Genomic DNA, 144,179 nt, shown 5'->3' on the forward strand with positions numbered 1-144,179 from the left:
GAGAAGAACATGCCAAAGAGTGTTGGCGCCAGGACACACCCCTGCTTCACACCACACCTGATTGGAAAGGGGTCTGAGGAGGACTCGCCATACTGGACTGTGCCCACAGTGTTCTCATGAAATGATATGATCAGCTTCAAGAGCTTGGGGGGGCATCCAATCCTGTGTAGGAGAGTGAAAAGGCCAGTCCGACTGACCATGTCGAACGCCTTGGTCAGATCTATAAAGGCAAGGAACAGGGGACATCTCTGCTCACGGCACTTCTCCTGCAGCTGCCTAAGGGTGAACACCATGTCAATTGTTGACCGTCTTGCTCGGAACCCGCATTGCGACTCCGGGTACACATGATCGGCGTGCAGTTGTAGGCGGTTAAGGATGACACGTGCAAAGGCTTTCCCCGCAACACTACACACTAACTAAAGTTAAAAAAGGGAAATCAGACATGGCTTTAAAACGTGTGCAGATAATAAACTTTCATGATGATGAACTGTCACGTGTGCGTGACCACGATAGAGATGATAATCAAAACCAAACAGATGTTTTGTTCATTTTTGGCAGAATATCCGAGGCACGAGCTGTAAAGGCTCTGCCCTCTGAAAGCAGCTCATTTGCATTTAAAGATACATGCACATAAGCAGCATGTTTTTCCATTCACTCAAAAATGGCCACAACACGGTATAATAAATTATATGTGGGGTATTTTGAGCTGAAACTTCACAGACACATTCTGGGGAAACCTTAGACTTATATTACATCTTGTAAAAGGGGAATAATAGGTCCCTTTTAAAGGGATAGTTCACTTTAAAATGAAAATCCTGTCATCATTTACTCACCCTCAAGTTGTTTCAAACCTGTATGAATTTCTTTCTTCTGCTCAACACAAAAGAAGATATTTTGAAAAATGTCAGTAACCAAACAGTTAACTGGTCCCATTGACTTCCATAGTATTTTTTTCCCTTCTATGTTAGTCAATAGTAGTCAAAATACCACAGAAAAGCATATTTAAATAAAATGCAGTAAAGCTATTTTTTTTTTTTTTTTTAAGTTGAGTAAGTAGTCCATATTTTTGGTAAAAAAAAAAAAAATAATCTCACACTTTATGTCCCCTGATCAACAGAGTCACACTCATAGTGTTTGGATGATAATGAATCATGGTTCTGCAGTTCTGACAGAATGTGTGATGAAAGTCAAGAAATTACTGGTAACTGAAAAAAAAAATATCACAAGGACAACTTACTGGGACGAATCACTAAATCAGGTGAAACATGGTTAAACATTTCCCCGGCAGTGTATTTTAATTCAGCTAATGCATAGTCAGAAGGTCTGTGGTTCTGTTGACTCTCATTAAACATAACATTTTCTGTACAATGTGTAGCTTGCCTGGCACAGAGCAGCTTTTGCCCGATGAAGCCCAGCAGGTGTACGATTCTCCAGTCAGATGGCTTGAGGGGGCAGTGTCATCGCCATACTGCCAACTAAAGTCCTTGTGAACCCAGGATCATTCTCACCACAGATTTGTGCGAGTTGGAAATGTAAAAACAACATATTCCAGCAAGTCTAGAATTTTCTTTGGATATACAATGACTATTCAAATGACTCATTCTTACAATTGTGTCAGAATGTCAGAACAGAAGCGCTATTTATATCAACATTTAATGTGGTAAATGTGGACAGGGAACTATTGTTTTATGTAAAAGAGGTGCAATGAGATTCTTTAAAAAAAACATTTGTGTTCCAAAGAAGAAAAAAAAAGGATTTGGAAATGACACGGGGGAGTACAGTTGGTAGTACAGTTCATTTTCATTTCGGGGTATTACTTGAAGGTATTTCTCTGTGAAAAAGTGAGAACTGAAAGCTTTCAGAGTAGCAACAATGTACTTTTTCATTTCATGACAATGCTGATATTCACATTACTGGGTCACCACTTGTAGCTTACAGCTCACAAAATCTCTTGTCTGGCACTTCTAACTAAAGATGCACCGATATGAAAATTTTGCTCGATATGATACTGATAACTGATAATTATTTATATTTGAAAGCCGATAACCGATAAATTGGCCTATAAATTGAAATCAAATTTTTTTTTTTAGCATTTTGATCCTGATTACAAAAACAAGTCACCATTAAAAGCCATGTCCCAAGCACACAATTATAATGATGTTATCATTATAATTTTATGTAGCCTATATGTCCCACCTGCGCTGCGCATGTTGGTCTGTATTTTCCTTTTTGAAGTAATTCCATTCATATATCAAGCAATTCAAAAACATAATGGCGAACAGTGTGCATCAGCTGAAGGAAATAATCCAATATATTATCGGCTTTAATGTATCGGCCAAATTTTCTTATTGGGCCGATAACGATAACATTAAAATTGAACATATATCGGCTAATATGGTGGCCGATATATCGATACATCGTGCGTCCCTACTTCTAAGCAACAGTTTTATTCCGTTACTGAATGAACCAGTGTTTGGAACGAATTGCTTGAGTAAATAATTCAATGCCTCAATCAAAAAGATGGTCATTTGCCACCTACTGGCTGAACAATTTAACTTGCAGAAATAGTTTGAAAGCGTGAAAAGTCTGTAACATTCGGGTTCTGGAAGTAAACAATAAAACAAAAACAAAAAAACGTCCAGGACCAAAGCCGCTGAAAAAAGTTGGCGGGAAATTTTGTGATCAGTATCAGTTATCTTGGAAGCCACCCAGCCAATCAAATTCAATGACTTGAACTAACTGTTGTATTATGCTTTTTATTACACAAGTTTCATAGGAGGTGCTACTGAAATATGTTGTAGAGTTCAAGCGTGAGTTTTCTGACAGTAGCGTAGGACTGTGAACGTGCTGTAATAATGTGTGACAGTAAGTGAGAGGCAGCCAATGACTCAGTCCCCACATAACTGCTGTGTTTCAATCCTTTCAAACCGGTGAGATGGGGAAAGAGGAATTGTGAGAGCACGACTTTTTCATATCCTCAATGTTCAGAGCCCTTTAAACTTCAGATGGCCATCAGACACTTCCTCTGCTGGTGACATTCTGACAGGAATCTACAGTGTAAGAGTGTATGAATGAGGTGCGTGTGCTAGACTGATCTCAGATTAATATTGCAACAGAGGAGTGACTACATTATGAAGATCAAGAAAGGTAAGTGCACAATAAACTGTCGATAACGATTACGAATATATGAAAGTCTATGGCCAATCATAACATTAAAGATACAGTCTATATTATGTATCATAGTGTTATGATATATTTTAATATAACATTGAAAAATGTATTTTTCTCTGTTACACACAGTAAATGTTTTTTGTTCTTGTAATAACAGCTTTAGGTGAAGGCTGTGACGACTATATGACACACGGATCCTATGGGCCATTAGGATGGGACAGGAGACCTCATCTCTTTCCCTTTAACACTCTAATCAGGCCAGAGCACTCAGTCTGGGGCTACGGTGAGTGGCATCACGCAGTATGTGTTTGTCTCTGTATAGCAAGCACTGGTGTTATTGTGCAAGTGGACTTACAAAGCAAGAATTTGAGACAGACCAAATCACTATTTGTATTTGTATTTTCAGGGCAAAAATAGCACTGAATATGACAATAATGCTTCATTTAAAATGTGTAAAATGCATGCAAAATGCAAAAACAATGACTGTTTTATCTAGCATTTGATATATTTTGGAATTCTTATAGACTTATAGGGTTTAGTTTGAGGTTAGTGTATCAGAGGCAAGTTTTGTAGAATAGCCTATGTATAGACACTTTAAAGTATAGAAGTAAAACACTGATATAAATGTGTAGAAACAATTTTCACTCAGAAATTGCTAGTAAATAATGAAAAAGGGAATAAGAAATAATAAAATAAGGGAATAACGTTGTCTCTTAGGGGTTGTTTTGTATTAAATACAACACATTTAATGTTTTATTTATATTATTATGCATTTGGCACACGCTTTTATCCAAAGCGACTTGCATTGCATTTCAAGGAACACATTTACATTCTTATCAGTTTTTGCTTTTCCCTGGGAATCGAACCCATGAGCTTGGCTTTACAAGCGCCAATGCTCTACTGTTTGAGCTACAGGAAGGCTATATTATTCTATTAAATGAAACTGAAACTTCTGGCCCTATAGTGATTAATAACCAAAACTGAATGCATTTTGCAGAAGAACATTGTTTTGGTTGTGCTTTGGCTCTGCGTAACTGTACGGATGCATTTGGTTATCCGACTGCTCATAAAACATTCACTTCTAGGCTTAAGAGATATCAAGTTTAGATGGAAAGGATCTCAAGCTGACTAGCTGAAGATGTTACTGTAGCTATTTCCATTGATAGATTCATTAATCCATTACCACTTTGAATTGAACATGAAATTTTGAAGTAAAAAAACGGAAATAGTAATCTCTGTTTCAAATAAATGCTGCAACACAAATACAAAGTTCTGTCATGAAACTCTAGATGGCGAAGGCTGATTCTCAAAGTCCTTAACTCAATTTGCTGGCAATCCAACGCTATCACATGACCAATTTGTACAAATTCGTACGAGTGATTAAAAGGTGGCTAATTTGCCTAAACCCACGTGATGGTTAGGTTTAGGGGCGGGGTCAGGGGTAGGTCATTCGTATTCATACGAATTGGGCAACTTGTAAAATATGTACGATTTAGCAAAAATCTTACTACGGTAATTCATACGAGTGAGATTGTATGAATTCGTACGAATTAGCCACCTCGTAAAATTCTTATGAATTGCCGTGAGATCGAGTTGGGCAATCACATCATTCTCTATTGGGCACAGTTGATTGGTTCCTGCCGTATCAGTAGCAAATGAGCTCGCTGCTCAACTTTCAAATACTCGGTCAACATTTGCTTTAGCAGTTGCAGCCCGTTTTCAGAAACCCTCCACCTTCCCCAGCTCCACCTGTATAGATCTGCTATGGGTAATTCATGTATGCTATATTGTACAGCAGCAGCATGTCTTACTTGCTCACAGCAGCATGTCTTGTATGTATTGGCAAGAGCAAGTCCCGTACTTGCTCTGCAGCAGCAATAACAGCAGCAGCGTACCAGATCTATTCTATCAAGATCAAACATATCAACAATCTCATGTCCATTACCATGCCAAACACTCAGAGAGTTGTCATGACAGAACTGCTTTCAACTCTGATGCGACACTAAAGACTGGAGTAATGGCAGATTTGCTTTCAGAGGAATAAATTACATTGTAAAGTATATTAAAATTGAAATCATGATCTAATCATTTTTTTTTTAATTTTTTTTTTTAAGATGACTGTTTTTACTTGATTTTTGATGAAAGAAATGCAGCCTTGGTGCCAGAACTTTTGAACAGTTGCATATACAATGCGCTTTTTTCCTAACTTGTATATCCCTGTTGATTCTTCATTGTGAAGTACTGGAGTGTGGGCAGGGATTTGGTAGCTGTTATTGTGAGAGAGAAACTTGGATGGGGAAGTGTAATGTGCCTGAAAGAGGAAACGCTGAAAGCTTCACACATCCTTGCGCAAATAGGATAGTACATTCATGAGATGTCCTTTCACAAGCTTCCTGTTTGACTCTAAAAACTGAAAGGCTTCTTTTGTAATTTGTGGGTTTCTCAGAAACGGAAGGGAGACACAATGAGTAGTAGGCCTGCTTTTACCAAATGGGTGATTAAGACATTTTAATGATGTGAGGATCGTATGAAAGACACGTTCTCCTCATCAGACCTTTTGATCTGAAGCGTGTAGCTCGAAGTAAATATTTCCTTGTCAAACAGTGTTAGGAGGATGATGAACCCTAACAATGAGAGCAGCATGGGTCGATTTCACACTTGTGGCCTGGTATGGATCAGAGTATGCCATGAATCATAGTACCCCCGTAATTATGAGCTTACATACGTACCAGTGATCTAATCTTAGATTTAATCCATTTGGAGATCAATCAATAAGAGTGCAGACAGGGGTGGAGCTGAACAGAACGGGAGCTATTGTGCTCTATATTGGGAGCCATTTCAGGCTTGACGCAGAACATGGTCTCTAAGCAACAGCATCAGATTTTAAAGTAACAGAGCTGTCTACATTTCCATAGCGGTAGGGAAACAACTTACCTGCGCTCACCAGCACACATATCTGAAAACACAATACACTTAATCGATTTTTGGGGAGTCTTTTGCATTAGACCGTCTTTGGTTGTATGGTTAAATATGCACTTGGGATTAAAAGAAGCCCTTATCCTCAGAAACTTGTTGATGATTTGTGCAACCTCAGTACAGAATTGCATTTTGAGTGAACGGATAGATAAATTAAATTGTGGCTATCAAGTTTTGCCACCTGGTGGTAAAAGATAAAAGAAGCAATGCACAATGTACTGCATCATTCATTTCTGTACTGTTTATAAGGCAAGTGGATGTAAAAATATGAAAAAAATCGACAGATTTTGTGCCTGTATTTCTCTTTGAGAGAGAAAACGTGTGCGGAAAAGTGTGATAATTCTGTGCAACTGCATCTGTGGTTTGCTCCATCTCTCAGCAGCAGTGGCCCTTCACACATGTCATTCTCATCCTTCTACTGCTGGCAGAATGGAGATGTGACCAGCTGACAGTCACACAGCTTTTTGAACTGCTTACTCAAACCTTTATGGACGTTTCTTTAACTCTGGCACTTCTGTCTCTTAGGGGTTGTTTTGTATTAAATACAACAGATTACATTTTTTATTTATATTAAAGATACAAAATGTAACAATTTTGTAATAAAAGATCCAAAAATCACTTGAACAGTGTGATATATTTCCTGCAGTTATGTACTTACAATATCCTAAAAGTCTCCAAAGATTTTTTATTTCAGAGAAATTCCAATTTTAAATAATTGTCCGTCCCGGAAAAAAAAATGTCGCCTGTCAGTGACGCAATATCCGCACTATCCTTGGTTTCCGCAATATCACGTGGACAAATGCGTTAGTAAAAAAAAGTTCCTCTAGCTGGGACACGAACTCGGGTCTCCCACGTTATGATGGCACACTTGCCCAAGACACTATCGTGATGTGATAGCCTTTATCAACATTATAAATTATACAAAATTGTCGGCCGCGTCCCCGCACCCACACATGTAATAGCCTATTATGATTTCCGTCATTATTTTATATTCTGTACAAGGTGGGCCGGCCCACATTGGCCGGCCAGTCCGTGACCGAGATTATGGCAGTGCAATTAAATACAATCGGATATCTGTTGTTAAAAAATATTAAGCCATTACTTGCAAATGTCCGTTCAAATTTAATTTCACTACGATTGGTTTGAACACGTAAAACAACACTTCATTAACTATAAACATCCTAAAACTACACAGCATTAACCTAACAAATCATTTGACAAATAGCTGTAACAGGATAATATAGCATAACATTTCGTGTTCCTTGTAGTTAATTCATTATCATGACATAAAATTTCGCGTTCAGACGTACAGGTAATACAAAAACGAATAAATTACCTCATCCGTGATCATGATTCATTAATTCCATACGTCTCTGGATGTTGAAAACGACATCTCCCATCGTTCCACTCTCCTTCATAGCGTCATCAAGTTTCGCCTTTGTTATTGTTGGAAACAGCGCCCTCTTGTGGCTCAAAATCTTACATACTGTAGCTTTAAATGAAGCTCACATTAAAGGATACTATGTAACTTTTAGCCCTCTAGTGGTTTAAAAGAACTGCATGCATTTTGCAGAAGAACATTGTTTTGGTTGTGCTTTGGTTGAAAATTGAATAAAGGAGCATTTCAGCATGGGAACATTAATCTTTATTGAAAGTGGGTCATATATGTAGTCGAAATGTAACATTAATTTTGAAGTTGGTGCCTTCTTGACCGAGGAAAGGCAGAAAGTAACTTTAGGGCGCATTTGTCTGGAAGACAACAACTCCCACAATGCACCACATTGCACAGCTCCGCAAGCCACCCCCACTAATCCAGAACACAGCCTATGAGCCTATCAGAGAAATCACTCTTCCGTCTACAAGGCTAGCTACCACCAGAGCTTGAAATTCATTTCACACAAAATATCTAGTTAGTTGGTGAACTCATTAGTCCGTAGGCGCACAGTGAAAGCACAGGCACCACCAGTCCGCCCCAGCTCGAGCCAGTCCGGGCTCCTAGTCCGTGACAGCCAGGTCTTCTGCCTCGGCTGCAGAAGCCGCCTCCTGTTCCTCCATCAGCCTCAGCTGCTCTTCGCTATAATCCGGCTCGTAAAAGTAGCATCAGACTTTCGAAATCCTCTTCCATATCATTGAGTACTTTCCGCCATTGTCGTAACTTGACTTCTGGCTCCACAGCGCCTGTTAGCTTAGCTTCCAAACAAGATGGCGGATATGGCTTTTAGTTTCTGCAAGTGAAGTCCCAACCACTGATCTGTAATAGGTCTGTAGCGTGAGTGGGTCCCACCTCCTGGAGAAATGAGGAATGAGTGTTTGTAGTCTCAACCCCTCTACAAAAGATATGGGACTTCCTGCTTAGAATGACGCAAAATGACGATTTTCATTATAAGCAGGAACTGCAACACTGAAATCCGTATTTCTCCCGTCTCAGGGGAAAATGAGGGAATAATGCACGACCATTCAAAAATATGACCGGGTCTCTAACGATACAAAGCTTAATGCAAATGGGTGGTGTCCCTTTAAAGGGTTAGTTCACCCAAAAATGAAGATTCTGTCAGTAATTACTCACCCTCATGTTGTTCCAACCCTGTAAGACTTTCGTTCATCTTCGGATCACAAATTAAGATATTTTTTATTAAATCTGAGAGCTGTCTCACTCCTCCATTGGCTTCTATGTTATTGAAACTTGCCGGCCCAGAAAGTAAGTAAAGACAATGTTTAAAATAGTCCAAGTGACTACAGTGGCTCAACCAAGTTTATCAAGCGACGAGAATACTTTTTTTGCGCAAAACCCCCCACAAAAATAACGACTTTATTCAACTATTAATTTTCTGTAACAGCACAGCGCTTCTGTGTTGTACGTCAGAACGTAGGCTCAAGCATCACACACGCGACCAGCGTCAGCCAATAGTGAGCCTATACGTTCTGACGTACAACACAGAAGTGCTGCGCTGTTACACTATGTGAACAGAAGAAAATGAATAGTTGAATAAAGTCGTTATTTTAGTTTTGTTTGCGCACAAAAAGTATTCTCGTCGCTTGATAAACTTATGGTTGGGCCACTGTAGTCACTTGGACTATTTAAAAAATTGTCTTTACTTACTGTCTGGGCCGGCAAGTTTAATAACATACTGTAAGCCTATGGAGGAGTGCGACAGCTCTCAGATTTAATCAAAAATATCTTCATTTGTGTTCCGAAGATGAACGAAAGTCTTACGGGGTTAGAGTAATTACTGACAGAATTGAAATTTTTGGGTGAACTAACCCTTTAACTTATTTTGAAGAGTTAAAGCAATGTATTTACATTGTACCTGCATGTAATTATATCTGAAATTAATTTCTATAATTATATCTGTTGAACCTTCCTTTACACCTTAACCAACCATTATACTTTCCCGTATCCCACCTCAATGGCAGCAAAAGTGTTTTGCAATACAACATGAACAATGAATACATTGTACCTAACAATTCGTTTTTTACGTAGGCCTAGACACTTAATATAATGTGTGACCTCACATTTTACTAATCAAAATGGTGAAATACACTATTTCCATATTTACTGTGTGAAAATAATCGATGCACATTTTAACCCAAATTATAACTGGTTGTGTATTCATTTCCACCTCAAACCAAAAGCCTAGTGTACTTAGTTACCATGGAGACAACAGTGTCAGTGAAGTGCATTCTTGATTTGAAACATGAGACATAATGTGTAAAGACAACAAAGAACATTCAAGGCAAATATCATAATACTTTAAACTGCAATATTTTGACTGTGCCAATTCCAGTCAAGCTGCAATTGAAAGAAATAGTGGTGAAAGTGTGGATATACTGCATTATGTGTATTTGGACTCTAAAAAAAAGGCTTTTTAAAAATGTTAAACCCAACGGTTGAGTTTGTCCATATTTGACCACCACAGAATGAATGGTGATTTGAAATGTGGTGTAAATTACATTGATTTATGACTGTTCAGGGAAAAACAAATAAAACAGCATTATCCTTCACACATGTATTTCCACTGTTGGAAATTATTAGCACATTCAACTAGCGAGTTTGAAAAGGGTTTCAATGGGGTTTAATTTCAAAAGCAATAAAAAAATAAACAAGATTTTTTTATATATATAGTTTAATCAGTTTACAGTGAGGACGGACACATTGAGTAATAATGAGTGTAATTAATTATTGCAGGACTGTCTGTTAAGCTGAGGGCAAGAGAAGTCTAAAGGAAAGAGAACTAATTCTTTCACTCTCTGGAGGGTCATAAAATGCCTCTGACATTGAAGGTTGAGTTATTTTAGGGCAGGCCTAATTTACTACGCCTTCTCTCATCTCCAGCTAATAATCTGAACCTCTCTCCAAAAAGACTTGAAATATTGGAATTAACTGCAATATATTTTTACCAAAAAAAAAATTCTTAAAAAATGTAAAAGAGCCCTTTGTAATTTGTGTTATAGCAAGTTGAAGAAAAACTTTACTCCTTGTAAACAACACAGATGGAATGTTAGCGGTTATCAACAAGACAGGTGCGACCAACTGCATTCCATCTCAGCGTGAGATCTGTGATTCCCATTACCACACATACTTGTTTTGACCCTGATAGCAGTAACAGACATTTCAGGGTGACATTGACCAGGTCCCATCATCCTCGGGGGCCCAGGTCACCACGCTCTGTGATTGGACGGCCCTTTGTTCTGGCCTTTCATGTGCAGTGCACCTGCTCTGCCCCTCCCTTGGGCCGTCCTGGTGAGTTATGGGGTAGCGCTGCATAGAAAGGCGTGAAATGAGAAATGTGAAGTTGCTTTAAGTTTCCACATGCTTTAGTCACACTAAGTGGTGCCCCTGTTTGGGGTCTAAAACAGGGAAGCAATATACCCCAGATGTGTGTGATTGACAGGAGGCTTCTCAATATTGTTCTAACATGATAAGGTCTGATACAATTCCAGTGACACAAAATTTGTCCATCCTTTCTTCAGTATTTGTCCCTATTCTCTTAATGAGTAATGGGTGTGTTTTGGGATTTACGTGCGTTAAACCAATCAGAGTCTCATCTCCCATTCCCTTTAAATGCCAGTTGCGCTCTGCACGCTTCTCCAAAGCGCAAAAAAATTGTTGCCTCAAAATAGCAACGCGCCAATAATGCGCCTGAACACACCTCGTTTTCAGACCAGCACGCCCACGGGCCCCCAAAGGGGCGCAAATGCATTTGATATTTAAACAACCTGGCGCAGGACGTGTCGTGAAAATGATAACCGCGTCGGACTGAAACTAGCAAAAAAACACTTGCATCGCGCTTGCCGCTGCATTGCTCCGGGTGTAAGATAGGGCCCAGCGAGTCTTCCTGGAATGTGTCATGCCAGTTAGGACACACATTTTGTCATTAGTTTGGTTTCTAATTTGAAATTTCCAATGATCCAAAATCCTACCTCATATATTAAACATGAAATGTTTTCTGATTGACTGAGACTGTGTCACATATCGGAACAGTTTTGTGTTGTGAACAAATTGCTTTTTGCTTGAAACTTGTCTCGATTAACTCGCTTTGTCTTTTATTTGGTTAATCTTTTAATGTTATATAATTTAAATAATATTAAATAAATGTTGTCTGCTCTAAAATGTTCTATATTTATATGTTGCATATCATTTGAGTAAAATTTTATTGTATGTACATATGCATGGTCTTTAATAGTATTTGAATTTTTTTTTGGGGGAAAATGTACTAGTGGCACCGTGTGGATGCATCTTACAATAAATCTTTGCAACAGGCAATACTACAGTTTTTCCATTTCTCTTTGTCTTCTGTTTTCTTTTTCTCTTGTCATCTGCAGCTTGATGATAAGGCTGATGAAGGCGAGGGAGTTTCTATTTTAAGCTTTGCCACAGTCCTTCTGGCCTGGCCAGGGATGCAGCCAGTGGCTCTGATGTCACGTTTGCTTCTGCAACTGCATCTGTTTGATTCTGTTTGTAGTGGAAAGGAAAGCCAACAAATCTCATAGTTACCTCAGATGAGAGGTTGTTGCCTTTCTTAGCACTACTGTCTAAAAGAGCGCAAGAGAGAGAGAACAAAGATGAGAGGTTTACAGCTTGTTAGAGTGGCTGACATTGCAGTGGTTTCGATGGAAAGACCAGGGCGGAACTAGATCCGGGATGAAAGGAGCGGTTAGGCTCTCTGAAACCACTCCTAAACACAGCATGTGGTGTATATGCATGTGAATGACTGCGTGTCTATACATAAACTTTCACTTCCCTTTGTAAATGGTGACTTGAGATGGTAAAAAATAAAAAAATAAAAAATCAAGATTCAATAATTAAAAAAGTATATTTATTTCAGACTTTTTCAGACCAAAAGTCTATACAATGGCCCCAAAATTGATTTTTCATGTTAAAAATAAATAAATATTTTTTTTACACATATTTATACTGCACCTCTCGTCCCCAGTCTATCTGTAATGCTCTGTTTAATTCCAGTCTCTATGAAGCCCCTCCTTCCGAAAAGCACAATGTGCTCTGATTTGTCAGCTAAGTGTGTTGTGATCGGTTAACCTTTGCAAGCGTGTTTTGGAAATGTCACGCTCCTTACCATAAATGTGAGTTTTAACACACTAATGCAACTCACCCATTTTTTTGCATATGCCTTGGGCAGGAATTATTTAAAATAAGAATATTGTGATGTGTACTTCCCTGGCAATAAACTCAAGACTACAATCGTGGTGTTTCAGGGAAGGATGTTCAGAAACAGTGCTTCACTGAAAATAACTCCCCTTGGAGTAGAATTGGAAGTCTACTTCACACTTAAAATGTATAAATGTCTTTTCATTGAATAATACAATATAAAACCAATGACAGAAAGATAACCTTGACACCACTTGATTTAAAATAATTTCAAAAATTCCTCAGAAAAGGGAAGTTATCTCTGAGAAAACTACATTTGTTTGCAGATGCCACTTGATTTTTGTTCGACATCCATATATTTGTAAACGTGACTTAACTTTCCAAATATTGTATTTGGAAATATATATAATTTTTTACATGATTAGACCATATTTAGCCTATTACTGTGAGAAGTTTAATGAGGACTTTTATATTCCATATTTGTCTTATCTCAGGATTAGGAAGCAGTTTTTATTGTGCTGCGCAATTGTGTGCTTTATAACAGTACTTAAGACATTCTTTATTTGTGTTGAGCCTTTTGGGAAGGGAGAGAAAGGAGGGATCAAGAAGGATAAATGATGCAAAGGATGGATGGGGTAAATGCGCTCTCTAGAAACATTCTGTGGGAGGTTCCGGCACTGCGAGCTTCTGGCCAAACGAGTGGGCTGACCTGATGTGCCCTCTGATCTGTGTCCCACTCCTCATAACAATTAATAATGAAGACCCGCTACTCCCACACAACATCACAGGGATAACGAGAAAATATGTTTTTAGATATCATATTGATATTGTACAACAATATTCTACTGTATGATTTGTATCATTATTATCAATCGTAATAAATGAAATGGTAAAACCGTGTATATAATGGCATACTTTTATTATTATGATTACAACATGCATTATTGTTAAAGGATTAGTTCACTTTCAAAAATCTTGTTGCTGATAATTTACTCACCCCGATGTCATCCAAGATATCCATGTCTTTCTTTCTTCAGTCGAAAAGAAATTAAGGTTTTTGAGGAAAACATTCCAGGATTTTTCTACACAGAATGGACTTCAGTGGCAACCACATATTCCAATGTTCAAAGAAGGATCAAATGTCCGTCTCAATGCAGCTTCAAAGTCTCGACACGATCCCAGTCGAGAAATAAGGCTCTTATCTAGCGAAACGATTGGTCATTTTCTAAAGAAAAATTAAATGTATATGTAAATGTATATACTTTTTAACCACAATTGTCTTGTGCTGGTCTGCGACGCGCCACGCATTTACATAATCACGTTGAAAGGGTATTATACAACAATATTCTACAGTTCAATTATTATATGAATAATAATAATAATAAATTGAATGGCAAAATATTACAATATAGTAGCTATACTTATTATTTTTATTACATGCATTGTTAATAAATACACATTAAAACTATTATATTAAATTATATTATATAAATTTAATACAATGACTACAAGTTTGGGCGGAGAGCAGTTTGATAATAATAATTTAAAGAAAAGTGGCCTGAAGTGACTTGAACCTCTCTTTAATCAAATGAACTAATATTAATAATATTAATATTGTAAATTAAGCATTTACAATTCTTTTATACAAAATACTAATTAATATTGTAATTAATATTACAATGAATACAATAAAACATAATAATGTTAATACATAACAACAGTAATAACAACAGTGTGAATTAAAAGCTATCTTAGTAAAATGGACCAACAAGAGGTCTGACTCTGAGCTCAGTTTTAAGGCCAGAGATAGTGTGCAAAGATAACTTTTCACTTGGCTTGTTTTGGTTTATTTAAAAAGTTTTTTTCTTTCATTCTGAAGTCAATTTTCATGCTGCCGTCAAGCAAGCTTGAGTCACCCTCCTTTGAGAATGGCATTTATTCATCTCTGCAAATAAAAACAGGAAAAATGTGTCATCTGTTTTGTTCATTGTGCTGTATACTTCTCTCAGGGACCTTTCTCTAGGAAACCCGATTCACCCTGGTCATGGAAAGCCACAATGGCGTAGGTGGTAACATCCAAGACAATAGCAGTCAAGGAAATCTGCCTTTTCCTTTGCTGTAATGTATAATTTCCTGTTTTTCCCTAGCTTTTACGCATATACAGAATGAGATGGGATTAGTCCTGATCAGTGCTGAACTGAGCTTTCCTGAGAGCATTTCCCTAAATGCAGAGGCAGGATCTGATTTACTGAGGCAATTGAAACTTAAGCTATTATGTAAGAAACATCCTCAGATCAGTTGCTTTTATTGGCCTTTTATTCGACTCTTGCTACTGTATATGGTCAGTTTCAAAACACAGAGTTTAGAAGGAGTCACTTTGACGTCTTCATTGTTTATGCTTTTTGTCCATTGATTTCATTAAGGAGATTTCAATTTAATATTGCATTACACAGGGAGACTCAAGCCAAGAAAAAGTATGATCATTAAAAAAAAAAAAAGTGAGATTGAGCAATTTTGGTTGTAAAGCAGATAATACCCCTTAAAATAGTAACATACCTAAATAGGTAATGGATTAAGCATTACTGGACTGTCAACGGCAGGGGGGAAAATGACCATGAAAAGTGAAGTGTGTGTGTGTGTGTGTGTGTCCTTTTGTGCACGTTATAGTGTATATTTGTGCTTGTGAGGACATGGAATGAGTTTCCAGAGAGATGGATTGAGATGTAGAGATTATTGTGAGATAAAACCTCAGATTAACTCAGCAAGGAGCCTCAGTATTCCACTATTGTGTTGTGATCTCTGATCAACACTGAGGCATGTGGCATCCAGTTCACAGATTTGTTCTCAGTTCATGCTATACAGTATTATATTATATTATATTATTTACAACAGTTTGTTCTGGTTCTCGATTCTGATTGGCCTTTTCCAGCCATGCGATATTCTATCAGTATCACCACGAGTCGAGAACAGTTTCAGTGTTTGTATCACTCATGGTATCACTCCGCTTGCAGCATTTCTCTCAGCGAGTGTCATGGCGGACAAGCAAGTTACCTCTTATATACTGTCTATGCAAATTACTCATGCACCCGCAGAGAACAGCTTCATCTCGGCCAGTCCTTTGGGAATTTGCCGCTGGCTCTTATGTAGATACTGATAGTGTTTAAACATGAGGCAGGCTTATAATTCATTTTGAGTATATCAAAAAGGCAATCTTTGGTATTTTTGATCTATTAAGCTACTTGTCACAGAGCAAATCGATTTAGACAAGGGCAAAGTTAAATAACTTTATAATTGTATTTAGCCTAACTGAAATCCTATAGGCTACTATAACTACTTTTATAATGCTGATGTTGTTTATTTAAATATTATTTTTAAATAAATAATATTTTATATTTATAACATGCCATAGGCTATTTGTAATTGAGAAAGGGTCCTTTAGTGATTGTGATTTCGACTTCAGTGAAAGTTAGTTAGCCTACATTATTGCACCATTAGATGGCAGCAAAGACTGTCTTTATGAGTGAGTTAGTAGTAAGACTTTTATATTGAAAGGGACGCAAATTGACGAGCGCTGTCATAGAAACTCCCCTTAAATGGATAGTTCACTTTGAAATTAATTTTTGATATGTTTTTAGCTTAACTTACCTCAAGGGCATCCAAGATGTAGGTGTCTTTGTTTCCACAGTATTGTAACATTATGTTAATGATTCTTTAATAGCATTACTTAGTTCCCTTTAACAGGTATCTTAGAGGATTCAAAAAGAGGGAAAGACTGGTGTACAAAAATAGTATTTCAGTTTATTATCACCACTAATGTGGTTAAAATATTGAAGGTCGACAAATAATACTGTCCAGAGGCACACAAATGGCCAACAGCAAGGCCTCGCTATCACACAGAAACACAGTGCATTAAATACCTCAATCTCAGTTAGCACAGCACCCCCAATAGGAAAACTCTGTACACAGCAAGCTCAAAAAACACGTGTGAAACCACACCACATCTAAGTTAGAGACTGGCTTAGGGCAAGTGCTGCACAATGTTACAGTAATGCTCGTCAGACCCTTCAAAGAAAAAGGCAAAAAGAAAAGAACAAAACAAATAAACAAAATACACAATAAACCTTGGAGGTACAGTATAATTGATACGATTACAATAGGGGGGGAAAAGCGGCAATTACACCCAGAAGCACTCCGTTTCTGTAACACAACACAAACATACCATAAGCAAGCACACATAGCATCAAATCAACTGTACAAGTTTCTTTCTATTTATGTTGTCCTTCCCTGAGTTACAACATAGTATTTCACACGGAATAATATCACACCAAATAAATATCTAAAATCTATTTTTACCCACGGCAATAATTCAACACGTTTAAGCAGGGAAACCACAAACCAATCGCACAGTATATCCCACACTTATGAGTTAAATCATTATATAATTACATTAATGAATTACCTTGCACTAAGGATGCCCGCTCTTAGTTGTATTAACTACTAGTGCTCTGCTCGGCTACTAATCTTCCCGTTTGAGACCAAGGGGGCTGAGAATGAGGAGGATAGCTCCGTTAAAGTGCATCTTCAAATAACGAGCTTTCTAAATTTCATGCAACAGTCAACAACAGATGCTTACCGTCCCCGTTTACCGCTACAACAGCAATACGTCGCCAGTGTGACGAAAAGCTCTCGTTGCTCCAGCTCACAGCTGAGAACAAGGAGAGAGACGTTTTAACGTGACTTAACTACCTCGGTAGGCATCATGCTTTGTATATAAAATAAAACGCTTACCGTCCCTGCTTTCAGCTGCGAACAAAGGCGATGCGCCGACCAGTGTGAATTAATTACTCCCGTCCAACTTTTAACAAGTTGTGCTTGACGCAGAACAATGAGAGTTCTGATTTCCAATGTGACAAACGTTTACCAGCTCGCACTTGACGCACGCTAACCAGGCCAACTAAAAACAATCCCTCAACTCTGCACGCAGCTTTTAACCACTTCCTAGATCCAACCACGCCCTATAGGACCCGAGTGGGAAACTAAGCAAAGGAGGTTAGCCTGCATAGGTGTCTAGATCCTAACAAAACCACTTCATCTGGTCACATCCACCCCAGCTTTGAAAGCTCGCCGTCCCGGTGAGGATATCCCCAGTTCTAGTTATACCCACGGTCTAAATGTTACTAACAAGGGAGCAGGAGTTGTAAGTCTACCCTCAATTGAGTTAGTTTGGCCCACATTGCCAGAGACATGTCTAGGCAGATGGAATGGGTTACTATGTTGACCTGCTGTAGCCCTTGCTGAGCGCCTTACTACAGTGTCAGGGTTTGCGGGAAAACCTTGCTCAATATCCATTGTGGGGTGGACGTAGACATCAAGGCGCATGTGGTCCCCTGTCCCATTGGACACGTTAGGGGGGCTGGGTGGATTTAATTGATGATCAGGAGGCGCAGCACTGCTATTCTCCATGTTAGTCACTGGTTCCATCATCACGATCCCATCTTCAGAATCATTATCCTCTGCGAACTGGAACCTACTTGCTCCCGAATTCTCTGGGTCTTGACTATCCCGTACTCTGTGAAGTATTGTGGAGGGGTTCGGATCTGCCCGTGCCTTAGTTGGAATAACTCGAAGTTCTGATCTATGAATATTCTTTTCTGGCCCAGTCCCTTCCAGTGGGCGGATCTTGTACACTCTCCCATCCTGATCCAAGGCCTCTTGTACTCGATACACTGTAGTATCCCAAAAGTCTTGAATCTTATGGCGGCCCAAAGGGTGGTTCCTCCGGTGGACTAATGTGCCAGGGGTGAGTGGCTGACTCGCTGACGGGGTGACCTGCTGATTTCGACGCTCTGCTGAAAGGGTCAATCGGTCCCGTGCATGTGTGTAAATTGCCCTAAGATTTTGCTGATGGTGTATTATCCAATCGTGAGGGTGCCCAGGGCCAATTTCTTCTTCAGTACTGCCCAAAAGAAAATCCACCGGTAGTTGTACTTTCTGCCCAAACATCAGTTCAAAGGGTGAATGGCCAGTTGACGCGTGCTGGGTGGTGTTGTAAGCAAAGAGCATGTGAGGAAGTGCTTGGGGCCATTTACGTTTCTGTTCCGGTGGTAACGAGCGGAGTAGATCGTGTAACGTGCGATTAAATCTCTCGCACTGCCCGTTACCCTCGGGATGATATGGTGTCGTTCTACTCTTAGCGATGTTATACAACTGGCACAACTGTTTCATAAGGTCTCCCTCAAAACTTCTGCCCTGGTCACTATGAAGCCGCTTGGGTACTCCATAACGATAGAACCAACCCTCTGTGAGTAGTTTAGCTACTGTGCTGGCCTTCTGATCACGAGCTGGGTATGCCTGTGTGAACTTTGAGAACACGTCTGTTGCGATCAGAACATGTTCACGTCCATCTGTTGCTTTCTCCAAAGTGGTGAAATCGATGGCTACCACTTCCAGAGGTTTGGACGCAGTCAGGTTCCCCGGGAAAGTTCTCACCTGTGGGCGGACAGCTTTTGCCACAATGCAACGGCCACACTCTTGACAGTAATTCTCGATCTCTCGAGACATACCAGGCCAAAAACATCTTTCTCTAATAAGGCGGGTTGTGCGTTCTATACCTTGATGTCCATGGTCATCATGAAGACCTCTCAAGACTTCCTGTTTTAGGCACTGTGGCAAGATGAGCTGAAACGTCTCTCTACTGTACCCTGGCAGCCGAATGCTGCGGTAAAACACCCCATCCCGACACCGAATCCTTGGCCAATGCTTGAGCAGTTTCTGCGTCTCTGGAGGCAGTAGCATCCGTTCCGATTTTGTCGGGACTGCTCCTTGTTTCCAGAAATGGGTGAATGGCCCAATAGCCGGATCCTCCATCTGTAGGGCTTGCAAGTCAGCCTTCTGTCGGATTGGTAAGGCACTGGTCTCTTGGCACAGGGTTTGTGTCTTACAACCATCAACACTCAAGAGGACTTGAGGGACCTCTAGGCCTGGGGCCACAGCAGCGATGGGGACCGGGGCCGGCAGCCTGGAAAGCGCATCCACATTTCTGTTGGCAGAGCCTGGGCGGTATCTGATTTCAAAGTCAAACATTGCCAGTTCTGAGGCCCAGCGATGTTCTGCTGCCCCTAACTTAGCCGTCTGCAAATAACTTAATGGGTTATTGTCGGTAAAGACCACAAACTTTGCACCTAGAAGATACTCCCTAAACTTGCTGGTTATGGCCCATTTAAGGGCTAGAAGCTCTAGCTTACGGGAGCTATAGTTGGACATGTTTCTCTCAGTCGGGCGCAAACCTCTACTGGCAAAAGCAATAGGCTTCCTACGTCCATCTTGTTCTTGGGCTAGGACGGCACCGAGCCCAGCAAGGCTTGCATCAACTTCCAAGACGAACGGTTTCGTGAAATCCGCATACGCTAAGACGGGGGCGCTGATCAGGCAGCTTTTTAGAGTCTGAAAACTCTGCTGGCACTCTGGAGTCCAACAGTCTCCCAGTGCTTTGGCCCGGGACTTGGACCTGTTAGAGCCTGTCTCCACCTGAGCAACCAGTCTATGCAGTGGGGTGGCAATCTTTGCAAAGCCCTCCACAAAACGACGGTAATACGATGCAAACCCCAGAAAAGATCTTAGTTCCTTTGTAGTGGTCGGCTGTTTCCATTCTGCTACTGCTTTGACTTTGTCCGGATCAGTGGCTACCCCTGATGCAGAAACGACATGACCCAGATATTTTACCTCTCTTTGAAAGAAGTGGCATTTAGATGGTTTTAACTTGAGGTGGTTACTGTGCAGACGGTTAAAGACGAGTTCCAAGCGCTTCAAGTGTTCGTCAAAAGAGGTCGAGAAGATGATAATGTCATCCAAGTAAAGAAGTAGTGATTGAAAGCTTTGATCTCCGAAAATTCTCTCCATCAACCTCTGAAACGTGCTCGGCGAGTTACAAAGGCCAAACGGCATACGATTAAACTCAAAGAGTCCAAAAGGTGTACAAAATGCTGTCTTGGCCTTATCCCCTTCTGCAACTGGCACTTGGTTGTAACCACTAGCAAGATCTAAAGTTGAGAACCACTTCGCCCCAGTCAATGCATCCAAGGACTCATCGATCCGAGGAAGTGGATAAGCGTCCTTCCTCGTCTTTGCATTCAAGAGCCGGTAGTCAACACAGAGTCTAAGGTCACCCCCTTTCTTTTGCACGATCACTATAGGCGACGAGTAGGGACTAGAACTAGGTTTCACAACTCCGGTCTCCAACAACTGCTGGATATGGGCTTTGACTTGGTCGTACTGGGAAGGAGGCAGTCGACGGTATCTCTGCCTAATGGGGACATCATCAGTGAGGTGGATCTGATGCTCTACCACGGTGGTACACCCTATATCCCCCTCCCCCTGACTGAAAACATTACTGTGCTTCTGCAATAGTGCCTTTACTCTGTGTTCCTGAGCTGCAGATAGGGTTGGCCAAGACATGTTAGAACAATCAATTGAGGGAGTGGCTTTCATCTCAGCTGACTGAACTACGGCAACCTGTTCCCCACTACCCCCTTCCACAATGTTCACTGCACACCCTGAAGACATAACCTGAACAAGATGGAGTGCACCCAAAATGGTGTGCGGTTGCAACCATACATCTTGTAAGCTCACATTAGTGACTGGTATTTCTACCACCCCGTTCTTCACTGAAAGTAACGCCTTAGAGATCAAAATACCCACTGGCAACTGGGCTTCCTCTGTGACCGGCTCTACTAGCACAGAGTGGAGGGAAAGGTTAGCAGCGCTAGGACAAACTATGGAGATGAGTTTCAGAGACCCGGCAGGAATGCGTACTGCAGAACTCTGCACTCTAGCCTTGCCTAAACACCCTTTACTATGGAGGTTCTCAATGGACTGGCATGTGGTGAAAGCCTGTCGCCATACCCTACTGTCTTTGTCCACCAGAGAGAACTGGGCTGAGGTTGATGGTATATCGGCGAACAATTCTTTATAAAAACTCTGGATGATGTTCATGCCTAATAAGCCGGGGACTGCACGCTTCTGTTGTTGAGTAAAAGGATCAGTTGGATCACGCACTACCAAAATACCCATGCTAGGGGAGGTTTTACCCAACACTGTCACATCCAGTTCAAGGTAACCCGAATATGGGATTTCATACCCATTAGCTGCTCGTAATTGGAGCCAACTGCAGGGTTTAAGGGCCCCCTTACGTGATTGAAAATTTTCCCCAAAAAATGTTTCCGTTATTGTGGAAACCATAGAGCCCGTGTCCAGCAAACATGCAACTACTTTTCCCCCCATCCTGACATGAACCACTGGACACTGGCCTATGAGATGGGTCATGTTGTCAAAGGCAGAGTAACAAGAGCCTAATTGAGCCCCCTTTGGTGTTTGGCTCTGCACACCAGAGGGCGCTAGTTTTCCTGCGGCTGCAGAGGAGCGGTTAATTCCACTAACTGATTATGAGCTACGGCCCTCTGCCCCACCCCCTGGGTTGCTACATTAGTCCAATTTGGATCGATACGGCAGTTTTTAGCAATGTGACCTGCTCTGTTGCATCGAATACAAATCGGCCTACCATCAGGATGGAACCGGTATGTTTTGGACTGACCTCCTACACTCCTCGAGTTAGCCTGTGGACGAGATGAATTTAATTGTGACAAGATGGCATCTAATTGGGCCTGCTGACGCCGTAAACATTCTTTTAGCTCAGTCATTTCAGTGTTGGTTGCCGATATTGCATTAGAATCTGCACCCCGACTACCCCCAACAGATCCATGAGTATCAAAAGAAAAAGCTCTAGGTCTAGTCCTCGTTCCTTGTTTCCCCTCATCTACCCATTTAATGGCTATGCTACGGAGTGTGACAAAACTCATCTCAGAGTCCAGTGCAAGCCGTCTTTTTAGTTCCCTTCTCAGCATGTCATCGTTTACATTTTCAGCAAATTGGTCACGTAGCACTAAGTCTTGATTTAAAATTCCACCAGGTGTCTTTTTTATTACAGCATCCATTAAGGACTTTAAAACATGAGAAAAATCACGTAGGGACTCTCCCTCTTTCTGGTGTCGCTGAAAGAAACACAACTGCGCGGCTACATAGGACTGGGAACAACTGAAATTTTCAGCAAGAATCTTAAAAATCTTTTCAGCTGTATCTCTATCTGAAGCTTCATGAAACTCAACCTCTGCTTTTGCCCCCCCATCAAGATGATCATACAGAAACAACACTTGTTCAGCATTAGGCATAGGCCTAGCCTCCAAGCATCTACGGACCTCTGTGACCCATTGATCTAAGGTGACTAGGTCAAAAGACAGTTTCCCAGTAAATTTAGAACATTTACGCTCACGTGGGACATAAACATAACGTGCATGGATCGAAGTAGACCCAGATGCATTACTAGATGTAGACTGTTCAGGATCAGTTGCGGCAGATGTTATACGAGCCTCACTGTTAGAAGCAGACGCATCAGTATCCCTGTTTCTGTCCAGTCCCTGTACCTTCAATTGTTCATTTTCAGCCTTAAGCTGACGAATTTGGTCCATTAGTTCCTGTAGTTCCATCATGCCTTGCGGGGAAGACATTTTCTCAGCTGCTCTTCAATAAGCACTGATGAGTCTCCCAACACGATCTCCCTGAAGATGGTGAACTGCCGCTTTTCCCCACCAACAAAACAACCTTGTACCTCCAAGTACCACAATGATATGTTAATGAAAAAAAATGGAAAAAATAAATAAAAAATATATATGCAACCAGCCTTAAACCCTGCCCGACTACGCCAGATGTAACATTATGTTAATGATTCTTTAATAGCATTACTTAGTTCCCTTTAACAGGTATCTTAGAGGATTCAAAAAGAGGGAAAGACTGGTGTACAAAAATAGTATTTCAGTTTATTATCACCACTAATGTGGTTAAAATATTGAAGGTCGACAAATAATACTGTCCAGAGGCACACAAATGGCCAACAGCAAGGCCTCGCTATCACACAGAAACACAGTGCATTAAATACCTCAATCTCAGTTAGCACAGCACCCCCAATAGGAAAACTCTGTACACAGCAAGCTCAAAAAACACGTGTGAAACCACACCACATCTAAGTTAGAGACTGGCTTAGGGCAAGTGCTGCACAATGTTACAGTAATGCTCGTCAGACCCTTCAAAGAAAAAGGCAAAAAGAAAAGAACAAAACAAATAAACAAAATACACAATAAACCTTGGAGGTACAGTATAATTGATACGATTACAATAGGGGGGGAAAAGCGGCAATTACACCCAGAAGCACTCCGTTTCTGTAACACAACACAAACATACCATAAGCAAGCACACATAGCATCAAATCAACTGTACAAGTTTCTTTCTATTTATGTTGTCCTTCCCTGAGTTACAACATAGTATTTCACACGGAATAATATCACACCAAATAAATATCTAAAATCTATTTTTACCCACGGCAATAATTCAACACGTTTAAGCAGGGAAACCACAAACCAATCGCACAGTATATCCCACACTTATGAGTTAAATCATTATATAATTACATTAATGAATTACCTTGCACTAAGGATGCCCGCTCTTAGTTGTATTAACTACTAGTGCTCTGCTCGGCTACTAATCTTCCCGTTTGAGACCAAGGGGGCTGAGAATGAGGAGGATAGCTCCGTTAAAGTGCATCTTCAAATAACGAGCTTTCTAAATTTCATGCAACAGTCAACAACAGATGCTTACCGTCCCCGTTTACCGCTACAACAGCAATACGTCGCCAGTGTGACGAAAAGCTCTCGTTGCTCCAGCTCACAGCTGAGAACAAGGAGAGAGACGTTTTAACGTGACTTAACTACCTCGGTAGGCATCATGCTTTGTATATAAAATAAAACGCTTACCGTCCCTGCTTTCAGCTGCGAACAAAGGCGATGCGCCGACCAGTGTGAATTAATTACTCCCGTCCAACTTTTAACAAGTTGTGCTTGACGCAGAACAATGAGAGTTCTGATTTCCAATGTGACAAACGTTTACCAGCTCGCACTTGACGCACGCTAACCAGGCCAACTAAAAACAATCCCTCAACTCTGCACGCAGCTTTTAACCACTTCCTAGATCCAACCACGCCCTATAGGACCCGAGTGGGAAACTAAGCAAAGGAGGTTAGCCTGCATAGGTGTCTAGATCCTAACAAAACCACTTCATCTGGTCACAGTATTTTCAATTTTGATATTTTTAGGTCAAACCGTTGTTGTCTGACAGTCATATCATGCAGGTCTATGGGGTCCACCTCAAAGAGCATGCACAGAGAAGTCCAAATTAAACATGACTTAATGACTCGTAAATGTAAGTACACATTGATGGCCTAAGACACGAAACGAGTGGTTTGTGTGAGAAAACGAACAGTATATCGTTTTTACCTCTTGTAACAAAGCCACGTCCAAAGTGATCTGAGGGCGCGAGCGCATCCTAGTGTGTGAAGTGTGCGCAGACTGGTGCATAGATGTATACACTTTAATGCGACATCTAGTGTACATATTTCTATGCACCAGTCTGTGTACACGTCACACAGAAGGAAGCGCCCGCGCCCTCAAGAGTACTTGGACGTGGCTGTGATTACAAGAGGTAAAAACGACATAAATACTGTTCGTTTTCTCACACAAACCGCTCGTTTCGTGTCTTAGGCCATCAATGTGTACTTACATTTACGAGTCATTAAGTCATGTTTAATTTGGACTTCTCTGTGCATGCTCTTTGAGGTGGACCCCATAGACCTGCATGATATGACTGTCAGACAACAACGGTTTGACCTAAAAATATCAAAATTGAAAATACTGTGGAAACAAAGACACCTACATCTTGGATGCCCTTGAGGTAAGCTAAAACATATCAAAAATTAATTTCAAAGTGAACTATCCCTTTAACTTTTAAACGGACAAAGACGAAGATTTCGCTTTCTTCAATGGACATTTAAACTGTTTTTGTGAATTGTAATATAAGGTGGACCTGAAGAATATCAGAATCATGCGCATCTATCTCACACGATACTTAGCCTACTCTACAATTGAATAAAAGAAAAGTAATGCACACCTTAGGGTGATATAATATAATGTAATATAATTAAAGGGGTGGTTTACTGCTTTTTTTCTTTACATGATTGTGTTTATGGGGTGCAATATAACATGTCTCCGTCTATTTTTTTTTTTTTTAAGCCTTATTTTTCATAAATTTCCCCTTTATTGTAAGCCGCTTTCTCCTCTGTCATTTGAACGACCGGTTGACTTCCTGATTCTATGAAACCACTCCCTCAGAAACAGGCAAAGGGCTCAGATTGGTTAGTTGGGCCGGTGTGTTGTAATTGGCTAAACTGCTAGTGCACGTTGTCCGGAAACTTCACGCCCATTACCTTTACCGGCGAAAGTCGCATGTGCTCCGGTCAAATGTAAATAATGTTGTCAATACTGCCGTCAGTTTGAGCCAGAATCAGACCCAGAAAGCGGCAATGAAGAGAGTCAAGCAGAACCTCCCCAAACACGGCTCTTACAAAACGCTTCTGAAAGGTAAATTTTTTTTAAATTATTATTCTATTCTACTATTATTATATAATAATTTCGATACGCTGTTACTTGAAAATGCCACTGCTGTTTGTTAGCTTTTGAGATACGGTTTTCTCCCGATTAAGCATTTCATATAACAGAATAAATGACTGCGTAATACCGCAGCTGAAGTTTGCTGTTGCGATTACATATACTTTTTTTTAACTTTATACACGTTTGTCTTATACACACGAAATAGCGTAACTTAAGTGGCTATAACGCGAGCGCTGGCATTTGTTTACGTCCTTGATCAAACTAAAACATTACGTCTGAAATTATACATGCAAATACATTTAAAATGATTAAGTCTTACTTACAGGTTGTGGCCCAACAACGGCTGCCTCTGCGTTTAAAGTTGGAACTGCTTCATGTTTTAGAAACAGTTTCTTGTTTAATCCGGCATTGAATTCGTGGAGATTCTGGAAGCTGTCTTCCGTAAAATGCGCAGCACAGAGAGCTACGATTGTAATTTTCAGGAACATAATAAAACAGAAATTGTAGCCATTGTTGACGAACTACAGCGTCCATAGGAAGCCCGAACACAGAAGACATGACAGCTGGGTGAAAATAACACACTTTCGACGGCATGGCTACAGCTCTCCACTATAATTCTTCCTCTTCCACGAAGCCGCAGAAATATGGCCACGCCCCATTTTTTGCATATTCCGGAGGGAGGGTTGATGTAAATGTATGGGTTAGCTACGTATAAAACCCGGGAAGTATCTCGTTGTAGTCCCATTCGAGTCGTTTTTGTAGGCATTAAACTTCCTGATTTTTAAAAGATGATATCTCTGCTTACGTTGAACTTTCAGCGCAGCAACTTTGCAGATACTGTTCATGCACCAACAGCAACATTACACACTATTTAAAATGAAAAAAGTGAAATCGTAATCAACCACCCCTTTAATATAATATATTATTTTATATTAATACATATTTTATCGCATATTTATTTACATATGTTTTTATTTATAATGTTTTACTTAATTAACTAACAAAACATGATTTTCCTGGTTTGAGCCCGATACTGTCAATAAAAAATCAATTTAAAAAAACTCCTCTTCATGGAAATTAAAGTGTCAGTATTTCAATATTATGTATATGCATTTATGACAGGTGATGGCCACATGGTTTTTAAAGTTGGTGGTAGTCAAATATTTCCAATATGAGGGCTGAGGTGTTCAGGATGTAGGCTGCTGTAGGTTAAAGGTCAGAGAGAGAGAGAGAGAGACTGTGCGGTTGAGCTAAACTCTATCTAGCCAGACTGTTATTTTGAGGTAAATCAATATGCTCCAGCAGTCATGGTCTGATTGATCAGGGGGATTTCAGTGAACTGTCCCTTCCCTCCCAGCGACATGCACAGCAACATGTCTATTTATAGAACTTTATCAATACAGCACCGAAAGGACAGACAGCAAAGCCTCTTCAGAGACAGGCAATGCACAGAGAATACCAATAGAAATGGGATGAGGAGAAATTTCTGATGTCATCTCTGCTGCAAATGGCAGCGTTCATCTGGGGGAACATAATATAATGGTGATCTAAAATAATCTACATATTCTTCTAAACAGCTGAAAATAAAATATTCAAGTGGTATAAATATTATTTTACAATCTGAAACCCACTGAACACATAATTAATGCAAAACAAAAATGATGCAATATATGTTTTCTCCAGGTTGGAGAACCTGTTAACATTCCCATTCATCTCAACGGGAGTTGATAAGAAATGCACTAGCAGCCTCGGAAGGGCCCTCCAAAAATTGCATGAAATATTTCTCGTTTATATGTTGCTTTCAAAAAATTATAAATTTTTTGAGTGCACAGTAACTTTTGAATGGCCATTTACGGAGAAGCAGCCTTTTTACCCGTATAATGATCTAGTCTCCTCACAAACCAAAACGCATTTGACAATAGCCAGAATCATCCTCTGGATTTTGAATGCTAGGCCTACTTCCTATTCATACCTATTAAGTTGCATGATTATTGTACGTAAAAAGGTGTTTTTCTAAAATGATGTGGCAGTAACCGCCCATTCTATTCCATCTAAATTTGGTTAGTCACACCTTCCACGTATACTTTCCTTTAAAACAGAAAATTCTGTCAAACATGTTGTTCCAAACCTGTATGACTTTTTTTTCTTGTATGTGGATGTGGAACATTAAAGAGGACTTTTTTTGTGTGTCTATATAATAAACGTCAGTGAACCCCATTGACCCACCTTGAGTTATGTTGGACCCCATTGACTTTCATTGTATATGGAAAACATCCTTCAAAATATCTTGAAACAACCTTCAAAAAACTCCTATTTTGTGTTCTGCAGAAGAAAGAAAGTCATAGATGTTTAGATGATGGTTTTTCAATTTGTTTAACTATCTCTTTAAAAAACGTGTACATTTAGTCCCTTGACAATGGCTTATGTGTGTTAGGAAGGTTTCTTTCTTGCCTCGTTATTAGACACTTCCACTGAAATTCATAAAGTAAACAGAAGAAGCACTTTCTGCACATTATCTGATCCGAGCCGCAAAGTGCTCTCACTCTCTCAACCTAAATGTCCTGCAGGAAATACCAGCGGAGGCTAGACTGAGTAACCTAATAAAGCCAACTGCGCCTAAATCATCAGACGGAGCGGAAACATGCCCCTATAATACAGCCAGATGGAGATGCTAATTGGGTTTGGACCTCCAGTCAACAACCCTGATGCCTTTGGGCTTCTACGTGCTCGACCTAGTGGCTGCATGAGGATAGAGGTGGACTGAGGTGATACATTCACATGGAGAGAGATTGAGCAGGTCTTAGTGAAGGACGACATGGTAGTGAGCAGAGGAGGGAAAACCTCAGTGGGAGGAGAGCTGATGCAAGTGTGTGAGCGTGAACCTGAAATGTTGCCAGTGTGTCTGTGAGGTGTATTGCCCCAGATGAGCCAGGACCCAGGGGAGAACAGAGATTTCTCGTTTGTTTCCAGGTACACCTACAGCACCGGGCTCCTCTGCCAACGGCAACCTGGAACGAGTACATCCCGCTTATAACGCCACAAACAATTATGATGAAACTCTGAGGGGAGCACATATAGCCATGCATAAATAGCACATATGTAAACAAACACATTTGCACATGGAATATATTACCCTGTTCTTTTGTAGTAGCTCGCAATATTCCCCCCTTAGGTTATTACCGTAAACTAAAAATAAAACTGAGGTGAAAAAAGTAGTTTCTGTTATCGAACCATTTTCACACGAATCAAACCATCTTCACATGTCAGACGTGACACAATCTCATTGAATTGGTGACTAATTATTAATTTTTTTAATGTAAATTTTTTATTTTCATTTCCCTTTTATGTTTACGCACCAGGTGGTTATATTTAGGGCTAGACCTGCATGCCTATTATTATTATTTTCTAAAAATGTACATTCTCATACAAGTCACATTATACAAATTCATACAAAATAGCCACCTTGTGAAATACTGTAGTTACGTTATTCCTTTAGATCGGGTTGGGACATCCCACCTACCAAACTGGAACGGAAATCCCACTACTGTATCCAATGTAGACTAAATAAAACAAAATAAAAAAAGTAAAGTACATTTTATTACAGTTAGTTCTTATCCTGAAGCTTGTCCGGTAGTACAGTAGCTTGTCTGTGTTTGCGTGTTCCAGACAGACTGTCAGTAATGCTGTCTTCATGTGCTATTGGAATTATCATAAATACAAGTTAGTTAAAAATTGGACAAGAATGCCCTCTCAACAAGACCACTGGGAACCTTGGGGAGAACAATTGTGGTATCTTTATTTTGATGGTCCACTTTAGACATACTACTATAAATAACTTTGCAACATGTCAACTAACTCCCATTCAAATATTTGTAGACTCTCTGCTTAACACTTTATTTTAAGCAGATAACACTTGATAACACTTTATTTTGATGCTCCACCAACAGACATTCTAGGCCTACTGACTAAGTAACCTTGTCAGCTAACCCGAAGCCTAACACCTAACCCGAACCTAACAGTCTACTAATACTTTAATGAATGTTAGTTGACGTAGTTGCAAAGTTACTCATTTTTGAATAAAGTGGACATTCGAAATAAAGCCCCGATTGCAGCTGTGACTGGTATTCTTTATTCGTTTTCTCCACAACAGCTGCATCGCCTTGTCTTGTTTTTAAAGTAGTGCATATTTACATATATGAATAATCATTTGAAGCATGTTTTATACACAGCGAAAATAACCTGTAGCCATTTGGAATTAAAATTACAGAATTGTCAGCAAGTTTATATAGCTTATATAGCATATATATATATATATATATATATATATATATATATATATATATATATATATATATATATATATATATATATATATATATATATATATTTACCAATAATTAAGCAAATAATAAACCTGGAGTCCTTCATAATTCTTGTTCTTTTCGACAACAAAAGCTTGAACAAGCTTGTAATCACGACTTGAGAAATGGAAAGGACATTTTCGAGAGCATGTGAAGGCAGCATAGCCTAGTGTGGTCACATATATGCAAAAAAAAATTTGGTCCATCATCTATTTGCAGTAGGCTAGTGTAGCAAGGTATGAAGCACTGCTCACACAGAAGTCAATTTCAAAGTAAACAGGTTTCTGTCAGTCAACGCGGTGGATCCCCATAACCAACTTGAGTCCATTATGAAAATCTTTTTCCCTCACATGAAATTCCCAACTGTGAGTATTGACATTGATAGGCTATTATTGCATTTTCGGAACAACCGTGGCAGCACCTTTTGGCTTGGCTATAATTATATGGGTGTCTCCACATCAAGGTAGCCTATTGTTTATTTAGGCTATACAAAACATTATTGTCCAACAGTTGGACGCCAAACAGTAATGTTTTGTAGCGTGCACTGCAGATTTTTGCCTAAAATGTGTGAGCAAGTATAGAGTCGATTCTGATAGGCTCAATATGCTTTTATCGTTCATTAGCTGGAAAACGTTCTGAATCCTTCAGTGATTCTAACTGCATTCTTTTTCTGTGTTGTTATCATTATGGCCTTGGTATGAACTTTGCTATTCTCGTAGAATTAGAACAATTAAAACTTTACTTGGTGTGAACAGCACAGGCCTTTATCTTTCTGCATGTTACACCGTAACGCCAGTAGGTGGCGACAAGCGACTTTTTAACTCATTGAATCAGTGACTCAAACGATTTGTTCAAAACATTGATTCATTCAAAGAAACTCCGCGGTGTTCAGTGTGTTGCACTGGGACACGAGACGGTTTATCTCGCTTCGGTTTTGTAACCTTTTCTGTTGGTGGAACAAAATTAGAGAAATTAACTGGCAGTCATCAAATGTAAGTTGGCCCAATACTCATTATTACCCTATTGTTTGTTGAACAGTTGTATAACGTTACAAGCGATATCATCCTTGAAGATGTGCAGCTTTTGTTTGAATATCAGTGTGCCTGTGATGGCTTACGGCCGCGTTACAACTCAATCATATTAAAATAAAGTCGATTCATGTTCCGAATAATATTAATATTCACTCAATATTCCGAATAACATTCACTCAAAACTCAATACTATTAAAGTTTTAAGAAAATCAGGTCAACAAATATAATAACTTTGATCGCTACATCTTATTGAATTAAAAGGACTGTTATCATTATAGGCTACATCATAGGCTACCTTATACTGTCATATTCTGAGGATAATAGACTACATTAATTCTCTTTATGAATCTTTCAGGCTACTCATTTGAAGACATTCATAAAAGAGTTGTTTTTCAGGTGTAGCTAATCTCTTTTGATATTTGTTTTTAGCAATTTTGTGTTCAAAAGTACAGCTGTCTCTCTCACACATAGCCTACACCCAAGCCATTAATGAAAAAGTATAATTTCTTAGTCAGACAGTGCACGTAATCCATTTATTGGATCTAAGAATTGCAGAGAGAAAGAAGAGAGAGATAGACAGACCAAAAAAATAAAAGATACAGATCTTTGAAGCAAAGAAAAACAAGTGAGCAGACACTCTGGAACTGACACCTCCACTCCCACACAAAGTGGTCATCATCCAGTATGGAACAAAAACACGCTGCAGTCTGATCTAATTAACTAAAGAGCAATATTTGCTCACCCGGAGGACAGCTAATGCAGTGCTGCCTTTATATGGAACGAGGCGAGAGCAAGGAACCAAAGAAAGAGTGCAGAGCTTTCAGAGTAAACACATTTGGTGCCCTTAAAAGAAAAGAAAAAATGATAATGTGCCTGGACGGAAATGTATGGACATAATGCAATTGAGTCTTGTTGTACGTATGCGAGTTACTTCATGTAGTCAAATGTATTTCTAATGCAAAAGCTGTAACATATAAATCTATATAAAAACTGAACTCCATCACCCTTTGCCTGTGTAAATGCAGAGCATGATGTGGTGCCGTCTGTGATGCGACACAAAGCCCATTGTGGCGACCTTTCCTTTTGATGTGCTCTCTTGTTCTCCTTTTCTCTCTATTACCCTGTTTTGTTGAGAGCTCTCCATTTAGCTCACATTTAAATTCAGAAAACACAGGAGCTTTTGTCTGATCCAGCTCATGTCCTGGAGGTGACAGCAGTGGCCAGGCATATTTGTGTCTGTGTGTGTGTAACTCCAGCTTACACTTTGACGCTACACTTAAATGCTTTAATAAGACTAGAACGAATAAAGGCCAGTGCTGACGTGGATGAGCTATAACTGGCCCCCTGCCACTTAGCTTTTTTCCCCTGTCCATTTATCAGGGCTACTTGCTCTTTATGGACACAAATATACATACCCTTTCCTTTCAAAAACCAGCAGGGGAAGTAATGTACAAAATATCAGTGTATAGGCTATCTGTAAGTAAATGGCGAAGAGTATTTTAGATGGAGAGGAGATGGAGTCTTTGAGGTGATCTAAATCGATCACCTATGACAGACTATGAAGATGCACACTTAAAATGGTCGTTCACTCAGAAGTCACCATTTACTGACCTTCATGTTGTACAAACCTGTATGACTTTCTTCTGCGGAACAAATGTATTATATATCGAGATTATGACATCCAAAAACAACTATTAAAGACAAAAGTCAAAATTAAGTCAAATTTTTATGTCATAATTATGACTTCCTTTGGCATAATTATTAGGGTTGTGTATCTTTTGAATTTTAGCGATTCCGGTTCTGCTTATCGATTCCGATGCGTATCTATTCATTGTTTTGATCTCAATAAGGTAAAAAGTTTAAATAAAATGAAATCAAACATTTAGACATCAAACATATTTATTCTGTATTATTTAGCAAAATTATTTTGCAGCTGAATACCATGAACAAAAATGGCGAATCGGCTGTACGCCGAACGTCACGTGAACAAACGTCGGTGATATCTATGGACTTAGATAACCGGACTAGCGATCCGCTAACCTAGCTCATTATTTTTATTGTTGGTGATTTATCCTATTTAAATATCTAAATATTTATTTTATATAATAAAATATAAAATAATAAAATTCAATATTATTTTAGAATAATAAAAATAAAATAAAAACACTTTCAGATATGTGTTTTATATGCGATGGACATCGATTATGCTCATCTTTGGTAGCTCTTTTGAAAGTATCTTAAGTAAAATTATATTTGTGGTATTTATCAAAGCACATAGGCTACCTGAACCAGAAGCAATGCAAACTGTTTTATAGAATATTGAAGTTTGTTGCACATAACCCCTATTGAGTCAAAGACTATAGATGAGTTCTTTTGCGTCTTCTTGCACTTGAATGGTTTAAAATTACATTAAAATGGAAACAATAAGCAGAATCAAAATGCGAGTGTCTTATCGAATCCATGGTCCTTGGAATTTTAGAACTGGTTTTAAAGTGGAACCAGTTCTCGATACCCAAATTCAAACCATAGATTAATTAACTGGTTGTCTTGGATATTAACCTTCATGTAAAGTGCAGTTGATTTAATGTGTATGTCTGCAGTTGAAACTGCCATTAACTGACTAGCTCAGTGAGTTCATAAAGACACCAGGCTGCTGTATATATTTTATGCGCTATTTATAGATGCATGCTTATGCCATTAATTACTTGAGTTACAGGTACTTAAGCTCTTGCTATAATATTTACTAATATCAGTAAGCCTTTCCAAGCATGCTTGTTTCAAACTCCCCTTGAGCTCATCCTAAAAAAAATAATTAGCCATTATGCTTGAGGAAGTGAAACCCAACTCTTTTAATGCTCAGTGTTATGAGATGGTCATCACTGATTAGCATGATTAGCACGTAGCGTTTGGGTGACCAAATGCTTTTAAGCTTCAGACTGGGAAATTAGTTATTTGGTGGGCCTACATATACATAAACATACATACAAATATACAAAGATAACCGAGTTAAACATCAGCAAATCAACTTGCTAGGGTACTACAGTTTTCTTTTCTCTCTTTCACCAATGGTTGCAGTTATTTCTTAGAATTGAGAGATATAAGGTCAGAATTGCGTGAAATAAAGTCGCAATTGCGTGTTATAAAGTAAGCCAATTCTGACTTAATAACACGCAATTGCGACGTTATATCAAGAAATTCTGACTTAATAACACGCAATTGTGACGTTATATCAAGCAATTCTGACTTAATAACACGCAATTGTGACGTTATATAAAGCAATTCTGACTTAATAACACGCAATTGTGACGTTATATCAAGCAATTCTGACTTAATAACACCCAATTTTGACGTTATATCAAGCAATTCTGACTTAATAACACGCAATTGTGACGTTATATCAAGCAATTCTGACTTAATAACACGCAATTGTGACGTTATATCAAGCAATTCTGACTTAATAACACGCCATTTTGACGTTATATCAAGCAATTCTGACTTAATAACACCCAATTTTGACGTTATATCAAGCAATTCTGACTTAATAACACGCAATTGTGACGTTATATCAAGCAATTCTGACTTAATAACACGCAATTGTGACGTTATATCAAGCAATTCTGACTTAATAACACGCAATTGTGACGTTATATCAAGCAATTCTGACTTAATAACACGCAATTGCGACTTTATATCAAGCAATTCTGACTTTATAACACACAATTGCGACTTTATATCACGCAATTCTGACTTTATAACCCGCAATTGCGACTTTATATAACGCAATTCTGAGATAAAATTGCGAGATGTAAACTCGCAATTGTGAGAGAAAAAGTCAGAATTGTGAGATAAAAAGTCGCAATTACCTTTTTGATTTTTCATTCTGTGGCGGAAACAAGCTTCCATATATTTGCCTCATAAAGTCTGGTGATGGTGCAAAAATAACAAATATGATCTTCACGAAGAGGAAGCTTTTAATATGGTTCATCTCTATGAGTCAGTTTGTTTTACATACCAGACACGTAAAATATTTTTGTGGTGCTGGTTTGGCAAAAATTGTAAATGCTTTACAGTTCAGCTGCTTTAATGCAATACAAAGTATGGAAGTGTACTAAACTTTTTAGCTGTGATTTCTAGTAGGATTTCTACTATAAAAAGCTTACTATCATTATTACTTTCTTTCTTTCTCTGTAAGTAGTTTGTGTAAAAAAAAACAAAAAAACAAGAAGCCTAAGGCTGGTGCATTGGGGATGCATCCTAAATAGAGGCAAAATGAGATGGAAGATGAAAGTGATAAGAAATTCCAACAGAGCATCAAATTTCATGTTGGTGGAGTTGGCAGTATACTGTAAATATAACAATAGCATCAATATAAAAAGATTGCATATCTAATCGAGGAAGTGAAATATGCAAACCTGGATTTTCTGAATGGTTAATGTCAGAAAGAATCAGTTTTGTCTTAAAAAAAGTATCAGGAAAAGTTATTACAATAAAGCAAAATATGGATTAGAGTTCAGAGCAGTGATTGGGATTGGAGTGAGAGTTTTAAATAAAGTTTGACTGTCACACAGATGGCTCCCCCTGTGTGCTCTGAGCTACTAATTCATCTTAAACACATTTGGCCAGCTGAAGAATAGCAACACTGGCCTCAATATACATACCTGCTCCACAAATGACCACACACACAAACACAAGCTAAACAAATTCAGCTTAGACGTGCGTTGGTGTTTACACAAGCTAGGAAAGAATGTGTTCTCCTGAGAACTGTACTTGGCAATGAAAGTAGTTCTCGCTTAGCAATGAAATATTGCATACAGTTCACTGTTAAAAATAAAAGTTCTTTAGTGCAGAACCTCAGGTTCAAGAAACCCTGTCTTGTCAAGATACATTTTTGGCTGTATTGGGTTCTTGAGTTGCTATGGTTCTTTAAAATAAAGTTCTTGGCTTGCAGTTTCATTAATGGTTCTTCAAGACAGTGTGTTGATGTGTTTTTAAAGAACTTTGATGAAGTCAAAAGGTTCTAAGCCTCTAAGGGGAAGGTGATGAAAAATATAAGATGGGTAAAAATCCTTCAATACTTTTGCGTTTGTTCGCTAAAATATTGTTCTTCCCACCTCATATTTCCATCACAAAAGGAGCACAACAATTTTGTGAGCGAACATAAAGTTTCTCGGGAAACTTCAAAGAACCATCTAAATATAATTAATTATAATCTTAATCTCCCCCCCCCCCCCATCACTTGTCCCTCTTTTATATATCTTTTTCAATTATAAATCGAAAAACATGTATGTATATATATATTTTCATGGCTGTCAAAGTTAACATGTTAACAATTATGATATTAATCAAATGTGTTGAAGATATTTTTAAAAGTACAATAAAATAAAAAGTATATTAATATTAAAGCTGATTATTTAATTTAGAAAACAGTGTGATTTTATTTATTTAATATTTTTAAAATATGATTTCATATTTAATATAATATTAAATATTAAATAATAAATCATATTTAACATCTGTTTTCACAAATCTTAATAAACAGCTGCCTTTATATTTTGAAAACCCCTAGTATCCGACTGTAAAATATGTTTTGTTATAAATAGAGTGGATATGTATGTTGTGCCTTTGCAGTTCCTTATGCAACATGCACATTCATATTTTAATCAATACAATACACCAAGCATGGCATTGAATGCAAGATCTGAAATGCATTGTTCTCAACCTTTAATTTAGCATTTTTTTTCTCTGTGTGCGAAACACAGAAACCGTGCGAGAGTGTCAGCGCTGCGGCTCAGAGCAACAGCAACATGTCAAGCAAAATGCAGGGAGGTTATATTTATATCTGCAGGAAAAGGAAAAAAAACTGGTTGTGTGTCTTTTTATGGAGGCCAGAAGCATGATAATAGAAGAGAGATGGAGCGAGAAAGAAAACGAGAAAAAGAGATAAAGAATGACAGCATACTAAAACGGAAAGAGAGATAGACACAGAGACATGCCTTCTGGCTGTAGATGAGGGCCACAGCTGTGTTTGGTGTGGTATTTTTAAACGCATCAATGCTGCTCCAATCCCCGCACCGCGCCTGACCTATTTATAGCCCGAGCCGGCCATTGTTCTATTTCTGTCACCTGTGGGCCATGCTCTTGTTGATTCACATGCAAATCAGCCTCCTCCTCTCTGCAGCAAGCAACTTGACGGAAAGCGAGAGGGAGAGAGAGATAGAAACAGGAGCTGCAACTCTGAAGAAGCGGAGAGCCACCTTGGAGGACAAAAAAAAAAAAAAAAAAAAAAAAACCTGTTTGAGAGGGAGGGAGGACAGAAAACAGTGAATCTGACACATCGGAGAGAAAATAACAAGCAGTTTTGTCGGGACAAGAGGAAGGCAGAGCGCAGAGAGTGTGAGAGACTCTCCTGCTGATTCTCAGAGCCACTTAGGTGTCGACTGGTGGAGAAGGATCGAAGAGATGAGCAGAGCAGAGGAGGAGTGAAGCTTTTTAGTGTTAGTGAGGGAGAGCTCTGTCACTCTTCGGGTGTCGCTTAAGAGGAGGAGGAGGAGGAGGAGGAGGAGGAGGCAGGGGCGAATGTTCCTGGTCTCTTGAGAAAGAGCGAGAGAGAGAGAGACAAACACACAGAGAGAGAGACCGAGAGAAGAGGAGGGGACAAGCTGACAGCAATACAGGAAGAGCAGGGCTGGCAGACGATGTGCTGCTAACTGAAGTACTAATGCTCCAGACCATTTACGAGGCCGACTCTTGTTTCTCTGCAGACGGCATCGGGAAACACCGGCTGCCTCTGACCCCTCACAACGCTGATATGCACAACGTCAACAACTCAGGTGACTGGTTTTTAGATCTCTGTCAGTATTTCCTGTGTTGAGATAGCAAGGATCACATCCTAAACTTGTGGCAGCATCATCAAGAGAGTTTTGTCCCGCTGGGTTGCACGATTTCGAGCACTGTAAGATTGTGTTTTTGACGTTGTAATGATCTCTGAGGGGAAAGTTTTCAGGAGAGCAGCGTTCTTCTGTGGATGTGTATTAGTTGGTTTAACCTTAAACACTAAACTAACAGGGAGGCGGCTTGAGGTATGTGTAATTATCCCGCCAGACGTCATTTCGGCAGAACGGTTTGGTTATAATGGGCATGAAAGCAGAACGCGTACAGGATGTTATGCGACTTTAGCCTTTTATTCAGGAGAGAGGAAACTTCCTGAGAGAAATACGCTGTCTACATGAAAGGCGCGTTACTTTTTGCATTTGCCAAAGACAATCAACCCGTTCTATTTTTGACCTGACACTGTTTGCTGAGAGCTCGGGTCTGACATCACTGAGCGAGTGTGTGTTTGCTTTATTGTCTAAAATTTGAGCGTTACTCATTTTTGCTCTTTGCTGTTGTTTCTGACTTGCGGTTGCTGCCATAAAGCTGCTCTCACAACCTCTGACCGGTTCAGAATGTGGTGTTCTGGGAAATCCATGATATGAAAGTTGGGGTGAATTGGGGGTGGGGGGGTGTGTATGTATAATAAGAAGACAGATGGAGTCATTTCAGTTCCTGAAAGAAGGGTGGAGGGCATTGCTTCACCTCTGATTTTTCTCTCTTGCACGTATCATTGCAGAACCGCAGGAGATCGTCTGCCTAGATTTCAGCTTTGTTGCAACATAGCTGATATTTCACTGAATTTTTTAATCAGCACAAGCATAGCATAATGCAATCCCGCCGTTCTAAATATACACTGTTAGACAAAAAAAGGTTCTATATAGAACCTTAAAGGATTAGTTCACTTTCCCAAATTTTTTTGCTGATAATTTACTCACCCCGATGTCATCCAAGATATCCATGTCTTTTTTTCTTCATTCGAAAAGAAATTAAGGTTTTTGAGGAAAATATTCCAGGATTTTTTTAGACAGAATGGACTTCAATGGCAACCATCAATCCCAATGTTCAAAGAAGTTTCAAATGTCCGTCTCAGTGCAGCTTCAAAGTCTCTACACGATCCCAGTCGAGAAATAAGGGTCTTATCTAGCAAAACAATCTGTCATTTTCTAAAAAATAAAATAAAAATACACTTTTTAACCACAAATGCCCGTCTTGTACATCGTACAACGTGCGCCATGATGTATTACATCATAACGATGGAAAGGTCACGAATAAAAAAAAAAAATAAAAAAAAATTTAAACAAAGATGTCGGACGATTTTGAAGTTGGAGGAGAAAATGAGATGGAGTTTTTTCGCACTTCTCAGACAAACAACAGACAAATAACTTGGATAGATGACGTGACCTTTACGTGATGACGTAATACATATTTACGCATGGCGCATCTCTGAGATGTACAAGACGGGCATTTGTGGTTAAAAAGTATAAAAAAAAATTTTTTCGTAAATGACCGATTGTTTCACTAGATAAGACCCTTATTTCTCGACTGGGATCGTGTAGAGACTTTGAAGCTGCATTGAGACGGACATTTGTTCCTTCTTTTGAACATTGGGATAGATGGTTGCCATTGAAGTCCATTCTGTGTAGAAAAATCCTGGAATGTTTCCCTTTAAAAAACCTTAATTTCTTTTCGACTGAAGAAAGAAAGACATGGATATCTTGGATGACATCGGGGTGAGTAAATTATCAGCAAAATTATTTTTGAAAGTGAACTTTAAAGGATTCTGTCAGGCACTTCATAGATAGAACCTTTTAGGGGTTCCCATCACTTTATGGATTTAGTTTTAATTAATACATTTTGTTGTAATAAATTTTTCATTTTAATTAAATATTATAAATGAAACATAAGTTATCACTAGAAAAAAAATGAAATAACCCATTAAACATGAAAGTAATACACAGACATTTCTCTTATAGAAACTTTCTTTTCACAAAATGAGTCAAGAAACCTAGGTTCTATATATAGGCCACATTGAACACTTTTTGGGGTTTTATTAAAACCAAATTTTCGTGCAATGTGCACAAAGACGAGAAAGACTGAGCTGTCGTCTTCAATAAGGCTCAGCGGAGCAACCTGTTAGGAGGCTAAATCCAACCAACCAGGTCAGTAGGGCGTCCCGTTCCACCCATCAAAACTCTGATACCAAACAATTCAATTAATGCTCATCTGTCCAGTGAAAGCCCTTTTCAGGCATGCGAGGCATTATACAGAAGTATGTGGTTAAACAACAGCCACCCGAGTGAGGCAGGCAGGCCTGTTGCACGCTCTATGGGTCAGCTATTATTAGTATGTTATTTTCAGCTTATAGCATTAGCGTGCTAAGATTAGCCACCGTGGCGCTTCACCATCATACCATCTCCACATACTCTTAATATAACCGTACAGTGGAACAGTTATTAACAGAGAGTTTTGTCACCGTCATGTGATATGCAGTCGGGTTTAAATCTGTTATTGTTAACGAGGGTCTGCTTGTTTAAAAAAAGTCTGTTTCTTCTTTTTGTGTTTCATTTCTGTCGTTCTGCTCGATGCAAATAGTATCGCTGCCAAATTTAAATAGCCTATCTGAACTGAATAGTTCTCTTAACATTGTGATCTTTTCACTGTGTGATCAACGATCAGATGAACTGTGTTTTGGTAACCGAGGCAAATAGGTTAAGTTAAGCATTTCTTAAGAGTGCAGACTTAAGGATTTATTCTGTAACACTAACCGAGCTCAAGGAAACAGCTATTTGAAAATATGTGTTTAGAGTCGAGGCAGAAATCTGGGAGCAATGCTGCTGTCGGAAGATGTTTATTGTAATGCTAATGTGCGCTCACTGTCAGTTTTAAACCATTGAAGCTAGTCTTCGAACAAATGTTATAGTCATTCTGATTATGTGGTTTAAAGCGAACACTTTAGAGGGTTAAATATTGTGTTGAATCGAATAAATATATTGAATGAACAGGTGAAAATCATCTTGTCAGCCAGCGTTGGAGGAACATATTTATAGTTTATTTGATTTGAAAACGAAACACAGTGTCTCAAGTGTACAGAACTCATAAATCTATTCTAATACACTTGCAGCAATTTTATGCTCACAGAGCAAGAAGTCCCTTAATGTAGGTGATAATTAGTGACAATTTAAATTTGATTTGTGCAGTTTGCCATCCTTGTGGTTTTTTAATATAAAAAAATATGATAAATATTTATCTGTAGCCTTTCACTCTATGACCCCAGGTTATTTTACTTTTAAAAAATGAGTTTCGGATTATGCTAATGACAGTGATAAGCAAGTAATGTGATCGTGCGGTCTATGGAGAACTAGACAGTAGAAAATTAAACATTTTATTGGGCTGTTATTATGAATGTAATATGCAACATTATGAGTGGAATGACTCTCTCACTGATGCTTAATGTTATGGATGTGATCACATTTCTTAAACTTGAGTTTTATGTGCTATGGTGCCTTTTTATGTTTGCGTGCGTGTGTGTGTGTGTGTATTTTATAATTTTTTTCTATCTTGTTGGGACATTTTTGGTCCCCATGAGGGGAAAACAGCTCATAAATCAGTGAATTATGTTTTTATTTTTTAGAAAATGTAGAAATGCAGATTTCTTTGAGGATTGTGTTTAGAACTAAAGTTAGGGGATAGAATATACAGTTTGTACTGTAAAAAAAAAACATTATGTCTGAATTTCCCCATAAAACATGGAAACCCAAAATTTGTGTGTGTATGTTTGTACGTACGTATGTATATGTAATGAAAATATGTTTTGTTGATATATATTTCATTTAAACCCTCACATTTCTGAATAAAATATACAATGTATGTCGGGGGAAGGGGCTATTTTTAAATACAGCAGGAAAAGTAATTAATATTTTATACACTTATATTTTACCTGTATATTTTTCTGATAATTTTTTGTGTGGAATTTCCTCCCCCCATATTTATAATGCATCCAAAAATATACCTGAAAACATCTTTTTTTTGCTGAATGGGATGATCTGGATTCCCCTGTCCTGTTTTTGCTGTGAGGAATAAGCTTCTACTTAAAAATACAGCAGCGTTTCCTGCTTTAGACACGCCTGCAGCTCAGAATAACATCAGCCGTAATGAGCACTCAGTCACCGCAGCGTATACAGCCAAAAAAGCATCACCCTGTTTTTGCTAAGAAACATAAAAAAAAACCCAAACATAAAAAAACTGTTACTGACAACAGAGGTTAAAAAATAGATTTCCATTTAACTGTGCCGGAGGCTAATTTATAGGGCACCTGATTATTTTGCAGCTTGTTATCTGTACATAAACGATGCGAAGGGTAGGCGAGTCTCACTACAAGAAAGGTTAATACATGCCGCATTTGAAGCATACTAAAATATGAGCTTATTTATGTATTATTATTATTTTTAAATGCCATGAACCATGTAATTTCATTTAGTTATTCAACATTACCACTGACTCTGTCAAGCCAATTTAAACTTAAGTATATTTCCTTTCAAATAAAAAGGTAGCAAATCATTGTGACACATTTCTCCCAAAAAAAAGTGTCATGTATAGACGGTTCATTAAGAGTCTAATTTAGTACCTTTTTCACTTAACTGTGTGTGGGTGGTTTGCTTTTGTAGCTGGATGCAGCACTACAAACTCGACGCTTTGGTTATCTCTGTAATCTGTAGTCTATGAGAAATGCATTGCTCAAGGGATTATGGGAAATGTAGTACAGCAGATGTGTCACCATATCCCTTGGGTCTGGCCCTCTGGGGGAAAGGGAACCGTTTGGACACAGGCCAGGATGCTTGTCATCCCTTCCTGCTAAAAATAAAACGGGGTGCTTACGGTCTTCGAACTTGTGTTTACTGATTCAGTGCCACATCTGCACCACAATTCTCCTCTCATGTCATACCGTTCAGTTGAGAATTCATAAGTAAAACCACAACTGAAGAAGACAGTTCATGAAAGCTAAGGTGCTTGAAATTTTGTGGTGGGGGGTTAAGGGCGCGGGAGCGGGCCGCCTAGCTTACATAAATTTGACGGGGTGCTTTTATTTTTGCCCGAGTTAAAATTACCAGATGGCTCCACACGTTTGACAGTCTTTCACACATTCCCTATATTAAGAGTGTGCTCAGAAATGCAGTTATATTTAGCCCAGGTACTGCTGGTTTGCGACTCTCTTTTCAGCTCAACTGGCGTTAATACATCAACAGCTCTTCTTGGCTTCATTGCACATAATGTTCTCGCGGAGGCTCGAGGCCAAAACACAAGGTGTGAGCATGTTTTGTCTCATAACATTGATTTAGTGATGATGTCAGGTGATGCAATAATGGACCGCTTCCCACTGTACTCTCAACAAGTGCCTTCCTAATTAAAATAGAATGAAAAACACGCACGTCATTGCGGTTCTACGGCATCCAACCTGTTGCTTCATTTACTACGTTTATTTAACAATAAGTTATGAAAGCACAGTGGTTTCAATCAATATTGACCTAATCCAATGACAGAGACGGTTGATGTTCGGTTCGCTAAATGGTCTAAAACATGCTTTCTGTACTAAAAATGAATATGGCGATACTGTAGCTACTAAAACACAGCCGAACAGTGCATAAAAATCTACAGCATGGAACAACCAGCGGATCCGTGTGAACGGGGATCGTTTTGGCAACGTTGTCGCCAGTTCAGTTATTACGAGTTCAGTGTAGTGCGACTCCTGAACGAAGTGAATTGCGATTCAGGGCAACCAGTGTAGTCTGATTCACAAACGGATGACTCTTAGTGAGTCAGTTTTTTGTTGTGAATTAAACAACACCATTTTCAACTAAAAACTGAAAATTTTGATGCGTTTTTTGGCAGTTCATTTACACGACAACACCATATTGGGGGCCTGAAAACAAATTTTTTTTAAAAACGGGTTTCAAACTGCAAGTTTTTGAAAACGATACTGTACAAAAATGCGAATTTGTGAAAACAGTGATGTCATGCGCAATTTTGTGCATGTGTATTACGTGTTCGGTCTATTGGTGCGTAGTGTTTCTTTATAAAGTGACATTGCCAACTACTGGCCTGGCAGCATAATAGGCCTTCAGCGTTTTTTAGTCGTTTTTGCGGATCCGTGTGAACGGGGATATTTTTGACAATAATATAATTATAGTTAATCAAAACACTTTATTTACTATTTTTACCAGTAAATTATGGATAATTACATGCAACTCACTCTAAACCAAACCTTAACCCTACAGTAAGTACATGTGATTCATTATTATTATGTAATTACACTGTAACAGCGTCTCCTTAAAAATAAAGTGTAACCCAGTGTAGTAATTGGCTGGTTGTTCATACAAAGTGTTAAGATACACATTTTATGTTTTTTCAGTAATAAAAAAAGAAAAAAAGATGTTTACCACATTTTTTATTTGTTTACTATTGCTGTTTAATGCATAATTAAGATGCATTATTGCATAGTGTTTGTGCTTCCTCAAGAAAGCAACATATACTATAAAAAATATATATCAATAAGTTATGCCAACATTTGTTTTTACATTGCTTTAACTCATAAAAATAAGTTAAGCACTTTACTTTTTATTATACTTTTTATTATACAGTTATACAAGATTCAACTAAAATTTTTTTTAGTCAGTTTAATGTAATCTAAGTTGAAATGACTTAACTAACCAGCAACTTTTTTTAACAGTGTAAAAAGTCGTTTTTACAACAAAAAAAGTTTTTGCAACAATTTTTTTGACATTTATTAATTAATTTATCTCATTTAGCAGTGGAATTTAATTTCCCCCCTAAATATTTATTCCTAAAAAGTATTAAAAGAATGGTTAATGTAACTGTTGAGGAACCAGAACCATGACGAGTAATCTGGAATCATTCAATTCTTCACAGTTTCCATCCTTAGACCTAATAGTTCACGTTAGAAGACGTCTTTTGACCTTCGATGACGTCAAAGCTTCTCTTCCCAACAATGTGTCGCAATGATGTCACGCTGCCTGGAACAGGGTTAAGTTGTGTTATCCAGAGGGCCATTTGGTCTAACCTGGCCATTCTTAATCTCTAAACCGCCGGCTGCCCGCTGAGTTGACCTGAGGTTTCTTCACCGAGAGCTCGGTTGGATGGTCGATCAAAGTGTATCTTTTTAATGACGGTAACGGGGAGGGCAAGCAGGGAAACATAAGATAAATGAGATATCACCGTGGCGAGCGCTCCAAGCCAGCAGGTGTTTCTGAGGCTATTTTTAGCTCCATTAGGGCAGCGAGCCCAATGCCTGTGACTCATTGTAGAAGCTCATTGGCTGACGCCGTGAGTGCTGTAACAGGCTGCTCTTTGTGAAGAGCTCTCTCAAGTCAGAATTAATATTCCCCCCATCATTCCAGGATGCTTAGGGTCCTCACTACAGAGAGCCGCAAATGTCTCTTCAAGCTCTTTTCCAAGAAGTGCCGTCACGACTACAAACCAAGGTGAATTTTTGCTAAACACCCAGAAGTTGGCTTCAAACGCTTGCTTCGAGCTCTACTGGAGCTGACAGGCATAGCCGACGTGTATGAGTGTCGACAGAAAGAGGGAGCGCGTGTGTGTGTGTGTGTGTGTGTGTGTGTGTGTGTGTGTGTGTGTGTGTGTGTGTGTGTGTGTGTGTGTGTGTGTGTGTGTATTCTGTCTTATATAAGGGATGATATAATATCCATGGGTGCTCTCGGGGAGGAGACACCACACAGCGGAGCTCAATATCTGCAGGAAGAGGAGTCATTATGATGTCCCCAGTGTTGCCATGGCAGCCGGTTTGGGTGGTGGATTGGGTGTGCGTTTTGTCATAGTCTGTAAGATTGCACCACTTGCTTTTATGTTGCTATTTATAATCAGCGGGTGCGCATGCAGACATTTTTGATGATGGTGAAGAACATTATGTTCAACCAAAAAAGCATAGAAATGCTTCACCATTAATGTGTGAATTGCTGCGCGTGTCACAATAATTGCCTTGCTATGGCAACTCATTAGGGGAATATTCCAGGCTTAAGAGACACTGGTTCATGGATATAATTCATGCTTTAAAGGCTTTGCCTCTGTGTGTGTGTGTGTGTGTGTGTGTGTGTGTGTGTGTGTGTGTGTGTGTGTGTGTGTGTGTGTGTGTGTGTGTGTGTGTGTGTGTGTGTGTGTGTGTGTGTGTGTGTGTGTGTGTGTGTGTGTGTGTGTGTGTGAGAGAGCATTGAACAGGTGGTAGTGTGTTATGCCAATAACAAGCTTTCTGAGGATTAAAGATACATAGCTAATTAATCCAGTCTCTTGCATCTAGTGTTAACTAAAATCCTATCTATCTATCTATCTATCTATCTATGTATCTATCTATCTATCTATCTATCTATCTATCTATCTATCTATCTATCTATCTATCTATCTATCTATCTATCTATCTATCTATCTATCTATCTATATATCTATCTATCTATCTATCTATCTATCTATCTATCTATCTATAATCTATCTATCTATCTATCTATCTATCTATCATTCTTTCATTTATTTGTTCCATCTGTCATTCTATCTTTCGTTCTATTTATATCTGTGTGCACTGTAAATAATCATCAAATCATTATATTATGTACTGTATCTTTTTTTCTGCACTGCCTTCTTTGAGTTTTACTTACTCCCAAATCTGAACTTGAATAACTTTTCAGTAACTTGATTTATTTAGGCATTTAGTCAATTCAAATACATTGGACAAATCAATTGGATAAACATGGCAAATTAAGTTTATTTGAATAAAATTAAAAACAATCTGTTCAATGTATCTTTCTATCACAAAAGAAAATATTTTAATGAATATTTCAAGTGTTTTGTCTACATAATCAAAGACAGGGACCAACACCATTGACTTATAGCACAGACAAAAAAAAAATAAGACATTTTTCAAAATACAGTATCTTTTTTGTGTTTTACAGAAGAAAGAGAGTGATACAGGTTTTGGAGAACAATTTTTTTAAACCATATTCTCAGTTATTGATTCTGTGCAGTTTATCAGCCATTGACATTGTGTACTAAAATGCGCGTTAAAAACCAGCCATCTAGCCATCCATCATGTTGACTAAGAGGAAAAACATGTTTCCTGGCACTTGCTTACTCAAATGATCTTAAAGTGAATTGTTTTCTGTGTGGGGCTTCCTGATGTTACATCATTCCCAATTGTGTAACAACCACTTCAGCGAGTACTTTTCCTAAATGTGGAGCCTAGATTCACTGAACCATAAGTACATCTTGACTAGCCTCTCTGTAAACTTCTTTGTCTTTCTTCTCCACACCCATAGAACATTCTGTCCGTACGCGCACTTTCCAAACCCCATCTCTAAGTAATTGCTTTTCGTCTTTCAGAAGAGACACATTCTCTCATGATGAACATCTCCTCTGTGTTTCAGGCTTGCTATTGATTTTCACTGTCTGTTGGATATATATAGTTCTTGGGGCCCTAGGGGTGTCCTCTGCTTTTTGTACCCGTTGTATTACTTGTAATGAGGCACAGCTTGAAGACTACAGCAGCAATTTTCCATAATGGTGAAGGTGTGATGATGGCTCTAAGGAGGGAGAACGGTGGGGGAATAAGAGGCAGGAACACAAACATCACAACTATGTTGTGACATACATAACAAACTGTGGCACTGCAGTCTCCATAAAGACCAGAGGAGTCAGTAGAACACATTGGATCAAATCATGGCTAGTAATAACATTTGTAATTATACATGCTGGGATTCTTATATACTGCAAAAAAATAAAAATAAAATAGAGTTGCTTCACTCTCTCTACTGTATCTCTGCATGCTGAATCAGAGAAGATCCTATGGGACCATACATACTTGATGACTTTGAGATGTAGTTGGTTGCTTAAGGCCAATTCTATAACTTCATTCTATGTACTCTTTGAATTCATGTTGGTTTCATACGGTTTAGATTTTTATTTATTTTATTTTTTACATTGTAATGTCTCTAAAAATGTCATGTGGTGTAACTATCTTGTGAAAAAGTAGTAGCATATTTTCCTCATATCTTAAATACCTGTGAGTGTACACATTTTAATCACTATTTATTTTCATATTTTATATATATTCACATTATTATATTTTATATATTTTTTAAATACATTTTTCAAGGTTAAAAGTTACACCACATGACATATTATATTCTTGCCTTGTCATTAAAAAAAAGACATTTTAATGCATGTTGGTTGGACCACATTACTTTTTTGGTTGCACCACGTCAAAAAAAAAGTTTTAAAAATATTATGAATTTCAAGACCATATTTTGTTACAAAATAATTGTAATATTTCTAAAAATTGTCATACCTGATCGTTACAATATCTCTGAATGATTAATAATAATAACCCTTCAAAACATGTGAAGACATCTGTACTAAATACATTCTCACCCCTTTTTTTCTCAGTGGACATTAAGCCAGAGGTTCCACTGGCTCTTGATCCGGGCTCCCCGTTGGACTTGCGTACAGACGTTAGGATGCAGGGTTCTGCTTCGGACCCCATTGTGTGGGAAAGACAACTTCAACAAGAGCTGCTCCTCATTCAGAAGCAGCAGCAGATTCAGAAACAGTTACTCATCAGTGAGTTCCAGAAACAGCATGAGAACCTGGTTCGCCAGCACCAGGCCCAGATACAGGAGCATTTGAAGGTAACAGCACAACCCTATTGACATACTGAGTTTATACAACGCAAAAAGCGAGAAGTGAAATACAGTCTAACTAGATAAATAAATGTGAAATGAACATCTGCCTCTCAGTTGCAGCAGGAACTACATGTCATGAAGCAACAACAGGAGCAGCTGGAGAAAGAGAGGAAACTAGAGCTACAGAGTCAGGAGAGAGAACTGGAGAGGCATCGGCGTGAACAACAAGTCCTGGTCCTCCGCAACAGAGAGCGAAGCAGAGAGAGTAAGAGCTCATCATCACGATCATCACCCACACAACACTCAAACACTCCACAACCTGTCTGTGTCTAATCTCATCAAAATGGCATCAGTCAAATGACGTCTGGGTCTTTTACATGTTCAAAGTGTTGATCAACACAGGATGAAACTGACAAAAAAACAACAGAAAACGACTAGATCTAGTACGCCAGTTTAGATTTGTTTAAGAAAAATTTAACAAATGAAATTAAAAAGTAAATATAATAGAGGGTAAAAGTTCTAGAAAAAACAACATAAAAAATAACAGAGGGAAAGGTAAAGTTCATGTCTGTGTGTAATTGGATAAAATGTTGGTAAATGTGACCAATGCAACTTCGTATATATTTATATATAAGTTAAAATTTTAACAATAATGTTTACATTATAAAACAAATATGGGTGAATAAAGAGGTTACATTTTCCCTAAAAGAATACATATATTCCCAAATTCTCCAAATTGTTTATACATATTAATATATTTGTAAACCCTTTAATATAAATGGGGTTTACAACAAATATGTATAAATATGCATAAATAATATATAGAATTTGGAAGGAGTGAATATATCATTACTTCATTACAGATTGATTAAAATTTTGGGGGAAATGTGCTTATTTGTCATCTCATAGTGCAATAAAAACAAATATACAATTTGATTGGACCATTAGATAGTTATTTCAATAGACTTAATTTCTATAGGATCCCTTTTCTATACGCATGACATAATCTCTTATTTCTGTCTTTTCACTTTTAATGGGAAATATGACTGAATATGAATGTTCTGGACAGGTTTCACAAGATTGACCCATAAACAGATCAATCAGAACTTAATTTTTGCTCGTGAAGTTTGACATATAACATCCTTAAATGGTGCCTCACTCCTGCTGTCCAGAAGAGGGAGATATTCCTTCATTTGTTTAAAGGTGCTCAAAAGTATTTAGCCAATAATACTATATAGGCATCTGAACTGGAACTTTTGAGAAGAGCGTGTGGGTGAATGTGGAGGAGAGATGCTATTGTTTGAGTTGAGGCTGATCCTGCTGTGTCTGGGAGTGGCAGTAATACAATCATTTCTACTGACCTTGAAATGAAGCCAAAACTCTGCAAACATTCTTTCTGTTTACAGTGACTCTAACCAGAGACCTAGCTGAGCTCTGTCAGGAATGTCTCAGTTGTATTGCATGCATTGTAAATCTAAATATAATTTGATTAAACCCCAAGATGTTTATGATTTCTCTGTGTGCGTCTCCTGGTCTGACAGGTGCAGCGGCCAGCACCGAGGTCAAGCAGAAACTACAAGAGTTTCTGTTGAGTAAATCCACCAAAGAAGGCATGTCAAATGGGGTCCCCCAGACCAAACTGTGGTACACGTAAGTTACCTGCACAAAACTCAAACCATTAACTAGTTCCTAATTAGCATGCATATAATGAACATATTGGCTGTTTACTGGTACCAATACCTAAAAATAACCACTACAGCAACTACCTTATTACTATCAATAAGCATTAATTAGGAGTTTATACAGGGAAAACCACCAACTTTTTAAGGGTAGTGTTTTATATTAAATATAGGTAAAGCTAAATGTACTTACAGTTTATAAAATAAATAAAGCAAGACTGGAAGCACTGTTCAGATTTTCCAAAGTAAGAAAATCTCGATTTTAGCTAACAATCAGTAAAGTGATACTAAGGTGGATGGTACTAGAGCACAGAAGTGCTTGTCAGCTGTATTTATGACTGTGAGGTAAGTTCAGGAGTTCAGTTTGCATCTCCTTTCTGTTCAGGGCCTCCCATCACACCTCTCTGGAGCAAAGTTCACCTCCTTTGGGAGGCGCGTCCTCCTCCTACAAGATCTCCCTGCCCTCCCCACAGGACTCCCGGGACGACTTTCCTCTGAGGAAGACAGGTAGGTTTCTAAAAGTTGGCCTCTCAAAATCCTTCTTTTTTTTTTCTCTCTCTCTCAAAAAAGGAGTCACTCACAATCCGTTCCCACTATCATTTTGTGATATTGCCAAAATGTGCGTTGCACATACACTAATCATTTGTAGCTTTGCTCACAAGTCATTGCTTTTTGCACTGAGGAGGGGGTCTGATTAGAGTGTTTTCCCCAGAATTACAGGATCCCTTGAGAGAGATAATACCCGTACTTGCCTTATTTCATGGATAGTTTAAGTACAGTAAATGAAGAGTAGATTTCCACAGTAGGATTTCTTTCCCTCATAGCATGCGACTGAACCACAAAACTCCTAACACGCTAAAAGGTATATAATTTTCAGCTATATAAGAGGCTTTAATAATTTCGAAAATCCTTGACTCTTCACAAGAAAACACCACAGGTTTGTTGACTCAGTGTTGGAGGGAGTCTCGTAGGAAGTCAGTATTAGTGTGAGTTATGACTCCCTCTTGGCCGGCCAGTCATGAGTTCTTGCAAAGGGCGAACTGTTCATAACTGTGCTGTTAAGTCACGGAAATGACATTACATTCCTTCCCCTTTGTGTCCCTTTGAATTATGATGGTAAACAATTATACCTGCTTAAATGCTTCACCATATGGGTTGGCATGTTGTGTATTTACATAATTTAGGGATCAGGCAATGGAGGTTTAATCCCAAATTATGCAGACTGTGTGTGCCAAATGTAAACTAATCTAAGGTAATTATGTAGGTTGTTCTGTTCAAATAAGCTCTTTATGGACACATGAAAGAGACATCAATTTCTGCTTCGCTCCACTGAAACCAGCCAATATCCTGAGAACTAAAAGGAGCGGAAGATTCTGGAATCCAAACAGCCTGCTGAAAAAACGTTCCCAACAAAGAAAAAAAGAAAAAGGCCTGAGCTGTTGCTGTTAGGAAAACTTACAAATATGACCTGCTTTGGTCCCATTACATTATTATTAAGATCAATAACATATTATTGATTGATTATTGGGATAAAGGAGAGGGAAAATCTTGTTAAAACCCTTTTTTAGAAATGTCTCTTATATTGGGTTTGTGCGGTTTTGAAAAAACGTTACACATTTTACGAAATGTTTCAATTTAATGACTATGAAAATGTCATGTGGTGTAACCATCAAGTAATACTCTTGTATTTTTGTGTACACATCTTAATTTTAAAATATATTTTTCAATGTAAAACATTTTTTTTACTCACTGTACGTTCACACAAAATTCGCTCTCGCCGCCCTGCCATCGACGCCGTGAGATTCGGGGACTCTCTAGCGCTCTGACGTAGATTTTAGAATGCGTGATTTTTTAAAAACTTTATTTAAAGGAGCCGCAAAGCAAATAAGAAGTGAACATGAATCAGTATCCTATTTTGTGCATACTGGCCACACGTAGGGTATAAATTAACCTATTCAAATCTTTTAAATGTGAAAGTAACAAAACACCATCAATTTCAGACACCTTTTTCTTTTTATTAATGTCCCTGTATGTAAACAGGGACACGTCGTACAATAATGGGAAACCCGCAACAGAAATAATAAATTTTTCCTTCATTTTGCTTAGGAACTAATGTGGTCGGAACCAAAGTTTACAGTATTGTGTTCTCTGGTATCCAAGACGCGCCGCGCCGCCCTCGCCGGAGCTCGCCGCCGGCTCTCATTGAAAATGAATGGCTTCCGGCCAATTTGACGCTCTCGCCCCCGGCGGTGTGAACGTACAGTAACTCTAACAATATTTTACTATTTTTGCACAGATACTTTTTGACCTGGGCAGACACTCAATGATATAATTGCCTGTTTTATGTTTTTTGTCTTTGTGTTTCAACGTGTTGGTTGCACAACATGACTTTTTAAATACAAAATTTTCGTAATTCGTTATTATATAACTTATTGAAGTGACAAAATTTCGGAAATAAACCGCTTCACAGAGATTTAAATTTTAATGTTTGTCAAATCATATTAATATATGTTACCGAAAGCCAAATAAGTGTCAGGGATAACCCGTCCTTTATGTGTGTTAATCTTATCCATTGCCTAAACCTTTTAAAACGTATTTCCTGCTAGCTGGATTCCAAACTCTATATGTGGTCGCACCCGTGTAAGGTCCCATCCCCCTCTTCCTGTCTGTCTCAATTAGATGTAGGCACACAACAGGAGCCACACAAAGATGCTGGTTGTTCTACATCCTGGATTTCATGGGAGATGCTTGACTGGCATATGTCAAAGGTTTAGGTTAGCGCTGTAGAGAGAATGAACCAAAACAAGGCTGTTTTGTGAGTGCTACAAGAACTGACACTTTTGCTAAAGGTAATCCTTAATTTCCCCGAGGTCCTCAATGCTGTGTCATCTACATAACTCAATGTGGCTTTGGTTTGATCTCACTGTTGTGAAGAAAACCCTTGATTGAACTTGTCAAAGAAAAACAAGCTGTTTATCTCCAAAGGATCACATGATTAGCTTGTTTACTCGCCACCTATCTTCTTTGTGCCAAGTTCTGGACTAGAAAAGATCCGTGTGGGGGCACTTGACACTGCTGCGGGCAGGAATAGCCCAGCTTATTGAAGACGGGGGAAAAAAACTCCTTCTTATGACCCACATACCAAACATGTAGAGCAGGTGCAGCTGAGATGAGAGGGATTTGAGTTTGTGTGTCTTAAATGTGGATATTTTGGGCCGTCAGACCAGGCATGCTTTATTATGCCATGCCATTATTCCCCACTGGAGATGGAGGGATTTATAGGGGGGGAAACACAAGAAGAATGAACCAAGATCCAATGATGAAGTTATATGGTTTGCAAGGGCAGTGTTGTTGCATCACAAAGCCTTCATCTCCTGGGTAAACGGGTGTTTGTATTTTTACTAATGAGAGAAACAAGTATCAGAGAGGTCCTAGACAGGATAAGTGTGCACAGATGGGTTATCTTTAGAAGGTCTGACTCTGCTCTTCTTTTAATGGCCCCCTGAAATCAAAATTTAGGTTTTTTAGCTTTAAGTATGAACATGTTAGCCTTAAGGTTAGGAATAAGCTGGTGTGTTCCAAAACAATGACAAAATTTGCATTTAGGAGATATAGGGCCCTATTTTAACGATCTGAAACGCAAGTGTCAAAGCGCAAAGCGCAAGTAACTTTGTGGGCGGGTCTTGGGCGCTGTTGCTATTTTCCCGGCGGTATAAATGCCTCTTGCGCCCGGCGCAAATCTAAAAGGGGTTGGTCTGAAGTAGCTTCATTATTCATAGGTGTGGTTTGGGCGTAACGTAAAATAAACCAATCAGAGCATCCTCTCACATTTCCTTTAAGAGCAGGCGCGCTTGTTCCATGGCGGATTGCTATTATAATGGCGAATTTGCCAGCGCACGCCAGGAGCGATTCACAGCCGAGGAAAGCGACGTTCTCGTCAGGGCCGTAAAACACAGAGAAGTGACATTGTATGGGGATGGGAGAAACCCACCCAAATTAGCTTCGGTTAAACAGGCGTATCATTTGGGTAAATGTGTAAGCTAGATTTATGCCTATTTTTTCACATCTTCACGGACACAACAATGATTTCCCTCGTGTGTTAATATTTTTCCTTGTAATAATGTATGATTTGCAAAAATGAAAACTGCTGCGTCTGTTTAGATCAGAGAATCAAAGTGTATGCGCGTTGTTCACACGCTACATAATGGCCGAGCATGCGCCCTTAAAATAGCATATGACTATCGCGCAACGCACCACTGTCTTTAGACTAGGTTTTTCCTGGTCAGTGGCGGAATTGTTTTTTAAAACTCCAAAATAGCTCCAGGGAGCGTTTGCGCCGGAACACGCCTCCTCTTTGCGCTGAACCGCCCCGGGGAGCGCAAGTTTATTTCTTAGTTAACCGAGTGTGCCTGTGGAGGGAAAAGTCTGCTTTGCGCGGGTGCAAAATAGGAATGATACATGCGTCGGTCTACAAAGTCAATTGCGCTGGGTGCAAGATAAATGCATATAGGTGCATATCAAATGATCTCTAGAATCTAAAGCGTCCCACCCCTATGCTATAAATCCCACCTGGCCAAAGCAACTGTTGACACGTCACGGAGCAAATATGGGCTGGAGATGTGTGGCTCAAATGCTGGAGCTTTATTCCGGTTTCCAATTCTACGTTGGTTAAGAATGAAATGGCTAGAAATGTATTCTATTCACACCTGTACTATTGAATCCAATGTATCATCAGCACTCGGATTCGCTTCCATGGTGCTGTCAAGTATGACTTGCAGTCTGTGAGGTAAACTGAGCGCTATTGGCTATTTGAAAAGGGGGAGGAGCCATTCAATATGTCCCACCTTAGCTTCCTGTTTCAGTGGAAATTACTTCAATTCATTGTACAAAGCTGCGCGTTCCAAAGCACTTCAGTGGGCCTTTAAGGAAATGCAATAGATTTAATGGAACAATTAAATATTAAATATCTTTTTATACACTCACCGGCCACTTTATTAGGTACACCTAATACCTTTATTAGGTACACTTTATTAGGTTAACAGTTCAACTGCTTGTTTACACAAATATCTAATAAGCTAATCACATGGCTGCAACTCAATGCATTTAGGCATGTAGACATGGTCAAGACGATCTTCTGAAGTTCAAAAACATCGGAATGGGAAAGAAAGGTGATTTAAGAGAACGTTGCGTGGTTGATGGTATTTCAGAAACTGCTGATCTACTGGGATTGTCATGCACATTTTTACTCACACTTGCAATTGGTGAGTTTTAATTATTGACCCTGGTTATCACATCTTAGTAGGGATTATCTTTTTTGTCACTTTACACATACATATACACTCTTCACACTTGTCAGACACATGCTAAGCCACACAACTTTGAAGGGAACTTCATCTTCGAGTCGAGACAACACAATAAATGGAACTCAGCAGTGTGTACCCTCCAGTGCTGCTTTCAAATGTAATAATATGATTGATTTATGGGCCTGTTAAGCCTTTGCCTCATATATATTCCTGTTTGGCTTGGCATCTAGCTCCAGGCCGTATACGTCAGCGCGGGGGGGAAATCAAGCAGGTGTCGGGCCTGTCTCTCCGACAGAGTGATGACCACTGTTTTTAGCGAAGCTAGAGTAGAGTGATGAGTTCTCCCATGGCATCACGATCACAGCCTCCTACTAAACCCACCAACAATCGCTCTTCCACCTCCACAGCAATAGGGTAGCGTTCCCGTGGTGACAGGCTGTAGCGCCGGAATAAAAATAGAAGGCAATCAGGACAGTGTGGGGTGCAAGGCGGATTGGAGAGGGCTCCCTGCAGTTCGCTCTCAGCCCACTCCGCTAGTGGGATTTACATCCCATTAGCGCACTGCTGGATGGGAGCAGACAGTCCTGCCTCTGCTTCTGAAGAGTCCTGAAATAGCAGCCCAGCCTGCGGTCCAGTTCTTTCCCTTGAGATTACTACTTACAGCTGTGTCTTCGCATGACTCCCACTTCTCCTACAAGTCATCCTGTATAGTCATTTACATTGGGTCAACTGTCTTTTTAGGATGGCAACAATACGTTTCTAAAATATATCAAGATCATAAGACCTTACTGGAGGGCCGAATGACATTAAGTGGCGAACAAACAATAATACAAAAATTGTTTATCTTGCAAAACTGATATATATTGTGAAGCAAAACCAGTCGAGAAACACTGATCAACATAATAACTTGCTCACTAGGTGGTACTACTGCACAATGGGGAACTGATGTAGGAAAAAATAAAACAGCACTCATAATAATGAGACCAAGTTTCGGTATTTCTGGCTGCTAGTTGTGATGTGGGTGTTTTCCAAAGGGAGGCACTGAATGTGTGTGGCTGACTTACTCACTCACTTCCCATCAGGGAGTTGTTTAGAAATACTTGCCTGTAGATTACAGTCATGCAAAACAGACACTTCTCCATAATTCAACAGTATTTAAATGATGGCAAAATGCTCCATAGGGTGTAATTTGAATATAATGATGTAAATATGTTTTTTTTTTTTTATTATTGTAGTAATTGTCGATTTTTTTTAATTAATATGATTTTGCATAAAAGACATGTTACTTTTACTCACAAAAACATCTGCCAACTTTGTCTGTTAATTTAATTACAGAGACTCACTATAAAAAAACTAAACTAAAAAAAACGTAAAATTGCCTTAATAAAAGATATCTAAATGGAAGTTGCCGAGACTATTATTGTAGTATTTAGAAAATGTTAATATCATTCAAATCCTGAATATTAATATAATAATTTATTTGCATGAATAACAACACATTTTTCTACTAAAATATAGTAAAACGTTGATTTGGTTTGTTATTATCAATGTTAAAAACCATTATACATTTTTTTTAGGATTCTCAATAAAAATTGAAAAAAGAACAGCGTTTACTTGAAATAGTAATGTTTTTTTTAACATGCCCTTGCTGAATAATAGCATTCATTTCTTTAAATAAAAATAAAATCTCACTGAGCCCAAACAAATATTATTATTATATATTACCATTTTAGTATGTTCAAACATTACATCATGCCAACATATCTGTCTCTTTTTTTTTTATGGTCAGTGTATGTCAAACCTTTGTGCTACTCAGCCTAATTTACTCCAGGTGATGAGGGAACTCTTATCTTTGAAAACAGCCTGTAAATGCCCACAGATCTAATCACAGACCGATAACATCACAGCACAGGAATGCTACTACACAACACTGTGGATTCCCTTCTCCTGCTAACTAACAGGCACAGCTACAAATACATCAAAACATTTCCGTAACAACACTTGGCTAAAAAAAGCTTAGAATCTAAAGTAGATTTTAGATTGTGAATATGTGATTTAAATGTGTCACTGTTTTCTGTTCAGTCTCAGAGCCCAATCTAAAGGTGCGGTCCAGGTTAAAGCAGAAGGTTGCAGAGAGGAGGAGCAGCCCGCTTCTCAGGAGGAAGGAGGGGAGCATCATGACACCCTTCAAAAAGAGAGCCCTGGAGCTTCTGGGTAGGAGTGCCGTCCCATAATGCATCTCACATTAGACAATATACCTGGGGCATAAACAATAAGACATTTGCTGGTTGGCAGTCCACTGGCAGTTTCTCTCCATCCACTGTCTGTGAAGCTCAGTGTTATTATGTAACGGCCGCTCTGGCAGGTGTAATCCGGAGTGCCATCCAATGTGGTTTTGAGCCTTGGCCGGTTGAATGATTTTTCCATGGTATTTCAGTCGCTTATGTATATTTATAATGTATCAGTGGCAGCAGTTGGTGGTTGGGTTTGGAAAAACACTGTGGGAAGATTGTCATCCAGTAGATCTTATATAAAGATGCCAAATATGATATAATTATATTGCTTTTCGCCAGATGCCAGTCAATATCTCATAAAATACATAGAGAGATGGATCAATGACATGACAGACATGCATTTTTTGTGTGCTGTTAAATCGATTAATCGTGGTTAATTGCATCTAGCTTAAAAGTGTGTTTACATAATATATGTGTGTATAATTATTATTAAATTTATATATATATATTGTATATATGTCTCTATGTGTGTATATATACTGTATATACACACAGATATATTTATATGTGTATATGTACATATACAAAGACACACACACACACAGACAAATATATGATATACGGTATATACATTTAATCATATATACACACACACACATATTATATAAGCATAAACTTTTATGATAGATGTGATTAATCGATTTGACAGCACTTTTTTCTGGATTTATTCATTTATTTTAAAATACATAAAAAATATCACAATATATATAGAATGACTTAAATAAATATATATATTTTTTTAATTAAAATTAATTTGGATATTTTTGGGGGTAATACATTTTTTTTTTTTATGAAAAACATATTGAGTATTTCCAAATGTATATACTGTAAGTGGTAGGACTTTTAAGAAATAACATTTTAAAAAGAGATAAAAAAAAGATTTAGGGGAATCATTATGAATAATTTACTGCCATTTGTGGGGATAATATACAATATGTAATCCATAAAAAGTAACTGAATCTGATTACATAATTGTGTGTGTGTGTGTGTGTGTGTGTGTGTGTGTGTGTGTGTGTGTGTGTGTGTGTGTGTGTGTGTGTGTGTGTGTGTGTGTGTGTGTGTGTGTGTGTGTGTGTATATATATATATATGTGTGTTATTGTTTTACCTTGAAAATTGCAGGTAAAATATACTTAGTTGAAAACTTTTGTTGATATATAGATCTGTACAGTTTATAAATGATAATGTCAATGATGTTTACACTTGAACTTATGTCTGTTTAATTGAATCTTCCCCAGAATCCACAGCCAGCAGCAGTGCACCGGGATCGGGGCCCAGTTCACCCAACGGGGCCTGCAGTGCCTTAGGGGCTGAAAACGGACCCTCCTCATTACCAGTAACCACACGCACTGAGGTACTTACATTAAACGTGTTTTATTACAGGTACAAAAGTCTATTAACAGTTTAGCTTTCTCACAGCAGTTTCATCAAAGCTTTCCTGAAAGATTAGAACCTGTACGACTTAGAGAAAAGTTGATGGCCACCAGGCCACACCCGTAAATTTCCTCGACACAAACCCAGCCTGTCCTTGTGCAGCTATGAAAACAGAACTACAGCATGTGACCTGCTTGTCCGTCGCAGTCCAATGAAAACGGCTCCCAGCGCGGACAATAAAGAGCCAGTTCACTTCCTCCCACAAACTCCTGCTCTATACCGCTAACATTTACTGGCACAGCTATGTGGTTTTCTTTGCCTGCGGCTCTCGTAAAGCTCAGGGCAAGAAAGAGTAGATGAGATACGGCTTGAAACAGACAGTTTCGGACAGTTGTGGACATTTACACCTGCATATTAAAGGAATATTACAGGGACTGTACAAGTTATGCTCAATCGACAGCACTGTTGTTCATAATGTTGATCACCACAAAATGAACTTTGACTATCCATTTCTTTAAAATAAAATCTCAATTCTGGTTTACATTGAGGCATTTACAATGGAAGTGGTCTCAAACTGTCACTGTCTCAAAAGTATGAGGCTGAGCACAAGATATAAATAAAAAATATTTTTAGAAAAAATTTAAAAAATATATTTTTTCTTTATAAAGTGATTTTATAAAATTATAAATGCCAGATTTTAAATTGGCTACTAATTAAATAAATATGTGCGCTGCGTGTTTAAAAGTAAAGCGCAACACTGTTCTTTTAGATGTCAGCAGCTAATAATAACAATAACAATCTCATATTGATTTATAATCACAAAAATTTGGGGGAAATTGCACAGCCCTGCAAACAAGCTCTCTTTATAGATTTTTATATTAAAAAATCTCTATTATATATATTTTTTCTCCAAATCGGCCTTTCTGCCGATTGAGCGTAACGTATTGAACCCAAAATGTTCATTAGCTCCCTCTGACTCACTTCCTGGTGGCTTCACGGCTCAGTTCCTCCAGGTCCCTGTGGACTTTGCTCACAAAGAGGTGTATTCTGGGCAAATGTGACATGTCTCTGTGAAGCCTCAGCTTAGCAGCTGTGTTATTCTTCAACACCACTGTTTACACTCCCATGGACCTCCAATGCAATAGCCGAGAAGGAATGCTTATTGCGCTGTGATCCAGGGTCGAGGTGGTGGGTGGTTGAGCTTAATTGATCCACCAGCCGCTGGTAGCCAAAGACACGCTAACAACACAAACACGCCCGATCGCTATTGTATTGACATAAGCTTGACGTCTCATGGATCGGACCGCTGGGTCGAGGTGCTACCCGCAGACAGCGCGCCAGTTTCGAAAGCGAGCCGTGTTTGTGATCCGTTACATTGGGTATCTTCTTTCAGAGGGAACTGGTCCCCTGGGTCAAATAAGGCCGGATATCCACATACGGGTCAGTGAATAGGCAGGAGGGATTGAAGGATAAACAGTACAGCCTCTCTGCCACATGCTGATGGGCCGCACCACTGGGTGGAGGAAGTACAGTCGAAAACTGATCAGTTTTTTTTTCTTTCTCTGATGCAGTTTGTGAAATGATAGCGACTGGGATACGATTCTGCAGTTGTGGGTTTCTCTGTTGCCTTGGTTTTACGTCCTCCACGTTGAGCTCATACAGCTCCGCTGTGGCAGGAACAAAACCGTCATTCGCTTTAGTACATTAAAGTTTATTGTTCTGTTGCTGTTGCTCTTTCCAATGGTCCATAGTGGGATTTCAAAATATCTCTTTTTCTCTCTCCCCTTCCTCCATTCCCCTCTCTCTCTTTTTCCATCACAGCGGTGGCCGTCACAGTCGAGGTTATTAGGGCCTGAAAGCTCAATGTCTATGTTAAATCTCTACACGTCTCCATCGCTGCCCAATATCTCCCTGGGTCTCCCGGCTGCCTCCTCTCCCATCAGTGTAAGTCAAGTGACCTTTTCTATATAGCACTTTCTACAATAGAGATTGTTGCAAAGCAGCTTTACAGTGATAACAGGAAAATTATGCATTTCGGATGTTGTTCAGCTGAAGTCAGTCTAGTGTTCAATTGTAAAGATCATCAATTATTAAATTATTATAACTTCCCCAGTTAAGGCCTGTTCACACTAAGTCTAGATTTTCGGCATGAACAACATAACACACTGAATTAGACTGCAATGAGTACAGAGGAAGTGCATGCGTGTGCACATATATATATACACACATCATGCGATATATATATATATATATATATATATATATACATATACAGGTGAAACTCGAAAAATTTGAATATCGTGCAAAAGTTCATTTATTTCAGTAATTCAACTTAAAAGGTGAAACTAATATATTATATAGACTCATTACATGCAAAGTGAGATATATCAAGCCTTTATTTGTTATAATTTTGATGACTATGGCTTACAGCTTATGAAAACCTTTTCACAATATTCTAATTTTGGATTTTCATAAGCTGTAAGCCATAATCATCAAAATGATAACAAATAAAGGCTTGATATATCTCACTTTGCATGTAATGAGTCTGTATAATATATTAGTTTCACCTTTTAAGTTGAATTACTGAAATAAATGAACTTTTGCACGATATTCTAATTTTATATATATATATATATATATATATATATATAGTATGAGTATAAATATATCACTTGATGCTGAGCAATTCATTCCGGGATCAAGCCTATTCAAAATAACCATGAAACTTATGTGCAAAACTACATATTTTCTAATATTTTATGAAATACAAAATAAAAGAAAGATGAATAAATCACATTTTTAATTTGAATGTCTCTTTTAAACTCTTGTCACCAAAACTGATTAACTTCTAATTAATTTTATGTGGATGTTTACGCTGATAAATGAGGGGAAATGTAGTTTATGGCCTTGGCTCAGCTGCATATTGCTTTGACTGTTGAAAGACTAGCCATCACTGGCTGACTGGATGATATGTGTAGCCTCAGGGTGCTGGCCTTTGACCTTGGGGGATTTTATAGGCCTTAGATAAATATTGTGCTTAAGTGTCTGGTGTCAGTTGCACTCCAGTCCTCCCCATTCACCTCATCCATTACTGCTGTTTAAAGTCCAGGCAAACCAGGATAATTAAATGTAGCTCCAAATAATGTTTAATCTTCAGTTAATTTGCAGTTTAAATATCGTATTGCTCTTTACCTAATAAACCTGAATAAATGTGTCTGTATTTGGCTAATGCTACATTCAAGACCCTTCCACGTAATCTCTTGTTTATCATAGCTCACATTGAGGTTTGAATCAGTATATTCAAAAGTTTTGCAAATGACAATATCCTCTCTGTCACCTGTCAGGCTGCTTTAGGACTTCAGGAGAAGCATGTTGAGGCTGGTGGTGTATCAGCGGTCATTCAGGGTTTGCCCACGCACCTTCTGGGTCCAGTTCCCCTGTCTGTTGCGATGGAGACCAAAGTGAGCAGCAGCCACCAAGCTCTCCTGCAGCACCTCCTCCAGAAGGAACAACTTCGCCACCAGAAGATCCTCTCTACTGGTGGGAACCTATACAAGATTCTTACAGAATACGTTCAGAACTCTCTATTCTAGTTCAGCAGAATATAATGCATTTTATTTCAACGGCTTTCACATGGGAATGTTAAGTTAATGTACAGTCCCCCTGGAGAAACATGGGGTTAAGTGCCTTGATCAGCAGCACAACGTTGGTTGCTCAAGATTGTCCCTTGTGGTGTGTGAACCTGTAACCTTTCAGCTTGTGGCCTAAAGTTTTTTTTTTTTTTTAAAGGAATAGTTAAAAAAATTATGATTGTGTCATTAACCCTTACATGCATACCTTAGGTCTTTGTAGGACACCTAGGACATCTTTCACTAACCCTTCCAGTTCCCCTCATTCATTTTTTTAAGTTATACATCAACCTTCTAAATCTTTTAATTTTAAACACATTATAAACAATATAAAATTGTCTATATACATTTATATTGACCAGATACATACATTTTGTTACATAGGTCAAAGTCCTGTGCATCCTCCCTCTCCGCTGGCCATGATGGAAAGCTCTCCAAGCAGCACCCGACCCAAACTGCCTCGTCACCGGCCCTTAAACCGCACCCAGTCTGCTCCGCTGCCCCAGAGCACACTAGCTCAACTTGTGATTCAGCAGCAACATCAGAACTTTCTGGAGAAGCAGAAACAGTACCAGCAACAGATCCATATCAACCAGGTACAATCATTTAGCCAACAGTCAGTGCAGCAATGATTTTAAGGTGTTTTCAAAACCTGGCACGTTTTCTCCCTTACACCGTGTCCTAACTATACGCGACGCGACAACACACGACAAAAGGTATCTTTTCCATGTTAATCAGACTTTTGTCCTAACCAGCCGCGACACGCGACGAAATCCATTTTAGAAACGGTTTCTATTTTTCTGCGACTTCGCGCTGGAACAACAAACACAAAGTGTGGCAATGATAATCTCAGGTACTGTTTATGTGCTTTATTTAAAAAGCGTGTGTAATGTGACTTTAAATATCATTTAGTGCTCCCGGCTTTGTAGCTGTAAAAGCAACAATGGATAATGGAAATGGAAACAAGAACGTTCAAACTGTGAACAAACAAGTGTATTATATGACAAAGATTGTTTAGTAACTCAGTAGCCTATGTATTTGAATAATGTTTAAATGGTATATTTGTGAATTTGATTATGTAGCCTACTTATCCATTTTCTTGCGATTGCCGTTAAGATTACTATCTGGTGATGTGCACTTGCCGTGAGAGCCCGCCCACACGCTGTTCTGATTGGCTGTGGATTTTGATTGGTTTTTACGCATTTCGGAGTCGCGCCGCTTCTAGTGTGGACAGACAAATTATTTGTCACTGGAATCTTATTGCATTGCATCTGGTTAGGACACAGTGTTAGTTTGGTTCGTTTAGGCAAATATGATCATGGCAATCGCACTTGGACCCACATCAAAACAACCCAGACAGGAACATAGTGTCGGCCCAGATCCGGCCCACATCTGAACAGGGTGGTTTCAGCCCGACTGAAAACGAACTCTAGAGCAGTTCTGTTATGGTGAAAAAGCAATCAAACCCAATGGATCAACGAACCAAGATATGAAAATTCATAATGGGAAATGCATTATGTAAAAAGCAGCAGTTACTGTGGGAATGAAGGCTTATATACACATTTATGTAAATTCACATAAGTCCCAGAACAGAGCTGCACTCTGACCAGTCAGAGGACACATGTGACTAGCATCAACACACTTTGGTTCGCTTTGATGTTGCCTTGTGAAAGCGACCCGAACCATGAAGAAAATGCAAATGTTGTAAAAATTTAAGTCTCTGTTTCGGAACAAAGCAAATGATCTAAAGGTCTAAAAACGCTCTTATTGCTGTCATGGGAAGATGAGGATGAAGCTGGATGATTATATTGTCATCATAAAACACATTTACCTTGAAATACCATTCAGTTCACATGGGAACTAAACTTGGACAGCTCATCTCCATTATGTGAGGGGAACACATGTACTGGGTTCAGAAGCGCCATTTGAATTAGCATAGCTTAAGGCATCAGTTGCATGCTAACACCACAAAATTGCATAGGGACAAGTTCAAATGGGCACCAAAGTGGATATAATACATACTTTTGTTCCCTTGTGGAAATATTTGTGTTTCTGTGCACCAGCAGCCGTGACCTGGCCATCCGTTTAAGTGCAATTATTCTGCCGCGCATGCAAGGTTAGCGACACGGGAGGCTCGCGCTGTGAAAGACTCCATTGTTAGCGGGAGCTTGCAGATTGATCTGCCTTATTATTGCTGAGAGTGCTATGGGAAATTCAAGGTTACATGTGCAATTTTCAGACATGAAGATCAAAAGTACCTAGAGAGCACTTGTTTTGCCTATTTATTGTTATGGCCTCAGTCACCAGGGGCATGTAAAAAAAAAAAGAAGAAGAAAAAAAGGTCTGGGTCACGAATGACTGGTATAGTTGCATGAATGTAGTTTGAAAGTTGCTAACTGATTTGTTTTCATGTTTAAATGATGTGAAACTAGCAAATCATGTTTAAATAGAAAATGAGTTAAATGCAGAGTGCAGCTGTTTTTTTAAATATAGTTTAAAACAGGTTCTTGGAAATGTATATACCGGTAGGCCTATTTTGAATCATGTTGGTGAGGAATTTGAAAAACTTTTATACCATTTTCAAGAAAACTTTGTTTAATTATTCTAAAAAATGTCATGAGGTCTTAACCATCAAGTAAAAATTTGAAACATATTTTCCCTGCACATTGAATATATGTGCACACATCTTAATCATTACAACCCCTGGTAAAAATTATGGAATCGCCACACTTAGAGGATGTTCACCAAGCTTTTTTAATTTATAGCAAACACATCTGTAAACAAATCACATATATGATACAAAAAAGGATCAGAGTGGGGAAAAGGTATTTTCAAAAGGGTTTTTGAAATGTGTTTTTCAAGGTAAATTGTTTATTTTACAAATATCATGAATTAATAATAATCACTCATACATGTCATTAATTTTTTGAGGCTGTTGGCCACCTAATATTTTACAGCCTAAACTTAATTTGCCATGCCACAAAAAGTTCAATTTTGTAGTTTTCAATATTATAGGAGACATAATACAATGTAATAATTTGATGTTTGGGTTTGGTTGCACCACATGACTTGTTGATTTGCCAAACATTTTTTTTTTTTTGCCATTACGATTATATTTTCAAAGGTATAATAATAAAAGATTATGCCAAGCTACATTAATTTTCATTTTCAAAACTTTTTTTATGATATCAGGACAGTTGTATCACCTTGACATTTTTAACTTGATATAAAAATAAATTAATTCAGAAATTAAAAACATGCTTATCATAGAAGAGGTGAATATAAGTCATACAGTATATGAATTTAACTTTTAATGTATTTTTAAGTAATTAATAAATCCTTTAAAAAAATAAAATAAGTATCATTTAATTGATCCTGTTATTTCCATAAAACTGACTGGAAGCAACTGGAGTAAACAATCTCTCTCTGGATGGTATGTAAGTCTAAAACAGTTGTACCTATAAAAGTAAATGATTTCTGAGGGAAATGAGGTCATGACTGCTGTGAAATCAGGGATTAGCTCTCTGGCTTAATAACTGAATGTTTTTACATGTGCTAAATAGGGCACCTGTGTAATTTTACATCCAGCTTTAGGATATATAAAAAAGCATGTTACTAATTCCCGTACACAATGACTATATTTACTTGACGTAGGCTATATTTATGAGGTTTAGTTTCCTCCTCACTATTTAGCTGTTGTGTATGAGTTCCAATTCTGGTAAATGACACTGTTTGTGTAAATCACTCATCGACTGAAACGATTATGAACGTTGACAGAGCCTCTAATAACAACAAACCGCGTTTCTCTCTTCCTTAGATGCTATCGAAATCCATCGAGCAGCTCCGTCAGCCGAACGTCCACCTGCAGGAGTCAGAGGAGGAAGAAGGAGAGGATTTTCATGACCATCCCATGCAGGAGGACAGCTCGCCCTCTGGTGGTGTCATCAGGAGGCACAGTCCCGACAGCAACCGCAGCTCCGGATCACCCATCGAGCCACTGGACACTCACCCCGGGGTCATCCGGGTCAAAGAGGAGCCCGATGCCAGCGATGATGAGACAATGGCCACTCAGAGCCTGGCTGACAGGCAGAGCTACATTCACCAGGTGAACGGGAGGATGGTGATACAGGCCATGATATGAAACGACAGACGCATCTTCACACTTGCACAGGCCGACACACACGCGACATGCTTACACGACACAGAGCCATTGCTTCGGGAGCTTCGGAACCTGTCTCGTTCGTGAACTTGTGAAGTGATCTGTGTATTGTACGTTGTATGTTTTGTATATAATTGAATAAGATGAGAATTTTAGCCCACTTGGTCTTTTAAATGCTAAGAAGCAATTCTTGATCGTTGGTTGAAATAATAATTTAAGAAATACTTTCGTGATTTTTCCCATGGCACTATGGATTTCTTATAGATCTTACTTTGCTTTTTATGAATGTTATTATAAAGATATGTTGCAGTACGTAAGAGTAAAGCTTGTTGTTTGCTGAAAGACTCACAGATCATCTGGGGACAAAGTCGGTAAACATGAAAATGCACACAACAACAAAGGAATAAAGGAATATTCCGGATTCAGTGCAAATTATGATTCATTGACGGCACTTGTGGTATAATTTTGATTGCCACAAAAAATATATTTGACTCTCATTTTCTTAAAAATAAATAAAAAGTTAATGGCCTTTTTTTTTTGAAGATTCAGTAATAATAATTGTATGTAAATGGTAAATATTCTTCTATTGAAACTAGTGCATTATTTGAGCTGTAAAGATATTTAGGAGTTTTAGTTAGAAAGCAAAGTTTCACACTAAAACCATGTTAACAAGCATATTGTTTACAACTTGTGGTTATACTAATAAAACTGTGAGCATTTTATTAGATTGGCCCCGTTCTTTTTTTTTTGTTGTAATCAATACTTTGTCAGTATTGAACTGAACTTAACTTGCATTGAACCTGGAATATTCCTTTAACAGTTGGAACACGATCTGGAAAGCTCTCGAATGACATTCTGTGTTCCTTGTTCTCCTGTGGCCCGAACCGAAGGCACTCTGCTCCTTGCTGAGTTTTCAGAGGGAGAGAGTTGTAGAGGAAATGCCTGGTGGAAGCCAGGAATCAGAATGATTCATGAGCGCAGGAATGCTGGGAGAGGACAACTCCATGCTGAAGTCAGAGGGCCCAGCAGTGAGCTCTGATTTACTGTTGAGGCAAATTACAAAGTGAGTGAGGAGACGGCGGGGGGAGCCCCCTTTTAAAACCAATCATTTCCTCTGTATTCCCACGTGATGTGTTTACCACGACACGCAGGCTTGATGTTTCTTTGGTAGAAAAAAAAAGGTAATCGTTCTGTTCTTTCCTGAGGCAGTGTTGCCATTCGTTGGCCGTCTTTCTTCATGAAGTGCTCGGATCAACTTGCGTGATCAAGAAACTATTGTCATTTTTTTTGTTAGCGAGCCATCTTTCCTGTATTCCTCTTTTTTTTATTTCAAGCTTTTGGTGTGAAATTATGTTTTGTGAATGAAAAACAACAGCAAAAAAAAAAAAAAAAACTTAAAGAGGAAAATGTGTTTAATTGATGTGAGCCATCACTATGTCTACAAATAGCCTGTGAGTCAACCTGAGCTGGCCTGTTTCATTCCTGTTGTCTTTTCCACTGGATGTTAATAAGAACTGTCCGCTAACCATAGAATGTCACATTTAGTTTGTAACCGTACGTGTTTCCCTTCTGTCACAGATCACCTTTTATAAATAAAGTCCTTTTCCATCCTGTACTTCTCTGGACAATCTTTTCAATGAAGATGTTGATGAGTGAATTTCCCAAAATAAACTGTATAAATGAGTGTAAAATGCAGTCGCTCCCTAACAAACTTTCCCACACTCAGCCAGAGTCCGGCTTCTGATTCTAAGGGCAATCCAGAGGTTTTAGTCTCTGACTTTGAAGGCTTTCGGAACGAGGCTTTGAAGTGAACATGAGAGGTTCCTTAAATCTGCATTAAAGATGTTAAGATAAAGTGAACCTCAAGTCGATGATATATAACCTGGGTTAAAGCGACCAGGTCAAGTTTAACCAATTATGCAAGGTAGGCTTAGCCGGAGCCCGGACAATTCCCAGTCTGAACTAGTGATCCAACTGCAGTGTGCCACCTGTAAATAGTCCATTTTTGGAGAATTTCAGTTTGAGCAGCTTATGTCTCATGTTTGATTCAAAAATTGTGGACTGATATTTAAAAAAAAAATGTATTGCACATTTTTTAAACTTGTACGGCAGGTCTTATCTTAAATATTCAGTGTTAGTGACTGATTGCCAGTCTGAAATTCTAAAAGTTTATGTTTTTGTGATTGTTTCAGAACATCCACCTAAATATAATCCACGATAAAACTATCAAATATAATTCAGTATAAAACACTTTATGTCTTGCTCTCTGACTAGATATGACCTATATTATAAACAAAGTGTGTAATTTCTGAGCCACTGACCAATCGGAGTTGCAAAAATAGCAGTCTTCAAACTGGTTTCATGGCCACGCCTCTCATCTCATCTGTCATTGGTTGACAAAGAGATAGTCCCGCCCCAAACAAACAGAAACGTTTTGAAGACAAGAAAAAATTATATAGCCTATATAAATGATGTGACTTTTGTTCAACATTGCCTGCATATTATTCTGGTGTAGGTGAAAGTATTTAATTATTCACTTCAAAAATGTAACTTTTTATACAATGGACTGGCATTGGAGACGTGAGATGATGAAATCAGATGTGTGTGTGTTTTTTTGTGGTCCTTTCCATTTGCCTTGACCAAACTCAAGGTGTGATACAAGACTGCTGAGACTATCCTGGCAGCCAGTAAAGGAAATAGCGTTTCTTTTCAAGAAAGAGTAATAAAACGCCCACCCGGGATCCAAATTTATATAGAATAAAAAAGGAGTGTGAACTGTAAAGGCTCCTCTCTGGTGTGGAATCATTTATTTTGGAGACACGTCCATGCTCAGTTCTCTAGGGCCTGGTGTTGGTGTTATTTTTTGCTGCCTGTCAAACCAAATGTACATGGTGTGCCGTTCAATTGTTCGGCTGCTTCCAAGTTGGCCGACTGTGATTGACTGGCAATAAACTATGCTTTGCTTAACTGACAGATCATGGGCATTACATCAATGGAGAAATTCTGTCATTGGATTCATCGTGAGACATATAATATATCTGCAAAGCAAAATATAAGAGTGGTAACTGCCTGATGGGGACGTTGTGGCTCAAGCTGGGTTATCATTACCCATTATGTAAAGCTATTTGGTGGTTTTGCAACGTTTCACGTTGTACGGTCAAGACCTCATCCAGGAGACGTCAGTGTATTACAAGCAGCCAAAATGGGAGAGTGAGACATTGGGACAGCCAGTTTTCGTCTCGCCCTTTGCTGTTAGGAGAACTGCAGTCCTCCGCCCTCAATGATTGAAAAGGAAGAAATGTTGCCATAACATTGACCCTCAGAATTGTTGTCGGCCTCACTGGCCAGCGTCATCCAGCCGGTTATCGTGACTCCAACAGCATTGATCTTCCTTTTCATGTTTAACGAGGTAAGTGAATGGAGAAGGGGATGTTCAAAGAGCAAGCAGTGTGCGGGACCTGCTGTATATCACAGTCAGATTGGTCGGGCTGATAGGTGAGGGTGAGGAAGAGCAGTGGCCCGGGATAAGGGTTCCCAAGGGAAGAGCTGACTGCACTCCAGTCTGTTAGGGCCAGAGAAGGTTTTCAGAAAAAAAGACAAACAATTTGATGTTCTTAAGAACATTTTGTAATGTTACCATTAAGTTGCTGATGTTATTAGAATGTTTCATTTTCTCATTATGTAATTGAACCACAAAGTGTTGTTTTCAAAGTGAAATGTTTAGACCAAAGAAACTTCAATATGACTTCCAACATGTTAAACAAGATTGGACAAAAATACAATCTAACAACAATAAAACAGAGCCCAATATAGCACATAACTATGAAACACTGCTGACTATTAAACCAAACTAGCTGATTCATTAAAGGAACACTACACTTTTTTTTGGAAATAGGCTCATTTTCCAACTCCCCTAGAGTTAAACAGTTGAGTTTTGCCATTTTCGAATCCATTCAGCCGATCTCCAGGTCTGGCGGTATCACTTTTAGCATAGCTTAGCATAGATCATTGAATCTGATTAGACCGTTAGCATCTCTCTCAAAAAAATGACCGAAGAGTTTCGATATTTTTCCTATTTAAAACTTGACTCTTCTGTAGTTACATCGTGTACTAAGACCGACAGAAAATGAAAAGTTGCGATTTTTTAGGCCAATATGACTAGGAACTATACTCTCATTCCTGCGTAATAATCAAGGAACTTTGCTGCCGTACCAGCAGGCGCAGTGATATTATAAACTTAGTGCCGGTCACGTTGGAAGTTACCGAGCTGGGGACTATTTTCAGGTGCTGCGTAATATCATTGCGCCTGCTGCACCCATGGTACGGCAGCACAGTTCCCTGATTATTACACAGGAATGAGAGTATAGTTCCTAGTCATATTGGCCTAGAAAATAACAACTTTTCATTTTCTGTCGGTCTTAGTACACGATGTAACTACAGAAGAGTTAAGTTTTAAATAGGAAAAATATCTAAACTCTTTGGTAATTTTTTTGAGGGAGATGCTAACGGTCTAATCAGATTTAATGATCTATGCTAAGCTATGCTAAAAGTGCTACCTCAGATCGGCTGAAGGGATTCGAAAATGGTAAAACTCAGCTGTTTAACTCTAGGGGAGTTGAAAAATTTGCCTATTTCCAAAAAAAGTGGAGTGTTCCTTTAACTCACGGACATGTATGAAATTCAAGCTGTGGTTTTGAGAAGGCTTATCAAGCCTGATAACGTTGAGAGAATGTTCTATTTATGTCAATGCAAGAACATTGTGCTTGTAATATTTAGGTCACTGTGATTTTGCCGAAAATTTTGTCCTAACCCCTACGCCTAAACCTAACCCTACCCATAAGTTACCCCTAAAATATGAGTGAAATGACAGGCGAATAACACTGATGTAGAAGCACCTATGGTTGAAAAAGTGTAAACCTGTCCCCCAAATCTTATTGGTTAATTGGAATGTTGTTCCAGGATCAACAAATATGTTGATCCAGGAACATGGTGCACTTGGTGAAATTAGGTTAACATATTAAGAGAACCTTCACAGAGATTTAGCCAACATTCGTTTTCTCATTATCCAAATGCACCACAAAAATTTTTCAAACTGAACATTAATAACAACCTTCATGTAGACTAAAAACATGTTAAGAAAAAAATACAATCTAACAACAATAAAATTGAAAGTAAAATAATGAAACAACTGAGGCCAATAAAGCACCTATAACTAACGAAACACTGCTAACTATTAAACTAAACGTTTGATTTATGAACTCTCAGACATTTAAAGAACACTTTGAGAGAACGTTCTATTAATGTTACGACCGAACATTTTGTTTGTCATTTTAAGAGAACTTTTACAGAAAGTTTGCCAACTTTCAGAGAGACGATCCCCTGGTTAAAAAGACTGAAGCTAGAGAAAGAAAAACTGAAAGACAATGAGAAAAAGCGGGTGAGAAGGAAAAAACGAGGCTTTGATATCCATGGCCAGGCGTTTTTTTATGTGCCTGCCTTCCCGGTCCGACTGTGTGAGCTCATAAAGCAGACCTTTGGCTGGGGACCTCTGGAGTTAGTTGGGCAGGACATGTTTGAAAGTGTTGCTTGAATGCACCGCCAGGCGGAACAGCACCCAGAGGACTCTTAAGACTGTGATTTCTGCTTGCTGCTGGCGACTTAAACTTTATCCTGCTTCCAGTTCAATCCTATAAGTGTCATTCGCAGCCTGTGTGATCATGGAGCAGAGGGGCTGCAGACAGAGCGGCCTATTAAAAATGGAAATCATTCCATTTGACTTCAGAACTTATCATCGTACTACTATAATTCTGTTTGAGGGATCCGTCTCGTTGGTGTTTTTGCATGTATGTAATAATAGAATATGAAACTCATGCGCAAGCCTGTCAGGTGTGTTGTAGTTTCTCTAGACGAACAGAGAAACAGCATAGGGCTTCAGACTGAAGAAAGGAGTCATCAGCTCCAAAAATAAAACATTTAGTAAGCAACCATAAGTGCCAACTGAATCCTTTGAAAGTCACGAAGGTCAGACTGAGCATTTTTAAATGTGACGGTCTACAAGGAGGACTGTTCAGTGACTGTCGTCACTGGCGCGCAATGGATTCGCAAGGCTCCGAAGGCTCCATCTGATGTAGCCTTCATTTCACGAGAAACAAAGGACGTATTTGGAGGCCGCATTTGAAGGAGCCTTCAAATTGTGACAGCCTTCGTTACTCCACGGTGACACAATCTGCAGAAACATAAATAAAATAGGTGCCTGGCTTCTTCAACCCTGATCAAACACAACTGAACCAGACAATTTATATCTTCAGGAGCACTTGACAATTACTGACAGGTGTGTTGGATCAGGGATCTTTAGGGGCTGTTTAGACGACATCGTTTTCAACGAAAAAGTTAAAATAATGTATGCGTTTTGGCCGTTCATTTACACGACAACGGCGTTTTGGGTGCCTGAAAATGCAAACTTTTGAAAACGGGTTTCAAAGTGCAAGTTTTTGGAAACGGTCTGCGTGTAAACAACAAAAACGCGAATCTCTGAAGACGAGGATGTCATCCACATGCGAATTACATTCGGTCTATAGTGTTTCATCGCCATCTAATGGCCTGGCAGCAGAATACAGTGTTTTTAGTAGTTTCCGCGGATCCGTGAGAATGGGGATCGTTTTGACAATGGTGTCGTCTGTACGCAGAAAACTCAAAGAAAAAACTTCGCTTTAAGCATATCGTCGTCATGTAAACGTATCCTTAATTACACATAGACTAATGTGAGTCTCACAAACTTAAAAATATAGGATGCATAACGTTTTCCAGTTCATTTCGAATCAGACTAAAGCGAAAAATTATTTGCAGTTCAGTGAGGGAACTGTAACCACATTGTCTGTCCCTAAATGGCACTCTAAACTGCTCTGAGTTTGCACTTTTGTGACGTAACGCCGCTTTGACTCTCGGGAAGATGTCTGCTGCTGAGCTCGCTTCAGTGCGGGCTCGCACCCAAGGGGGTAATCCATCCGCCGGAAACTGAAGCCTCCCCGGGAGCCGCCATTGTAGCAGAACTTCACCTGCTGTTAGCATTCCATTGACTCCTATTCATTTTGGCGTCACTTTGACAGTGAATAACTTTACATCTGAGGCGTCCAAAGACTCCATTTGTCCATTATTTATTTCTAAAGAAACTTGACAATGTATAAAAGGCTCCATTACCTTGTACCTTACGTTATGGCCCCGTAGAAGCCGTTTTTGTAAAAATAGGCTAACGATTGCATCATAACCACGCGACTCTCTGTCGCACTGTAGATAAATTACCGTATAGACTGGCGGAGAAGCTCACAGGCAATCGGGGGGACGTGGAGGCATAAAGTCCGATAAAGTCAAGAGAGAAGCCCACAGAGAGTGAGAAAGTTGCTCCTGCTGCTAGCTCATGGACAGCTAATGCTCACACTCTCCGTCTCTGCGAGATTCGGAAGGGAATGATTCAGATTTCTCTCGGCACAGCTACTAGAAGACTGACAACTGTCAGAAACGTTGCTCACGTCACCAAGCTCAGTTTGAGCCTGCGCAGTACACCTGGCGATCAGGAAGTGAGTGCTTCAAATGGGCTTCACTTTTCTCCGTTGAAATCTATGGGGTCGCTGTGTCCATCTTATACTGTCTATGCTCGCACCCTTCTAAAACCTAAGATGACAAATGGGACACCCTATGGTCTCTGATTCAAACCTCTAACTCTCATGCAAGTTCAAGATTGTTTCGTGAATCTATTGACTGATTTATTAAAAAAAGAGCGACTCATTTGTTCACGAATCTGACAAAGAGCACGCAATCTGGGCTACGTTTTACTATAATATTTTATATAAATAGCCTACATATTAATATATTCATTGTTTATATAATTTTTTTTAACAGCCCAAGCATACAGGGCTGGTGCATAAAACAAATTCATAAGTTTTTTTATTTATTTTTTATATTTTTTATAAATAATAAATCCAAAGTGATCAAGGATTTATGGTTCCATTTAAACACATTTCAGGGTTCTGCCAGTAGTGGGCACTCATGCAACGTAAGCAATGACGTACATCCGAGTGCACGAGACAGATGGAAGTTAGCGAAGGAAGGGCGTAAAAAAAGTGGACATAAACGCAGCCCTGTTCGTTGCTGAGTGGAGGATGTCGCGCACTGTAAAGATGTACTGTAAGTTGATAACACCACCTTATGTGATAATAGTTGACGAAACTACATGTTAATGCAAAGGTTTCCTGGTTTTTTTCTTCTTTCTTTTTTCGTATTTGCGAACATTTATTGGCAGTCGTGAGAACTTGTCTGTCTCCAGTCATATAGGCCAACATTACTCCGAAAATAATGTAAACAAGACTAAAACACAAGCTTGTTCACGTAAATATTGTAGTGCAAACCTTTTCCTGTGCTATGTAGCCTATAACAGGAAGAAATTACATGTTTCTATACTCTTCAACTGTTGAAGAGAGAAAAGTGTTCATTATCCACAATATGTCAGTGACTGCTCTCTGAGGAGAACATTTGGAAGATAAGGCAGATAACACAGGCATGCAGTGCAGCAACCTTGCACTTTAAACATAAAACACAGGTCCAAAACACTATAACTGTCACTACTACCACAATTCTCCCTCGAAGTGTGTAAATAACGTCATCACACAGTTGGCAGGAATAACCAGGGGCCAGTTTTTTACATCGCTCTTGCAGTTTCAAGTCACTGCTGAGTCTGGGGTACCATAAAAGTCTCTGTAAAGTTCATGTTCGCTTATGCCTCGGGCTGAAGCTTATTAAATGCAGCAGGTTTGTATCGCTCAGTGGGGCGAAGTTGGCAAAGATGAACTTTTTAGTGCACTTCTGAAATGGCTGGATATCAAATCAAGGATGCAGTATAAATCTATTAGAGCCAAATTTCCGGTGAAAATATATATTATTTTCTTAAACTTATGGTGCAGACATTGCTTTTGCATAAAGCCAAATGTACTGTAATACTGTTTCCACTGGGGGTGTGAGGTTATGTTCCTGACCTTGATATTAATACCAGTGAAAAAGGTAATTTTTCATTAGATGAAATGAATCACTCAGTCATTGAAATTGTATTTTAAAAAATGCATTTGAACGAGGTGTTGGAAACCAACCGACAGGTTTAACGTAAAACCTTTTATTCACTGAAATATTGCCCTTGAGACAACTTCTCTTGCCCTGTTTCACTGACAAGGCTTAAGCATACTGGTAGTCCCAGACTAAAATGCATGTTTGAGCAGTCTTAAAGGAATAGTTCACCCAAAAATGGAAATTATCTCATAATTTACTCACCCTCAAGCCATCCTAGGTGTATATGACTTTCTTCTTTCAGCTGAACACAATCAGAGTTATATTCAATAATATCCTGGCTCTCCCAGTTTTGTAATGGCATTGAAAAGCTCCAAAAAGCGCATCCATCCATCATAAAAGTAATCCATATGACTCCAGTGGGTTAATACAGGCCTTCTGAAGCAAAGCTATGGGTTTTTGTAAGAAAAATATCCCTATTTAAAACTTTATAAACTATAATCACTGGCGTTCACGAGCAGTGTTGGTCAAGTTACTTGGAAATAGTAATTAGTTACTGATTACTGATTACTTCTCCAAGAAAGTAATCCAGTTACTTTACTGATTACTTATTTTCAAAAGTAATTAGTTACTTTACTAGTTACTTTACTGGTTACTTTACTTCAAAAACATGATGCACGACCTGAATACGCTATAAAGCAGACCTTTCAGCCTAATTCTATTCTTTCTGCAAATTCCATCATCTAAAATTGAATCAAATTAAACAATCTCTTTTTTAAAACTTGTTTAATTAGTTTCAATATTTTAACTTTATGCACATTGCATCAACCAAAAAATTTAATTAAATGCAACTGTCTCATACTTGAAGAAAAATGTTGAACTTTTAACCAATTTCTGCAGAGTCCACCATATTTTAACGAAATACACAAAGTCCTTCTTCTGTTAACTTATATTTCTGCATATTCCAGCATATAAAATGCAAATATTTTTTTGTAAAATCCTCTATTCGAATAGATTCAAATAAAATACAGCAATAAAATAATTAAAATGAAAGTCTCTCAGACGTAGAAAGCCTTTCTTTAAAGTGAATTTCGTTTTGTATAAATTGTATCTTAATTTTAATAAATATTGCATCAACCAATTGCATGTATTTAATAAATAAAAAGCAAATATAGCAGACAATATAATAACCGTGACATTGAGGCGGTAGCGCGCCGCGTTCACTTGCATTGCATTGTTAAAAGCCTTTCTTTAAAGTGAATTTCATTTTGAATAAATTCAATTCTTTTTGTATCTTATTTTAATAAATGTTTCATCAACCATTTGCATGTATTTAACAAATACAAGGCAAATATAGCAGTCAATAACCGTGACATGGAGGAGCCGGCGCGCCGCGTTCACTTTCACTTTCATTGTTAACTAGAGCGCGCACCTCATAAATGAATGAAACTCAGCGTAGGCCTATGTCTCATTATACATTACCATTAAATATCTTTGCTGCATCCTTTCTAGAACAGACAAGACTTTCTCGCGGCTCGCATCAGCATTTACGGATGATGAGTTTTGTGATGCGGTTGCGGATTAAATAAATAATACCCCATTCGCGCAGCTCTATCGATAACAACATTGAACACTAGGCTACACAAATAGTATTTTTTTATTTTATTTAGGCGATTCATTTTCCATAGTGACATAGGAGGTGCCGGATCCAATAAAAAAGGTTCCGTATCCAACGTCGGGCGTGTTCCGGCTCAAATTAAGCCACGACTCACGAGACAGTCTAACGAAACAAAATCACAGTAACGCAGTAACGCAGCCTCCTTACGGGGAAGTAACAGTAATCTAATTACTGTTTTTGCAATTGTAATCCCTTACTTTACTCGTTACTTGAAAAAAGTAATGGGATTACAGTAACGCGTTACTTCTAACGCGTTACTGCCCATCACTGTTCACGAGAGAGTCGAGTTTCCGGCGGAAGGGTGACCTCTGACCTGATGTCTGAGCTCCTCTTCTCTACTTAAATTTTTCGAAACTTCTCTCTCGTGAACGCACGTACAGCCGTTGCAGGAAACCAGTGATATATAAAGTTTTAAATATGGATATTTTTCTTACAAAAACCCATAGCTTAGCTTCAGAAGGCCTGTATTAACCCCCTGGAGTCGTATGGATTCAAAAACTCGGACACTGTTTAATTGTATTACAAAGCTGGGAAGAGCAAGGATATTATTTAATATTGTGTTTGACTGAAAGAAAAAAGTCATATACACCTAGGATGGCTTGAGGGCGAGTAAATTATGGAATCATTTTCATTTGGGGTAAGTATTCCTTTAACTGAAAGCAATTTGTTTTGTCTCAAGATGCACACCAGTGATGTTTTTTTTCTACGGCACATTTATAAAAGCTACTTAAATGTCCTAATTAAACTAAGGCTTAATCCTTGCTTAATCTAAGCCCTGTCTGAGAGACCAGGCCTCTTTGTGACAGCCAGCTTTACTCTGCTCTATTTTGTTTTTGGCATTCCCTCCAAGTAAATGTGACTGTATAGCCAGTGAATATCTTAGATAAGAGATTTTTGGAGATTTACCTGCTTAGATTTTGTAACATTCGAATTTGTAGGCCTCAGCGTGAAGAGGCCTGCCAAAGGTTTGTACCCTATAGATGCTTTTACTCACAGTCAGAACCATAGATGCTTTTTACTCACTGGTTTCCAATGATGAAAAACAAAGAGAATCATAATCAATCTTATGTTGTGGAAGGGAAAGTCAAGCCAATTCAGAAATAAACAGTGTGAGTAAAGAGTGTTCACATCTGTTGCATGAATTAACAGAGCTGACTAAGCACCGCTGCCCCCACCATCTGCCCAACACCCTTGGTTAAATGAGCTGAAAACGGTTTTAAAAGGCTGTCTCCTGGTGTTTTTGGCCGCAAGCACAAAAAACAGTCACACACCAGTTTTAAAGGATTAGAAACATTATGTCAGAATTCATAGGTTTATACATTATTACAATTATAATATATTTTATACACATGATCCTTCATTAATAATTCTAATATGCTGATTTGTTGCTCAAGTAACATTTCTTATTATTATCACTTAAAAGTTTTTGTAGAAACTGTTATGCATTTTATTTCAGGATTTTTGATGAATAGAAAGAACACCATTTATTTGAAATAGATTGTAACAATGCATTTTTTTTAAATTAAATTAATGCATCCTTCCCAGTCAGCAACATAGTGTTGGCCCAGATCCAGCCCACATCTGGTACACGTGGATTTCACACGTACCATACCAGATGTGGGCCAGATCTGGACCAATACTATGTTGCTGTCTGGGCTGCTATATTAGGTTTTTTTTTTTTTTTTAATCGCACTAACCGCAAACTTTTGAACAGTATTGTATCTTGTCACTTTGTAGAGGTCGACCGATAGTGGATTTTACCGATAACGATAGCTAGGTTGGGCCATACTTGCCGATAACCGATTAATGAACCGATAGTTTTTAAAATTGATACTGGATAAAAACAAACATAACACTCCAAGTAAAACAGTGCTGAACTTTATTATAAAAATAAAAAAAACTGTATTGAACAATGAAAACATGCTAAATGAAATAAATATATAAATGTGAATAAATATTTAAGTCAATAAAAGACATTCATTCAAACTGAAACAAAAAGTAATACTCTAAATAACAAATAAAACCAGTTACATTCAAAATGTAACTATTTAACTGTTCTTTTCAAGCCAACTTAATTAATAAAAAAGTAACAAAATTTGTATTAAAGTGAAGATGAAAAAAAATAACCGAAATCGAATATGCTTTTCTGATTCGTTTATGTTTCTGTCGGCTGTATGAACATATCAGTTTGCTTACGTCTCTAGCTTTAAATATGCAACTTCTCTGCATATTTAATGCATAAAAGTGACCAGCTGGATATGAACTAATGCAAATAGAGGTAACAATTGTGACATTCAACATTCGGGTCGGACTTACGTTTATGTTTGTCAGTGTTTTAACCGCTTGAGGTACTACTAATGTTACTAGCGTCCTCTCAGCCTCGAAGGCAAACAAACATACTGTTGTGCTGTTCTTTCTCTACTAATGCAGCATTTAGTCAACAAATTAATCACTTTATAATGATATGACAAAATGTACTGTATACATACATTTGAGCTGTCGGTGCTTTAAACGCACATCTGATGTCAGCGCTCTCCACGCAGCATGTGCTCTCAGTGCAGCACGCAGAATCACGTGTCGAAATAAACAACACGAGGCGATAGTTTTTATTACACCTCTAGAGGCCGCTCTTGTACTGCATCATGCCAGCAGACCCTTCTCAGCTCTTACACTGTGTAATGAATGACAGCGCGCGCTTCTCAGCCGCTCCAGCAATGGACGCAATGAACCAGGAAAAACTATCGGTATATATTTTTGCCGATAACGATAGTTCCACCAGTCAACTATCGGTGCCGATTAATCGGCAAAACCGATGAATCGGTCGACCTCTATCACTTTGTATGGTAAATAGTTAAACATCAGCAGGGGTGCTATGAAGCTAAAAGCTAACACATCCGTCCTGACAGGAACAGAATCTCTGGTGAGGCTGGTGATGGCATGCCAGTCGTAACATGCTGGGAAATCACTCTTTATTAACGGGGATCAACTGATTTGAGTCGTTGGATGCCACAGCTCTCAATGTACTGCAGTAAACACTAGCCCTTATTTACATTTCGAAACTCAGCTGGCACCGCCAACTCATATGGCCTAAGGGTACTCTGCCATGAACATTTTTACCTAATGCCAAGAACTCTGGGAATTGGCGATGGAACAGGTGCTTTCTTCCACAGCTGCCCTCTGTATAATCAGAGCTCTAGTGTGGGTCTCATTCATGTGAATGTAGAAACTGACATTCTTCTGATTGGAATTTTGCTTAGGCCTCATAGGCATGTCGACTGAATGCCTGAAGTGTCACACATGACACTGCCAACACATGCCTGCGCCGCTGGTTGTGTTGTGTTCTGGTACTTTGGCTGAAAGGGTATGATGCACACATATGTCTGTATCAAAATAATAACTATTTAATTTGTAAAATTTTTGGAAGTCCACAGCTTTCCAAAGAAAAAAAAAAGACTTTGACTCTTGCCAAAGAAAATAAAGGAGGTGTTAAGATTAGTTGAAGTCCTTCAGGAGGATTTACTGAGTGGCAGATGTTTTCTCCATTTGCTGTATGTAATCTCTGCAGAAAATGCAAAGAAATGGCAGCCACAAACTAAAAATAGTCTCTCAATTTCCACCTCCACCCACATGCTTAAACTTTCACCTAAGGAAAAAACAAAAGCCTAGAAATCTTGGACTCCCCCCCCCCCCCCCCCCATCCGTTTATATCTGTTACCTCTAGAAAATTCGACCACTATTTTTTTTTCTCAGAGAATGTTGTCATCGTAACTTCAAAAGACCTCAAGCACGTTTGTTATCGTTTATATCTTGGATGGAATCGTGCTTTTCCCTGGATACACAGCCTCAAATTGATAACAGATTGCTTGGGATCCTGTTCTGTGCTGAGGGAAGGCACTTTGTTTTCTTTCTTTTTTTAAAGGGGGGTAGTAAATGCTTGAGACACTGTAATTTTAGTTTGAATGAGGAATGGACCTCTGCACTGGGACAAGAGTCAAAAGCCTGAGAATGAAATGGGATTGTAACTTTGCACCATAGAAATAGTTGGTGATTAAAGGAATGATTAAAGGAATAATGTAACCAAAAATGAAAATTCTATTATACTCGCCAACAGATCATTCCAAACCCGTTTGATGTCCAATCTTTAGTAGTGCACAAAAGGACATTTTTAAGTAGAATCTTCATGCTGCTTTTTGCCATACGATAAAAAGTGGAAGATGACCAGGGGCTGTCAAATACTATAAAAGATTGAAATTTTATTCGTTATTCTGAAATTGTATTCATGCAAACTAAATATATGCATATTTTAACTTGGCGCATTGTGATAGATAGATAGATAGATAGATAGATAGATAGATAGATAGATAGATAGATAGATAGATAGATAGATAGATAGATAGGCTAGTCATATTAATTGCCGCTCGACATTGTAGAGAGCGGTACATAAAATGCATTACCATTCTGATACATCGCCTTGTAGACGACCCTGTATAATTCGCTCTTCCTCTTCTTCTCATGAATCAGTTTCTGGTTCAAACATGGCTGAATTAAAGCAATATTTCCACTTGCTATTGTGTAGCGTTTACTACAGTTGACCGAGAGGATCAGTCTGAGCTGGTGCGAGTGAGTGGAGGCAGGGACTAATTTGCATTTATGAGTCTGCATATTCGTATACTAAATGAAGCATGGGTGTAGAGTTACATTCAAGCTATTTTAAGGCATGAATCAATTATTTTCACTGGAAAAATAAATAAATATGAAATTTTGATTATCGAAGATTTTTAAGGGATGAAATTATTGACTTCATGGGGTCCAGCTCCTGGTCACCATTCACTTTTATTGAATGGATAAGAGCAGCATGAACATAAACATTTCTGTTAGTGTTCCATTGAAAAAGAAATAGATTTTGACTGTTTTTCTGACATACATATGTTGACTAGTGCCATTATGTTGAGTTCTTTTCCATAATACTTAATGTTCCACAGCTCCTAGAGATGAGGCTTTTCGGGACTGTTTTGAAAGAAGGGCTCCCGGTCTTCTTGAGGTATGGCACAGTGACATAGCCTCTATAGCAGGGATTGGCAAAAGATGAAAAAAAAAGGATCTAGAAAAAAACAACATGCTGGTTTTAATAATAAAATGCTGGTATCTGCCAAGAAAGACTGACAGTGCAAACATATATCGCTTGTTTGATGGCTGTCAGTGTACTTTTTAAATACTTTTTATAGCCCCACTGCCAAGGTCTTGAGTGAAATGCCTTTAAGAGGCATATCTAACTTTAACATTGGCTTGTAAGGAATTTAGTGGAAGATTTAATTTTGTTATATGCTTGAAGACATTCACACATGTATTATACTTATCTGTTGTATTTATTTATTTGATAAAAAATGAATGTTTGGAGATTGAACAATGCTTGAATGTCTCAATGTTGAGGAATAACTCACTAAAAGCAGCAATGCTATAGTGATCTCCGAGTCGGGCATTCAACTTTTTTTTATTGTATTATTACAACACCATACATTCAAGTCTGATAAATAACACAGAGATAGCCTAAACACACAAAAAAAAATATATTGTGAACAATAAACCCAAATAACTACATCTGAATTGAAATTGAAAAAAATTATTAATTTCTTTCACTTATTTGTTTGAAAATCTGAGTTTCCTACTCGTAAATACTTTGCTTGTAGATATTTTCTGATTTCATTTGAAGGGCACATTATTCTGATCTCCTCTCATATGTTGTTTCAACCTTCTTTAACTATTGTCTTTGGCTGTGTTCGAAATCCCTACTTCCCTCATTCATCATTACCAACCTTAGTCCACTAGTTCACTTGAAGGAGTGAATGAAAACGGGAATTCGGACACTGCCGCTTTTGCATAGTTTGTGCTTGCTGTTTGATAATTATTTCAAACTTAGCAAACTGACAGCTGCAGAAGGAAAAGATTTATCTTGGTCTCTGTCATGGAAACTATGTATAAACCTTAATTAAATGATGTAATAATTAATACGAGTATGATATTACGCTGTAGCCACATTGGACCAGTAGTTTGGTAAATGGATGGATGGATGATTCAGCTGTAGGCGTCATCTTCTGGTCAGACGCGGGAATTCATTCGGCGTGTGACTCTCACAGTGCACTATGGGTATTCTCTAGCCATTGAGCGTTCATCGGTTGTACACTCCTTATTATTGTGGGATTGAGTGAGGGCACTATGGGATGGGGGGGGGGGGGGGGGATTAGCTGATATAACTGAATCAGCTAATCAAGGTCTTTAGGATCACTAGAAACTTCCAGGCAGGTGTGTTGGAGAACCTTGCAGAAGCAGGATTGAACACCCCTGAGTTAGATACTTAGTCAAGAACATGACAGCTACAAAAATGTGTTATGTCCGATACATTTTTGCCAACATCTTTTATCTTACCCTTATGCACTAAGTGGAAACTGGTATTCTTTGGATCCAACTCAGCATACCATTGGACCTGACAATCTGGCTGGTGTGTGTTGGCCAGCCTTGAGCCCTGCAAACGTAATGCTGTTTGTAATGAGAAATACAAACAAGGGACAGCAGTGAGGCATGACAAGTATGTTTCTGTTGGAGGGAGCCCCTCACAAGAAAATACAAAGGAAAGAAGAAAAAAAAGAAGTCTAGGAAGAACCATGTCCAGAAGGAGATCTCAGCTGGGCCCGGCGCAAGACTAATGTTTTGATATATTGGCTGCACCAATGCCAGGCCTCCACTGATAGTCCCCCGACAGGTCGCTCTCTCGCTTTCATTCCTCTTGCTCTCTCCCTTGTAACGCCAGAAAGTGTTTGCTCAGGTGGACGGTGACACAGTTAGAAGTGAAGCATGCTCCACCATCTCCCCTTGCGCGGCCAAAAGTTGTGTCACACAGGGAAGGTAAGCTCCCAGCCCCTCCACACAGTGGGTGGGAGAGAAGCAGGAAGCTGCAACACAAATACAGGCCAGATAGATGGTGAAAGATGAGGGAGAGACGGGGTGCAAAGGGAGAAAGAGAGTGAGGAAAGAGGAGGAAATAAGCAAAGGAGGTGAAAAGATGGAGAGTATGTATACACGCTAAAAAGACGAAAATGAAGGAGACGAAAATCGAGAGGTGGGCGACCACCCGTTTAGACAATGAGCGCTGGGGCCCGGTTATGGATTTTAAAGTTTATGGTCTGTGGAACTCGCCTTGAAACAGCGCGGTTCTCCGTTTATTTTATCATGCCATGCCGTCTCAGAACCTCTGTCAGGAATTCTCATTTTGTGAAGACTAATCACAGTCTAAACACGACATCTGAGTCAATAGGCAACCCCACTGTATTGTTTACTTTTGCTTCCAAACAATCCCGACATCAGTCTGAGATGGAATTTTGCCTCTAGGCTGTTTATTTTTGAGAAAATAATGGAAATGAAAAAAAAAAAAAATGGAAATCAAACATTGGTACTTTTAAATACAGTTTTGAGATTGTGTTAATGTTATATTAAATGAATAGTTCACCACAACTTTGTCACTATATCCTTCACCATTTTTCTTGTGAAACACAAATATAATCATTTTCCAGCTCTTGCCAAACAATATGTGACCAATGGAATGCGCCAAACCAAAAGTGGTCCATAGAGTTTGTGCACTACAATAGCTCTGTGTGAAGAACAGGCTGAAAATGAAGTAATTTAAGCCGTTTTAGCAACCAAAATGTATAAATATAGCACACAGATCGCACTTTTATGGTGTACTTTTTCAGATACACTCAAAACAAAGCCATCTACCATTATTTTATACATTATACAAAAAGCTTAATTTCATTATGAATAAAAGCACATTCATTATGACATGGCACTGATGAAGGGTTGAACCCGAAATCGTTTTTCGCACCTTGCACTTTTTTGCACTTTTGCACTTTATTTGTGGCCTCTGGACAATAAAATCTTATGAGCTTTTTGGCCAATTTTCGGGTGCTTTTTTCAGAATTTTGAGGGTTTTTTTAAATCTACGCACCACAAGAGGATATTTCATTCATCTGTTTGGGACTAGTGTTTGGGGACTAGTGTTTGGTGCTACGCCTTTTCATCCCCTTGATTATTAACAAAAGCCTCATTAATTCACTTTATTTAATAGCAAAAACCTAAATATATATATATATATATATATATATATATATATATATATATATATATATATATCATAATGATAATATACATATAAAGGTGAAACTCTAAAAAAATTTAATATCATGCAAAAGTTAATTTATTTCGCCGCATTGAGGCAGTAATTCATGCAAAGGGGGCCCAAACCAAGTACTGAGTACATATGCATGATTATACATTTCAGAGGTTTAACATTTCTGTATTTAAAATCATTTCATGTAATATTCTAATTTTCTGAGATTTTGAATTTATGGTTTTCATAAGCTGTAAGCCATAATCATCAAAATGATAACAAATAAAGGCTTGATATAGCTCACTTTGCATGTAATGAGTCTATATAATATATTAGTTTCACCTTTTAAGTTGAATTACTGAAATAAATTTTCACACGATTTTCAAATTTTTCAAGTTTCACCTGTATGTCATCTGTGAAAGGCACAGGACCATAAAATGTTCGTCCAATCATTGCAGTCGTTCCGAATGCCGTAACAACAGCCACCTTTTACAGTTCCTCCTGCACCAAAACAACAAGCTTATGCTGCGTTCACGCCATAACCACTGTAATTTGGAAGAGATGGAGACCTGTGACGTTATATTCGGAGCGGTCATGACTCGATTTAATGCGTTTCAATGTCAACACCATCAACGCCAAAATGAATCTGCAGCAGTCAGGACTCAGGTGGTACAGGTCAGAGCTCTTGTTTGTTCATTTTTAATTGTAACTGTAATGTTATGTGCTTTGAGACATTAGGTAGTTTAACGCCATCTCTTGTGACGCTTTTGTTTGCTCCCTGTAAGCGTTCATGTGTTTTGAAGAAGGCGTGGCTTTGGAGATGTTCAAAGCTAGCTCGCTATTGCTAGCCTCTCTGAAAATTGCCTTCCCTACCTTTAAAAACAGATGGCAAATAAAAAGTTAAGTTATTTATTTAGTTTAATTTTAGATTTTTTTTGCCGTGTATTGATTTAGCATTCATATGCATATTTTCAAATCACCAAGACAAAAGGAGTGTAAAATATCAAAAAGGTGGTGCAAAGGAAAAGAACATCCTTCATTTCACACATCAGCTGATAATGATGGCAATGGTAATTACTCAGCTCTCGTTAATGAGCTCTGATTAGCACATCCTGGTGATATGACAGACCGATCACATTCATGACTGATAGTAAACAGCACACTCTCGAAAAACTCGCTGTGAAACATAACAGACCTGGAGATGTGTTTAGATGTTCTTAAATGACACTTGCCCAAAGTTAGTGTTGATTTACAAGATGACGGTATATTTTAACAGCAGTTCCCTCTGAGGTGTAATAGGTTGTCTGAAAAAGCAGAGGCAGGAAATGAAGGCTGCTATCAATGAGAGCGCCTCACATCTGGATGCAATTATTTGCCCTCGTTCTTTTTGGCAAGTGATAAAAGATTTAGCCATGCAGCTCTGACATCACTTTTTTCAAGACAAAAACAATGCTCAAAAAAACTGTACAGTAATTCAAAATACTTTGGCAGAGTGACAAAATAAAAGTAAATGATCACGATATGTTTTAATAGTTGTTAAAGCTTTCAGAGGCTATTATTAAACTGTACAATCTGTATGACCAGGGATGTTGGGTCAGGAGGACGATATGTTTTGAATATACATTGTAATAGTGATTTTACTGAAATAAACAAATCTGCATGAGTCATAAAAAAATCTAAACATTTTAAACCTTAATCATTGGAACATAAAATGTGGGTGTATGTAAAAGATATCTGGAAGAACATTAGTGTCCAAACATCCCCATTTACTTTATCATGGAACAGACAAAGACAAAACAAACAAACAAAACTGAGACATTTTTTTATATTTCCTTTTGTGTTCCATTTGTTGACACGCACAAAAAAAGTCCTCAAGCAATATTTAGAGGACCGATTAGATCTATTTAAATAAATAATATACAAAATTTTGGTGAGTATAGAATTAACACCAAAGCAAATGTAGTTGCCATTTACCACTTCAAATTGTTTAAAACTTATGAAAGTTATTTATCTCAAGTTCATATTCAAATGTACATCTTTTAAAGACAACTTAATCCATTTGAATGGAAACATATCATTACATTTTAAGTCTTAATAAACGGAGCAATTCCAAGAAGGTCCTCGCACCATTGTCTAAAAACAGACATTGCAGTTTGCAAGTCATTATGTGAAGATGCCAGTCTTTGCTTGCTGAATACCAAGAGCAAAATTATGCAACAAGGAGGTATAAATATAAAAGTTAGGGCAGGGTTTACTCAGTGTGTACTCATACTGAATCTGTGATGAACGGAAAACTCCTCCAAATGTCTTGCGACATGCTGGAAAAAATGTCAGTATTAGATTTGCTCAGACCGGAGGGTGAGGTGGACTGGAGTGAAGGCAACTGACCTTGGTGATTACACCTCATATTATTGTTCCTGTCATCTGTTTTCATTGGCCCCAGGGATGGTAGCCATGACAACGGCACATAGCAGGCCAATCGGCGGTGACCCCACCGTCCTTTGCATTTCCTGGTGTGCCCGTGATGAAGGGAGGCTCTTCCAGGGGCAAGGATCTCCGTGATGAGGCAGGGTCTCTATTTCAGCTCCAGGTCCCAAACCCCTTTCATTCCCCCCCATTGCTGTTCAATCACAACAGAGCTCCTGCCTGATTAGACCTGCATTGTTTAAGTTCTGTGACGGAGCTGCTTAATTGTATGATTACCTAAATTGGCCTATGGGACCCCACCACACCGGGTGTCACCCTGGACACTGGAGCTGGAGAGGGGCCCTGTCAGGGCCCATGAATCGGGCCCCTGCTTGATGTGCTGTTTGATGATGCAGGCCAGAGAGCATGACCAGTCAGTGTTATTTCTGGGATGATGTTTCCCTGAACCATCATGTGGGAGCATGAATCCAGATTTAAATAATTCAGATTGTGCTTGGGCAGGTGGTCTGTTACCTTAAAGGGATAGTTCACCCAAAACTGATAACTTTTTCATTACTTACTCGCCATAACGTTGTTCCAAACCTGAATGAGTTTATTTCTTCTGTTGAACACAAGAGAAGATATCTTTTTTAAATGTTGGTAATCAAACAGTTGACGGTAGCCATTGACTTGCATAGCAGGGAAAAAATACGATGGAAGTCAATGGGATTCTTTAAAATATCTTCAGTGTTCAACAGAAGAAAGAAACTCATTTAGGTTTGGAACAACTTGATGGTGAGTAAGTGATGAAAAAATGTTCAGTTTTGGGTAACTATCCCTTAAAGGTAAATGTCTTGGCACAGCTTAGCCTATAGGTTGTTTTTCTGTATCCAGTACTTACTTCATTGCCAGTCCTTTGACGAAGTAGGGTTTTCTCTCTATGAGCTTGTCATTGTGTTTAAATCAAGGATCATTGTAATATGTGGGTCAGTGATGAATAAGTGATCATGAAAATGAGTTTAAAACACCTGTGCCAACTTTGTACTCTTTGTATTCATGTTGGATTTATTTGGTTTGTGGAAAAATGTTTATACCATTTAAAAAAAAAAAAAGTTTCAACTGAATGATTGAATGAAAGTGCTCTGTGATTTTCCACCTTGAATCAAAATCATAATTTTAAAGGTATTTTATATACCAAACTGGTTCCTTTTCAAAGATTTCGCTTTTAAATAAAGATTGTCCCCCTCAATATGATACCGTTTGTATTACTTTTGACTTAATGGCACAAATTAAAAAGGGATATATTGAATTAATTTATTATCACAGAGACACTTATTTGTCATTGACCCATACTACAATGATTCTTTGTTTACAGCAATGATACAAGCTATTTTTATTAAATATTTGTAAATAAAATAAATGAGATGCATGTCAATGACACATACATCTCACACTAAGAAAGCATACACTCAAATTCACAGTAAAATATTTAATGAACTGATATAATGTTAACATACCAACTTAAACTTTTGTACCTTTGTAATAGTGACAACTGCTAAAAACAGGTGGTGATGGGAAAGTCACAGGATAAATCAAAGATCATCACAAGCTGAGAGTTAATACTAATAGAAAGTTTACAGTGTCATTCACACAAATACAAACACCCTCATTGTAATACATGACATTTAAAAAAATGCAATAAACAATAATTTAACAACATTGGATGTAACATAAAACCCAAATGTATACGTAACTGATTAAAAAACTAAGAAGAAACACTTTATTTTATGCATGGGACCATAATTCGAGAAATCTCATCAGATATATAAATCATGAAAAAGAAACTCGCATACTTACTGAGACGCATGTTTAAGAAAAGAGCAGTGAGAATAGCATGGGTGGAAAATCACACTGTAAGTCATAAGGGTGTTATGTAACTACTGGGTGGAAACTTTGAACTGTCATCTAGTATACTATTGGACTGATCGATTTGCGTAGGGACTGCATTCCTCACACTGATACAGTTGATGCATGAACTGGGAGCCATTACAGTGACTCTGGGAATGGAACCAAGAGGGTCTGCAAGTTTTCACCTTATCGGAGCGGCTTGAATTATGAAACTATGTATTTAAAACATGCAATGAGGGGAAAGATAAGCAGTAAACGTTTGTTTGTGCTCGAAACAGATATACAGGATATAATGTATGGAAATAAATGTATGCGCACTATCAGTACCAGATGTCAAAAGTGAAATACTTTGCAGAGCGAAATACATTGCACGAAAACCCAACCTTTGTTTCCTGTCGGGAGGCACACACAAAAAAAGTAAGCATTATTTACAAAAGCACACAAATATTTGATCACCCCAGGCAGGGGGTCTGAGTGTTGTAATGACCCAGTCGACAGGCTGCAGTCTGTTTATGAACACAGTATTGAAATGCCATTGCGCCCCTTGGGTCAGCCTTTGAAATGAAACAGATAAGATAATTGGCCCTAATAGAATCCAGAGAGCTGGTTCAGCGAGGCTTTCCCCAGGTCCTTTCTCACTTTTTTTTTTGTTGGTTTTCCTTCTATTATTTTTTCTGTCTCTCTTGAGTTTGCGTTTGTGAGGCATGTGGAAGTCGCTTCTTAATTTAAACCAGGCCCAGTTCTTCCAGACCCTGCATAGTCTGTAGCTCGCAGACCTTTTGAAGTCGCAAAAGTGTTCGGAGAGCTGTTGGCCTTCTAATTTGGTTGCTGTGGTTACTCTAATTTGCGCACTTTAATGCTGACTTTATTATGAAGGAAAGCAGCCATTATATGTGCCTTGGGGCATTCGTGTGGTTTTGGGCCCAGTGTCAAAGGTCACCTGAACTGGTTTAATCTGAGATTTTAAAAGCTGCGATCACCAAATCGCATCCGTCACAGAAGCTAAAGTAACTGCGCTAGTACCGAAATACTTGATTGTGATCAGGCCACTACTTTTAAGAGATGTAAACAATCATGGGAATAAAGTGGAAAGACTCCAAGATTTTCCAGGCCTTTCTTTCTGTCCTCAGGTACAAGTTTAAGTATGCATGTGTGGGTGGAGGAAGAAACTGGAGAACAATGTGTGCAACAAAACATTCATTTTCTGTGTTCCTTTTACTCCAACTACTTTGTGTCAAGGAAGGGACACTCATTCTTTTGTCCTATATGAACTTTTCATTAAAAAATTCATTAAAATGATTATACACAATGACTTAAATATTCTTCTACACTCTAAAAAAAATACTGGGTTGTTACAACCCCATGTTTGGGTCAAATTTGGACAAATCCAACCATTGGTTTCCTTTTTTTTTACCCCAACGGTTGGGTTTGACCATATTCGACCCAAGCATGGGGTTGAAACAAACCCAGCATTTTTTTAAAAGTGTTAATTTATTTTAATATTTTAGAGGACATAAAGTGAAAAATATCAGGTTGATACAACTGTCCTGATATCAGAATGAAAATAGCTTCATTAAAATAATTGAATTCATAAAAACATTCATTTTTAATTTATGTAAATTAATTTTAATATTATTGGAGGGCATAAAATGAAAAGTGTCATATTAGGGTTTCAATATTACAACTGTGTTGATATCAGTATAAAAAAAAAAGAAGTACATTCTTAAAAATGAAAGTCAGTAGTTTGACACAATCTTTTAGTTATTTCTTAAAAACTGCTTATTAATATTTGAAAACCAACATGCATAAACATAAAAAATAGGAAATGACAATAAATCACAACTGTGTCAAGGTTCTTGAAATATATTTTGATCTTTTTATGACAAGAACACGTGGTACGACTAATGATAGACATATATAAAATTTGTAAACAAAACAAAAACTTTTTTTACCTTGAAAAAATATATTTGAAACTTTGAAAATAATGATTAAGATGAGTTCTTGAAAATGAAATGAAATCTTACAGATTGTTTTGACACATTTATCTTATAGCAAAATAATTACATATAATGGCAGCAATATTGGTATTATTCTCTGAAATCAATGCTTTCTCTGTACATCTGTCCAATCTAAGCTCATGATTTAAATATAACTCTTCAATCAATCCTTGTACTCATCATGCAGCTTTACGATGTTAGTGAAACGGAAAGGAAGGAGGATGGAATGGCGTTCTGGAATGGAGTTTTCCTTCAAGGCTGGTAGTTTGCACTCATCCACAGTCCATGAAGAGTTAATGGTGTGTCGCAGGGAAAAGGCAGTAATTACCGTCCCACGCCACTGCGCAGCTCAGAACGCTCCACACTTTTGGTGAATGTCCACATTCTTTAGGCAGGCTAATCGACACGATCAATGGTGCCAGACAGTTGAGCTTTAAAACAGCGTTACGTTCTGCCATGCCTCTTCTACCTAGTTTCCCCACAGTTTCGTCTTATCGGACGTGTGGTATGTGCAGTTGGAAAATAGTGATGCCAGCGGGCAGATTTAACATGTTGATTTCAGGCAGAAAGTCCTAATGGGCTGCTGTTGACCTAATGGGTCTGCTTTGTTCTCAATGAGTTATGCAATTCTCATGATTTTCGAGGATTTATCACGTGTTGACAACACGGCGATCGACCAGCTTTCATCGCTGTGCATTCACAGACTGTTTTTTTTTTTGAGTTTTTTATGTGTATGCATTTAAATATGCAAGCCAGGAGATGGTAAATACTGGAACGGTTAAAGGAATCATTTGGGTTTTATACAAGTTAAGCTCAACTGGCAGAATTTGTTGATTATACCACCAAAAATAGTTTCGACTGGTCCCTTGTTTTCTAAGGCAAAAATCAAGGTCACAGAGCAGTAGAAGAAATTGGAGGGTTTAAAAGCAGAAAATTGATGCTGATCATTTTATAAAGCATTTACATGATAACTAGTGTATTATTTGAGCTGTAAAATTGTTCCTTTAAATTTGATGCTTGTTTTAGGCATTATGCTGTCACAGCAATAAAGTAATAAGAAATACTACCCCTGAAAAGATTAGGGTTAGTGTCTTTTCTTTTTTTTTCTTTTTTTTTTGTAAAGAAATGAATACTTTAGTAATAATATTTTTGGTTAAAAAACCTTTCATGACACTCAAGGACACCTTATATAAGCAGATAAAATAACAATATAAAATGACAAAGGCCCTCAGCTTGGCCTAAAAACACATAAGTGCAGACCTCAGTGCGGTCTTAAAGGGATAGTTCACCCAGAAATGAAAATTCTGTCATCATTTATTCACCCACATGTTGTTCCAAACCTGTATGTCTGTAGCCAGACAGTTGACGGTAGCCATTGACTTCCATAGTAGGAAGAAGAACACTATAGAATAGGGCTGTGAGACGATTAATCGCATCCAAAATAAGAGTTTGTGTTTATATAATAAATGTGTGTATACTGTGTATAATTATTTTATATATTTAAATACACACACATGCTTGTGTATATTTAAGAAATATTTGCATGTATATACTGTATATAGATTTATATTTTATATATAAATAACACATTTTTCTTGAATATATACATGAACGTGTGTGTGTATTTATATATACAAAATAATTATACACAGTACACACACATTTATTATGTAAACACACACTTTTATTTTGGATGCGATTAATCGTTTAACAGCCCTAGAAGTCAATGGTATACCGTCATTCTTCAAAATATCTTCTTTTGTGTTCAACAGAAACTCATACAGGTTTGGAACAACTTGAGGGTGAGTAAATGATGACAAAATTGACATTTTTGGGTGAACTATCCCTTTAAGAACACCACAAGCGATAAAAGACACATGGATACAGTCACCGGAAAGCCATGTCTAAAAGGTAAGTTTTTAGACCAGATTTAAAGCAAGTAAATTATTCAGCAAGTATGTATTAAATTAATGAAAGTCACAGTAAAGACATTTACAATGTTTCATTTCTGTTTTAAATAAAAGCTGTTCTTTTGAACTTTCTATTCATCAGAGAATCCTGAAAAAAAAAAATCTATCATGGTTTCTTCAAAAATGTTAAGCAGCACAACTGTTTTCAACATTGCTAATAATAAGAAATGTTTATTGAGCCACAAATCAGCATATTAGAATGTTTTTTGAAGGATCATGTGACACTGCTTGAAGACTGGACTAATGATGCTGAAAATTCAGCTTTGTCGTCACAGGAATAAATTACATTTAAAAATATATTAAAATAGAAAACATTCGTTTTAAATTGTAATAATATTTCACAGTATTGTTTTTATTGTATTTTAAGCCAATCAAATCAGTCTCGGTGACCATAAGAGACTTCTTGAACATTTTACATTTAAAAATATTACCGACCCCAAACTTGAACGGTGGTTACACACAAAAAAAGTGTGTTTTCCACACTGAAAGTAACATGTATATTGTTTACATCTTGTGACTTTATATCAAAATTGTGAATATTTTAACATTTACAGATGGGTCCCATTCACTTCCATTGTAATTGCCTCACTATAACCCAGATTTTATTTTATTTTTTAAGAAAAGGAGCGACAAGTTGAAATCAAGTTTGTGGTAATCAACATTGCCACAAATGCTGTCAATTGAGCTTTACTTGTATTGAATCTGAAATGTTCCTTTAAGGTCTAAATGAGTATTTCCTGCCAGTAGAAATGTCACTCCGCACACTTCAAGCTGTGAGAACGAGTCAAAGGGGCAACCCCAGGGTTGACCAAACATAAGGCAGGCTGACCAGATCCCAACAGCGTATGCGTAACACAAAACCTGCGAGCATGCCGTGGGATGCTTTGAACTTGATTTAGTACCCGGGTCACAAGTGACTTGGTTTGCCTCTCTGCAGGTTGGAGCCGGTTCCCCGGGGACGCCAGTCCCTTACACACAGATAAGTCAGAGCTTCATGTCATCCTCCATGTTACGACAAAGAGACTTGAGATTAACTAACAAGCTGCCATGCAGAGATCACTCAGACAGAGAAATATTATTAGTCCCTTTAAGGCCGGCTTTATAGCAGTCTATACTGTATAAGAATAAGAACCAGACTTTCAACATTACCAAAATGTATTATACACAGTCAAAATTCCCATCTCATTGCAGGATTTTTGGGAAACTACATCAAAGGTCCACTGAAAATAAGAAACAGAATGACCTTGTACACGCATCACATCAAAACGTTCTGATCTATCAGATTCGTCACATTCTTATTCGATTTTTTAATACATTTTTTGTATATTTAATATAATAGGTCTAATAGTCTATAATATAAAGAGATTCAAACCTGCACACAGAATTTTTGTTCTTATACCGAACAGATGTGCTCTGATTTAACCCTTTTACTATTGGAAATTCATATAACAATAGGGGGATACAGGGCTTTGCTCGGTGAAGTTCAATAAATACAGGATAAAGTTTTGAGTCAAAAGTCTAATTACTGAAACTAAGCTTTTCATAAATGCCAGGAGAAGATGTCACATTTTTATTTGAGATAGTTGTCAGAGGCATTTTATATGCGTTGTAACAGTTGATTAATTACAATATTTCATTTTACAATACTTCATTTTTGTTTTGCTGTTTAGTATTAATCTGTTTAATGGCAGTTAGTGACAACTTAGTGTGTATAGTATATATATTTAAATTTTTTATTATTACCTTGGCTTAAAAATATTCACTGGAATAAAAGTTTTACAACTACCCCCAATCTTATTTATTTTGAATGTCAATGCTTTATTTATGTTCTTTTGTCATTTGCAATCAAAATTTTGCTTGTGCTTCTCGAATTATTGCATCTCAGGTTATGGATTTAAATGAGCTGGACTGAAACGTGACACCTTTAACAATAAATCATAATAACCGTCATCCTGCTGGGAAACGAACTGAAAGATGCATCAGATTGACTCACCTTCATGAGAACCGATGACTATGGTCTGATTCTGACACATTCTTCACACGTGAATATTTATATACACAACTCTTATAGAGGCTTGTGTATATAAATACATGATTAATTTAGCCAAATACATACACACAGTTTAACTATTTGAAGGCTATACATTTTTACATCATATTATATATATTTTATGTTTATTGTCTTTAAGATGAGATATTGATATTGTTTTATAATATCAATATCATATCATGTATCATATCAACCACAAAAGTGACATGACGGCCTGTTTATGAGGTCAGATAAGACTAAATCATTCAAAAATATAGCCATCACTTTTTCATGTGATATTTCATTTTTATTACCACCTTGTCAAAAGTTTGGAAACATTACAATGTTTTTATATGTTTGAAAGAAGTCTCTTTTGCTCACATAGACTGCATTTATTTATTCAAAAATACTGTAAAAAAAAACACAATCTTGTGAAATATTATTACAATTTAAAATAATTGTTTTCAATGTTTAATACATTTAAAAATGTAATTTATTCCTGCGATGGCAAAGCTGACTTTTCAGCATCATTACTTTAGTCTTCAGTGTCACATGATCATTCAGAAATCATTCTAATATGCTGATTTGCTGCTCAAGAAACATTTATTATTATTATTATTATCAATGTTAAAAACTGTTGTGCTGCTTAAAATTGGAAACAATGATACCGTTAAAACATCGGTATTAAAACAGAGAGACATTTACACTTTTATTCATTAAGTAAACATTAATTTAATCAAAAGTGACAGTGAAGACATTTATAATGTTCCAAAAAGATTTATGTTTAATAATGTTTTAATACATTTTTAGAAATAAATGTAATAAATGCTGTTCATTGAACATTCATCAAAGAATCCTGAGAAAAAAGTATCACCATTTCCACAAAAATCTGAAGCAGCACAACTGAACATTAATAATCAGAATAAGAATAAATGTTTCATGAGCAGCAAATCAGCATATCATTATGATTTCTGAAGTGACACTGAATACTGATGCTAAAAATTCAGTTTTGCCATCACAGGAATAAATAACATTTAAAAATATATATTTTTGATTGAATAAATGCAGCCTTGGTGAGCATTTGACTTCTTTCAAAAACATTAAGAATTGTAATGTTTCTAAACTTTTGACAGGTACTATAATGTTAAGATGCATGCGTTCCAGATTAGAATACAAATTCTAGCTATACAATTACAAAATAAAAGCATGAAATGTGAAATTATTAGCATGTTTGCCAAATCATGCTTAGGATGTAGAGGTTAAATGATAATGACCCTCCTGTTTTAACCTCAAGGCTGTTTTTGCCTTGTTAGCCCCAGTTACGCTTCCTGACATCCAGAGGAAGGAAAAGGGGAATCATTGTAATGCCCAAGAAACAACACATCACTTATCTTCCTCATATAGAAGTGAAAATAGGCCTGTGTTTCAGTGCTCCGGTGGGCTCCAGGTTAATGACTCTATGGAGCTTAGTAGCTGTTCAGGAGCCGACCCCATAGGAGGGAGAGTGGGGGGTGTCATTAGGGTGAGCGCCCCTGGGCCGGGGAAAGTGACGTCGGCCGTTTGACTGGTAAGACCATCAGTCACACATTGTCTCTGAAATATTCCTTAGTCCCGAACGTTTCAAGGCAAGCTAAAATACCATGAGATGGAGAGCTTTAATAACGAGCCAATCATAACATACCTAAGGGTTCACTTTTTTGCTCCAGTAAATGATTCTGGAAAAGTGCATTAATTTGACATCTGTGGATATTAACAAAGTGCTCTGTAGAAGCTTTAAGATGTCTGAGAGGACTTATGTTTAGACTTGTGTTTATGTAACGGGGCTGTCAGAAAGTTGGCCATTGGAATGAGTCGGTCTCCTTAATGAAAGTTGACATTCGGTTCTCTTTTCTTTTGCCTGACAATGGCGTTGTTTCGTGCCAGTGCTGCGAGTTGTATTATGCAGTAAAAAAATATATACAGTATGATCAATAGTTTGACGACATATGTTATCATCCAAGCTGATTGTACAGTACTTAAAAATTTTAGTTGAATCTTGTATAACATACAAAAGTTATACAAGATTCAACTCAAATTTTTAAGTAGAATCAACTTGTATTGTTCAGGTCATTTCAACTTAAATCACACTAACTTTTAGCAACTTTTATTTTACAGCGTGGCACTAGACATTTTCCTTCATGACAGGTTGGACCCAGATGAGGTACTTTACTGCCAAACAGACGATAGGGTGTTAAGTGATATACAATATGAGCCGTTTGATAACATTTCAGAATCTGATTACTTTGTCTTGGATACTTTGTTTACCAGTGCTAAAGTACCAATTCACTGAAATAACAAAAGCTAAGTAACAGTATGCTACAAATAAATGGATAATACATTGAAGTTATTAAAGGAGTAAGTCACACACAAATAACAATTCTGTCATCATTTACTCACCCTCATTCAGTTCCTTTCATCTGCGGAACATAAATAAAGATATGTTGACGAATGTTTCAGCTGATTTTTATCAATACAAAGAAAGTCAATGGGGTCCACAAGTCGGTCAAATGAAATCATTGATCAACTCGTTGGATGTTATTGGTTTGATGTTATTGATATTTAAATATGTTGCAATATTTGATTTGGGCTCTGTATACATGAGTTAGTTAATGTTTTTGATCAAACCTTTGGACCCCATTGACATATGGACATAAACAGCTGAGGAATATCAAATATCTTGTGTTCCAGAAGAAAATTATGTGATTTTGGAAAGAGCACAAGGTTAAGTAAATCTTCATTTTTGGGAGAACTATTCCTTAATTCATAATGTGAATGTAAATACATATAATTATAGGATCATGTTAAATTATTGCAGCTTTAAATTATATTTTAGGTCCAATCGGCTTCCGGCCTTCCAGGATGTATTTCGCTCGTTTACGAATCCAATTTTTCATATTCTTTTTCATCTGAGCTCCCAGTAAACATCACTAAACATTAACAGGAAAGTCTGAAAGCAGGACAAGAACTGCTTTAACTTCCACGTTCTGTTTATCCGTCCCGCAAAAGACAAGTCTATTTATGGACGAGCAGATTGCACAAATAAACAGTTCTCCAGATATGAAAACTCTGCCTTTATTATCCATGAAACATTACAATGGATTTGTGTACTTCTCGTGCAGTGTTCTGATTGCCTGTTTATTTTCGCAGCGGCCCTCCTGAGCCAGTGGATGCTGGGCCAACCACCGCGAGGTGCCAAGTCTCTCCAGCCATTTCCTGTGTGTGACATCATTGTGTATCCCCTAGCGGCAGCGGGATGCGTGTCTTGTCTGCTCCCTGGGTGGCGTGTGCTAAGCATTCCGTAAACATCGGGGTTCAGCGCTCTCTTTGTTGAATGGGTTTGAAAGGGGACTTTTGATGCTCTGTCACTCTTAATGCTACGCTTGCAGCACTAGGCCAAAGGCAACCAAACTGTCAGTTTTTCTCATTCCCAAAAAGCGAAAGGATGACAGCTTTCTTAGTAGTAGTGGTTGTATTCTCAAAGGCAGGAAAGAAGAGTCAATTTTCATTCCTGATTTTGGATTTTAACTGCACTATTTAGCTTGGATTTTGTTATGAAAAGACCCATAATGTGCCTGTAGGCTTTTGCCTCCTATATGCAATCAACATTACAAAGCAGCATTAGTGACAATAAATGTGAGCATATTCAGTTTATATATATATATATCATTCATACTCCTTTGTGGATATATCCTTTTTGTTTTCTAAAAAAAGATCCCAAAATATACACAACTTTAAAAAACACACCACATAATGTAAATAAGTTCACAGAACAAAAGTCACAGAATAAGTTTTGTCAATTTTGACAAAATTGTCAGATAGAAACTTATAATTCCAAGGTGAAGATATACATATTAGGCCTATTAAAACACCTTAAGATCTGATTTCAAAACATCAGATAATATATCTTTTTTTTCTTTCTTCTCCATTCTGTCACCTGATGGAGTTTGGGTTTCTTGCCACCGTCGCCCTGATTAGTTGGGGACACTTCATATTCAACAATAGTATTGATCATCTGACTGACTTCAGCTGAAAAACAGCCAAAATGCATAATTTTCCTGTTATCATGCTGTGTTACAAATCTGTATTGTATAAACCGCTATATAAGTAAAGGTGACATACTTATATATTTAAGTGCATCCCTGTTCATATCTGGATAAACAACCCATGAACTATACCATGAATTGTGCATTACACATCTTCGGTAAATGATAAAATGGATTTAAAGTAAGGTTTGCTTTTTACAGAAGTAGACAGCATTTTTTTTTTTACAATCTCACAGCATTGTATATTATAATTTTTTAGAACTTCACATTTTTATTTGAACTTTTTTCACATTAATTATTAAATGATCATGACAACCAACATGCAATTTGAACGCTTTTATGTTTAAGATTTATTATCAGATGTTTTGCTCTTCAATTATTACATTGAAATTGAATTGTGTGACTTAATTCACTTTGCTCAGATGGGAAATCGGATGTTTAAGGTGTAGGCCCACAGTTTCTGTTTTATATAACCCTAACTCGTACTCTACCCAGGAGCAAACCTTGACCTGAGCATAACTGTAACCCTGCACCATCTCCAGATTGTTACACTCTAATGTCCCTCTGTCTAAAGAGCCCAAGCCTTTAATAGAAATTGCAGCATGTCAGATGACAAATGTTTTTTTTTTTTAAGTACTTTTATTTATTTACTAGCACAAGTATAATAACTACAAATGTTTAAACGGGTAACAGTTTTAACAGTTAAAACAAATACAACTATGGAAGGTTCAAAAGTTATCATTAATAGTGCTGACTGACAAAACATAAAAGTTTAAAATCTTGCAAATAAAAACATATAATTATTTTGCAATACAGACATTCAAGGGAAAGAAACCGTTATAGCCTATTTGGGAACAGTAGGCCTATAGGCTTATTAGTTATAGCTAAAAAATAAATGATAAAACATGTTGCTGCACGGCCCACTTCCGCTAAATCACAACGCATGCATGAACACCGTGTCTTTTTTACCCTACAAAATACTTTATTGAAAGATGAATTAGGCCTATATCAGCGCATCCAGTAAACATGAATTGGAGCATCAGTTTTCGCACGCTTAAAATGATTGCTGCAAGTTGCACCTGTTTCCAGGAGCAGAAGATCTGCTTGTCGTTTTAGTGGGAAATGATTTTCCTTCAAAGTGAATTGCCAGCAGTTGTTGAGCTGTAGCTTTAGCGAGCCAGCTGTGTAGATGAACAAGTGCTCGCTTTACTTCCATCTCAACTTTCTTTCCTTTTTACCTTACATAAAGGTTCGTTTCGCTTTTTTTAAATACTTATTATTTTGGTCATTTTAGTTTTCACGGAACAACGAATCACTTTTTAGGCCTAGAAAATATTTTTAAGAACTCTGCGAACCACGAAAATGATATTAGAATAACTTCTGTGTAGCATAAAACCTGAAATTCCATATTTATAAATTACCCATTGGATATGGCTATGTTTAGCCTAATATTTTAAAATAATAACAGTAGGCCTAATAATAACAGTAAAATAGGTCTGTTATTTAGGCAGGTTTAGGAAAGCTGATTTTTTTTTTTTTTTTTTTTAGGTTTAGGAAAGCTGATTGCTGACATCAAGAGCAGCTTTACGCGTCAAAAGATCATCGGGACATAATAAAAGTAATTATATGACACCCCATCAGAATGATCAGTTAGGGTGTAAGTAAAGCGAATCAATTATAAATAGGCTATATTCTTATATCTGGCGTTCTAGACAAGTAGGCCACAAACTCATTCACGTTTCGACCGAACGTAAAAACAAAACAAGCAAACAAACAAAAGTCAAACATATGCACAATGGTGTTGGATAAGCAGCACCAGCATGTAGGCTACAGTACCTGTTGGAACAGCAATTCTACACGGGTTTCTTTATTTGGGAAACTCCCACTCGCGTTCTTCTCGACACATGGATCCCACGGGCCGTGATTTAGAGCAAAAAATCTGAAATCACCGTATAGACCTCGAATCTCCGAGGACAACCAGCGTCACTCCACGCGCGTCTATTCCTTCAAGAAAAGCCGACGCTTTGTTTCTAAGATTTTCAGTATAGTCTATTTAAAGGCGGACCTCAACATCTGAACATCTGCTCAATTCACGTGACTCTAAAATGCTAACATCTGTTCAAAATAAGTTTCATTCGTGTGCCTCTAACATCCATCTGCCAAAAGCCTTACAAGTGGAAATGAACTCAAAACTTTTCTCCTGATGTTCACTGGGAACTTTATGACGTTTATGTCAAAATGAGAAATGTGCACTATCATTTAAACCAGTTAGGGCACTTAGAAAAGTTGTCCACGATAAATTATTCCTAAATAATAATAATTATTAAAAAAAAAAACTTTATGTAATTTGTTTGTATGTCTCTCAAGGTTTTTTTATTTAGGTTAACATTAGCTACAGTTGCTCAGCAAGCATAGGCCAGCTTCATCCACCCCACCTTCCCATGTCCTGCTGAAGGCAGCTTAAATTTCATAGACATCTGGGAATTCCACACATGCCTCAAAATCCAATTACACACCTTCAAACGTGCACGTGCTTTTATTTCAAATATTCCATGTTTCCAAAATACTTTCCCAGACTTCATATAAAACCAAATTCAACTGACAGTACTACATATAACGTTATTTAACGCCAAATACACTGTAAAAAAGAAAAAGGGAAACCGCTGCATTAAAATGATCAAGAAAATAAACCATGCGTAATTGAAAAAAAATAAATAAATGTTATGTGAACCTGACAATTCCAAATAGCCTTTTTTCATTTACGCACGACGTTTGTCTAGCCTACTTAATATTTTTAAGGCAACGTGTTTCCTAACTTTTTTTTTTTATGTCAAGTGATCACTTTTTACAGTGTAGAAATCACGGACGTAACGAAAAATATCCACAGGCCTTTCGCAGTTATAGCAATTTAAGCATTTAATTAATCATTCGATTTCATTCAGTGAATTGAATGACACTTTGTGTACTTTTTATAAATTGCAATGCTCTTATTTTATTGAATAATTTGCAAATGAATTAAACTGGACAAAAACACAGACAAAACTAATGAGTAGCTTGCTTTTTTTCCTGGACACAGTATTTTTGGAGCAGCCTCTGGCTATACATCCATTTCAGTCCCTGGGGATTTGACCCTATGACGCACGTGCGTATTTGTGAAGCTCTAGCTTGATGAAACCGATGATATTAAGTGCAACTGTAAGAAGAAGAAAAAAAGTTTAGACTTAAATTTTAGTGGTACATGCCATGAATCCAACCCTGTTCTCTTGTCCTCCTCGCTCCCCCTCCCTTTTGTCTTCTTTCAGATGAACTGACAGTAGCCTACATGCTATTGTTGAACCTATACGTCTATAACGCTTAGAGAGAGTTTAGATGAATGTCAGCCAAAAACAAAGTCATACAAGCCAGAATTAGTCAGACCTACCGGAATAAAACTTAATATTCTACCGCAGTCTTATGTATTCGTTAAAGACTATTTAAAATAAAAAAGCATGTGTTCTTATGTGATAATGCACCATTTCCTCTCCATTTTATAAGGAGACAATATAATCTATATTGTATTGATAAAAATTGTCACGTTTTTTTAAACTAAAGATTTAAAAAAATTAGACTAGCCTACCTCTTGTTTTGATCATACATAGGATACATATATATGTTTTTATTTTTTCACGTATTTAGTCTCTGGTTTGCTTTTCATGTCAGTCAACCCATGATAATAAGACTCAAGGGATGGTAACAATGAGTGTTTACTGTGTTTCCCCTTCCTAAAAGTTTCCTAAATTTTCCGGAATTGGACACACGAATGACGTGAATAAATTCTTATACTATAACGTGAAATATTTCTTAAAAGTTCTTCATCTTTATTGCAGAAATAAACATTTATTTACAAAAGTAACAAAAAAAATAAGAATGCATTTCGACACAGGATACATTTGCCTTCATTTCAAATAGTGTGTCATCAATAAATAAATAGAATTGTACTAAAACTTTGTATTTTGCACAGGATTCGAACTAGAGGCTTCATTCCCGTCTTCTCATCAACAGTCCTTGTGATGCAATTTCACTTTCTCAAAGAAAGCTATGCACAACTGAATCTTCAAAAAAAAAAGAGAAAAAAAGAAAAACATGCATATGCACACATTTCCAACATTCGTCGTCAATAACACTCGCAAGGAAGTCCACATGGAGCGCACGCGCAACAAATCGCTGTCCGTGGCCTTCTCTCGATAATAGCCATGACCTCTGTTGGAACATTTGCCGTTTTCCTCAAGATTATGTAGAAATCTAGCATTGTGTTGGCGCATTGGTCCTCGTGTTTTCCAAGTGCGTGGCTTTCACCTGCGAATAATAGCATGATTTAGGCGGGACAATATAAAACATCATTTACAGAAACCCCTTGTTCTGAGAAAATTCTAATCGATTATGTGCTACAATAGGCCGCACTGATATTAAACAAATTCATATGCATTAGCCTACATAATGCAACAGCTGTTTAGCAACTTTTTTTTAGATGTAAGCTACATTTTGACCAATCTTCATTATTTATTTGCGCTATCTCTAAATAGAGAGGCAGATTGTCTCCAAAGAAAGCCATACTGCTAGTAAACAAATCCGATCTGATTACATGCAACAGTTGTTGGCTTTGCAACGTGTGCCTAAACGTGTAGAATTTAGTAAAGGTTTAATTGTCTACAAAGCTAAAGGCGATGGATATTGTGAAAGCGTACCATCTGAAAACAAAAACAAAAGTTTCCCTGCGCACTAGTGAGATGCAGACATGGACCAAGCGCCCTCCATCCTCCAAACCGAGAACGCGTAGCTCAAGCGCTCGTGAGCAACATAACTACAACTTGCCATCTTGGAGTCCAGCTCGTCACTCTGTAGAACCTGACAGAGAAAATCGATGTACCTGGCGGCGAGTTTCAGCGTCTGTATTTTGCTCAGTTTATCGGACGGTAAAGTTGGGATGATTTTGCGCAAAGACGCAAACGCTTCGTTGAGCGACTGCGTCCTCTGTCGCTCGCGCACGTTCGCCATCACGCGCTGTGTCTGCAGCTCCTCGAAAGACTGAGGGCTATTGCTGCTGTTGCTAGACTTTTTCCCCCTTTTCCCAAGGGTCGAGCTATCGGAATCCTCCCCGTTTTTCCTGCTAGACCGTCTTTTCCTCGCGCTCCTCTTCGGCGGCCTGTCGGGCTCTCCGTCGCTGTTGCTGAGACTGTCCGCGGGAGACACGGGGGAGCTGGAGGAGTCTCGCGCGGGCTCTTCGGGCATCTCGCTCAAGTCTGCTGAAAGCGCGTGCGGATTGAGACGTTATTCCCTCATGAGGGTGAAATACAATTCCAAGCGTATGTTTCTTATTCTGGAGGAAATAACTAGGTATCCTGGATTCCAAGCAACTTTGAGTTAGGTTGAAAGGGGAAAAAGTTGGGGAGTTCTTATAGTCTGGTAAAGTGTTTGTGAGAAGAGAGATGATTGGCCAAGAAGGTTTAAGACGTGAGGAGGGTGGGGGGAACTTTTAAACTCAAGATATTTTCCTTGTCAAGTCTGACAGTTCTTTGGTGAACAGAAACAAATAGCGAATGCACGCTCAACTAACCGAAATTATTCTATTCTAAAACAATTAATGCAAAGTCAGGAATTTTTTTAATCAACTCGGTATTTCCTGTGAAATTATAACCTCCTTCTCTTTAATTCGGTTATTGGGTCTTTCAACACACGAAAATATTTTATTTGAACCAAAATCATAACGACCACGACAACATTTTAGTTTCTGAGAATGTTTTTTTTTAATAGTCCAGTGAAACATTACACTTAGACCTATCATGTCAACAATTTTCAATAAAACTATCTGAAGAAACGTGTTTTTTTATGAAGTAAACACGCATTAGACAAATATCTGATTTGTGTTTAGAAATTAAATATGAATTATACATTCAGAACTATGTCTGAAAATATAAAATATTCAAATAAGTAGAATTCAGACTTAATGTAGCTATACACAGATATTTCCACGAAATATACATTACATAATCTATCTTGATTGTGACAGCCTTTCACTAGAGAGAACAATTTGAAACCCAAAACCAATACATAAAACCTAAACATGTTAAGTGTAAATGATCAGAATCTATTTATTTGTAACACATAACCACTGTAACACCGCACAGACTTGTAAGTTTATAGTTTTGTTTATATAAAGTGAACTGATAAATGTTCTCCACCAGGGGTCGTGATATTCTGGTTGATGTAGTTGTTTGTTCATTCCAAAGTCATAATACTAGAGTTACAAGTGCTTGCATTTAATTGGCAGTGGACTCAATCATCAAAGACACAAATTATCTTGAAATCATTCAGAAAAACATAATGATCTGGGAGGTAACTTTGACATTTACAGTTTACACTTTCACAGCTCACCTGATAATAATGTCCAATCATTCAATTTTAAGGCAAAACTATCTCAAGACAGAAAGTATAAACAAATACTCACTGTAAAAAATGATATGATCAATAAGTTATAACAACATATGTTTTTAAATTGCTTTAACTCATCAAAATAAGTTAAGCAAATTTAAACTTTAAGTTATACAAGATTCAACTTTTTTTTTTAAGTTGAAATTACTAAAACATCCAAGGTGATTGTAGCCTACTTAAAAATGTAAGGCAGCAATTTGTCTTACATTTCCTGATGCTTATAGCCCAGGGACAACATTACAGAGTACACAACACACACAGTATATCCGAAGGTCTTAATAACCCTAATAACACACTTACTATAGGTTACAGCCTTATAAGGGGACATAATATCTTGGTAATGTCCAATATTCACCTCTTGCATAATTTAAAGTTGTTGCGCAGTTTGTGCAGCTAGGGCGGGGGATTGATAAACATGGGGATTTTGGTTCGGCTCAGTCCAATGTTTGTGCAGTCCAGTTTCAGCTCCACGGGTCTCTTAAAAGTCAGGTCCTGGATTCACATTATAGGCTACATCTAACACCACACACGTGGCATATAATCGATTTCCCTGCACAGGACTGCTGAGTGAGTGAGGATTTTGACTTGCACTAAGTATGTGATGATGATTCATGCTCTGACTCAAATATCGAGAAGTCCAAGAATCTGATATTTTACAGCTCCTCCCGTCAGGATAGATCCAGCACTGCTCTGGAGCCAGACCAATGACTGCATTATCATGTATTAGCCAGTGTGAAAGGAACATCCGTGTCTCTTTGGGCCTTTATCCTGTCAAGTGCTGAAACAAACCATCAACATTGTATGTCTGCGTGTTTTAATATATGGAGTAGTTTCGAATTCACCGCCATACCTCATTAGCAACTTGTCTTGAAGTTGTAAGCGTTGATTTCAAAATGTTGAAGGCTGATAAGGGGTTATGCTCAAGCATATCCATCCCTTTCTCAGGATATCCTAACCAAGTTGTTCTTCCATCTTACATTGTATATTTGGTAGGCCAAACAGGCCGGGATGGATGGATGGACAATTTATTCAACGAGTGGATCTCTGAGCTGGTGTGAGTGAGTGGAGGCGGGGATAATTTACATATTCATGCAATATTCATATTGCATATTCATAGAACTACAAGCTACAAGAAAAAAACGTTTAAAATATGTAATTTTGGTGATCAAAGATGAGTTTTAAGGGATAAAATGATTGACTACAGGGGGACTTATTTTAAGGCAAAGGGTTTATTCTCATTATATTAAGGCGCTCGTTGAACTAACGCCATGATGAGAGGCAGACTCCAGACATCATATCGGCTCTTGATAGGACCTGTCTGGACCGAAAAAGAGAGCGGATATGGGTGAAGATTAGAGAGGTGAGGATGAATATAAACAGATCTAGTCTGTCTGGATCTGAGGACTGGACTATGAATGAGTGCATTCAGTGAAGAGGACTGTGCTGGTCTAGATGTGGCTAGTCTCAGCCTCAGACGTCACGCCCACGCAAGGCACACAAAACGGAAAACACTTTGGGAGTTTCGAAGTTGTCATCTGGTTGGTTGCATCCTACATGATTTCCAGGAGATGTGTGTGACGTGTTCTTAGACAGTCATGGCCGTCATGTTTACAGAGTGCTTACCAACTAAAAGCTGGATTTGCACAGTTTTTGGAAACTGATGTGCCCTTGTTGCATTAAGTTTGCATGATGTAGGACATCGACTTCACATTTTTACGGCCTCTTGTGCAGTCCTAGGCCAATGAAAGCTGCTATGCAGTCCAGACATTCTGCCGTCAGTCTGTATAGGCCTGGCTACGCAAGATTGAGATCTGGCACATAGTGATTTAGAGAATTATAAATGCAGCATTCTTCTTGATGGACTAATGAGACCTGAGCCAAACAAGTAAACATGGCATGAATGGCATGAAAAACATTGACACTGTGACTGCGAGCCTTGGTGCTTAATTCCGATTGATTGCTCCAATCTGATTGTTTGTATAGCTGACTGTTCACATTGTTGTTTTAAATGTGGCCAATATCAGATTCCAGTGTGAACAGATCATGGTCCTGAACTGACCCGCATGCACAAAAGAACGACAAAAAGATATTCACGCAGCATGCGGTCATACAGAAGTAAACACAAAGAACATAAAAGTAAGCCATTACTGTCATGATTCTGCCATCTAGTCCTTGTCTTTCTTTAAGTCTTGAGGCAGGATCATGACAGACCCATGTTTTATGTGCAAACACATGGCCTTGTTGGGCCATGTGCTTGTGTTGTCTCGTCTTCTAGCCCCGCCCTCCTTGTTATCCTCGTTTTGTCATTATTGCTTTACCTGTGTCACCTGTTATGTTATCATTAGTCTCGTCATTATTGCTTTACCTGTGTCACCTGTTTTGTTATCATTAGTCTCCCTATTTAATCCCCTTGTGTTTGCTGTCCTGTGTCGGTTCATTGTTAATTCTTGTCAAACCTTTGTCAGTCTGTGAGTATCTTGTGAAGAGCTGTTGTCCTGTTGCGCCATTGCCTGTATTAGTTGTTTGTTTTTCTTGTAGTTATCTGTCGCAGTCTAGTTAGTCTCCATTGTCCTGTCTATGTTTTGCCCCCTCGTGGGTTTTGTTTTCTCTGTTTTGTCAACAATAAATTGTGTTAGTGCATTCTGTCTGCGTTTGGGTTCGTACCTCCTCACCATCATAACAGAATGAACCGACCAAAGAAGAACCCAGCAGACAGTATGTCCTCCCAGCGACAATCGGAGTTCCGTGAACAATGCTGGTTGTCGTCTCCCACCGACAGAGAGTGGGTCAACTTTCCGGTCCCGCCCGAGGGTGAGTGGATCCTGAAGAATTATGCCCGACTCTGGGATCATTTCTCCCAGGAGGATCCACAGACTTCTTCCTCGGGATCTCCACCCTCTGCCCGTCTGCCTGTGATCCAGGAGAGTCGCATCTTAGGCGTTGTTACGCAGGAGGAACAAGGGTGCCCCACTTCGACTCCTAAAGCGTCATCCGCCCCTGTAAGTCTCCGCGGCAAGCGAGGGAGACGGATCTCGTGGGAGTCTGCTTCGGAGTCTTCAGCGACGGAGTCAACCCTGCCAGAGTCTGTCCTCCCAGCACCAGTTACGGTCCCTGCTGAGCTTCCCCTACTGGTCACAAGCCCGGTTTTGGTCTCTGCTCCGCGGCCAAGGAGAAAGAGGAGGAAGAAGGGAGCTTTCTGTCCTCCATCTCTGTCTCCTCCAGAGCCCGCTTCAGTCAACGCTGTTCCAGAGCCCGCTTCAGTCAACGCTGTTCCAGAGCCCGCTTCAGTCAACGCTGTTCCAGAGCCCGCTTCAGTCAACGCTGTTCCAGAGCCCGCTTCAGTCAACGCTGTTCCAGAGCCCGCTTCAGTCAACGCTGTTCCAGAGCCCGCTTCAGTCAACGCTGTTCCAGTGCCGGCAGCAGAGAGGGTTGCTCTTGAGTCTGCAGTCGTGAGAGCTGAAGAGAGAGCCGCGGCCGATTCTGCTGCTAAAGCAGTGTTACAGTCGGTTTCAGCTAGTCAGGAGATGCCGGTCGTCATTGCTGCCAAGACCCTGTCTGATTATTTGTCACGTCTCGTCAGAATCCTAGAAGTCCCTGTCAAGCCTGTCTTGTCCCCAGACCCCGTGCCTAGAGCTGCAGAGATCGCTGTTCCTGAGTCGGTTGTAGTGAACGCAAATCCTGAATCGGACATGAGAAGCGCATCTTCCGAGTCTGATGTGAGGAGCGCTGGATCTGATTCGTCTGCAGAATTCTATGACCCCGTTCCAGCTCTGCAGCCTGCTGCTGCATTGCCTCTCTCCACTGCCCAGCCACCTACTACATCCCCTGTCTTGAGTCCTGCTTCATCTCCTACTGTTTCCCCCATCAAGATTCGTCCCGTATCGTCGCCCCCTGTTGTCCCTATCAAGACTCCTATCAAGTCGCCTTGTGTTTCCCCGGTCAGCCCTGTCTGCACTCAGCCCCGAACTGTTTCCCCCAAGACTGTTCCTCATGTGTCCCCTTCCAAGTCTGCCCGGATTCCTCGCCCTCAACCCTCACCCCGTAAACCCAAGACCACAGTCCCACCCACCCACCCTGGACATTCCCCTATGAACTCTCTTGTTCCTCCGCCCCCCCTCCAGTGTTTGTTATTTTTATTGTTGCACCCCAACCCTGTCGTTGTGTTTTCGTGTCTGCCCTTATTGTTGTTTGTCATGTTTAGTTGGTTTGTGTCTTTGTCTCAGTCTGTCATGTCCCGTGTTTGATGTCTCCTTGAGGAGCGTCTGGTAGCCGCTCCTTAAGGTGGGGGTTCTGTCATGATTCTGCCATCTAGTCCTTGTCTTTCTTTAAGTCTTGAGGCAGGATCATGACAGACCCATGTTTTATGTGCAAACACATGGCCTTGTTGGGCCATGTGCTTGTGTTGTCTCGTCTTCTAGCCCCGCCCTCCTTGTTATCCTCGTTTTGTCATTATTGCTTTACCTGTGTCACCTGTTATGTTATCATTAGTCTCGTCATTATTGCTTTACCTGTGTCACCTGTTTTGTTATCATTAGTCTCCCTATTTAATCCCCTTGTGTTTGCTGTCCTGTGTCGGTTCATTGTTAATTCTTGTCAAACCTTTGTCAGTCTGTGAGTATCTTGTGAAGAGCTGTTGTCCTGTTGCGCCATTGCCTGTATTAGTTGTTTGTTTTTCTTGTAGTTATCTGTCACAGTCTAGTTAGTCTCCATTGTCCTGTCTATGTTTTGCCCCCTCGTGGGTTTTGTTTTCTCTGTTTTGTCAACAATAAATTGTGTTAGTGCATTCTGTCTGCGTTTGGGTTCGTACCTCCTCACCATCATAACAATTACGTGTTTATTTATAGTGCAGCAGAAGCCAGCAAATTTATGCGCAGGCAATATAAAAAACAAAGACATGGATGCGAAAAAAGAAAAGTTTTTAAACATTTATGATACGAGCCCTTGTGTTTTGCTTGTAGAGATGTCACTGTAATACTTATAAGTTCTGACACATCACTGTCCTTCCACCGACTACTTTTCACAACTGTCTTGATAACATTGGATAAGTAAAATCTTTGAAGTGACTCCCATGAGCGCAGAATTGTGACGAATGTTGATCTGGAGTGACGTAAAAGTCGCATGAATTCCGATATGACTGTTCAGACAGGTTGCATTGCAGAACATATGATCTGTATCAGATTTAGGACCATGGACAAATCGGAATTGAAAAGATCAGATCCCATGTGGTTTGTGCTGTTCACACTGTCATGAGAAAAACAGATCCTAGTCACATGTGAGCAAAAAAAAAATCGTATTTGGGCCACATTTGCCTGCAGTCTGAACGTGTCCTCTCGTGATGGTACAAAATACAAACAGGTCAATTCACGAGCACATTCACGAGTACATACAATAGGCTATGTAAAAAACAAAACAAAACAAAAAACACATTTTATTCAAGCTTGTGGGTAAGTTTCATTTAAAAAGCAACATTTTGAACAAAATAGACAAAAATCACTTTTTTGTCTAAGGGGCATTACACGACGTTATTTTCAACTTTTGAATGCTTTTTATGCGTTTTGGCCATTTATTTACACGACAACACAAGTAGTGGAGCGGCTAAGTGATATAATCGTTCAGTTTACGATACAAGCGTGAAAATTGGCATGAGCAGTCTCCAAGGGTCACTTGACAAGAAAATTGTCCGAGCTACTTGAAATTTCAAGATGGCGGCCATTTTTCAAGATGGCCGACACCTTAGTGGAGCAATTAGGCTTAAAGGAGAACTCCGGACAATTTTTAAATTAATCTTGATCGTTATACCTTTGTGAGTACTGTCTATAGAAAAAAAAACGAACCGGATTGGTGCTTGCAACACGGAACTGCTACCGCTAATGCCCAGACTCCCCAGAGCTCCCACTCAGCTAAAACGGCAGTTATGGGGGCATATTCATAAATAGTGTTTTTGTGCCTCTTAACAGACACAAAATGCAATTAAAATGTCTGTCCAACATGAACAGGGTCCTTAGATGACAACAAGATGCGTTTAGCAACTTAGCCATTGTTTAAATTCACCTACATAGTGTTTTAGACGGCTAGCTGTAGTCTCGCGCTGAAGTCCCGTGGGAACTCGCGTTGGGGCTAGGTATTTGGCCCAAACCCATTGAACTCCCCCCTTATTCCTGGCTGTGGTAAGAAAGAGCCAAGAGTGAGGATTTGATGTGGTGGAGGGATCCTGGAAACTGTTGAGGAACGTAGGAGAGTCAACTGTGTGTATATATATATATATATATATATATATATATATATATATATATATATATAGGCCTCCAATAATGCTGATAGGATATACGTGTTAATTGCTGATGACATGTTGATTGGATAGAACATTTGAACGTGTTTCTCCCGAACATTGTTAATGAAACATAATTTTTACATGATTTTAGTCCTGATTTTCCACTCGCCAATGGAGATCACCCACAAAAACCCGAAATCGGAGGCAAAATTTAGCTTGTTCACATGGGTGACGATTGCTATGTTTGAATAGAAGCAGCGAAGACGCGGTTTGAGAGAAGTGTCGATGTGTCGCAGATGCCCGTATTTAGCAGGTCAAATATCTATACCTGTCTTCGATGTGTGATATAAGTCCTGTGAAATGACTAAAACTAATTGGCGACATATACCGGTAGTTGTGTAGCAAGAAAAGAACAGCAAACCGATGACTTTGAAGGTCGTAGCCAGACCTTATGCGCCAGAGAAACAAGCGCACAGCCATCTTTAGAATTTTGTGTTTGAACTTCCGTTTTTGAGGTAGCTCAGTATATTTCTATATATGTCGCTGTTAGCTGGAGAGGTGGATTTATTTAGTGTACAGTTAATGAAAGTTAGCATGATCATTGTAATGTTTGATGTGGGTTAGTCATAACACGTCAGTAGACCAGGAAGATTTTGAAAGGAGTGATTCAGTAAGATGTTGTGGAAATACAATCCGCAAGACAACGAGCGTGGTGCTGAAAAGGGGCGGGGCTACATAAGGTGTATAGTGTCGGGCATTAATGAACGGAATTCGGTTCTTCAGTCCTTTACTGAATCAACAGTTGACTTTTCCAGAGATAAAGTTTAGCATGACAGGTTTGCTCTGACAGCGTTCCTTTTTCCAATTCAGAGCATTTTTTAATCTAATTTCAGTAAATTTGCTGAATTTATATTTATACAATAAATCAGTTTGAGGCCCATGATCTGCTTTATGCTTTTAGATTAGACAATGTTCCATTGTTTTAATGTTCTTGAGGCCACTGAGTTGCTCCACACCAGTCCAAATCATTACTCAGAATATCATGTCAGACCACACACACACACACACACACACAATCACACACACACACACACATATATTTTTTTACTTTGAACAATTTTACCTTTTTTGTTATGACAAGTAATTTAGAAAATGTTTTTATTTCTCTTGAAGGTAGAGTTCACCCAAAAATGAAAATTCTGTCATCACTTACTCACCCTCATGTTGTTCCAAATCTTTATGAGTTTCTTTCATCTGTTGAACACAAAATATATTTTGAAGAATGTTGGTAACCCAACAGTTGACGGTAGCTATTGACTGCCATAATAATTTTGTTCCCATACTAGATGTCAATGGAATTATCATCCCGCTCATGCTAATCTTTTATATAAATATTTTACAATTTAAATGTAAGTACATATTGTTCTTAAGGGGGGCATCTTCCCCTATCTTACCATAAATCGCAGGGCATCTGTGGCACAGTGACAGCAATAGAAAATACCAGATACATTACCCAGATCACTACATGATTCTGCCTGAAGTAGATTAAAGGTTAATGCAGGAACAAATCTTTCAGCAGATCTGTTACTAACACACTTCAATGATTCAGCGTTTTTTGAAACTATAGTTCCAATGAACGTTCGTAAACAGCATAGCAAATGTGTGTTATCCCATACCTACATATCTTTTATCCCATATCTATCTCTCTCTCTCTCTCTCTCTCTCTCTCTCTCTCTCTCTCTCTCTCTCTCTCTCTCTCTCTCTCTCTCTCTCTCTCTTATATATATATAGAATGTATATATATATACACACACATACATACATACTTTTCAATCAATATATTTTAGCGTGTCAACAACAAAGAGGCAACCTGTGATGAAACAATGGTCAAATAAAGCAAACCGACAGGGAACAACCGCATATAGTAAAATGTACACCAATTACAATTATATACTGCAGGTCAACATGATTATGTGCTTGTTGATGTTTTGAGTAAAGTAACTATAAAAATTTGACATTAATTGCAACCTTGAATTGATTAATTAGCAGAAGTTATTACTCCATCACTTGCGTGTGACGTCATTTACAACAGTCCTAGGGGCTTTCACACTGGATGGTTAAAGGCACTCAGTTATAGGAACTAGCCACCTGGGCGGTCCACTAAGAACTACATTTTCCCCTGAGACCATTTTCCTGGTTGCATTTGCTCCACCAGTTGAAACTCTGAAGTGAAGTATTACGGCCGACAGCGACATCATTTAAGCGCAGCATTTAACGTCAACTGGAGGATACCATGATCTATTGAGAAGTGACTGGACTTTTGCGTCGGTCCATCCATCTTTTCATTGTTCGTGGAGTAAGTATGTGTAAACTGTGTGTCTTTTTAAAAATGGCAGGTGCTGGTGTTTTGTATGGCATGCGTTTGACCAATCAACATACACTTGCGCCACTGCTAGTTCCTATTGTTCTGGGTTAGACCCTACTCTGAATTAGGAGCTAATTTAGTCCCCCCAAAAGGCGTTCCTATAACCAAAGTTGTTCCCAGTTCCTGCGGTTCGAACACTCCAAAAAGTGGGTACTTCTGCCAATAGTTATAGGCACTATGAAAACGTTCCTCAGGTACGAAAGCCCTTGTTGTTGAACAAACGTGGTTTGAACAATGGAGTTGCAACCATGTTATTACAGTTTCGGGAAACAGTCGCAACTAGTTCATTTCTCCAACGATGCATCATAAGTTAAGCAGCAACTTACGTTGTTGTACAGGAAACGCACCCTTGCTGTGCACTAGCATGCTATGAATCAAAGTGAAATACTTAGTTATCAACATACTTGACTATCTATTTAATCTTGAGTTATATTACTGCATGCCTGTTTGTTGGTGTGTGTCCGATGACAGTCAGGGTCACATAGAGTGCTACAGCTGTGTGTGGGGATGAATATGGGACGTTGGGGTAACAGGCAGGGGTTGAGGGTTGTAGGCTGAGGGAGTGCAAGCAGGGGAGGGACCGTGCGTCCCATGCCAAAAACAACAGAGAAAGGGGACGGATGCTCCCGCTGGCTCTGCAGCCTGCACTCGAGGGAAGCTTAGCCACAACGTCCTCCCACCAACACTCCTAAACTCTGCAGCTGGGGGAAGAGAGGGAGAGATGTAGAAATGGAGAGATTGTGTTTAGGGGTCATGCACTGGTTGTCTGAGGTATTAAAATTTGTGTGACCCTTTCGATTCAAGTGGGGCACTTAGAGCCACAGACGTCTGAATATTTTTCGTTTTGTCGGCTTTAAGGCCTCGCGTTACACTGACGATACATTTTTTTTGAGGTTTTTAGAAACAGGAGATCTCCAAAAAAATGTGTGGGAGCAACAACAATATCTCTCCTCTTGTCTGCACCATCACAATTTTTCCATCACACCAACTGTTCAATTCACCTACAAGCATAGTTTTCCCAGGGAACTACTCCTGCCTGTCAGTACACAATCACTGGCCTGCTAAACAATGTTTTTCTTGGAACGATCCGCAGACAGCCACAGTTTCTTTATTATGCACTGGCAGAAATGTGTGGTGAAAACTCACTTTAGCCCAAAGAATAATCTGAATTCATGATATTGGGCTGAATATCATGTTACCTCTCGGAGCTTCTGGCGGCTTGTTTGTTTAACTTTAATGAAGTGACTTAACGGCACGACTATGAGGTTCCCATCTCAGCCTGTGTGAATTGCTCAAGGGAGACAGACGGATGGACAGAAAGATGAAGACAGTGTGAGAGGGAGAAAAGCAAAGAGTTTGCGAGACAGGCAAATAGAGTTGGAGAAAGTCAAATAGCTCACGGAAGGCAGAGCGTGAGAGTGAGACGAACAGCTTGAGAGATACAGACGGTGAGCGAGAGGAACAGGCAGCGTGAGAGAGAAAGTCTACGAGAAAAGAGGTGCAAAGTGAGCAGTGAGAACTCCACCACCCTTCAGCCCTTCCCTGCAGGACGCTGAAAGCTACACCCCTCCTGAGTGATCTCCAGGCCACGGTTCCTGGAAACGCCACTTTGAACTTAGTGCTGCCCTATAGACGCTTTCTCCTGAGATATGTAGGGTTCTGCTGAGATGGGGCTCAACGAAAAAGAGAGATTACTACAGCCACTGTAAAAGAATGTTGGTACGCGACGATACATATGTGAAATAAGGTAGAAAAATCATCAAGCACAAGTCTATAGTTGTGTCCCAAGTGATATACAATACACTTTGCACTTCTACTAAGCACTATGTACTCCATTTTATAAGGCTATTTTGTAATTCAACATCAGAGCCCGATAGCTCTGGTTAATTAAGTGCATCATCAAGGCATTTGAAGTGCACTTTTCTTTTTGGATTTTTTTAGTGGGAACACACTCAATCTATTAATACTACAAAAAGTAATAGAATAGTACGTTAACTGTCTGTACATGTTTGGCTCTAAGCAAATTTACGACAATTGTAAAAAAAAATTTTTACTAAATAAAAGTGTTTTTGTGTCCAAAAGCATAGTATTGTGAAAAGGATATGCCAAATATCCCCTGATGATTTACTTTTTCCGGTAGATTTTTGAAGTGTGGATCCAACCCACAACCCATTGCGCTTTAGAGGAGGATTCGGTTCAGAACTACAAACACAAATAAAAAGAACTGCAAGGTGCATGTGTGCGAGACCAATGGTTAATTCTGCCTACACGTGCTATCCGAATTATCGTAAATACGAGTTTCCTAATAAAAAATGTAATATGTGTAACGGACATAGGCCAGTTAGAGATATGCGTGTAAACCTCACTCCCCTGGCCTCAAGAGGCACACTAGTGATTGACGTTAGGGGCTGCGTCTTTAGCGTCCTTCTTAGTGCGCCCACCTCCCATGCCAGAGACGCCGGTGTGTGTCCCACTTGGAGCGGGTTGAGAAGGACTGGATACATTTGGTGCAGTGACCCAGATAGGAGTGAGGTTTAGGGGGTTCAGTGTAACAGAAGCAAGCTAGTAAGAACAGTGTGTGTAAACCTCACACCCTTGGCCTCAAGAGGCGCGCTAGAGGCTGCGGTCTTTACTCTAGCACATCCGCCTACCACAATGTTTCGAGTCTCGCTCGGAGTGGGTCGAGTAGGATTGGTTACAAATGAATGCCCTCTCAAGTTGTATTTACCATTGGGAAGCTTGGGGATTGTTTTGATACCCAAGTTCCAGAGTTGGGCGGACCAACATTTTAATCATGACGGAGGGGAGAACGATAACTGCTGTGACAGGTATGTTTTATTAGTTAAGTAGTGCATTTTTAAATATTCAAATAATCACTTGAAGCACATTGTATTTCTTATACACAGCAAAATACCTGTATTTGACAGTAATTCCAGAATCGTCAGCAAGCTGTCTATCTATATAGCCATGTGAATGTTTATATGGCTGTCAATGAATGGGTTAAATATTATTTTGGTTTTATAAATAGGTAGGGAATAAAGCAGGTGTCCTCCATGATTCCTTTTGTTCTACTCAATGCACTTATACTATGTATGCACTATGTACTAAATTTTATAAGGCTATTGTGTAATCCAACATCAGAGCCTGATATCTCCGGTTAATCAAGTATATCATCAGGGTATTTGAAGTGCACTTTTTCTTTTTGGAATTTTAGTGTGAACGCACTCAATTATACTACAAAATGTAATAGAATAGTGCATAAGTATGTGAATTTAAATATGATTTACCCAATAAATAGGCTTGAATAAAGCCGGTGTCCTCCATCATTTGTGTTGTTGTACAAGGCACTTATACTATGCACAATGTACTTGTAACGAAGAGGCAGAGTCGTGCGAATCCATTTGCAGTGAGTTTATTAGACAGCAAAGCACACAGAGATAAACAGAGAATAGCAGGGTTTAAGGGGCAATCCAAACTCAGAAACGATACCAGGCTAGGGTCGGGGCAGGCAGCAGATACTCAGAGACCAGGAAGGCAACGATCGGTAAACCAGGGAAATCCAGTGAACGTAGAAGGGAAATCCAGTGAACGTAGAATACTCCGAATAGCTTGAACGTGGCAGATGCAAGACCTCGCGTCGAGCACAGAGAGAAAGCAGCTTACATAGATAGGAGAAGTGGCTGCACCTGTGCAGGTGATTAGGAGAGAGGCTCCAACAGACAATGGGACAGCTGGGAGATGAAGTTCAGTATTCAGGAGAGGGAGTTCTTTGACGACCAGAGCGAGACACTGATGAAGAGTGATCTATGACAGAGCCCCCCTCCTGCGAGCGGCTCCCGAAGCGAGAACCAGCGCGCCGACGAGGTCTCCCACGGGGTCTAGGGGCTGGCTTCTCCGGATGACTCTGATGGAAAGTGGTGATGAGAGCTGGATCTAGGATGTCCTGAGAAGTTACCCATGATCTCTCCTCAGGACCAAATCCCTCCCAGTCAATGAGGTACTGCAATACCCTGCCTCTGCGTCTGGAATCGAGTATCTCCTTCACCTGGTAAGCCCCCTCGTCCTCGATGATGATGGGAGGAGAACTCTCTGCCGTGGTCTCCACCTGGCTCCCCTCTCTCCTCGGAGCAGCTGCAGGTTTAAGCAAAGACATGTGAAAGGTAGGGGAGATGCGATAAGAAGATGGTAAGGCTAATCGGAACGACACTGGAGTAATCTGTCTGAGGATCTTGAAGGGACCCACGAATCTGGGGCTTAACTTTTTACAGGGAAGCCGGAGACGTAGATCTCTTGTCGACAGCCAGACCCACTGACCGGCCACATACCTGGGACCCCCTCTCCTGTGACGATCCGCCTGTTCTCTGAGTCTGCGCACGGCTCGCTGTAGGTGGACATGAGCGTTGTTCCAAGTCTCCTCGCTCCTCTGTAGCCAGGCGTCAACTGTGGGGAGATCAGAGGGCTCACCTGACCAGGGAAATAGCGGAGGCTGGAAACCTAACACACACTGGAAAGGCGTGAGACCAGTCGAGGGCTTGCGCAGGGAATTCTGGGCGTACTCAGCCCAGACGAGGAAACGACTCCAGTCCTGCTGGTTTTTGTGGCAGTAGGTTCGTAGGAAGCGCGTGAGCTCTTGATTCAACCTCTCCACCTGTCCATTGGCCTGGGGGTGATAGCCAGAAGTCAAACTGATGTTGATATTGAGTTGTCCACACAATGACCGCCAGACCCGGGAGGTAAATTGGGGACCTCTGTCAGAGACGATGTCCTCTGGGAGACCATACAAGCGAAAGACATGTTGTAACAGGGCCTCAGCTGTCTGTAACGCTGTGGGTAATCCGACCAGGGGAATGAACCTGCAGGCCTTGGAGAAACGGTCGACCACTGAGAGGATGGTAGTGTAACCTTGACTGGGAGGCAGATCAGTAACAAAGTCGACCGCGATGTGGGACCATGGCCGCTGTGGTATGGGCAGAGGTTGAAGAAGACCAGCTGGCTTTAGATGGGAGGACTTGACAATATTGCATGTGGAACATTGCCGAACGAAGGAGATCACGTCAGCTTGGAGCGTGGGCCACCAGAAACGGTTAGAGACTAGATGTGTGGTCGCAGAAATCCCAGGATGTCCAGAACTGGGAATGTTGTGTACCCATTGTAAGACTCGGGTGCGGAGATTTTGTGGCACAAAGGTAAGGTTAGGAGGACACTCGGCAGGCGGTGGAATCTCCCTCAGGGCAGAAGTTATCTCGGTCATTATGTCCCACTGAACAGGGGCGACTATGAGAGACGAAGGCAGGATAGGTTCGGATGAAAGTGGCTCGAGGGAGTTGTCAAACTGGCGGGATAGGGCGTCTGCCTTACCATTCTTGGAACCAGGACGGTAGGTTATCTTGAAATCAAACCTGGAGAAAAAGAGGGACCATCTGGCTTGTCTGGAATTTAAACGTTTGGCGGATCTGATGTACTCCAGATTACGATGATCCGTGAGAACGGTGAAAGGCAGACGAGCTCCCTCCAGCCAGTGTCGCCACTCTTCTAGTGCTGCTTTCATAGCCAGAAGTTCCCTGTCGCCCACGTCATAATTTCGTTCTGCTGAGGAGAGCTTACGGGAATAATAGGCACAGGGGAACATCTTCGCTGGATCTCCATGCCGCTGAGATAGAATAGCACCGATGCCCGTGCTGGAGGCGTCCACTTCCACAACGAACTCCCGCTCGGAATCGGGATGGTGAAGGATGGGAGCGGTGGTGAATTTCTCCTTTAACTGGTTGAAGGCAGATAGGCTCTCGGGTGACCATTTTAACTGATGTCCCCCTCCCCTCAGGAGAGATGTGAGTGGAGCTGCGGTGATACTGAAATTTCGGATGAACCGCCTGTAAAAGTTGGCAAAGCCCAGGAAACGCTGCATCTCTTTAACGGTAGTGGGTTGTGGCCAGTCAACTACGGATCGAACCTTGCTGTCATCCATAGTTACTCCCTCTGCACTGATGATGTACCCCAAGAAGGAGATCTGCGTTCGATGAAACTCACATTTCTGCACCTTGGCATACAGATGGTTCTTGATGAGACGTTGGAGTACTGCTCGCACATCCTTAACATGAGATTCAAGACTGTCAGAGAAGATCAAGATGTCATCGATGTAAACGATTACCTTCTGGTTGAGCATGTCACGGAAAATCTCATTTACAAAGGCTTGGAACACCGACGGACTGTTGGAAAGCCCGAACGGCATGACCCGGTATTCATAGTGCCCCGTCGTTGTTGAGAAGGCGGTCTTCCACTCATCACCACTTCTAATACGGATCAGGTTGTATGCATTGCGCAAATCTAACTTCGTGAAGAATTTGGCGGTGCGGAGTTGTTCTAGGGCGGCCGGAACCAGGGGTAGAGGATAGCGGAACTTCACCGTGATTTCGTTGAGGCCGCGATAATCAATGCAGGGTCGAAGTCCGCCGTCCTTCTTCTTCACGAAAAAGAAACCTGCCGAAGCGGGAGAAGTTGAGGTTGTGATAAAGCCCTTGGCGAGCTGTTCATCAATATATGCTTTCATGGCGTCGGTCTCTGGCTGAGATAATGGATATACTCTTCCCCGCGGGAGGGTGGCACCTGGAATTAAGTCGATGGCGCAGTCACTGGATCTGTGAGGAGGTAGTTGATACGCTTTGTCTTCGCTGAAAGCCAGGGAGAGATCATGATACACAGCGGGTACACCTTGGAGATCAGGATCTTCAGAATGGGGGCGCGGCGGAGTGTTAACGATGGGAGCGTTAAAGCATCTCTTCAGACAGGCGTCGGACCACTGAGTAATCCTTTTATCAGACCACGAGATGGACGGATTGTGGTGTTCTAACCAGGGAAAACCCAGTATGAGGGGATGATGAGGTGAGTCAATGGTGAAGAAGTGAATGATCTCTGTGTGCTGGGTGTCCGTGATTAACGTGATTTCTTGAGTGGTGAATTGAACCCTGCCAGACCCTAAAGGGCGTCCGTCTATCGCCGCCACTGCCACCCGGGAATCACATGGAACGAGAGAGAGGTTATTAGATTTAGCAAAACTCAAATCAATAAAATTCCCTGCAGCTCCTGAATCAATTAAAGCACATGTTTCAATGTATTTATCATCAAAGTGGATCGTGACAACTAACACAAGAGAGTTAGTGATATGAGAACTGTGACTCACCGCAGCGGGGTCTCGGGAAGTGGGTCTGTTGGGGCAGGACGCCCTCCGGTGGTCAGACTGGGCGCAGTACAGACATAGGCGATTGCGCATACGTCTCTCTCTCTCTTCGGGGGTGAGACGCGTGAAACCAATTTGCATGGGCTCAGATTCCAAACCCGCGGAGGGAGACTCAGTTAATCGATGCCTAAGGGGTGTTCGTCGGGCTCGAATCAAATTGTCCAGGCGAATGGTTAGTTCCATCAACTGACTGAGGGTCTTGCCTTCATCCCGGCATGCCAGTTCGCCTTGCAGATCAGGGTTGAGACCTTTACGGTAAAGTAATTTCAGTGGATCGTCGCCCCAGCCTGTTTGCGCAGCGAGAGTGCGGAAGGTTAGAGTGTAGTCCGCCGCGGAGGATCCTCCCTGACGTAGCGACAGCAGCAGCTCGCCCGGTTCCTTACCACTGGCCGGGTGCTCAAAAACTTCTCTAAATTGTGCGAGAAAATGATCATAAGAGGGAAAGGTGAGATTACCTCCCGACCAGAGCGCGGTGACCCATTCCAGAGCTCTTCCAGTTAGAAGCGAACAGATGAAAGACACGCGGCTGTCGTCGTTTGAGTAAAAGTTGGGCTGTTGGTTCATGTACAAAGAGCATTGCAGCAGAAATCCCTTACATGTTGCAGCGGAACCATCATACTTTTCGGGCTGGGACAGACGTGGATTAATAGGTTGGGTACTCACGTTGGGAGGTGACTGAACCGGAGGTGCCGCGGATCGAACAGGATCGGTGGTTAGTGTCGTGAGGCTCCGCATGGATTTCACCAACTCATCGGTAAGTGTGGTTAACTTTTCCAGTTGTTGTTGATGAACGATCAGAACTGACGCTTGATTGGAGAGATCAGCGGTTAATTGTTGCAAAGCTGCTGGATCCTGTTGTGGAGAGGTCTTCTGTAACGAAGAGGCAGAGTCGTGCGAATCCATTTGCAGTGAGTTTATTAGACAGCAAAGCACACAGAGATAAACAGAGAATAGCAGGGTTTAAGGGGCAATCCAAACTCAGAAACGATACCAGGCTAGGGTCGGGGCAGGCAGCAGATACTCAGAGACCAGGAAGGCAACGATCGGTAAACCAGGGAAATCCAGTGAACGTAGAAGGGAAATCCAGTGAACGTAGAATACTCCGAATAGCTTGAACGTGGCAGATGCAAGACCTCGCGTCGAGCACAGAGAGAAAGCAGCTTACATAGATAGGAGAAGTGGCTGCACCTGTGCAGGTGATTAGGAGAGAGGCTCCAACAGACAATGGGACAGCTGGGAGATGAAGTTCAGTATTCAGGAGAGGGAGTTCTTTGACGACCAGAGCGAGACACTGATGAAGAGTGATCTATGACAGTACTCAATTTTCTAAGGATATTTTGTAATCCATTCCTGTTCTTTCCGACAACAAAGCACTTGAATGTGACAAGCTCGTAATCATGAGTTCAAAAGTTGGCATATCCGACAGCATGTGAAGGCAGCATTAGTAGAGATTCCCAAAAAGCGGTTTTAGTTATGGTTTGATATTTGTTTTTACTATTTTCTTGTATTATTTTTCCTTTGCAACACAAATTGTGAACTTTTACAAATATACAAATAGCACAACAGCAAAACAGATACAGTACATTTGGCAATTATTTAATGCATCATTATGCAAAAACCATGAGCGTTCTCAGCATGAAAGTCCCACAACTGACAGATCAACAGGCCCATTTTTTTCCAATACAGTAGGAAGAATATGTGAAGTGTCACAAGTGTGTATATGAGGGTGTAAACTGTTGGTGAATGTGATTTCACCAAGTACAACTTGTTCCTGGATTAACATCTCTGTTGATCCTGGAACAACATTCCAGTCAACCTGTCAGATTTAAGGGAGAAGTTTACAGCTTATGTGAAATTTAGGCTTACAACCAGTGTTAGGTGCTTCTACATCAGTGTTATTCACCTGATAATTCCCTCTGATTTTAGGGATAAATTATGGGGAGGGTTAGGTCTAGGGGTAGGGATATGATTAGAATTTCATTTTAAGACAGGAACGTTGTTCCAGGATCAACAAAATTATGTTGATCCATGCAGGAACGTGTCTTGGCAAAATCACAGTGACCGTTAACTGTGACAGGTTAATTGAAAGGCTGTTTTACGGTATTACGGCTTTATGACATGGTAGTTTGTTCTAAAAGCCTACTCAAAAGTATCTACTTTTTATTCTCAAAAAGAGTACCGGTACTCACTTTTAGAGCACATAAGTAGGCAAACTAGTACATAATATGGTGTTTTATATGAAATCACCATCATAGAGTCCATTCTAACATACTAACTGAGTAGAACGTGCTTGGTGCACATTATGTTTAACTGGCTATTTTAGTTAAGCATGCATTTGCATTAACTAATGTTATTGCATCCTGTAGATTTGAAAAAAAAATGTAATGCATTAGTACAATAAACTATAAAAAAGTCTGATTGAGATAACTTTTCACTTTAAGGGGTTAATATGCAGTTTCATGAATTTCAGTGAATATAATAAGAAGTTGTTTAATATACTCACTTAACGGAGTATAACTTTGCAACCACTTACCGGTACCTTAAAAATTTGGACAAATCAAAAATCTGTTTTTATACAACAATTTCATTTGCCACTGGAAACAGAATGAGTGAGGTCTGTGCGAAGCCTTTTTTACATAAAAAGATTTAAGTACAAAACAATGTGTGCATGTGTGCGTGTGTGTTAGAGCAGGTATGTGAATGTGCACCTGCAGTTCACGCCTATAACAGGCATCTGCTGGACATTAGAGAGGTGACGGCGGGTCGCTGTTTGTCTGTTCAGGATTCGGCTGACTCTCAGCACCACACATGACGGGCTGCTGTTTAATGGTGAACTAGGGAGAGGCTGCATTATTCACTTGGACAACAATAAACTAGCCTGAATCATCTGAATCTGAATCATACATATACAGTTATCAAAGAATACAAATATTTAAAAATTGTAGCATCTCCAAATGACGATTGTGTAAAATCTAAGGAAATTAATCTGACTAAAAAGGTCTATAATATTTACTTGTTGAGAGGCAACATAGTGGAGATAATGAGATTTAGACTACACCTTTTTGTTAATTATATGTCTAAATCAAGAGCGAAAAAATCCAATTGTGTAAGAAAGATTAACTTAAAGATATATTCTCTGAACAGGGCCATTGTTTATTTTTCTCAAGATGCACGCAGTAACATTTTATTCCAAGTTGCTTTCAGTTAAAACAGCTCAACGTGAATTTTAGTCTGGCACTACTTAAGTCTTCTCAGTGAAATCAGATTAATATCTTCAATAGAAGTATACTTGCTTCTCAAAAACAGGATTTTTAATGTTTTACTGGAAAACAAGACAAAAATCCTCATTCGAAATGTTCTTTATGCAGACTTAATAAAGCACTAAAGATGGTGTTTATAAATGGTGATAGGTAACCTCATAACAAGGTTTCCCAGAACTTCCTAAATTCCCGAACACGCGCTTAATCAGTGAAAATAAATAACCCTCCGTCAAATTTCCACTCTGATCTAGGATCAGACAGAGTGTACCAAAGTGTGTACTATGGGAAATCACCTCTAACATTTACAGACAATTAATGAGTCATTAATAAAGTCGGTCATCTCCCACTGACCACATCCTTCACTGCACTTCTCCATGTCTGTGTTCTCCATTATAGGTGGGGTTGGCAGACCTCAGCTGCTACGGCGTCAATGTGATCTGTCACAAGAGAATTCCCTTCATCCTCTCCATCTAAAAAGTTTTGCCTTGCCTTGCCTACCTGGTAGAGCCCTCTGTTTGAGTGGTCAAAACAACAAAAGCTGCTCTATGCATTGCCTTGCATATATACGGTAATGTATCGGTTCAGCTCAACAGAGTGTGATAGCCAAGGGCAACAGTTATTTTTGAACTTCAGTCAGTAGAACTTTCTGCACTCAAAATCAACTCAGCGGCACCTCTGAAATGAACCACACGGTGACATTTAATTTTCCAAGCGTCTTCTGCCAGAGTGATGAGCCAGCAAACGATATGAGAGGACTACTTCCTGTCTCCACTAGTTTCCTCCAAATACTCCATCATATTGTGATTGCTGTGTGGTTTAATGCTCAGAGAGGCAATTATGGAGAGAACGTCCCAATGGTCCAGGTTACCCCAAGTTCTCGGTGGCCCAGGGAGGGGAGAAGAACAGAGATGATTTACACAGCTCATCCCTCAGAGACCGCCAACTGTGAGTCACAAAATCTCTGCTCGTATGAGTCAGTGGAACAAGGTCGCCGCTCATCCAGACGAGCGAATGTGGAAAGCGACCAGCAAGAGAAACAAACTGACTGATTTAAAGAAACATTGTTCCAGCTGATTGAGCAAGTCGTCCTCTGATAACTATCCATAAAACATTTTCCATCTAAACTGGGTGTGTTTATGTTTATCTAAGATAAAATGGGGGAAGGTTTCAAATGTTAGTGAGATGTAGGGAACAAAGTCAGATCGTCGGAAAATCCCATTCGTTTTCTCTATAGAGAAATTGCTTTTTAATGATAATGAACAAACCTTTCATACCATGAAAGATGGCATGCAAGTGAAGATATATACTAGAAGCCAAGAGTCAGTGTGATTGCATTTATATAAATAATCGCTGATGATGTCATTAATAAAAACACAAGAGATGGGAATGCTTTGCAACAAGAGGCTAAGGTTTGTGAACAAACTTTGATGTTGGCTTGACAAGCCTGAACCTCCAACCGAGACTCGAACTCGGGTAGCTTTGTGCAGAGCTGCAGTATGTCTGCTCAAAAAGCTATTGCTCCCGCATAAATTATTCTTTTTATCAGTTATTTTGTCTATGGGTCATTATATTTGTGTTTGGCATGGTAATGGATATGACGATGTTGATATGTTTGGTCTTGATGGAATAGATCTGGTACGCTGCTGCTGTTATTGCTGCTGCAGAGCAAGTACGGGACTTGCTACTGCCAATACATACAAGACATGCTGCTGCTGTACAATATAGTATACATCAATTATCCGTAGAAGATTTTATACAGGTGGAGCTGGGGAAGGTGGAGGGTTTCTGAAAGCGTGCTGTAACTGCTACAGCAAATGCTGACCGAGTATTTGAAGGTTGAGCAGCGAGCTCATTGTCTACTGATAAAGCAGGACCGTTTAAAACAGTTCACTCGATCAATAAGAGTATCTGGGAATGCATTTATTTGGTCATTTAAACTGAAGGAAACAGTGGACTTCAAAGATTTCTTAGAGCCAATGTAAATCTATGGGATTTTGTTTTAGTTTTGAATGCAATTCGAAAAAAATAGTTTTCCAATCAGTCAGAAAAGATATAGCACACTAAGTCAGGACAGCCTGAGGGTCTTCTGCCTATTGTGTTCTGCAAGATGGTCATGTTGTTAGTGTCAAAATCCCATGATCAGTGACTAGTCGACGTCAAGGTTAAAGCGTCATGGCAGAGCTTTAAAGTCGACTAGTCGGTGCAACCCCATAATGTTTAAATTATTTTATATTTAGTTTCTATATATTCTAGATTACATTAAATTACATTTTTATACTTATAGTAGTTCAATCCCTCATTCAAGAATTTAGTTTCAGTGTTGTTCCTTGTTTTGTGTTTTCCTAAATAAACCAATTTATTTGCTTCAAATTAATCTCGATGAATTTTGTCATCTCTAAAACAATGGAAATTTGTGACCAAGGTCACTCAAAAAGTGGGTGACCACTTTCAGAGATTTTTAGATTCAGCAGTATTTTAATTAAATGCATTTAAAATATGTATTTACTTTTGAGTATTTTGTACTTTGTCGGGACAAAACATAATCAAATGTTATTTGTAATTAAATACTTTTAGAGAGCATTTTGTATTCTCAAATAATACAAGAACGTTCATCACCAGGTTTAATAAGACAAATATAGCCTATCACAGTTTTTGTCTAGATTAAACTAAATCACGTGACACATCCCGTTGAATAGAACGGGAAGAAAAAAGCTACCTTTACCTGAAAAAACCTTGATGTCTAAATGAGCTTCAAAAACAATGCAGACATTTTATCAATGTGCTTATGGATGACCAGGATAGTCTATAGGTCAAGGAAAAGGCAAGCCTTGCATTTGTTTTCTTATCTGTAATGATGATACTTTCTTCCTTATTCACATCATCAGTCACAAAATTATTAGAAGAGTAAAGAGGGAAGTGGAGAGACCGCATTTCTTTTACATGGGTTATAAATCAGGAAGGTAATAAATCGTGTGTTAAATGACTTCTTGCCCTCAGCGTATATCATGGGAACGAACCAAATGAAGCCCTATATACCCAGAGGACAAAGGAATGCTTCTGTTCATAACCATGATTTGTGAATGGTTCACGAGCTGTCAGCTTCAGAGACACAAAGTGGAAGACGGGAGAAAGGGGGCAGCAGAGGTTGAGTTATAGGGAACAGCGCCCTCTAGGATCCTCACAGAGAAAGCATTCAGATATTTAACCTGTCATGGGGCCCATTTTTGAAAGGAGAAAGGATTTTATTGATAGGCTATGTCCAGTAGTGCATTGCTGTTATGATGCCTCTTAAAGGGACAGTTCAGTTCAACCAAAAATTAAGTGTGTGTGTGTGTGTGTGTGTGTGTGTGTGTGTGTGTGTGTGTGTGTGTGTGTGTGTGTGTGTGTGTGTGTGTGTGTGTGTGTGTGTGTGTGTGTGTGTGTGTGTGTACTTGGATTGATGAAATACAGAGCACAAATTCTGAATATGGGACCATACAACTAATCAAGCAGTTGATGGGCCCATGCATTGACTTCCATAGTAGCATATGGAAATGTTCTTTTTTTTTTTGGTGAACAAAATTAATAAATGGTGTGGTTATTTTGATACATTTTTAGGTGATCAGTAGGCTAGCCGTTATTGCCTTTGTAGGCCATAAACGTCAATTTTGAAATTATAAGGCTTTTGTAGGCAGAAAAAAACAACATATTTTGTTTCAAAATATTTATTTGCATAGATATTTAGTATAGTATGTTTTATGCTTCGATTCACTTAGGCCTAAAAGACAGCTAAATAAAATGTCAATTTATTGATGGTCAAGGTGGGAAGGGAAAGGGGTCAAAAACAAAAGGTAAAAGCACAAATTCCTTTTATACATAATGGTTTCAACAGTTTCAAACGTGTCAGTAATTATAAGTTCGATAAGTCGAAGACGCCGGAACTCGAGTGCTTTCCATTGCGATTAGGTAGGCTTGCGATTAGGCAATTAAGCAGACGTTAAAAAGTTCCCTTAAAGAGTCTTCTGCCCTGAAAGTCATTATGTAATTCAAACACTGTCTGTAAATACCTGTAGATCACCAGTAATCCCTGATTGCTTTCTTCTGCTGGTATAGGTACTTCGTGCTCCACTCGGGTGCTGACACACCAGCAGATGTCGCTGTTGTATTGTAATTTGTAAATTCCGAATATTAGCAGCCATTCACTGGGTCGTTGACCGGCATGCTTGCTTGTCCTTAGTTATTAAGTAACACGCTAACAGCATTGAGGTTTACTTCTGTGACTGCAATATTTTTGCTTTTTGGCATTCAGTAGCCAGAGTAGGCTTCCAAATCCTCGATTAGCGATTTTGCATGTGCTTTGAACACAGCCTGGCTATTGGAACAGGGCAAGTCTTTCTGAGAAAACCTGGATGCAGATCCAAAGGTTGGAAGCTTTATGGTAGTGAGGTGCTCCTGTTGTGCGTAGCATGCTTCACTGGAACTTCCTGACAGGCCAGAGAAAACAGTCAGTGTGATCACTTCCTCTCTCTCTCTCTCTCTCTCTCTCTCTCTCTCTCTCTCTCTCTCTCTCTCTCTCTCTCTCTCACACACACACACACACATACACACATAAAGAGTTTGCTATCATTTGCACTCATACTATACTTTTTTAGCGGTTCGTGAAGTAATTAGGCTACTTATTCAAAATAAATACCTACCCAAGAGAGTATGCGATTTCAGATGCAAACGCACTTACGACTGCACCTAAAAAGTTTTTTTTTTTGTCATGATTTGAGCATTAAGAAACAAAATGTAGGCCTATGAGACAGTTGTTGTCAGATTTCAAATGTGAAATTTAACCGTAAGTTTAGTGAACAACTTTGGAGAATTTGATGTTTCCCCATTAAAAGGGGTCAGAGCTGCCCGAGAGACGTTTCAAAGATGGCCGCCGAGTGAAACAACTTTGTCTTTAAATAAACACACCGACTTTTTGGGACCTTATTCACCGTATCCCCAGAGTTAGATAAGTCCATACGTACCCTTTTCATCTCCGTGCGTGCCGTAACTCTGTCTGACGCTCCCACCGCTAGCCTATAGCTTAGCACAAAGACTGGAGGTAAACGGTAAAAATTTTCCTATTTACATTTTGTGATTTGTATAGTTACAGCGTGTACAAATAACAAGGTCACATGAGACACAGCCATCTTCTAACCGTATACATACTGGGAACTATATTCTCAGAAGGCGAAGCACTGCTACTTGGCGCAGAAGTAGCAGCGCTTCGCCTTCTGAGAATATTGTTTCCATGTACGGTAAGAAGATGGCTGTGTCTCATGTGACCTTGTTATTTGTACACGCTTGAACTATACAAATCACAACATGTAAATAGGAAAATGTTGCCGTTATTTTGTCACTTAGCCTATTGGGAGCAGTATGCTAGCTGGAGCCGTTTACCTCCAGTCTTTGTGCTAAGCTAGGCTAGCGGTGGGTGCGTCAGACAGAGTTACGGCACGCACGGAGATGAAAAGGGTACGTATATGGACTTATCTAACTATAGGATACGGTGAATACGCTAAAGTCCCAAAAAGTTCCTTTAAGGGTCTTTGATTCTAGAAATCAAATCTGCACTTTTAAAATTTTCAATAAAAGCAAACTAGTCTCACAGTCCCTAGATAGTTCACCCGCACACCGCCTTCACCTTCTCGCCCATCTCCACGGAATGATGCAGGGACAGATCCCGTTCCAGAAACAGCCTTTTCTGTTCACTGCTGGCGAGTCTGCAGGTGAGCCATGTGGAGAGAGTGCAGCTCAAGATGCCCAGGCTGGCCAGGCAGAGGAAGGCCAGGTGCAGAGAGTACAGGCTGTTCGCCCGTTTCACCATCGCTCGCACAAACTGGACGTTGAGAATTCCCCCAATAAGTCCGCAGATGCAACAGGCTGAAAACAGGATCATCTGTGATGTGAGGCGGAACAAAACAAGAATGAGATAACGGTAATTACACATTACATTATAAAAGTTTTGTTTTACATGATAGTGTATCATGAGAGTGATAAAGCAGGGACTACAGACAATGTTTACAAGTTGATGTCGGCTTACAGTGGTTATCTCTGTGAAAGTGTGTATAGATTAGATAAGAAGTATTTATGTTGTTAGGATGTGTGTCACTATCCTCTCACAGTTGGTCCAGTTCTCTTCTTCGCACACAGTATCCCACATAGTCCACAGACAAGAAACTGGGGGGAAAAAACAGATGTGTTACTGAATCTAAATTTAATTCTAGTACAGTTTTATACACATTCTGGATATCATATTTTAGTTGCTAATTGGAAATTGTAAAGTTGAAAATCAGTCTAGTTACCTCCATACTTAAAAATAAGAATAATTACAGAATTTAAAGTATAAATTAAATAAAATTCGTAATGTAATATAATAAACTTTATTTAAAGTTCCCCTGCAGTCAATAATTGTATCCCTTAAAACTCATCATTGATCATCATCTTTTGGTTTCGGACGTCATATACACGACTCTATGGTGTTGACTGATGAATTTGCACATGATTTGTCTATATAAAAATACCACATAGCCATATAAACAACATTTTCACCACAGGGGGTCTATAAGTACTAATGTAAATGATTATAAATTAATAATTGATTAACAATAAATAAACAAATAATAATTATATATAATATTTTTATATAAATTTGACAGAAATGTTGATACATTGTATGTATACTTCAAAGCAATAATAATATCAGGTTTAAGAAAAAAAAGTGGTAGGAATCACATTAATTGAGTAAAAATCAGCACACAAGATAATTCACCATTTACACTTTCTAAAAGTGAAATTAAAAACTTTTTAAAAATATTTTTTTATATATTTAATATATATCTTTTAATATATATATATACATATATATATATATATATATATATATATATATATAATTCAGATTCATGTCCATATTATTATTCAGACTCAAATATAGTCATATAAATCCCATGCAGAAGATAAATGAACAATCTCTAACTTACACACGCGCCACTCCACACCGGTGTAGAAAAGGAGGTTTGGCTCTTCTGCGGCCACAGGGCTTGTGTGATCCCCAGCACACCCATAGAGATGCAGGACACCCCGAGTCCCATATGAAAGACAGAGAGGACCAGCAAACTCCAAAGATGCGCTTGCTTGGTGCACATGCTCCTCCGGGCATCATTCCTCAGACTGTGAGAAAAAGTCAGAGGGAGAAAATCCCTCTCTCACCTCGCCAACCAGCTATTACAGATCTTCTACTACACATTACAGCTTTAAGAAAACACTGTTTAGTTTAAAGTTTTAACTCAGGGGTCAGTTTTGTCTCCTAAAAAGCTTGAATCTGTGTGCTGCTCCTGCTTTTCACTGCATATAAATGCATGTTTCAGAACTCTTATAAGCAGTTGGATATGTTGGTCACATGACTGCCTGATCTTTAACACACAAACCATAAAGAGACACAGTCTTATAGCAGCCTAACTTCTCTGAAGACTTATTCTTAAAAATTAGTACTTAAAGGGTTAGTTCACCCAAAAATGAAAATTATGCCATTAATTACTCACCCTCATGTTGTTCCAAACCTGTGAGACATTCGTTCATCTTCAGAACATGAATATATTTTTAATGTGATTTAATCTTTTAAATCTGAGAGCTTTCTGTCCCTCCATTGAGAGCCTATACAACTACCACTTTTAAGCCCCAGAAAGGTAGTAAAGACATCATTAAAGTAATACATGTGACTCCAGTGGTTTAACCTCAATTTTATGATGCGATGCAAGTGCTTTGTTCATGCAAAAAACTAAAACAAACATAATTTACCACTTTATTTACCAAATATTAATCTCCAACGCGCGTTCACGCAACAACTGCTCTTGAATCAACACAACATGCATGGGTCGTGGACGGTGCTCTCGTGAACGCTTGTTGGTGATTGAAATTTCGTAAATAAAGTTATGTTTTTTTGTGCAAACAAAGCACTTGCGCTTAAGGCTAAACCACTGGAGTCACGTGGATTACTTTTATGATGTCTTTACTACCTTTCTGGGGCTTGAAAGTGGTAGTTGCGCAGGCTGTCAAAGGAGGGACAGAAAGCTCTCAGATAGCCTAAATAAAATAAAAAAGATTCTGAAAATGAACAAAAGTCTTATGGGTTTGGAACTACTTAAGGGTGAGTAATTAATAACATAATTTTCATTTTTGGGTGAACTAAAGGGTTAGCCTTTAAAAATGCCTTAAAAAAATTATTTCATTAATTACTCACCCTCATGTCCTTCCAAACCTGTATTGGCGTTTTTACCTCTGCGGAACACAAAATAAGGTATTCTGAAGAACATCTTTTGCCTACACAATGAAAGTCAATGGGGTCCAAAACATAATTTTTCGGTTAACTTTTAAGTCTAAATATTAGAATAATTCAGTAAGTTCACCTTCTTAGTCCCTTAATAGCAACATAACTGCTGGAAGTGACTTCCTCGCTGTTTCTATCTGACAAAATTAGTATAAATGTATAGTTTAACAAATGTATTATGACAGCCATGACTCTGAAATAGCTCGGTGAGGGGTGAGAAATATCTATTTTTATCTTTCGTCGTTACATAAACTCCAGATACATGGCCCACTATCTATACGCTGATGTGTTCAGATGCCCCTCAGTGAGTATAACACTGCTCGGCCACCCTCTGCATGTGATCCGGTGAAAGGGTCCTGCGATAAAGCCAGTCACATCCCATTAATCTCAGTTTGATGTGCCTCAGTGCTCATGAAAAAAGGGACTCTGCCACTGCCGAGTGGCCGCTCTGTGCTGATCTACCTCCAGGCACTTCTCACTCACTCTCCGAGATCTGCAGCACAGGATGAGATCTCTCCGCCTGAAAACATTCATTAAAATGTGTTCAATTGGTCCACTGTATTTTTAAGACCAAGCATGCAGGCTAAAAATGTAGCTAGTTAAATGATACAGTGTAGTTCATTCAGTATTATTCAGCTTTTTAAATAACGGCATTATAAAAACATTTTAATTTTGCTTTATGGTGACCATGTTAGCCACATTTCAGGAAAGAAACGATAACACTACACTGCAGGTCACTGCGTTGAAGCAGTGCAATGTGAAGCCTGCTGGTTTCCCTTTTGTGCCTCTGAAGTGTGAAGCCAGTATGTTTTCCGGTCATTACCCTTGTTTTTCCTCATTAACTTGGTGCCCTGAAAGTTCTAATCTGGATGGACATACAGCACATCTTGCCCACACAATACTTAGCACAGAGAGTAAACTCTCATCCTAACCTATATTCAGAAAAGTTTTACCCTTTGTTTCACTGTTGTATTGTATTATATTAACCCTAGGCATATACCGTCCTCGGGTCTTTAGTGACCCGGGACGTCATATACCCTCCTCCTCAATCGTTTTTTAAAGTTAGACATCAACCTTCTCAGTATTCCTCAATCAATTCATTATGAAATATATAACAAGAATTTTTTTTTATATGTAATGATTGGTGAAACATTCATGCATTTAACGGTTACTTTACGTGATTGAGGATAAATATTTATTTTACAAATTTTGTTGTACAACTTTGCTGGGGGGGGGGGGGGGGGGTTGGGAGTTTTCACTTTAAAATTGCAAGTAAATTTCACAAAAAATTACAAAGAAATGGCAAGTAACACATTGAATAAAACATTACTTAACATTTTTAAGTAATATTTTATATAGGCTAGTATTTTCTGGTAAAATGTTGGCTAATAGGCCTATATGTTTTATTTACAACTTTAAAATATATATATTTTTTATAGTGGTATGACTGCATGGCAGATACAGTTCTGATTCTAAACATCTGATAAAACACAGCTGACTTGACTGCTTAACTAATCATTAAAAATAAATATAGCAAAATGTATTTGAAAACATTTATTTTATGCAAAGTATACTTTCAAATACATTTACTTGTGGGCTACCCTGCAATTATACTGTTGGTATACTTAAAGTCTGCTAAATTGGAACAACTAATTTATACTTAATGCACTTTAATTATCCAGAAGTAGTGATGAGGTCCAACTAAATATATATTTAAGTATATTTGATCGTGCTAAAGTGGAACTATTGCAAGTATACTTTTATAAATCGTCCCCTTGGAATTATAAGGTTATATCTGCATTCTGACTGGTTTTGAGATATTGAGCTTTAAAGTTTTTGCATTCCATTCGACTGTGTAGAAATAACCTTTTTATTTTCTAAATAAAAAGTTCCAAAATGTACACAACTTAAAAAACAACATCACATAATGTAAATAAGTTGTCACAGAATAAGAACATGTGAATAACTAAATTTTGACAAAAATGTCAGATAGAACCTTATAATTCCAATGGGGATGAAATATCTTGCAATTAAAGGCTGATTTTACGGATCATACTATTCTAATAGTGATATTAAAACACATTTTATGCTTAATATTAAGGAAATGTGCAATAATGAAGTACACCAAATCAATTTAATTATAATGTTTATTTCAGTAAGTCTCAAGTGATATGTCAGAAAATATGTTCATGGATTTGTAGTATACTTGGTATGAAATAAACGTATTTTAAATTTGTATACGTTTTGTTTTCACTTGGGTTATCAATTCTCAGGTCACTACAATTTCCTTTGACACAAAGCCTAATGATTTATCAGTATACGGGAGCACAAGCCCCAGTGAAATACTGTTGTGGCTCTATAAAATATTACTAAGGGGATCATTTTCAAAAGTGTCTAGCACCACCATTGGTTTTGGATTATTTTAATGGTTGTTTTGTCTCCCTGTAGTAAATAATTGTATCCCTTAAAAATCATCTTTGATCACAAAAATTACATATTTAAAAGTTTTTATTATTATTATTCATGCCTTAAAATAGATTGAAACTAAACCCTTGCCTTATTTAGTATACAAGGTTCCAAGTAATATAAGCCCCGCCTCCACTCACTCACACCAGCTCAGAGATCCACTCGATTGTGAGACTCTTTGGTTTACTGCAGTTTTAAGGAGAAAATACTCAGCAATGGTGTCGACTTTGCACATCATGGTTTGTCTTAAAGCATTTAAAAAACACCACATAGACATATAAAAAACATTAAAAGCTTGATTTTCACCACAGGGGGACTTTAAAATCACATTGAGGCCCCTTAGGCAAGCATGGACCACTGTTTAAGAACCACTGATTTGTACTTTTTTTTCTGATCCAAAACCCCCTAATACAGAATGATACAGATGAATATGAACATGTATGTTTTTGACTGAAAAGCTTGAAGGAACATAAACAAGTCTCAAAAACTCTTAAGATTAAGGATAACCAAGAAATCCCTGCAGTTGTTGTTATGAATACACTACAGGTTGTTTTTGGTTGGCAAGTATAATGAAAAGTTTTCAGCCATAATATGATGGTATTTTAATTTTGATTCTCAGGGAGAAACTCTTAATTGAGCTTATTGGATCACGTGTGCTTATAATAATATTCATCTTAGCCTTTAGGTCTAAATAATGAACACCTTACAAAATACTTTTATTCTACCCCATTTCATTGTAGGTAATGACCTTAATTCTTAAAGCTGATTTGGCTTTGCTCTATTGCTCAATGGATGCCAAAGGTGAGCTGCTTGCAGAATGGAACAAATCAGTCCTTGCAAATTTCTTAGCTGCTTTGTGAGGTACAACGTAAAATTTCCTCACATACCAGACAATATGATGTAACTCCATATAGTTTGAAAACAACAGCTAAAGCTTCTCACCAAAAATTCAAAGAGCAGTTAATGATGTTTTGGCAAGGCACAGTTTCTATGTTACTGGCTGTTTTCCACTGCTCTCGTGCTGAAAAACGCTCCATTATCTTAACTGGGCCTCCCACTCTTTTAGTAGACCCGCTGAAGTATAATTGCATAGAACCAAACGTTAAAGGATGAAAAAAAATGTAAATTCAGACCATCATTGAGGTTTTTGAGATCCTAATATATGTGACTTGTAGTTACGTACCAGTCAGTATCGGGGGTAACATGGAAAGTTACGTAATCAGAGCATATTTTTAAGTAAGTAGTAAAGTAAAGAACACCATGCCTTTACTTTACTACTTGTTACCATGCCGAACAAAGCTGAACAAATCGACCATGTCTACCTCCTGATTCACTGGGTCCCAAAGCACCACTCTGCCATCCTTACGGCAGAAAAACAAGAACCTCTGGTGAAATTTGAATGAACTGATTGACCAACTTGGGAGGGCCTGAAATATTTACTCCCAACGGGGTAGTCTACTGGCAGATCTACTTTCCCCTCAAGCTAAGGACAAAATGGCCTTCAATGCTCCGTAGAAACATTGGCAGTACTGGGTCCTACCCTTTGGGCTTCATGGGCCCAACCATTAACAACAATTAACAGTACACTGCGGCTTACTTTGATGACGTCATCGCCCACTCAGAGAGCTGGGAAGAACATCAATCTTGATTGCGGGAAGTGCTGTCTGCGCTACGTCCGGCTGGACTAACTTCCAACCCCCACAAATGTCACCTGTACCTCTCCGAGACATGGTACCTGGTTTACTACATCGGCCGGGACATTTTTGGGCCCTCAGCCCACCACCAAAAAACATGTATGCGCCTTTCTGAGGTTAGCAGGGTCTCAAGCACTGGCTTGTCCCTTTACTACTTGACTATGAAGGGACAGCCAGATAAGGTGCAGTGGAGCCCAGTGGCAGAAAGAGAAACCTTATGTCTTCCCTGTTCTCCATACTACAGACTTCTTGTTGAATTTCACCCAGCAGATGGATGCTTCTGATATGGAGCAGGGAGCTGTCCTGTCTCAAACCATCAAAGGGGAAAAACATCCAGTGACTTATATCAGCCGACAGTTATTATCAGCAGAGACAAGGTATGCTGAGGTGGAAAAAGAAAAGCTGATCATAAAGTTAAGATACTACCTCCTCAGCCAGCCCTTTAATCTTGGGACCGCTCATGCACCCCCTCCAATGGATCTCAAAGGCAAAGGACACTAATACAAGGGTCACCAGATAGTTCCTATATAGCCCTTTTGTGGCTCCTTTAAAGGTAATGCTGATGGTTTGTCCCAGATGTTCTCTGGCTGGTCAGGTCTGGTAAAGGTCATTCCTGCCCCCTATCCAAACAGTAACCATTTCTCCCACCAAGAAGAACCACATGCAGGCATGAAACATCGTGAAAGATGTAATCAATCAAAATTTGTGATAAATGACAGTGACAGTTAGTGTATCATGCAAATGAAGCATGTTTGTTAATTATTCAGTTAACGGGTATTCATAATGTATGAAATGAAAAGACTAAAGATGTAAATATGTAAAAGAGTATGTAAATTTATGTAATTATGAAAAGTGAACTACATTGTTTTCTATGTAATCTATTCAAAAATCTAAAAAATGATGGTGAAACATTAATACACAGAACTTTCCTCAAGAAACCTCTGTCTTTTATTTGGGTCAGTGCTAGACTTTAATTGGGTCTTCAGTTTGCAAACTTCTCTCTATATGACCAATCAGAGAGCTCTAGTCCCTCCTCATCGCATGCTGAGATTTGGAGTGGGTCAGTGTTATCTAAAATAACACACTAACAGCCCCCGTGGGCTGTTAGACAGAAGACCATTCAATTAAGTCCAGAGTTTTGGACATCAATCACATTAATATCATGTAGATGGTTTGTAATTGTCCATTCATAATCAAAAGAGATTGTTCATCCATCCAACAATTTTAATTCTGTCATCGATTACTCACCCTCATGTCGATTCAAACGTGAATGAGAACACAACAGAAGAATGTTTCAACTGTTTTTGTCCATACAATGAACGCCAATGGGAACGTCCAGCATTTTTTACGTTTCACAGAAGTTAGTCAGTCCTACAGGTTTGGAATAGCAATGATTAGGTTTTTTTAATGAACCATCCCTTAGTTCAAAAAGCATCTATTTCTCAAAGATTGACTTTATGGTAGCCCATTCCTTTAGCATACTTGACTTTCTCCTGGGATTTTATGCCGTAATTATTTAGTACATAATCATGACTTGGTAAAAGGCCAATACAGCTTAGCTGAGCTGAACATTTAGAGGGTGACACTGAACAATGAAGCTCTTAGCAGGATAAGGCCTTGGTAAACATGCAAGTTAAATATGCAACAGATACCACAGAAAAGGGTGAAGTACATTTTGGTGAGCTAACATGTTTAGGAAAGGTTGGGAATTTTTAGAGACTTTGCTGATGTGTGACTGAGAACGCCTGAGATCTCTAAGCAACGGACAGTACTTCCTTTTGAAATAGTTCAGAGAGCCTAGCATGACTGAAGGCTAATGAGCTTTATAAGTATCCTGTACTGTAAATGAAGCTGTGACATTGAGGTCACTGGAAAACCCATTGGTGTCAAAATAATGGCATCATCTTTAAATCAGTGAAAGGAAGTGAGGCTGAGCTGCACATCGCTACACTAGCCAGAATGCAATATAGTGTCATGTGCAGTTATGATATGCTGCCCATTGTGCATTTCCCATTAAATTAAATGAGGAGATATTTTAAACAATTAAATGAAGTAATTTTGAGAGTAAAATACTTCAAACCGTTTTTTTATTATTATCTTTGCCCGTTATTACAGAGCTCCTTCATGACATAAGTGGTTATATTTTAATTATTATAACATATCTCAAAGTGTATTATCATTAAAAAATACAACAATACAAAATAGATTTAAGACTGTTCTAACACAGGAAAAGTTTGCAATTAAACACTGTAGTTAGTACACTTAAAATGACAACTAGAAAAACACAAAATACAAAAATAGATAAATACAATTTGCCAGAATCATGCAATATACTTAAATGTAACAAATATATGACGTTAGATCTTATACCTAGAATAACGGTATATCCTGGGATAGTGAAATTATCGATATAATGATACATTCCAGGAGAGCCAAAATGCATGTAACACTTACCAGATATTCCACATACAGCTTCAAATATTAAAACATACTCATATAAACACTTACAATTCAAGCTAAATTGTTTAAGTAAAACAAAGAAAACTGATGACCTTGAGGCAGTTAATCTATGATGAAAATATATTTCAGAATTTATCTCAATCATAATTAAACAAATTTCCTATTTCTTTTTACACCAACAACCCTTTAAAACATTAATATTGCATAAGGGACTTAGTAGCAACTCAAGAGTCTTTTAAGAATCAGACAAAGGTTATCACAAGTTTGTCAGTGAATTCAACATGAAATAAAGTGTCTATAAAATACAACACATAATATGACAGATATATAACAGACATGTATATACAGTAACACATATTCAGTACTTTTCAAAGAATGGATGTATGTAGATATTTATGACGTCTAAAAATATGGCACAGCTATCAGCATGAACTCAACATGATCACCTCAATATGAAGTGCAGGTGCTCCAAGAGTTGTCCCCTAACCTCTGAGGAAGGCAGATGCCCTTAGGACCTCCATGCAGTTGACAGTGATGAGAGCTCCAGTAATCTGTCTCCACTGCTTGGTCACTGGGCTCTTCATCTTATCCAGGGCCAGGTGAAGGTCCTGAATCATATCCCTGTAGCCATCCCCGTACCGCTTACTCCAGGCATACAGGAAGTCATATGCAGGCTTCCACATTGACTATTGAATAAAGAACAATAAATCAAATGGCAAATGATTGACTAAGGCTGCATAAATAATAATATAATAATTAAATATTGTTATGACATGGCATGACATGACATGATGAGGATTGGGTTAGAGCTTATTCTGAAGATTTCTTTTTGGGTTTTAGCTCACCTGTGCACTAACTTCTCCATTTTTCCCTTTATGTGGTGCCTCATAGGCAGCAATCTGGGCACTGGAGAGCTTCCCTAGTCGCTCGGCAAGTTCCCGCCATCGCACTCCAAGCTCCACTGCTGTGGACAGAATCACTATATCCTGGATGAGATGAGCTACTACGCCTTGAACATCCATCTTTAACAACCCCTGTGGGAAATATAAATAATTACTAAAACCCTTTCCTCAAAATATTGTTGTGCACAAATGTATGTCAGAATAAACTATACATACAGCGATAAGCTCATGCTGGAACTTTTTCTTAATCTTCTCTGCATGACAGTCTTCCTTGAGCTTTTCTAGAACACAGGCCACCTTCTCTGCCTCAGTTTCAGCATGTCTCCTAGAGATGGCGTCAACCGAGACCTCGGAGTAACCGAGAGCCTCAGCGAATGTTCTCCAGCTTTTGACGTGCTCCGTGACCAAGGTCTGAATAGCAGAGTACATGTAGGTGAGTTTTTTAAAAGGAATTGTCATATTATCCAAGAGGACAGGCGCGGTGAGCTTAATTCCAGTGAAGTCGATGACTTGGTCCTTGGTTATGAGCTTTAGGTTCTTACAGTGCACCAAGCCGACTCTTCCTCGAAGAAAGCCGATGTACCATTCCTTAACCTTCATCTGACCTATAGATCTAACGGTTTCCTTAGAAAGCAAAGCAATTGTATCACCTTTAAAGTATTCCAGGAGATATTCCACTCTCGGTTGTCTGAGAATCGATTTTATCGCTACCCCATACCAATGTAAATCTACAGGTCTGTCCTGAAACTTCTGGGTGATGATTTCTGGGATTGATTCCTCTGGAATGGGTGTCACTTCCCTCTGGCGATCTGCCCGGCTTTGGCTGTGTTTTTCAGACCTCAGAGGGGCAGCCTCAGGGGAGGTGACATAGAAGTCTCCCAAAGTGAGACTATTGGCATCCTTCACCTCAATGCTAAGTTTAAAGGGACTCATTTCACCTCCACCCACCTTGACCAGATCTAACGGTAGATGGAGCACTTTTCCAGCTTTAAGCTGCTCCTGCTTAACCTCTTTATTCCGATCCACCGGTTTCACTTCGAAGTTTGGATCCAACACTCTAGAAGCAATGTGAAGATCTTGAAGACCCTGTGGGTTGAACTGATGCTTTCCCCAAAGCTCCAAGACAACAGGGGGCAGATTCCTGTTACCCCTCTGTATATCAGAGAAAGGGAGCCTTGGTGGAATATTATTATGGTTCAATATGACTAGCACTACTTTGAGCGATGGGTGTATGTGCTTGGGACCATAGACGGCCAGCGTCATTTGGCGATCCAAGTAATCCCATATTGACGTTGCAGGTTGCTCCAGAACAGTGGCCTCAGCAGCAGTTATGACATACATGTGTGGTTTTAAATCAAGGAGCTTCATCTGTAACACATCATTGTATATGTAACAGTCTTTTATTTTCTGATAAGGTCCCTCTTTCCTTTGAGAGACTAGACCCACAAAAGAGGTTAAGACTTGGCTTGTGGGGTCAATTTTTACTTTAGCAGCCATTCTCATTTCCAGCGAAATACCCCCCGAAACATTGTGGTTACTGAGGTTGACCTCTAAAAGAGGGCTCAGGGTTGTGGTGTAATTGTTGTTTATTCCAGTGGGAGGATCGAGGAGAACTTTGAGGCCAACTTCTTGGATCTCACCTGGTGGGACGTGTCCCTGGGGAACATGAGCAGTAA

General features: G+C 38.9%; 4 protein-coding genes across 13 annotated transcripts in view; 1 reads left to right on the forward strand and 3 right to left on the reverse strand.

The window, feature by feature from the left end:
* The first annotated feature begins 3,006 nt into the window (after positions 1-3,006).
* hdac9b (histone deacetylase 9b) lies at positions 3,007-69,315 on the forward strand. 6 transcript variants are annotated; one of them, XM_079626521.1, is made up of 14 exons: positions 3,007-3,147; positions 3,329-3,454; positions 38,455-38,523; positions 45,979-46,062; positions 49,028-49,269; positions 49,378-49,528; positions 50,805-50,913; positions 51,328-51,449; positions 58,328-58,459; positions 59,777-59,892; positions 61,734-61,856; positions 63,257-63,452; positions 63,926-64,137; positions 67,359-69,315. In XM_079626521.1, the coding sequence occupies exons 1-14, from the start codon at positions 3,132-3,134 to the stop codon at positions 67,680-67,682; spliced, it is 2,022 nt and encodes a 673-aa protein (XP_079482647.1). In that variant the 5' UTR covers positions 3,007-3,131; the 3' UTR covers positions 67,683-69,315. The 6 variants fall into 6 exon arrangements, with proteins under 6 accessions (XP_079482647.1, XP_079482649.1, XP_079482648.1 ...); XM_079626522.1 differs by lacking the exons at positions 3,007-3,147; positions 45,979-46,062 and having other exon boundaries at positions 3,340-3,454; XM_079626525.1 differs by lacking the exons at positions 3,007-3,147; positions 3,329-3,454; positions 45,979-46,062 and adding an exon at positions 31,569-31,654.
* Positions 69,316-101,213: 31,898 nt separating this feature from the next.
* On the reverse strand, positions 101,214-106,424 carry twist1b (twist family bHLH transcription factor 1b). Of its 3 annotated transcripts, none has more exons than XM_079625260.1 (2): positions 105,889-106,424; positions 101,214-105,317 (listed from the first exon to the last, which is right to left on the reverse strand). In XM_079625260.1, the coding sequence occupies exons 1-2, from the start codon at positions 106,248-106,250 to the stop codon at positions 105,314-105,316; spliced, it is 366 nt and encodes a 121-aa protein (XP_079481386.1). In that variant the 5' UTR covers positions 106,251-106,424; the 3' UTR covers positions 101,214-105,313. The 3 variants fall into 3 exon arrangements, with proteins under 3 accessions (XP_079481386.1, XP_079481385.1, XP_079481384.1); XM_079625259.1 differs by having other exon boundaries at positions 105,834-106,424; XM_079625258.1 differs by having other exon boundaries at positions 105,707-106,424.
* A 23,912-nt stretch (positions 106,425-130,336) lies between these two features.
* tmem196b (transmembrane protein 196b) lies at positions 130,337-140,509 on the reverse strand. 3 transcript variants are annotated; one of them, XM_079626617.1, is made up of 6 exons: positions 140,390-140,509; positions 134,895-135,501; positions 133,636-133,825; positions 132,776-132,832; positions 132,297-132,551; positions 130,337-131,103 (listed from the first exon to the last, which is right to left on the reverse strand). In XM_079626617.1, the coding sequence occupies exons 3-6, from the start codon at positions 133,798-133,800 to the stop codon at positions 131,053-131,055; spliced, it is 528 nt and encodes a 175-aa protein (XP_079482743.1). In that variant the 5' UTR covers positions 133,801-133,825; positions 134,895-135,501; positions 140,390-140,509; the 3' UTR covers positions 130,337-131,052. The 3 variants fall into 3 exon arrangements, with proteins under 3 accessions (XP_079482743.1, XP_079482744.1, XP_079482742.1); XM_079626618.1 differs by lacking the exons at positions 134,895-135,501; positions 140,390-140,509 and having other exon boundaries at positions 132,280-132,551; positions 133,636-134,299; XM_079626616.1 differs by lacking the exons at positions 134,895-135,501; positions 140,390-140,509 and having other exon boundaries at positions 133,636-134,278.
* Positions 140,510-141,179: 670 nt separating this feature from the next.
* The window catches only part of macc1 (MET transcriptional regulator MACC1), a 6,422-nt gene continuing 3,422 nt past the window's right edge, over positions 141,180-144,179 (reverse strand). The window contains exons 4-6 of the mRNA XM_079627055.1: positions 142,720-144,179; positions 142,447-142,635; positions 141,180-142,287 (exon numbers count right to left, since the gene is read on the reverse strand). The exon at positions 142,720-144,179 is cut by the window's right edge and continues 582 nt beyond it. Of these exons, the coding sequence (XP_079483181.1) occupies positions 142,084-142,287; positions 142,447-142,635; positions 142,720-144,179 (1,853 nt within the window). The 3' untranslated portion in view covers positions 141,180-142,083. The remainder of the gene's footprint in view (positions 142,288-142,446; positions 142,636-142,719) is intronic.

Source organism: Phoxinus phoxinus (assembly GCF_949152265.1).
Source record: "Phoxinus phoxinus genome assembly, chromosome: 10".
NCBI classification, from domain to species: domain Eukaryota; kingdom Metazoa; phylum Chordata; class Actinopteri; order Cypriniformes; family Leuciscidae; genus Phoxinus; species Phoxinus phoxinus.

What these genes read in the sequence shown, in the direction of transcription:
- hdac9b (XM_079626521.1), top strand. An exon ending in GCACTCAGTCTGGGGCTACG is followed by an intron (nt 3,455 to 38,454) that starts GTGAGTGGCATC and finishes GTTTCTCTGCAG; the next exon opens with ACGGCATCGGGAAACACCGG. An exon ending in AACAGATCCATATCAACCAG is followed by an intron (nt 64,138 to 67,358) that starts GTACAATCATTT and finishes TCTCTTCCTTAG; the next exon opens with ATGCTATCGAAATCCATCGA.
- twist1b (XM_079625258.1), bottom strand. Translation starts at nt 106,250, where the DNA reads ATGCCCGAAGAGCCCGCGCGAGACTCCTCCAGCTCCCCCGTGTCTCCC.
- tmem196b (XM_079626617.1), bottom strand. Translation starts at nt 133,800, where the DNA reads ATGTGCACCAAGCAAGCGCATCTTTGGAGTTTGCTGGTCCTCTCTGTC. An exon ending in CGGTGTGGAGTGGCGCGTGT is followed by an intron (nt 132,833 to 133,635) that starts GTAAGTTAGAGA and finishes TTTTCCCCCCAG; the next exon opens with TTTCTTGTCTGTGGACTATG. An exon ending in AGAAGAGAACTGGACCAACT is followed by an intron (nt 132,552 to 132,775) that starts GTGAGAGGATAG and finishes CTCACATCACAG; the next exon opens with ATGATCCTGTTTTCAGCCTG.